The sequence below is a fragment of the Epinephelus fuscoguttatus genome, linkage group LG18, assembly GCF_011397635.1.
Source record: "Epinephelus fuscoguttatus linkage group LG18, E.fuscoguttatus.final_Chr_v1".
Lineage (NCBI taxonomy): Eukaryota > Metazoa > Chordata > Actinopteri > Perciformes > Serranidae > Epinephelus > Epinephelus fuscoguttatus.
In genome coordinates, this window is record NC_064769.1 from 27,941,751 (window position 1) to 28,063,709 (window position 121,959).

The window sequence follows — 121,959 nt, forward strand, 5'->3', positions numbered from 1 at the left end:
GTTTATTCCTCTTTAATTTTCCATTTTTGAAAATAGACCTTCTTTAACTCATTAATAACATTTTTGCGTTTGCATGCATGATGGATTAAATGTCTTCCACAGGTAGGAGGAAATGTAAACCAAATGGGAAATCAGCTAAATGACAGTCAGAATGTCAGCCTTCAGCGGCTCTCGTTCCTGAGTGAGCTCCTGCTTTCTTTTTTTTTTCTTCTCCTCTTGTCAATAGTGCAGCTGGGTGTCTGTTCCCCATAGGCTCCACTTGGAGGCCTTGTTTGGATTTCTTCACACGAAATATCACTCCATCTTTAAAGGCTTGGGGGTGGCTTTCCCCCACTCTGACCTTTCCCCGTCAGTCAATAAAATGAACCCTCCTTTCATCAGGAGGACCCACAGGAAAAATTAATGCATCATTTGCTGCTGCTGCACATTTGCTGGAAAACCATTGATTCTGGACGGCTTCACCATAGACATTCTTACTGGTGCATGAAAATTCACTTTGCCTATAAGTCAGTTTTATTTATATAGCCTAATATCACATATCACAAATTGGCCTCAAGGAGATTTAAAATCTGAAAGTCCTTTTACAGGAAAAATGGGGTTTAAGAAGAAGACAAATTCAATGATAATGTGTTTCTTAAAATACTGCAGAAACTGTCTCTGCTGCTGCAGGTTCGCAACAATAAAGCACATTCTATTCTCAACTGTACCAGGCACAGGCTCATGGGGGTTAGGGGGTCCCTAATTTAAGAGAAAATCCCAGGGTGCAGACAATGATCCTATATTTAAGTCCCTTAAAATGGGATAGCTTTTGATTGAATACATGATCCAATGGGATCCATCTAATGCTGTTAACGATATTTATTACTATTATATTTTTGTTTATTTTACCTACAAAATACAGCTCCAGTACACCAGGAACACCAGGAAGACTGACAGCCACCAGTGAGCGTCTGTTGCCTTAGTTTTTGTGGTGTATCCCACACCATTGGCCCTAGTCAGCCATTGTTGGCAGGTTTTCAGCTGATTCCGTATGCTGAAGCAGTGGCAGAGACAGCGGAGCTCATTTGTGACGGAAATCCCTCTGATTGGCAGCTCAGCTCAGCGCACATAAAGATCTAAAGAAGTGAGGAAAGTAAACAAACAACTAAAGTCAAGAGGGTGTGAGATTGAAACAAACTTGTTGTGTTAGGTAAGATTATTTCTTATTTTAGCCATCGAGCCCTGAAGCAGAGACAGTTCACAAGAAATTACATGTATCAACTCTGGTGATTTTCTATAGCATGTTTTGAGTGGTGCCCTATAGTTTTCAGTTATTATTCTCTCTACCTTTTTGCCGAATGTTAAGCCTAAACTGAAAGCCAGGTGTAAAAAATCACCCAGGCTCTCAGACTACAAACTGTGAGGCTTTGTCGTGCAGCACCACATTTGAATGATTTTCTCACTTCCTGCAGACTCAGCACTGATTCAATGTGTGTGAGCTGTGAGTCCACATCATTGCTGACACCATTTCAGCTCTGAGCTCCGCCCGCTGTTTACAATTTGACCCACAAACGTATGTTTGATAACGTTGCATAATGCAGTGATGTAAGCATGCTTAACGCTCACATTATCCCGCTCAGTACTGACAGGCGGCGGCTGCTGCTGCTGACTGATGGGCCGTCCACACAAGGGGGAGCAGTGAGTGATAAAGAGCTCGACAGAGTTTTAATTAATGGTGTCTATCCAAGGTCAGAGTCATCATGTCAGTGAGCTGTGGCCCCAGAATTGATTGATCACATTCTGCTCTCGCACTCACACAGTCACATGCCCAGTCAGGTGACGTTCATTGATCTGCTTCTGTGGCCTGTGAAAACACCCCACATACAAGATACAACCATCCAGTCACCCATTCATCCAGCCAGACACTCATTACTATGTTATCCATTCGTTACTCATCCATGCATCCATCCATTCTTGTACACATTCATTCATTCATTCATTATCAAATTATTCATTCATCGTCATCCATCCATCCATCTCTTCATCCGCTCTTGTACACTACCAATCAATCAATCCATCCATCCATGCGTACACTCATCCTTTTACCCATTCTACCATTCACCCATTTAACCACTGATCCATTTTCCCATCTACTATTGACTTATTCAACTATTTATTCACCATCTTAACCATCCTACCATTCACCCATCCATCAATTATTTCATCCATTCTACTATTCATCTATCCATCCATCCATTTTTGCTATCCTTGCATTTATTCATCCTTCTAATCAACTATCCATCCATCCATCCTTTTATCCACTCTACCATTCATCCATCCTTTTATTCACTCTACCATTCATTCATCCATCCATCCATCCACTATTTTTGCCATCCTAGCATTTATTCATCCATCTCCCATCATCCATCCATCCATCCATCCATCCATCCATCATCCATCCTTTTACCCATTCATCCATCCATCCATTCATCCTTTTACCCATTCTTACATCCATCCATCCACCATTTTTGCCATCCTTGCATTTTTCCATCCATCAACCATTAGCCCATTTACCCAACTACCATTCATCCATTCAACTATCCATTCACCATTTTACCCATCTTGGCATTCAATAATCCATCCATTACTTTACCTATTGTACCATCCATCCATCCATCCATCCATCCATCCATCAGTTGTTTTACCAATTCATCCACCCAGTCATCCATTTATACATACATCCGTTCTTCCATTTACCCATTAGTCTCTTTGAGCATCCACCTATCCACCCACCCATTCATCCATCTTTCCACCATCATGTCTCTTATCCATCCATCCTTTTACTCATACTGGACATACCATCCATCCATCCAATCATAAATTAGTACAATTTATTAACAGACTTAAATACTGTTTATGAAATAGTCAAATATTAAGACAATCATGAATACAAAGAGTCGACGACAAAGCATTAAACCGTGGTCAGGTAAAAGTAAATCAGCTAAAATACCAATGCAGTATTTAAAAAGTCTACACTATTAGAGTTTTTAAAAGAGTCCCAAAAAGAATAAACAGTGTTTGCCTCCCTGATCTCTACAAACGGGTCCCTACAAAGTCCAGGAGCTCTAACAGTGAAGGTATGATTACCCATGTGACTAAATCTGGACCTTGGATCGAACAACGAGGGGGAAGGCACCTCTGCATGCTGATTGCCTTTTCTCTGTCCCCACAGTTCATCACTCTGCAGTCAGTGACACTCTGTCACCGCACGGCTCCAGCTGACCGTCAGTGTAGTGACCCCTGAAACTGTCTTCCATTAATCACAGTTAGACAACACGCAGGGAGCCGTGGTGGACGAGAAATGAAAGCCGCTGGAGGTCAATCTGGCAGGCAGCGGCAGGTTTGTCCGCAGGTATCGAAGCTGCTGATGTTTCAGAAATGAGCTGAAGCAATAACTTCTGTCTGTATGCAAACACATCAATGGTACAATGTGATCAATTATACTGCACTTGCACAAAAGTCTTTACCCAAACAACGATGAATAAATTCCCCTGAAAGCTGGGAACACTTTGTATTATAAAAATTTGACTTAGTACATCCAGTAAACAACAAATGAATGGGGTGCCATCTATGAATACTGTATCCACTTCTCTAAATTCATCTCTGGCTGGGATGTGCAGTTTTCTGGAAAAGGCAAAAATGGCATAATTTGAAAATACACCCTCCTCCTGCAACACTCCCCTCTCTTTCTTGAGCTTCTTCCACCACATGACCACATGACCACCTCATACAATAACTCAGTGTTTCCCATACATTGATTTATTTAATCTTATTTCATTGTGGAGCTGCGCACAGCACATTCCCTCAGCCCCTCCTTGCCCTGCACTCTCTCATTTATCAGACCACCTCCGCCTCGCTCCATGCCACTGATGATTGCCTCCCCGGAAGAGGAGCAGGCAGCAGCTCAAGAGACGGACCCTTAGTTAGCAGCTTAAACCCCGATGCTGGGGGTCACAGCAAGCTGGAGGCCAGAGGCAGCAATGGGTTTAACCTATGTAACGGCAGCAACATAAAGTTTGCTTGGGTTGCTGCTGCTGCTGAATAGAGGGGGGGCACTGGGGTAGAGTCTGTCACCTCTATTCAAAGCTCTAGCAAGCTTACGTTACATAAACATGAACTTGAATTAGCCGCAAGCTTTTGACTCCAGTTAGCAAAAGGCTAAATTATTAATTAAATCGAATCAAACTTTATGTATATAGCAGCTTCATACAATCATGCAGCCCAAAGTGCTTCACAGAGCAGGAGTGAAATGGCACAGATAAAGTAACAAGTGAATAGCTAGACATTGCAACTATAAACGATTGAATATTTAAAATAATTAACATTTAAAAGAACAAATAAAAAGCCTACAAACAAAAGTGGAAAATACCAAAGGCGAGACTTAAAAACAGAGGCAATAAATGAATAACTGGCGAGGCACCATTGATTAAAAACTAATCATCAAGCTATATCAAGCCAAAAAGATATGTCTTAAGGTTTCTTTTAAAAATTTCCCCTGAGGTGGAGTTCCTCAGATGCTCAGGTAGACGGTTGCATAGACTTGGGCCGCAGTGGCTAAACATTGATTCCCTATATAATCATAATTTTCTCTCCATCTTTGAAATGCTTCTACTGACACATTTTTGGGGTTGCTTCACAGTGATGGCAGTTCTTGCCGATGCTGAGGTAGCAACTTTCTCTACAGGATTCTCCACACACATTTGCATTTGTAGAACAGCCATTTGGAACGCCTCCCTCTGAAATGAGCTGTGATTGGCCAAAGCCTCCTGTCTCTGCCTAAATTTTCTAACGCTTAAAAAAGAGCCAAGAGGAGGTAAAGAACTTAGTTGTCACTCAGTCCATTGAATTACAATATGTTCAGATTTTATTATTGGATTTTTGGCGAATGACACCAAAATAAATCCACCTACCCCAGCTTTAAAAATTGGGTGCTGTTTTGGGATGGGAATCACAAGAGGATCCACGATAAGATATTATCACAGTACTTAAGTCACAATTCAATATTATTGCGATTTCAAATATGCTGAGTATTGCAGCAAAATATGGTGTGATATACTGCAGTTGATTATGTTATTTTCAACTGTAATTATGTCCCAAAAGGGAAACTTTGCCAACATCTGTTTCATCAAATACAATTGAGTTTTCAGTCTGTCATTTCACTTCAGCTATTTCTTTTTGCAGCAGCAGCAAAATGTATTTAGTGGTATAATCATATTATTCTAGTAGGCTACCTAAAGTTTAATCTGTATTTGTAATATTAATTTATATGATAAAATAATTGATACTTGGCACTGAGTGATGATAGGATATTACCCACAAAAATATCACGACACTGTGCTGCATCAATTTTTCCCCCAAGTACAAGTACCATCAGGATACCTCATATTTTTCATTAAAACCTGCAGTAAGATTTATTTTTAATAACAAACTTGTTAGCAAACAGTTTTCTATTTACACCTCAGAGCAACTTTATCATTCATTCGTCATGTTCTCGGCCGTGGCCAGAAGCTGCTGTGTCGTGATCCTTCTGCTAGATTCAAAACATATTTTTAAATGTGCTTCACAGTACAACTGTTGCTGACTTTTAGGCTAACTTGTTATAAAATGATACTTCATTAAAAGCACAACAAGTAGAGATTGAAAATACTGACACCCATGGTCATCAGCTCCAGGAGTTTAATGAAATGCCAGCAAGTGTCCAATTTTGGACCTGATATTAAACACCATACTGCGGAGTCTTCCAGTCTTCCAAACTTTACAAGATCCACTCTTCTGAAATTGTTTTTAAGGAAAAAGAAGTAATTGTTTTTTACTTTTTAATGTTAATAATATTAAACAGTGGGTTAAAGTAACTTTCACAAGCCAATCTGAATTTCCGAGCCTCTCTTGTATTTACTACAAACGTCTTGCAAAAAGAATTTCACCTCGGTGTTAGTGGGAGTTTAATCTCCGTAAAAACACTGGATTCTTTGCAGCATTAAGCACTGTGCGCCTAAAGGTTATACTAAATGCAATAAACTGGTATTAGAAGTGTGTGACCTGCTTAGTGCGGCCTGAGACGGAGTCACACAGAGAAACAGTTGGCGTTGCTGCAGACACAAGTACCACAGAGATTATGACAGAGCCAGTTTCATATGAGGACAAAAGGTTTTATTTCAGTTTTCGGGGGCTCAAACTGACTTTTCCATGACGCAACTTTTTAGAGAGAGTTTTAGAATAATCACTATTGATCCTGTCCAATCCAGTTTCAAAGGTTCTTATTAATCCTGTTTGTGATCATTGGCTGATTTTGACAATCGCTCAAATTGCTGTCTCTGTTTTTGTTGTGATGTGATTCTTGTTCTCTTTACTTTCAGCTTGAAAAGCTGGGAAAGGACAAGGTTTTTGTTTCATAATGTCTCTCTGACAACAGGACCAGTAAATAAAGCAAATATTATAAATGCTGAAAATTCTGAAAACAACACTTCTCCCATTCATATCTCTCATAAACCGCCTGATTAGAACAAGTAACTAAGTCTCTCAGTGAAGTCATGTCCTCCTGACCTTTCGTGAAAATATAATGTGAAAGTAAAGGATGATTGTCAGTGTGCATACCTGTTGATATCCCTGAGGTATCATCCTGTTGCAGCAGTGGGTATAGAACCTATTGTTACCACTGCAGCTCTGTGTATGTTGATCCTGTAGCACCATCTAGTGGACTTCTTAACAGAACAGTAACTTCTGCTGAGCACTTTGGTTGGATTCACACTGAATAAACAATTTCTGATTGATAGAACTGAATTCTAATGTATTTCTCATGTGTACACGATCAGGTTGTCCATGGTGATTGTCATCAAGATACTGAATGAGATTCAAGACTGTTGAATATATTATATATTCATTCCTTTTAAAAGTAAAAGACAAAAGTATTTTGGGGGTGTTGTGTCTTTTTTGATGAGGGAAATGCAGATTTAGGAACTACTCTTGCATGTTTGTTACTCATTTTGATTATTCTGGTAGATTGGACAACACAAAATGTCTCACTTTATTTTTATGTGCTCAATTCTCACTGAGTGGACTCACTGGAAGACGTTGAGCTACAGCAAAACTATGGGGAAATCTAGTTTGGTTAACTAAAGCTACTTAGAACTACGGAAGCGTACTGCATTCACTTGACAAATTTAAAAAAAAAAATCTGTTTTTCTGAGTTTTTTGTTTGTTTGTTTTTTTGTGTTTTTTTTTTTTTCGGGGTAATTTTTTCTGTTTTTCTGTTGAAAACTAATGATAACACCATCTATATGACTTAAAGACAAGAGTATCTCCCAGTGTCTCAAACCCAAAATAAAGTAAAACTGGATTACACTAAACAAGCGGGTCATGTTTGCTTCCATTCTCAAGAAAGGAATGAAAGTGTCTGCTGTTCTATTGCTCTCTTAACTCAGACAAAAAAAACTCAGAAAAACAGAAAAAATTCATTCATTCATTCATTCATCTTCTAACCGCTTCATCCTCTTGAAAATAAATAATGAAAAAAAATAATGTACATATCAATCGAAAGTAAAGCAAGACATAATACAGAAAGTCACAAATCAGCATAAAAAATGCCACTGGATTCAGGGTGTCTACAGTTAAATCTGATGCTTTTTAAGACCTGTTCAAGACACATTTTAACCAAATTTAGGACAGAATTGTGGACAAACCATATTTTACTTATTTAAGCATCACAGGTAAGCATTGCAGCACTGTGGGTGCAGAGTATGGCTGTTAGAGTGAGTTAAGTCAATCTACATTGTGCAAACAGGTTAAGTGCAAGCATGAAGTAATGACAGTATTTTACTTTTTAAAAGATTTGTAACATTAGAAATGTGGTATTTTACATAATAAAGCTTCACTCATTTTCATAAAAATAAATTAAAAGATGTAAAGATGAAATTAGATAAAATGTTTGCAGTAGTTAAGACACCACAAATTTAAGACCATTTAATGACTTTTAAGACCTTATAACATTGAATTCAAGACATTTCAAGACTTTTTAAGGACCTGTAGACACCCTGCAATTGAGTTGCAAAAATGCCTGAAGTTCACAGGTTATACATAAACCAAAAAAATTGAATACCCCACTTTTTGTGCCAAAAAAATTAGTGAAACACCTGCTCAGTGAGCTAGCAGCAGATACATGTTACCTTCAGCGTGGTAATATAGTTGCAGTGTGAAGTTTGAGGTCTGTGGAAAATCTTGAGTGTTACCAGCTCACACTTTTTCCCCTTCAAGGGCAGTGGCCTTGAGGGTAACCTGTGAGGGTGTGATGTGTACTTCATGGTGTATGCTGTGTGGAGGGAAGCAGCTCTCTTGGGGTGTCATGGTGAAGATGTATGCAGCAGCAAGTATGACAGTCAGCAGAGTGAAGTGTCTAGATAAGCTCAGGGTTGCTGTTTTGTGAAGACTGCAATAAAGCCATTGTTGGTGAACGGCACCCAAACGCCTCGCCATCCTTCCTTCTGCAGAGTTGTGCGGACTGCTGGAAACTAGTTACCAGTGCAGAACAGTGACAGTCACAGTCAGGACATTTGTGCCTCTGTCTTAATTTGATTATTTACATCCTGGAATATCCACACAGCAAACATTTAGCTAATGTTCTGAATAAAACTTGAACAAACTTAGCAGTTCCTGCCAGTTCCCAGCTTTGTTCACTGTCTGCCCCGTGCGTTTACACGAGGTCTCCGGCACGATGAAGCTTTAATTAGCTGAGGTTATCTTCTTTCTTTATTGACCTCATTCACCCCCTTCCTTTGTTTAATGGCAAAGGAAATTACCCACATGTAAGTAATTTGTGTGATTCCAGTAAAACCAATCGAGTGAGAAGAAAACAATTTGAGAGTGAGCACTGCTTTAAGAAAGAGCAGCGGAGTCAACAGCAGCTAATGAAGACGGCAGAGAGAACAAACTTTAAAGACATGTTCAACTTTTGAGAAGTCAATTTGAACACAGAGGTTATTTTGCTAATATTTTATAAGCTGTAATGGTGCCTTAGAAATGAAATCCACAAAATATTAAACAGAATTTTTGTCAGGGGGAAAGTTATGTTGCTCTAACATGTCTAATTGTGTCATTTCCTGTAGGCTAACGGATTGTTTTAATAAAATAGTTATTAACTTGTGGTCAAGTGTTGCCGGAAACCTTCACAACAATTTCAGTTTCCTGTTAGGAATGGGCCACATGAATTTAAATCTTACTGACAAAAGTGTGTGGATGCTCCAGACCACAAAGGTGTGTGTGGTACTTAATGTGTTTGGGCTCTTTGGGCCCAGACACACCTAACCAACATCAAACAACAAGTGGTAACGAAGGCCAACTGTTGCATCGCCTCACATCACCTGTGCCTCCACCAAAAGTTGCACTTGAACACACCAAAAAGACCACAGCCAACACCCAACTTGCACATACATTGTGCATTGGCGGTAGTCTGTATTCGTCATTCAAAAACGGAAACCTGTAGACTGACAGGATGGATTTAAGACGCTAGTTATTCAGTTAGCACGTTAGCAACACAACCTGATGTTGAAAGAACAAAGGATATCTACGGTGCACTAGCAAATAACAACATACTGTCTCTGCTAAAGAGCTCAATGGCTAAAAAGTAATCTTATCTAATACAACAGGTTCAATTTGATCTCATGCCCTCTTGACTTTAGCCTTTTGTTTACTTTCCTCACTTACGTTTTTCTTTTTGTGCACTGAGCTGAGCTGCCAATCAGAGGGATTGCTCTCACCGACCTGCCCTGTCTCCATGCCAATATCAAGCCCCCAGGAAGTGTGTTCAGCTTTGAAGCCAATTTTCGTAGTGGCCAAACTGTGTAACTAAACCATCATGTGATGCCCTGTGGCCCAAAGGACTTTTTCCCATTGACTTACATGGCGAAAGAGACATCTGTAATCAATACATACATTTTTCTGAGCGTCACAACCCCGGTTAAATGTCTTATTTCACTATTGAGATTTAATCCATTCAAACCATAATATTTGGAAAGTCTAAAACAGTGGTTCCCAACTGGTGGATCGTGGGTCCATTATGAATTCCAGTGAATATCCTGCACAGAGCTTTTATTCTAAAGTGTCGTTTCCTGCTGTCGAATGAGTGAATGACAATAGCTACTTACAGAGACAGCTTGACAACATAGCCAAACACAAGTATGACGCTGAAGATTTTAAACTGTTTGGACCTTGCACTGATGACTAAGGACAAATCTGGACTCTGTGGCTGGACCAGTTGGGAACCACTGGTCTAGAAGAGCCGCATGATTAAATGATTGTATCCACATTCACGTTAACAAAGCACTAAAGTGGAGGGAGTCACTTTAGTCCAGCGGAAGTCTGCCCCAAGCATGTATCCAGGTCTCTTTATACATACATGTTCAACATGCTGAAATGGCCAAAAAGCTGCAGACAAGGGCCACACACAGCAAAAACTGGGGCGACAGACGCTCACCAACATCGACAGTCAACTGTGTGCGCTCCTTTTCTGTTTCAAAATGACATTACCTCCCCATGCACCTCAACCCCATCCAACACCGCTGGGATGAACTGGAGGCTGTTACAGCAGCAAACTAATGTTCATGGTTTCAGAATGACATGTTCAACAAAGATGTATGGATGTCTCAAGAGAATTTATGTTCTATATGTAACTTTACATCGTGCTATAGAATTTTTTCAGAAACTATGTTGAGAAACCTTTCATAGCGATGTAACTAAATGTGAAGATTTTATTGTTTTTGGTCAATCTGCTGAGGTCTGTTACAGCTAGCGGAGTCACAGCTGTGTAGAGAAAGAAAAAATCCTTGACAACAAATCTTATCTCACAGTATTTATTGTCACACAGCCCAGCCGAGTCTCCAGTGTACATTTAGTCAACGTATAAGTACATGAAGTGACCATACAGCGATGAAATGTTTTAGATTTTCACAGCAGTCTCTTCAGGCTGACCATCTCCTGGCTCATCTGGCATGTGACCCCTCTGATGTTTCCTGAAGTCGCTGCAGTGTATGAATCCCTCCCCGCAGACTTTGCAGCAGTATAGCTTTTCTCCTGTGTGAACGCGTCTGTGCAGCTTGAGGCTGTTGGCCTGAGTGAACCTCTTGCCGCAGATGTTGCAGCCGTACATTTTCTCCCCCGAGTGAATCATCATGTGTAACTTGAGATTGCTGGGGTTGCTGAACTTTTTATCGCAGTGGTCGCAGGCGTAAGGTTTCATCCCCGTGTGGATACTCATGTGATATTTGAGATTGACCGTGCGGCGGAATTTTTTGCCGCACACACTGCAGACCGGCTGCTGCCCGGGCTTCTTCCCCGTGTGGATCCTCAGGTGGTTCTGAAGCGCGCTAGCGTGGCCGCAGCGTTTGCCGCAGGTCTCGCAGACGAAGGGCTTCTCTCCTGTGTGGGTCAGCATGTGGTGCTTCAGAGCGCTCTGGTGACTACAACCTTTACCGCACACCTCGCAGCAGAACAGCTTCTCTCCTGTGTGTTTGCTCAGGTGATTTTTGAGGACGCTCAAGTCGCTGCACCCGAGGCCGAGCACGTCGCAGCAGTTTTCCTTTTGCATGTGAGTCACCCGATGAGTGGCCAAGGACAAGGACGAGAAGAAGCTCTCACCGCACATTTCACAGACAAAATCTCTGTCTCCTGAATGTAGGTTCTCGTGATCGGCCAAACTCTGTCTGCACTCAAAGATCTCCGGGCAAAGTGAGCAAACAAACGTCTTTTTCAAAGCACAACACCTGTGTCTCTGAAGCGCCAGCAGCCCGGTGAAGTGATTCTCACACAGCGCGCACGTATGTGTGCTCGGCTTCTTCATTCTGTGATTACGCATGTGTCTCTCGAAGGTATTCTTGTACGCAAACTCTGTCCCACAGTCGGAGCATTTGTAAAGCTTCTCCCCAGTGTGACGTCTTGAATGTGCAATGAGCCCTCGCTGTCCTGAAAACCGTTTCCCACACTCAGAGCACAGGTGAGGTTTGGAGTGAGTCAGATAGTGTCTGTCCATCATACACTTCAGAGTGAATGATTTGTCACAACAAGGACATTTCAGCGGCTCGGTGGTCTTCTTCTTTTTAACTTTGGACGTGGGAGCTGAAGTGCCTGTATCCACCTGGACGCCATTTTCCTCACCTACACTGGAGGCCAGCTCAGTAGTCAAAGCTTCAGTGTCAGACAGGGACCCAGAGTTACTCTCATGTGTGGCTGCAACAGCTGAAACAAAAAAGCTCCATTAGGGGACTTGAAACAAAGTGGGAGGTACACAGCTAACACAGAGAAACACATACAGGTTTTGTTTTTTTTTTACTCATAAAGCAAAACTAGTTTGTAAGACAGGAAACAAAAAAAGGTTTTATCTCTGCAATCACTTGCAAGTTCTTTACTAACTTACAGATTTTGATCTAAAGAATAAGGATGAGCCAGTACACCATTATCTGTTTAACCCACTACATTATCTGTCTCTCTCTCTCTGTCTGAACTATCCGTACTCTGAATGGGTTTGTCTTAAACCAGAAGTGAGTGGGACCTAACCAGAAGTTATTTTAAACCTGGAACTGATATGGGTTGATAAAAGTTGTCATATTTATTCTTTCTTAAAAAATCTATTATTTTTGAGCTTCAGATCATTTTTGATCAAAAGAGTAGGAGAGCTATTTACAAGACACATTTTACTAGAATGATACTTGTGCTCATAAAAAGTACATCATCCATATCAGATACTTGTGTCATCCAATATTCGGCTCAACCCTGGTAAAAAAAATTACAGAAGACTTTTTTTAAGGTAAGTGTGACTTTAAGGAGATCAGGTAGATAGATCGCTGTAACAGATAATATATAGTGTCAAGGGAGTCTGTTCTGAATTCAGCAGGACTGCATTTTTTCAGTAAGCACCCTGGACTTGGAAAAAGTTGCAAGATAAACCCCATTTGAATATTAGGCATTTAAACACCAAATTCAAAACATGTCTTATCAAAAAAATGTGGCTGTTTTAGGGGCTGTACACATGCTGCGTTTTTTGCACCCTCTAACCAACTGTTTTTAATGTAGATGTGCAACAGGTGTGCTCAAATGCCAAAGTGATACTAGAGTGGCATGCACACACGTTCCTGAACGCCTATTTTTTAGGGTGTGATGGCTGCAACCTGAGATATACTGAGTTTTGGAAAGCAACAGCACCGCATGTCACGTGACGGGGGACAACTAATCACAGCTGACAGATATCTTTCCCTTATTTTTCCTTTCTTTAGTAAATATCAGTCTGAAATAAATATGGATGAGTTGGTCAGTTTAGTGCAGGGCTACCCAGAGCTTTACATCTGTCTCACTGACAATATTCTCGGCCTACACACTTATAAACAGCATCTGTAAGAAGATCAGCTCTGCACTCAGGATTTCATGTGAGTAGGCTAGTACAGAACAGGCACAAGAGTCACTCACAGCGCCCGACCTCACGTTTTCCAGGTGGTTAAAGACACAGCATGTGTACAGTCCCTTAAAAAGTCAAATTTTACTTATCTACTTATCGTGTTATGTGTAAATGTTGTAAAATAATTAGATGTGTTAATAACTCTACACTGCCATTTTGTCCAGGTCTCTTTTGTAAATTTTTTTTCCCAGGGACTTCCTGGGAAAAAAAAACCTTTTTCCTCACACAAACAAGAAGTATCTGTTCTGCTGGTTTGTAAAGAGGCATTACTCACAAGGTTTGATCACTGAGTCTGTGACAGCTGCTGCTGCTGCTGCTGCTGATGCTGCTGCTGCTGGTTCTTCAGGATGCCGCTGCTCTGAAAAAAACAAAACATCAACTTCAGTGAATCTGTCATTAAGGGACTAAAGTTTGTCCAATCAGAAATATTATTACACAGGAAATGTATCCTGCTAACTAATCCAGCATATCTCCACCATGGAAATTAGTCAGAAGATTAAAGATTCTTTCACGAGCAACATCATTATTACCATTCCATCAGAAATGTAAATCATATTCAGCAGGTGGTTGAATACCTCTGTGGTATATGTGGTCATCACCCCTCGTCGTTGCTGGTTTGGGTCTTCTCTTGTTTTTTTTTCTTTTCTGAGGAGTAATCCTGGATGCGGATTCTGTAACTTAACAATGACAACAACAAAGCTTGTTTAATATACATAAAAATGCCAGAATATGAGCATAAAATCTTCTCAACGGTCACTCAAGACATTAACTGCCTTACGCTGTTTGGCCTCGGCCACCTGCCCTGCTGCTGGGTTCATGTTCGTCTGTGTCACCTCGTCGTTCAGCCCGGCCCTCTGCTCTCCCTCTGCAGCAGGACTGTCCTCAGCTTCACACAGGGACACTTTCAACATCATCAGCACTTTGTCTACAGCACTTCTGGTCAAAGCTTCCATGAGGGATGCAAACTGGTTCTGTAAAGTCGTGGGTGAGAAATGAAGAGCAACAAGAGTGGTTAGTTTTCCATTAATCAGTCTCATGAAATCATGTAAGGTACACTTCCAGTGAAATGTAATATTCAATTGTTGAATAACCGAAAATGTGTCTGCTCAATTATAACAAACTAATAAACGTTTTTTAGAATAGGGTCTCCAGCTTCTCAAATGTAAGAATATACTGCTTCTCTCAGTTTTATATCACTGTTAATGAAATGACCAATGAATGGACAAAAAAATCAATCTGAATACATCATTTTGCATTCTGGGAACTTCACATCTTGCACAATTTTCAGACATTGTGTAGACTTAACAATTATTCTATTGATCCTAAAAATAATAAACGCAACACCCTTTACTCCTCTCAAATCAGATTTATATAATATAAATCCAATATAGAATCAGATGGTTTTGAGCAGTGGTGGAATGTAACTAAGTCCATTTCCTCAAGAACTTGCATACAAATTTTAAGGTACTTTTACTTTATTATTACTTTTTTTATTATGTGTTTTCATTTCATGCCACTTCATACTTCTACTCTACCATAAGGCAGAGGTAAATAATATTGTTTTTACTCCACAACAAGGCACATACATGGCAAAAGTACAAAAACACATTTAAGATCTGGGGCTAAAGATTTAGTTCATTTTTGACTGGATAATTATACAGCTTGAACGCGTTCAGTGGAGCTGCAACTAACAATCATTTTCAATGTTGATTATTTAAATTTATTGATTGGTTGTTTGGTCTATAAAATGTCAGGAAATTTAAAATTGCGTCCTTAAATGTCTTGTTTTGTCCACAACCCACATGTATTCAGTTTAGGGACTGTTCATTACTTATGAGGGGGAGGTGGTGTAAAGAGAGATTTTTTTTTGTGGCTCAGGGGAGGAGCATGGAAATTTAAATGCTGTATTTTGTATTTTACAGGGTTCCTACACATTTGGAATTTGAAAATTCCATACTTTTCCATACCCTAATTTCCAGACTCTGCGTTGTTTTTTTTTTCTTCAGAGAATATGCAACATCTGAGTAAATATATCAGTGTATCACATTTCACATCATATTTAATTATTCTTAATAGACGATTGTAGCCAAGTACCATAATGGCATGCAAATAAAAACTCAGGTAAGTTCAATGTCTGGGCTGAGGCAAAAAGGTTGGGACTCTGGGTGCAAGCGATGCAGTAACGAGACGTTGGTGTTTTTTCCTTTTATGTGGCTCAGAATCGCCTTCTCCCCCATGTTGGCGATGTCAAACGATTTCACACAAAGCTTGCATCTAACTCTGTGTGTGAATTGGGAATCCTTGGCCAACCAGTATTTATATACGGTATTGTCAAGCCATCCATCCAAAAACTTGCATCTACCCATTGTGAACCACGTGAAACTCGTCTTCTTGTTGAAGGTGCAGTGTTGGAGTGAAACTTGATACCTGGGGGGCTGGAGGAGGGTCACGGGGCAGCGGACTGGACATACCGCTTGTCAATCAGGTAAAAGGGACGGTATGTTTTATGAGACATTTGCTCTCACACAAACTGTGCTTGACCCGGCATAAAACACGGTCCGGATTGATTAAATTATTTTTGGAAATACCTAATTTTCTATTTTAGAAAACAGTATTTTAGAACAGTGGTAATAGTCTGGAAACATAAATATTTTCATACTTTATTTTTTCATTTTCCATACTTTTTAATACCTGGAAATTGATCAAATTTATTTCCATACTTTTCCATACTTTCCATACTTGCGTAGGAACCCTGATTTTAACACATATTTTTAAAGAAAAAATCGCCATAAATTACATCATTTATCATGGCCACGAACCGGGAAGACAGAAATTATAGTTGGACTGTCAGATTTCTCTAGGTCTTTGGAAACATCATGGGCGACAAATGCTTCTGTCAGAAAAAAAACAACAATGAACAAACAAAAAAAAAATCTGTTCTTAAAATAGTGATAATTCATTATCACTATTTTCTACATCTCATTTCAAATTTGGCCAAGATGAAAATATTCGTAGCTTCAGGGAGTGTCCCAAAAAAAAAAAAAAAAAAAGTCATACCCCAGCCAACACCTCCTCTTATAAGTAAAGAACACCCCCTGATGGTCATAGTAGTAAAGAAACCAGAAAATATTAACATTTAAGAAGCTAAAATCAGAGAATTTTGAGTTTTCTCTTAAATTATTACTCAAATCAATTAATCAATATTCAGATTGGCGATGGCGTCCTCTCCATGGCAACGACCGATGAGGCTCATGGGTAGTGTAGTTTTTAATGCCGTTAGTTATTGTAGCTATCCATAACCAAAACCTGTGACACAAGTTAAACCTTATGAGGCTGTTCTCAGCAACTGCACACAACTGCTAACTAGCTTCCTGTCTGTCTACTCTCATGTAACGTCTGACACCAGTGAGTGTCTCTGTGTGTGTTAGTTACCGTTATGACTTTGTTAAACATGCGTCTCTCCCCCTGTGGAGTCACCTCGCTCTCCTTCTCCTCCTCCTCCTCCTCCTCCCCCTCCTCGCTCTTCGTTAGCGGAGCGGAGCGCTGCTGAGCGGCCATGACGTTATCCGAGCGCTTCTCCAAAAGTCTGCCGAGCTCCGTCACCGCCGCCTCCACCACAGTCTCCATCACAGCAGATATCTGACGCTCAAAAGTCTCCAGGCTGAACATGTCTGTGAATAACGTGAAGGTCCAGTTTATATTTTCATACTGTGTCAAAGTGTAGAGCCTTGTTTCTGCACCGAGCAAGTTGGAAACCTGTGTTGTTGTTCCGCTTTATTCTTCTTCTTCGTGTGCTTTGCGGCAGAGTCGTTGCATTTTGGGAGGACTCCGCCATCTAGTGGGGATAAGGTGGTACAGCGTCATTACAACAGATAATCTTCTTTTGTTGCGTTTTGGCTGCTGCTCCCTTAAAATCAGATTTTCATTAAAATAATAATAATAATAATAATAATAATAATAATAATAACAATAATAACAATAAGGACACCCTTAAAATTTTACACAATCTCAAATACTATCATGAAATATTTGTGGAAAAATCTTTTTTGTGTTTCAAAAGGTGTGGCTGCATTAGACAGATACAAACAAATACAAATTATAGGCTATTTTTTTGTTTATTGTTTACAAGAAAAACTAACAAAACTAAATTCTTGACAGTTTCAATATGTCAGTTCTCAACATTGTCGGTATCGAAGTCAACAAATAACAGAGAATGTGTTCAAAACTGAACAAAAAATAAATAAACCATCACATCATCAAATTAATATTTAGTAGTCCTGCCATTGGCACGTAGTAGAGCTCTAATCCTGGCTGGCATGTTCCCACGAGCCTTTCACACTGTTGAGGGTAATCTTGTCCCATTCTTCTTGAATTACTGCTTTTAATTCTTCTAAATTCTTTGGTTTATGCTTTGAAACAGACCTTTTGATAATCCACCACAGATTTTCAATGGGGCTCATGTCCGGGGATTGAGCTGGCCACTCTAAGACCTGGATACTGTGCTCCTGCAGCCAAGTTCTACTGGCCTTGGATGTGTGGCAAGGAGCATTATCTTGTTGAAACATCCAGTTTGTACCTCGACGGAACAGTGCACGCGCAGAAGGGAGCATGTGGGTTTCGAGAATGGTACAATACTTGGTAGAGTTCAGTGTGCCATCACAGGCAGTGAGATGACCAACACCAGCAGCACTCATGCATCCCCAAACCATGATACTGCCTCCACCATGCTTGACAGTAGGTACTGTACATGCTGGAGATAATGCTTCGCCTGGCCTTCTGCGTACCCTCACATTAGTAGGAGGAAGATAAAGCTGGAAACTGGACTCATCTGACCACAAAATCTTCTTCCAATTCCTGGCTGTCCAGTTCTTGTGTGCCTGGGCCCAACGACGCCGGGCTAACCTCTGTATCTCATTGATCAGGGGCTTCTTGATAGCCTTGTAGGACCTTAAGCCATGATCTAAATGTCAGCCACGTACAGTGCGGGTGGAACACTGGACACCAGTTTGGTTTGACCACTGCTGCTGAAGCTCCTGTGATGTCATTCGGCGGTTTTGCCTGCACATGCGGATCAGGATGCGGTCATTTCTTGCTGAAGAAACCCTTGGACGCCCAGATCTTGGTTTGTCTTCCAAGCTGTTGGTTCGTCTGTATTTCTGCAGATTGTATCCAACTGCTGAAGGACTGCATCTGCACTTCCTGGCTATCTGGCGGCAGCTGTACCCTTCCTGGCTGAGAATCTTTATCTTCAGGCGTGTTTCCTGCGTTAGGTTCCTTGTTTTAGCCATTTTTGTGTCTGAAGAACTTTCAAATGTGCTGGCTTTATGTAGACACGAAGCTTGGCAACAAAAATTGTGTCTTTTAATAAAAAGAACGACTTTCATCACTGGTACCAAAATGACCCAATACTCAAAATTTCTTATGTATTTTTATGGAACCAATCAATTTTAAGTTTTTAATGGCTTTTTTAGGATTTATTTAGTATTTTGGCTGTTACTGTACTAAAAGAAATTGCACTTGAAGACCTAAGAGTGATTCTTAATGCAATATTTCACAAATGCATGGGGTGTCCGAAAACTTTTTTCCACCACTGTATATATTCGTGTGCTGTTGTATTTCTTCACTGTAACCACTGGAGGGCAGTCATTCATGATTCTGAACAAACCAAGGACAACCATCAACACAATTGCATCCCATCACTCCTGGTAACACAAAACAAACTAACAAAAATCTGTTATAGAGGGGTTTCTGCACCACTGTGTATGGTATTAGATAGACAAAGCATCTTACATCTATCAATCTATCAATCAGTCAATCAATCAATCAATTTATTTGTCACATGAAATCAAATAATGTACAGTTCCAGTGAAATGTCCCGTCAGTTCCTTCAGCTTGTGCACTAAAAAGAGTGTAATAATAAATATTATGTGTATGGTTGGAGTGGAGATGGGCAGGGGTGAACCATCAGGAGAGACAAACCAGCCAAATGTTTGGGTAAATTGAGAAACAAGGCCACTGATGACCACTGCTATTGGCACATTTTGCAATGACAGCCATAAAACCCCTTAAACCCCCTGACAGGCACTATACAGTGCACCAAAAACCTCTTCAGTGGGGTCCCTTTTATCTACCATATATCATTTAATAGCTCAGATATTCAGATTTGTGTGTGCATGGTGTATTTATTAATAAATGATTATGAAATTTGATCAAGCTCAATTGATTGAATGCATTTTTATGGGGACATGAGATTCTTTGCCTGGGGTCCCCTAGAGTCTATGATTGACACTGGGGTTAGGCGCAGCCTTGGGCAGTGTCCTCATTTGTATTCTTGTGGCCGTACAGTAGAAGCTCCTCCTGAGCCAGTCAGTGCTGGCCTGGTGTATCCAATACCTTCGTCCCAACCTCAGCAGGGAGAGAAGACTATCAATCTGGCTATCAAGGTGGTTGGAATCCTAAATGACTCTCGTAGCCTTATTCTTGCAGCGCCTGGTGTAAATATCCTTTAGACAGGGTAGAGCACTGTCTACTGTTTGTTCACCCAAACTTGCAGTTCTGTTTGGTGCTGCTTCCGTACGAGGTTGTGATGTTACCCATCAGAGCACTCTCGATCATGCAGGAGTAGAAATTCCTCATTAGTTGAGGGAATATCTGCAATTGCCTCAAAGTGTCTGAGGTGAAACAGTCTTTGCCTTGCTTTTATCACCTCTCAGTCAATATGAGGCACCCAGATCAGGCCCTGAGTGATGTGGATACCAAGGTACTTGAAACTGTCCACCTTTCCATGAGGATCTGTTGATATTAAGGAGGGTGTTGTTCCCTCACTGCTTTTTCCTATAGTCCACCCCATCTTCTTAATCTTACTTATGTTCAGGACTAGGTTGTTGTCCTGACAGCAGTAGGTCAGGTCCCCTACTTCCTTCAGGTAGTCCTTGTCTGTGTCAGGCCCACCACATCTGCGTTGTCAGCAAACTCTTCACAGTTGTGTGTGTACAGGGAGTACAGCAAGGGGCCCAATACGCAGCCCTGGGGTGCTCTATTGTTAAGGATGGGGGTGGATGCCCACTCTCACAACCACTATCCGTCAGGAAGTCAAGGATCCACATTGACATTGAGGTGTTTAATAGGAAAAATAATTGTAGTCCTTGTACATAAACCATCCTTAAATGATACCAAACACAGAATCCCTAATACAACAATTCCTCTGTTACCTATGTCAGACCGTCCTTAACTGATACTGATATTAGGCTCAATGACCATTTGAGATCTCATAACCAGATCTCCTGCCATTACACACCCAAACAGGCTCAGCTCTCCTCTCTATCACTGCTCACTGTACTTTTCCTTCCCGAGACGTCACCACAGATCATTCGCATGGTATTCACCTCATGAAAAAATGTTGCGTGTTGACCAGACTCCTGTTCCTGCTGAACTGAGCCAGTGTGTTTGATTGAACTGCTGTCAGCTCAGAAGGCACAAGAGGAAGGCCAGATGTTTCAGTGGAGTAATGTCAAGACGGCGGTCAAGACAGTCCACATGTGGCTCTCTGGTGATTCCGTTCAAAGCCGATGAGACAAGTGTCAAATTCTGCACATAAAACAAAACATGGCAGGAATTTCATCTCCATGCAAAACACATTTCCTCTATTGTAATCACTCGCAGGCAACCAAACATCAAACAGTCTTTATATTTCTAATTGACTTTTTTTTAATATTATGATGTTATCTGTTAACATCAGCCCTACGGAGAAGCAACCACAATTTTAGGATTGAATATAATCTTCCCATTGTTAGAAGAAATTTAATTTAATTTTTCAGCGATGAGTTCAGTTGGCAACATCGCAAACTGTCAATCATTTTGCACAACACAGGGAGAGAAGTTACACAACCTCAGATAAACATCTGACAAACATGCAGGTGCAAAGTCCCTCCTTCTCCAAGAACATAATCACTGCATATTGCCAATACAGGCAGACATAGGAAAGGAAGGAGCCTTTCAGATGGCACAGATAGTTTATGAGTCTTTTTTTTGGTGCTTTAAGACTCATCGCAGGGATTCCCAACCTTTTTGTTCCCTTTATCCACACCAACCCATCATGCTCCAGATGTGTTCATTTGAATTTAACTGGATGTCACCCAACACTAGTTTCATAAAAGTCAATATCATTACAATGCTTTCTTGAACAAGAAATATACCGTAGATCTTGGAACTGTCAGAAGTAAGGCTTGGTGTTGGTTTTCTTTTTGGAGGTTTGTTCCACTTTGCATCTGTCCAACCCAATCGCCAGTTTAAATTTTGGCATTATGTATTTCTTCAAACCACAGAGGCTACATAATAGCACAAAAACGCTAAAGGGATAGTGCACCCAAAAATGAAAATTCAGCCATTATCTACTCACCCATATGTCGAGGGAGGCTCAGATGAAGTTTTAGAGTCCTCACATCCCTTGCAGAGATCCAAGGGGAGAGGGGGTAGCGACACAACTTCACCTAATGGAGGCTTACGGCGCCCCAGATTCAAACGTCCAAAAACACATAATTGAAACCACAAAAGCGCACACACGTGAGTGCAGTCCACAGAGAGGCACTTAGAGCTACAGGCTACAATGAGGCTAAAAACAGAGTTAAAAGGACATTTTTCCAAACAACTTTTTATGTCGGGGCTTCAGGACACTTGGATCACTACGGACGAGCAGTATGAAGATATTTTGTGGTTTCAATTATGTGTTTTGGATGTTTGAATCTGGGGCGCTGTAAGCCTCCATTAGGTGGAGTTGTGTTGCTACCCCCTCTCCCCTTGGATCTCCGCAAGTGTTATGAGGACTCTAAAACTTCTCCTGAGCCTCCTTCGGCATATGGGTGAGTAGATATGGCTGAATTTTCATTTTTGGGTGCACCATCCCTTTAACATATCTGTTCAAACTTTATATTTCTTTACATTTCAACAATGCTGTGGTTATTGTGTAGTTATGTTTGGATACCAAAACCATTTAGGAAAAGCTAATTTATTGGCTTAAAATACTAGGTTTTGGTGGCACAATACCCGCTGGAAATGCAGTGATGTCTCGATATGAATATTTTCCTACCCCTGGTGGAAAACCAGTGACTGATCACTAAAAAAATTAAATTTGGTGGCTAAAAAGCCACTGGTCTGTTTTAAAATAAACCCAATCTGTTGGTACAACACTGTGAATTGACCTCTTTTTCCTGCAACAACAAACCACGTGGTTATATTTTGCCAACACTCGCACAAGGTTAGGTTTAGGCAACAAAAGCACATGGTTGGATTTAGGGAAAAAGAACAGGGTTTGGCTTTACACTTTTACAGAAAGCAAACACTGGCCTCCCAGGTGAAAGCCAGTGGTCACACTGACGTGAAAGGACGGGTCTTTTGTCCGGGTCTGATGCCCGAACTCACTGACCAAATAGTGGTTTTTGACGACTTCGCAGTGAGACTGGGTTGTTACTGTTGAGTTTTTCAAATGTATTTTTTGTCGCTTTGAACACCACAAGCCGAGTGCCATCTAGTTCCATTATACTGGAGAGAAGGCAGACATCTCTACGGCCGATATCTCCAACACTCGGCAACTCACACCAAAACAGTCTAGACTGATAAACAGCACTACACATAAGAGGGAAATTATGTATTTTTGATTTTGGGATGAACTGTCCCTTTAAAGAAAGTGTTCGTCCATTTCTCAATAATCCCAGACTTCGCTACCCTGTCTTTGGAGCTCAGCCCAATCTCTAAAAACACCTCATAAATATAAAGCTTCAGTTTTCAAAAATGCACAGTCATGTCTTAAAACAGCTGGGCACTGTAGATTTTAGCAAACGTTTCTCAAACAGGAGTAAACAGTGTGTTTTGTGGGGACTATTTTCAGCTGTGGATTAATACACATTTGAAAATATATACTGGAGCAGCAAGAGGCTGACTGTGGGATTGAGCCAAAATAAACTACAACGTGCGTGATCATATTAATGAAGGAACATGTCACCCAGTGCAACAGTTTGACTCATGAGTGTGTTTTAATAATTTTTGGACAACAGTGGAGCTCTAAGGCACACAGGAATGTCAATTAAGAAAACTGTCAAGTAAAGAAAAATTATCACTTAAACATTTTTTTTTAGTATTTTGTGTAAGATGCTCCCTCTAAATATGTTGCATTAAATATACACCATCAGACTTTTTTGTCAGACATCCCCATCATCTCTGTGCAAGTGAAGAACTTAGCCACTGTGAACAAACTGCTAAGACTCCCTGTTCAGCAGATGACTAAGCTCTGCACCTGATCAGAAACAGCAGATACACACGACACCACACAAACGCTAATCCAGTGATCTTGCCTCAAAAGAGTTCAGTTATCCGCAGACTGACAGCTTGTTGAACTCCTCTCGTGGAAATGTGTAAAACACAGAGCAGGCAGAAGAAGAAGTGTCAAATACAGGTACATATCCTCCTCCAGCCCCAGAAGCAGCAGCAGACACCATAGCAGTGTAGTAATCCCTGGCAATGTGATTTTTACTTTCTGTCCCAAATCATCATGCCAGAGACCCACACAGCCACAGCAAAGACACCACAACGTCCTCCAGGAAAGACTCACAGCTCTGCCCTCCTCCCGTCATCTCTCCGTCTCCTTTATCCTGCTACTTTTTCTCTCACGTTCCAGTCTCGCTGGTCCTCCCTCCCCCACTCTCCCCTCTCAGGCTCCCATGCTCGGTTTAACTTTGGGTATTTCCCTCATTAACTGCTACGCCTATATCAGGAGCTCCGGAGAGGCCCGAGGAAGTCTGGCTCTGAAATGAAATGACAGCGTGCTCCTCTGATAGTAACTAATGATGATCACCCCCCTCGCTCTGCTGGGTGGGCAAGTCTCATGGCAGGTGTGAGGGCACTCGCAGTCACTGATTGGACCAAATGAGAGAAAACTTTCTGTCTCCATCTGGTGTCTCTTGTTGTCTTTACCACTGCCATGTTTACTACTTTAAAACAGGAGGGTTTTGAGTATCTAATATTCACATCAAGTTGGCTTGAAAGGTGAGTGTGAGAAGTCTGTAGCTTGCAAGCAGCTGCCACCACAGATACAAATGGTGTAGGTTGGTCAGGCTGCATCATGCTTTCAATATATTTCCCATCCTAATTGTGTTACTTTCCAACTTCTACCTAAGTTTTTCATTCCTTACCAACAACATTCTTTTGTTGGGGAACAGGCTGTTCTCATGCACTGTTTATGAAAAGTACACCAGAATTCCAAAATAACCCACGTAATCATGAGCCAGTAATTCCTATATAACCCACGTGAGCCAGAAATTTGTTTACAACCCAAGTCATTCGGAAGGCTGTGATCACGTGACCAATGTGTTGACGGGAGTTAAGAAGACAGTAGTATAAAGAACGAAGTCTACATAAGGAGGGAGGCTGGGGAGGTGACTGGGTCAAACATACCCATGACCTTCCCAGCAGGAGACTGATTTACGAGTCCCATGTGAAACCAAGTGAACTTTGACTTACTTTAAGGTACGTCTTCTACTCTTTTCACTTAACTTTACGCTAAGTACATAACGCAGCGATGCCAAACCATTTTTCTTTTCCTAAACTTAAACTACACAATTTTATTTTTTCTAAATGTAATCTACATAACCTACATAATTGTAGCTTTCCAAACGTGGCCTACGTAACTTTCCTAAACCTAACCTACAAAACTATACTTTCCTAAACATAAACTATATAACTTCATTTTCCCAAACGTAATCTGTGTAACTTTACTTTCCCAAATGTAACCTACGAACTTTACATTCCCAAACGTAACCTACGTAACTTTACTTTCCCAAATATAACCTATGTAACTTTCCTAAACCTAACCTACAAAACATTACTTTCCTAAACGTAAACTACGTAACTTCATTTTCCCAAACATAACCTGTGTAACTTTACTTTCCCAAGTGTAACCTACGTAACTTTAAATTCCCAAACGTAATCTACGTAACTTTACTTTCCCAAACCTAACCTACGTAACTTTACTTTCCTAAATCTAACCAACATAACCTACATAGCTTTACTTTCCCAAGTGTAACCTATGCAACTTTACTTTCCTAAACATAACCTACATAACTTTACATTCCCAAACGTAACCTACATAACTTTACTTTCCTAAACCTAACCTACGTAACTTTCCCAAATATAACCTACGTAACTTTCCTAAACCTAACCTACGTAACTTTACTTTCCTAAACCTAATCTACATAACCTACATAGCTTTACTTTCCCGAATGTAACCTACGCAACTTTACTTTCCTAAACCTAACCTACATAACTTTACTTTCCCAAACGTAACCTAACGCAACTTTACTTTCCTAAACCTAACCTACATAACTTTACTTTCCCAAACGTAACCTAACGCAACTTTACTTTCCTAAACCTAACCTACATAACTTTACTTTCCTAAACCTAACCTACATAACCTATATAACTTTACTTTCCCAAATATAACCTACATAACTTTATTTTCCCAAATGTAACCTACGTAACTTTATTTTCCCAAATGCAACCTATGTAAGTTTCCCCTACACTTACCTACATAACTTTACTTTCCCAAACATAACCAACGTAACTTTACCTCCCTAAATGTGACCTACATAACTTTACTTTCCCAAATGTAACCTACGTAATTTTCCTACTCCAAACCTACATAACTTTACTTTCCCAAGCTGAACCTATGTAACTTTACTTTCCTAAACTTAACCTAAGTAACTTTACTTTCCTAAGCCTTACCTTCCTAACTCTCTGTTAAGTACATAACTGTATGTTATGTAAGTTACATGACTTCTTTATTTGCCTAAATCTAACCTTTGTAACTTCACGTTAAGTACTGAACTTTACATTAGTACATAACATGATGACTTTACTTGCCTAATCCTAACCTACATAACTTTACATTAAGTACATAACTTTAAGTTAAATACGTAACGTGACAACACCCAACCACACCAATCGTAGGGATGCTAATTTGTTAGATATCATACGAACAGTTGTGTATGTGCATTTTTACAAGGTGTGAACCATTGTATAATATGTGGTAGGGAAACATGCTTTAGGACTGAGGGTGCTAGGAGCAGATTTTTCCGCTAAACAGTGTGGAATAAATACAGGGCCAAGGCCATTTTCTCTGTATATACCTGTAAATCTGGTCATGATGAGATATGGTGTGACAGTGAAGTGCAGGGCTGCTCAGGTAAGGACAAACAGAACAAGGTGTATTGTTATGCCAAATCTTACTGCTGCCACATACCCGCAATACTTTCAGAGTTTCATCCAGCCAAATCCATCTGTGCCTCCTCCTGCAGCAAGACGAGAGGCAGTATGACCTGTCAGCGAGGCCCTGGCTCCCATCACAGCTGTTTATTTGTCCCGATGGGGACTCAGTGCAAGGAAACACCACCTAATGAGAGGCAAAGAGGCTACTCCAGGCTGGACTCTGAGGGTAAGAGAAGAACAAATAAAAGCGGAAGAGGAAGATTAGTCAATAACTGCACTACGAGGGCACTTCCATGTAAATGCATATTTCAGTTTGAACCAGTTTTCAACAAACAACCACTTCCATGGTTTAAAAACAAAATTTAGACCACAGACCATTTGCACTGGGATCAATCCAGCCATGATGCAACAATCTGTGACTTAAAATGTGGGTTAGGGGCGTAAAGTCAGCAGGCCAATTGCCCTTTTCATATCTTGTACCTCCCTTCTTCTAGCTACAGATGCGGCAATATACCAGTTTCAAGGTATACCGTGATATGAAAGTTGGCGGTTATCATACATGAGTACATTTACTCCTCTACGATATTGAAAAAGAAATGCAACTGGACATTGAATCTCCCCTTTATTTTGGTTATTTTCTGGGGGAGTCTTTTTAAACATACTTCCATTAATTAAATGGCATAAAGTTTCAATTAAAGTAATAAAACATTTGTTCAACCAACAATAACCCTTCCATTTTCATTCCTTTAAGGGTCCTTCTGACTGATAATAATATAAATTCTGTAATACTGTGATATCTTGACACCGCAATATTTTCTGAGACAGTTATCATACCATGAAAATCTTAAACTGTTGCAACCCTACTTCTGGCACCTTTGCTCGGACCGCACCCATCTTCAAACTCGGCCTTCATTGTGATCTCAGCCACGCACCTGTAAAGCCTCGTGACTGCACAACCTCGTCTCACTCTGAAGTTGTCGAAATCTGGCACTTGGGCAATGACTTAGGGCGAAAAAGCTGTCCTTTAACATCTGAATGATAGCAGCTGGTTGCCGTTGTAGTTTAATGGCGCTTGGTTGGGTAAGGGTGAAACGGGTCCAACAACTTCCACCTGAGAGAGGTTATAAAGCCAAATCTTGTTCTTTCTTCCTAAACCCAACCACATGCGTTTGTTGTTGAAGGAAAAAAACGACAATTCGCAGTGTTGTACTGACATAGTGCCTTTATTTTGAAAGAGACTGTATGTAAGTGATAAATTTCCTGTAAAAACAGAAGTGTATTTTGAAAGAAGAAAATGCATGTAACAGGCAGAACTTCAGACAGCGTCTCAGAACATCAACAACCAACACACCCAGGATGCTTTGTGTCGTATCTGGACGTGGAAAGTCCATGACCGAACGCTGATATGTGACGAGGTCGGAGTTAGAATGTGTTGGACTGCATCTCGCACCGACACTATTACGGCGAAAAAAATCTGTCCATAGACAGACAGATATATAGACACCTGGCAAAGTACAGCTTCTGCGGTAGTTTCTAGGACCACATTTTGACATGATGACACACACAAACACAAAGATGTATGTTCATTATTTCATGCTTGGTAAATGTTACTGACATTTGAGGCTCTGTTTACTCGGGTGACAGGTGTGTCAGCCAGTCACGGTCGTCTTATGTGCTGTAAGTTTGCAGGTGGAACTAGTGTGTTTATGAGGAAATAATACAGAGACTAATAGGAACTCATGCATGTTGTTGTGTGGTGTAGGGCTGGTTGCATGCGAGGACATGATGCTGCAGGGCTGATAGTGAACTCTCAGGCTCTAATTACACCATCAGTTTGAGCCTGAGGCTAAATATCAGATCTTTACGTCATCAGCTCAGCAGGCTCACGCTCAGATTATTGTTTGGTCGCTTTCATAAGAAGATGTGAATGCATGATGTAAAGATCATCGAGATAGGGTGCCAGCAGTGAATAAATTACCTCCCATCAGTGATGATTTATGGTTCATGTCTGTGCTTCACAGCTGCCTCTTAAACGTGCCGCTCATCCACTTTCTCATGTCACATAATATGATTTCTATAATAAATCATTAGTTCTTACTCAATCTGTGCGTTAGGAGTTTAAGCACGCTCGAGCTAGAAGTGAACCCAACGTGCTGAGGACTATAATACAATCCTGCTGCATGCTGAGAGGTTAGCGGTGCGTGTGACTGCTGGAGCTTACTTGATGGGAATCACACTACAATAACACGCTCGATCCCGCTCGCTGGGGTTTCAGTTTTTACATGTTTGATCCGCAGAGGCAGGACATACCAAGCGTGATCTTGGCATGTGACCCCCGCCAGCTGTTCAGTCACCATACCTCTGACCTCCAAACCCCTGAGAGTCGGAGTCAAGTCATGCTTGACTTGGTGGGGCCTGTATGAAAGGTGGAGCCCCGGTGACTGAGGGATTGTATCAGAAGCATTAGAGCAACATGGTGGAAGAGCAGGTTGAAATTCCTGGATTGCCACAGCACATGCCACCAGTAATAATACTTTTATTGGGAAAAGTTGAATGGTTAAAAGTAGCTCCTTAAATACCTTAAATACCTTAAATCATTTTCTTTTATTACCCTCATTAGAAATGATTCAAATGTCTGTTAAAATGATAAAACCATGTCGACTTACTGTATATTCTGGTCCGTCGCCTCGCTCCCGCAGTGACCCAGTGACGCTGACTCCCTGCAGCTTTCCGTGTGTATCCTGAATGCCAGGAAGGAGTGGGCTGAGACTGACGCCTTTCTCTCCTTTTATAAATCAGGCTTTATGAGTTGACATAGTGTCGTTTGTGCATTAGGCCAGCCCCGACTCCAAAACAATTCAAAGAGCAGTTTGTTGGTCTGGCCCTCGTTGGCACAAAGCACCTCATTCAGCCGGAGTCTGAGTGTAGGAAGTCATGTTTTGTCCCCCCAATTCTCTCAATCCAATTCACTCCGACAAAGCTTTATTGGCAGGACATTTTGATTTAGAATAAACATGCTGGTAAATAATAATCCATATTAAAAGTACTTCTATGTGGGACGTGGAATTATACTTATACTAATGTAGATATAGTGACAAACAGTGATCTACTGACTTTTTTGTTTGTTTGTTTCTCCACCAGGAGACTTATCCACATCTCACATGGGGGCCAATTATTAGAAAACCCAAAACAGGAAGCCAGATTATTTTTTTTAAAGTTCCACTAATTGACATTTTTTCATATTAACACTTTATTAACCTTTTGAAACCTGGAGAAACATTCTTTTTCTCGTGCTGCTTTCAGATGCCCTTTTTAAAAGTATTTAAACCTTTGAACCCTGAGCATCATTGGTGCGATATCTTTCAGAAACATGAGAAAATAGGCAATGAGCAACTTGGTAAGAAATGTCCCGCTTATTGCAAAATAATAATAATAATGTAATAAAATACATTTAGAAAATTATTTTTAAAAAACTAGGGAAAAAGAAAAACTATATTTTTTATTGCATTTTAAATTTATGTAACAGAATTATTATGATTTTTAAGCACATTTTCTTTTTATTTTTTATTTTTGATTTCCTTGTTTGTTTTTAACTTTCTTTCTTTCTTTCTTTCTTTTTTAAACTAATTTTCTTTTTGATTTTCTCTTTTTACTAATTTCTTACTAATTTTTGTTTGTTTGTTTGTTTTAACTTTATTTTTTGACTAATTTTTTTATTTTGATTTTTTTTATTTTACTAATTTCTTAATCATTTTTGTTTCTTTGTTTTTAACTTTCTTTTTTATTAATTTTCTCATTTTCAATTTTTTTTATTTTACTAATTTCTCACTAATTCTTTTGTTTGTTTTTAATTTTCTTCCTTGCTTTTTTTAAACTCATTTCCTTGGTTTTTTATTTTCTCTTTTTTCTAATTTCTTACTAATTTTTGTTTGTTTATTTTTAACTTTAATTCTTTTTTAACTATCTTTTTATTTTTAATTTTCTTTCTGTTACTAATTTCTTACTAATTTTTTGGAGTAATTTCCTCTTTCGTTGCTTACTGCCTTCTTCTCATGTTTTTAAAAGAAATCAAGAGCTTTGGTCAGGTTTCAAATGGTTAAATCAGACTGCACAATGTGACAGGTGTTCTGAACCAATTCTGCAGCTTTACAGAACTTTTTAGCCTCTTTTGGTTCATAGTTTTGGCTTCACTGCACATTTACTGAATCATCATCAACCTAAACTCACTGTACATCACCTGCCAAGCACCAAACCTGAGGAAGTTTACTGATGTTGATGCTATTTTTTAAGTTCTCCTGAGATCAAAAGTCCATGTGCCCTGTTTAAACAATCTATGGTCTAAAGTGCATGGTGCAAGTGCAGTCAGGGTGTGTCCAAACACTTTTGCTGCTTAAATGACACATAATGTGGGTGCAAAATAAAATACAAAGGGCAAAAGGGTTGCATTTAGGCCCTTAAGGTGTTTTGGGGCATAGCATGAATTCAGCCAATCAGAGTGTCAACTCCCATTCCCTTTAAAAGCTGGGAGCACCTGCACCTGGTGGACTGCTATGTACAAGGCAGGTTTCTCAAACTGGAGAAGCGAGGGCGTTTCCTGCTGAGAGTGATGCAGTCAGACTGGAGTCAGTGTTTTTAGGGGGACAGAACAGGGGCCCCCTGCTACATATACTGTGTTGAACTTCACTGCACTTTAAACTGGGCGGATGGAGGTTCATATCAGTCTCAGGCTCCAGTCTTGACTTGTGTGGGTGAGAGAGGAAGCTTCACTTTCATGATGGCAAAAAAAGGCAAAATATGTTGCATTTATGTTTATGTGTATTTTCTGACATATTTTAGTTATTTAAAAGACCAATCAACACGTTTCAAACAATTATCAAACAATAATTTGGTGGCCTCCCTGCAGTTACTCTGAGGACTCCCTAGGGTCCTCCTGTTGAAAACCTAGGCTGTAAAAGCAGTAATATCACTGCTGCACATATCATGGGGCATCTAAGGGCATCAGTGAAGTTAAGCTGCCCCTCATTCATAAATGTGCACAGCATGTCTCTTAATGTGGAGTCAGACAGCAGCTCTGCTCTGCTCTCTGCTATGTTCACATTTTAGAGAGTGTTATTAATATTATCCCCAATAATGATGTATTATTTCACAAACCCACAACCCATCTGTGTATCCCTGTGTGTGTAACAAGCAGAGTGTATGTGTGATGTGAAAAAGATATTTGTAAGCCCAGATATTTAATCGTGCAGCTCCTCTGGACTTTTGAAATGTTAACATACTAAAGAGATCAAATCCTGATAGTGAAACATGTCACTTTTCCAGGGTTGTGACATTCAGAAAGAATTATCCACTGACTCACAGACATGTCTTTCACAATGTAAGTCTACCGGGCCCAAAGGCATCACATGGTGAACCTGTAAGTTGTGCTTGTTGGGCTTCAAAGCCCAGCGCACTTCCTGGGGGCCTGTTAGGGATGCATTAACTTTTTCCAGGTTAGAATCTGCCTGCCTGCCTTGGCCTGGGATACCCTTCTCAGAACAAGAGGCTTAGTGCAGTTCCTCTCACAGCCAGCAGATGTCTCTCTTGCTTCACTGTCATGTATCAATCCAGCACAGGTTCATTTGCCTGAAGAAGAGAGTGTCCAAAGTTCAGCCAAGTGTTCCCTACTGTGAACCTCCAGCTTCAGATCATGCACTTTATTAGCATTCATTAGCAGCAGAGAGTTTTTTAATCCTTCATGCAGGAACCTTTCAATAATCTTTGTGATGTGGGGATCCACTTTGGCTGTCATTTTAAACAGAATATCCAGAGCGTTTGTTACATTTTCCTATTTTATAGTCCATACGTCAGTCTGGGAACTCCACCCTCGTCTCCGTCTGGCTCTCCTCCCTCTCCTCATCCTTCTGTCCTGCACCATTCTCGAGCTCTAGACCTCCTCAGGGAGCATCTGAGGCACACCAGGACTCTGGAGGCCCGGCAGATGTAGATTCTTCTCCTGAGCTTTTAAGCAGCTGCTGTCTGAAACCACAGATCTGGTATGTTGATCAGATCTGGTTCTGGGCTCTCAGCATTTAGGATCTAGATCTGTAGACCTGCAGAAAGAGACTCCTGGAGTATGAAGGGGAGCCAGGTGCTGCAGCTGTCCCTTTTGTTGGTGGGACTATGTCAGGCCCGCCGTGCCTCTCCACCCGGTGGTCCCTCCACACCCCAGGAAGCAGGTGAGGTCCCTGTGTCCCAGCTGAGGATGCTGTCACTGGGACTGGCTCACCTGCTGCAGGGGGTGGAGGAGAACGCCGAGCAGCTGGAGCAGCAGGGAGAGCAGGTGGCAGCAGAGCTGGACGGAGCCACAAAGAGTCTGGAGAGCCTTCGTAAGCAGAATTTACAGGCAGGACGGACTCACAGGCAGGTGAGGAGGAATCAGAGCTCACAAGTCAAACTCTTCACTGTTCTCTGAGCCAACAGGTCCACAGCATTTTGTTCAGCTTACACATTCTTTGGGATTTGAGCTGAAACTAATCTGCCAATAAGTTCCATGCTTATTCGATTATTCGCTCAGCCTGAAATGTAAAAAAATATGTAAAAAAAAAAACAAAAAAAAAAACACCCTCCTCAATTCACTGTGGCCCAAGCTGATGCCACCCAGTTGCTTGTTTTGTCTGACCAGCACTCTGAAACCCAAATGTATTCTATTTTCGTACCACATGATTTTAAGAATAGCAGCAAATCCTTATAATAAGAACACTTTCCTCACCTTATCAAGGTAACAATAAACTATATTCTGTACCCTCTTGTTTAAGAGCTATAATTTAAGGTCTGAGCTCTTCATGCTAAAAATATAAATAAATTATTTATATTGACTTTTAGTGCTGGAAATGTTAAAATCCTTAAGGGTAAATTTAAATTGCCTTTTTTTGCATGGATTGCTTTTTTTCAGCTATTATTTGATTTCTATTTTTGATTGTATTTCTCTTTGTTATTTAATCTATGACATTGTTTTGACTTATTTTATTTTACTTGTATTATTTTTATTCCCACTTTTATTTCTACATTTTCTTGGGTGCATCAGTCTCTGATTGATTAACTGTTTATATTTCTGTTGCACTTTGAACTGGACTAACCTGTGTAACAGGTATGACAAAAAAGATAAAGTTTGGTTCATTTATTGATGGATGATTTTCTCAACTGTGTAACTTAAATTTCTAAATGGTGCACCCACTCATTGGACAGAGGCTCCTCAGTGTCTCATTTTGCACTGGTTTCCACAGCTTGCACTGAAAGCTGGTCTGGGCAACAACAACTTCTTAAAAGAGTAATTTTTCTATCGTTTCTTTGTTTGCACATGAAAAAAGGACAATGCAATCATTACTGACAAATAAAAGAATAAGGAAAAAAGGATAGCAAATGAATCACAGTCACAGTCAGTGAGATGTTAGCTGGTTTCAAGCTGTTCCAGAGAGAAGGACACAATTTAATGGTACTGCAGTCAAAGTCAAAGAGAGTCCTTCAAAGACTGTGTAGGACATGTAGCCCAATTGTAAGAATGGCACTGTTCATTCCTGCAAACCATGGATACTATACATTTTTACATTATTTTGTAGCAGATATGTTGAAACTTTACATTATTTTATGTGTCAACAACGCTGTGGTTAATGTGTGGTTATGTTCAGGCACAAAAATACTTGGTTATGGTAAAGAAAAGATCACATTTGGGCTCGAAATACCTGCTTTTCGTGGCACTAGCCCCAGTCGAAACACAGCAACGGGTGGCTAAAAAGCCGCTTGAAATATAGCAAGGATTCACTAACAAAACAATCAGGGTGGTCGTCTGAGGTCTGAAACAGTGGTCTGCGGCTTGGCAGGCCTCTCACCTAGACACACCATGCACCATCCTCTTCTCCTCTAGATCAGATAGACAAGGTGAGCTCATGTAGTGTGTCACTTTAGAAACACTGATAATACGTACAAAATGTACAAATGTAATGTTTCCATGATCTGCAGAAATGTACAATGCCAACATTTTCTTCCAGGACAGGGCTGGAATATGAGTCAGCTTCTGAAATTAATTGCAAAAACTTGGAAACCACTGCGAGATACTGTATCAGCAACATCCAGATACTGTGACAAGTATTATTGCTTTGAATAAAGAGGTGTGATGTTCTGTCTTAGGTGAGGAAAGACCTGCAGATACTGAGTGCCAGGGGGGACAGGCTTTGGAGGGCTGCCAGAGATCTGCAGAAGGGGCTGGAGGATCTGGAGAGGGAGCAGGGAGCCATGCAGCACCGCATGAACCGGATCCTGCAGAAAGTGAAGAGTCTGAGCGATCCGAGGTCAGCGGGTCGGACTCAGCTCGACATCAGATCCGTGAAGGTGAGAAAAAACCAAGAACTTAACCAATAAACAAACAGGTATTTGTCTTGGTGACACAAACTGACATTTGGCCAGTAAGTTGGTTGCTTTTGTTAAAATGTCAGTAGACATGACAGATTTGCCTGTTGCAGGTTATCATGGATAAGCAGGCCCGACGGCTCGCCAGTCTGACCTCAGAGGTTTCAGCCCGAGACAGAATAATTGACAGGCGCCTGCAGCACATTGACCACCTGGAGAAACGGGTAAGTTTGGGCTTACAAATTATTCTCTGACATAATTACTTTAATTATTATACAATTACTATGATTATTTTATTTATTCATTCATTTATTTTATTTTATTTATTTATTTTATGTTAATATTTATTTATAATTTTATTTATCTAATTTAAAAATTCTGAATTTTAGATTTTAGAAAACAGAATAAAGGCAATACTCAAATATTTTTCCATACTCTCTTTTTTTCATACTTATCCAGACATTATTATTATTATTATTATCATTACAGAAATAATTTTATAATTTTAGTGGTGGTAATGAGTCATGATATATAATAATAATAATGATAAAACAATTAATTTTATATTGCACATTGTATCTAAAATGTTGCATTATACTCAGCTTTATATAAGAACATAAAATGACAAAAAGATGCAAAAAGAACACAGAAAAAAGGCAGAAAAATATTTTTCAAAAAGAAACAAAAGAGAGATTTTCAACCAAATAAAATCAATAGTAAAAAAACAGCATGTACTGTAGGCGAGGTAAAACACAGTAAAAGTTTCCAGCTCAGTAAGATGAGCTCCGAGTCTTCTTTCAAAAGTTGTGAGTGAGGTGGACACTCTCAGCTCTGCAGGGAGATTGTTCCAGAGTCTGGAGGCGTGTGAGCTAAATGCAGCATCGAGTGGGAGCAGAACACAGAGATCTGTCAGGAACAGGAGCTGTGAGGAGTTCACTCATGTAGTCTGGAGAGAGGCCATAAAATATGATGAGGAGCACCTTCAAGTCAAACAGCTCAGTGGGCAGATGTCAGTGTGCTGCTGATAGTGTATGTACAGCAGTTTTTGTGAGGATCCTGGCTGCAGATTTTCAAGTAATGAGCCCTGATGGATGTGCTGCACACAAGTCTTAGTTATATGTGGTTTAACAATAATGCATTTCTTTATTTCTGACCTCTGTGTGTTTGTTGCAGGTGTCCGCGAGGCCTCCAGCAGCACTGAGAGCAGATTCTGACTCCGACTGTGTCTGATGAGCGCAGCTGCGTCAACACAGCCGCTCTGAACTGGTTCATGACAAGACTTCGTAAGGCTGACAAAATGAACTGTGCTGAATCTCACCAAAGGATCTGTCACAATCAAATTCAACTCTACTTTGGGTTCCTCTCCAACATAAATGTGTCAAATACAACATAACACAAACTGTTGTCGGTGTGTGTTGTCCTCAACAAGACACACCTCTGTTTAAAAATGATTCAGAAATAGAACACTCCTCTTCCTGAGTCATTATGTTGAGGCTCTGACTTCCATAATATTGTGGTTGATGACGGCAGTGAAACGCCTTGTGAAGATACACTTTGCTCACACACACCCAAATAAACAGACGTCAGAAGTCAGAGACACTTTCATACATAAACACACACAGCTGAGAGTTTTCTGACCAAGTTATAAGTCATTTATGTTTTTGTATAATGTTGTGTGTGTGTGTGTGTGTGTCATTAAGTTGATGGGTCACATGTGCCATAATGAACACTGTATAATGTTGAGTCATGTTCAGTGAAGACAGAGGAGTATTATTTCAGTAGTTACAATAAAAGTAAAATATTCAGTGATTATACAAGTGGTTTATGTTGTTCTGTGAGTCTTCATACTGTGACATAACATACTGATTACATCACATTTCTTTGGATATGTTCATCTAAATGTTGTTACAGGTCAATATCTCTCAAGCTCAAGGCTGTCTGGAGTTATTAGATAAAGACCACTTTTACACAACAACATCTGTTTACAGGTTTTGGGATGTACTGCTGCATATGTGTATATAAATAAAGTTGTACGAACCCTTCTGTGTCTTTAGAGGAAGCTGCTGATAAATTGCCCCAAATGATGTCACTTGAGTCAGCGTCAGTTGAGGTGAAAGACTACGAGACTGAAAATGAAAGCTAGCAGCTCGAGGCTACATCGACAGCATGACACACTTGGATCTCTGATCGAACTGTCAGAGGTCAAGCTGCATTGTGGGTAATGTATGCACCAGGTTTTGAAGGAAGGAGAGAAGATTACATGGAATCAATTTTCATCATGAGTCTGACAAGGTTAGGGGCCGCACACATGCTGCACCCGAAAAGCGTGAGGTCAAGCGTTGGGTGCTACTCTTGGGCCTTCTCTGTGCCAGCTTTCAAGAGCACGCCGGCAGATTGCATCTGAGGTTGCTAAGCAACTTCAACAAGCACCGATTCATGGCCTGTATACCTGAAATCCTGAGTGCAGAACTGATCTTCCAGGCACTGTTTTGTAGGTGTGTATTAGGCCAAAAATATTGTCTGTGGGGCAGATCTAAAGCTCTGGGCACTAAAATGATTAACGTCTTTTTCATATTTACCACTGACTGATATTCAAAGAAGAAGGGAAAGATATCTGCTAGCTGTGACTGGTTGGCCCTCGTCATATGACATGTGGTGCACGCTGCTGCATTCCAAATGCTGAACTCTGTTTATCTCAGGGTGTATTTTTTTGCACATATCATACACAAAGGCAATTGAAAAGCTTTGGAAAATGCATTAAAAAAGACGGTGTAAAATTTTGACATTTTAAAAGAAATTAAACAGAGAAACAAATACTAGACCAGTGGTTTCCAACTAGTGGGTCACGGTCCAAAAGTAGGTCGCAGGTCCATTTTGAATTAACCGCAAGCAACTCTCAAGATTTCAAGTTTGTACAAAACACATTTTATTTTGAAGTGCAGTGAATTTCTGGCACAAATCTTTTATTTTGAAGTGCTGTTTCCTGCTGTAGAGGGAGTGAAAACTGACAGCAGCTAAACAGAGGCAGCAAACTAGCTTTATGACCCAGCCAACACCAAACCGCAAGTATGACGCTGAACATATTAAACTGTGTGGACCTTGAACTCATGACTAAAGAGAAATCTAGACCTCATAGCTGGACCAGTAAGAAAGAAACTACTGTACTAGACTGTGAATACAGTGACATGGGCCAAACTCTAAGTGCAAGGTTGATAAAACTGAGTGTTTAAGGTTCAGTCGAAAGTGAAAGACAACTTTAAAGTTCTTAACTTATTAAAAGTAGCATGGTAAAAGACAATCAGAGATGTAGGCCGGCCCTAAAGCGCTGAAAGCTTTACAAACAAGCAACAGTTTTCTTGGTCTTTGTTAGCAGCAACATGCTAAATGAGCTAAAGTTGCCAGAGTGTGCACACTAGACATGGCTGTACTGTACTGTAGGTGACTGTAGGTTTACTATCTCTTGTGTGTGGACTCTGCAGGTGTATTATATGGGGGGAAATAAATATGTGTTTGTACTCAGTATCAGCTGATGCTTAATATTAAAGGAACCTGATAGGGACCTCCCTGCTTTTAGTGTTTGCTGTTTGCCACAGTGTATACTTATATGTATTCAGCTTGCTCAGTTCAATTCAGTTCAATTCAGTTTTAATGTCATTCGCTTTATACAGCAGTATACAGTGAACGTACTGTCATAACTCCAAATCCAGGTGCAGTAAAGGACATGTAGCAAACGAGAAATTCAACAGGGACGTGACGACATTAAAGTGCAATAGAGTAAATTGCAAATACTCAAGAAAATAAAAATAGGAAAGTGCAGCAATAAATATTGCATAGTAACAGACTAATTAAACAGCACAATGATGACCTGGATAACAATTCAAATTAGTTTCAGAGTATATTAAAACCATACTGTATGTAGACACATGTTCGTAAAGGGTTCTGTTTAAAAGTTTCAGAGCAGCGGCCTGACATGACTAGACCTGCCACGATAATTACTTTGTCAGCTGATTGAGTTCAGCAAAATGAATCGAGGTCATGTCCTCAAGAATGCCGTCAAAGTTTGGCAGGGTTTTCCCCGACCATTATGAGACCTGGTGACAGCGCATAAGCTGAATGAACAGAGAAAAAAAATGCTGAGACACGTTTTGCTGTCATTTCTGGTCAATTTAAACGGTTGTTGCTCTTTGAAGGGTGCACTTGCATTAATATTCTATTATATTATTAATGTATCAGTGGCATTAATGTCTTGAAATTACAATAATATTGTTAAGTGCAGTTGTTTCTGGGTCAATATATCGTCCAATAAAACTAGTCACAGTGACAGGCCTCATAATCATGGATGCTCACATTTTTTAATTACTGGGGGGTTTCATTGAGAATTTAAGTCTAAATTCTGACAGTTTATATGTATATGTGGGACAGGAAATCTTCCCACCAGCTCTGCACCCTCACAGCTGTCTCTCAGCCAAATGTTACAAAGGTCATGTGTTGAATCTTCGAGGACTGAGTTGATATCTGATGGCCTCAAGTCCTGACGGCTGACTCGCAGGCAGTCTGTCCCCTCTGGTGTTCCCAAACAAACCTCCGACAACACGAACTCTGTCCCACTTAGAGGAAAGACAACAAAGAGCTGGGGAGGAGGAAAAAGAGGAAGAAAGACAGTGAGAGAGAATTGTTCTCAGGATTAAATAACAATACAGAAGCGAGTGCAATTAATGAGGAAGGAGTTAGAGCAACAAAGGAAACAAAGTGAGGGATGGAAAGTGACACCAGTGAGTGAATTCAGGAAGCAGCTCAGATGAGTGCACATTATTACACACAGCAGTGTTGGTGAACATGGAGAGGATGAAGTGATGCCTTTGAAATGAGAGGGTTTAGCAGGTGTGTCTGAGCTGCAACAGCACCCCCTAGAGGTGAAATTATCAAAGTATCTGAAAGGTCATTTATATGCCTGGCTGCAGCCAAGTTTTCAAAGTGCTCTCATGTCACCTTAATCTTTCACACACCCCACAAAACAATGTCTTTGCCTTTTTTCGGTTCTGGGCTTAGAGCTCAGAACAAATACAGGTCCAGTTGTGCTCATGCCAGCTGCTGTTTGGCCTGTTTGGGGCATATTTCAGAGTCTATGGGACATTTTCAGTCAGTATTTTCTGTCTTGTATGAACAATTCCTGCACTTTTGATAAGTTTAAGTGAAGACACAAGGTTTTTCAATGTGTACAATGCTGATATAGTGTATTTTAGTGTGGTCTGACATACCTAGATGCTTCTTCATGAAACTAATGTGGACTTGTCAGTGAAAAGACACCCTCTAACCAGCTCTGACTTATACTCTGTTTAATCTAATACGGGTTATGTAAAAAAGAAGATTCCTAATGGTGTATGTCAAAGTTTGGTGCTTATTTAGCAGTGAATTAAAAAGTGAGTGCTGTCTAGTCCATGGTGCATGCAAAATATGACATGACTGTGCCACCCCAAAGTGCAATATGTGTACAATACACAATAATGGAAAGAGCTGAAGTGAGAGACACAATAGCGTTGTGCTGCAGAGCTCCGGGCTTGGACCCAGCTCCTCCATTGCCAGGACCCAGTGTGCAGTCTATTATTTAATTGCGATCCTGATCCAGGTTCAATCCCAGGAGGGAGCCCTTCTGTGCGGAGTTTGCATGTTCTCCCCGTGTCAGTGTTGCATGCTTCCTCCCAAGACAGTGTGGGTTTTCTCCGTAGGTACTCCAGCTCCCACTATGTGTCCAATAGACACTGCAGGCCCAATGTCAGCTGGGATAGGCTCCAGCCCCCCCGCAACCCTCAAGATGATAAGTGGTTAGGAAAATGGATGGATGGATGGATGAAAGAATGGGTACATGGATGGATGGATGAATAAATGCTAGGATGGCAAAAATAGTGGATGATGGATGGATGGATAAATGCTAGGATGGCAAAAATAGTGGATGGATGGATGGATGGATGGATGGATGGATGGATGGATGGATGGATGGATGGATGGATAAATGCTAGGATGGCAAAAATAGTGGATGGATGGATGGATGGATGGATGGATGGATGGATGGATGGATGGATAAATGCTAGGATGGCAAAAATAGTGGATGGATGGATGGATGGATGGATGGATGGATAAATGCTAGGATGGCAAAAATAGTGGATGGATGGATGGATGGATGGATGGGTACAAGGATGGATGGATGGATGGATGAATAAATGCTAGGATGGCAAAAATAGTGGATGATGGATGGATGGATGGATGGATGGATGGATGAATATATATTCAATACACTGCATCACATCCATGCCACTGTATAAGTAGGCCTACTAAAAGCAACCTGATGTTAACATTAGCTGAAATTATGCTAGCTAACATTAGCAAACTCATAAGGTTAGTCCGAGTTATTTGCTGCTTAGCATCACGTTAGCTAGCTTAATAGGTTACACTTGTAACCTTGCATTATAATGAAGGGCATGTGGCTTTTTCAAATTAATAAATGCATGCTACTGTATCATGATTCACATCTCTGGTGGCTTACTTCTCCAACTCGAGACCAACAAAGAAAAGAAGCTCTGCAGCTAGAATCTTCTTGATTCAGTCTGGCATAAACATATCAGTATCAGTTTAAGTGTATGCCACACTGAGAGTGTTTTCTTTCTATCTGACACTGTTCCGGAGTTCCCCATCAGTGGTCTCATAAAAGCTGCCAGACTCCACTAACAAATACAGTCATTTTAGCACTCTGAACACAGAGCTGCTGGTCTAGCACTGCCTTGATCAGTTAGTTGATTTGTGTTAGTTTGGGACTTTGGTGAATGCGAACTAATCCTTTTAAATGCTAAAGTCACACAATAACACAAACTAACTAACTGATCGAGGCAGCAGTAGAGCAGCAGTTCCAGTGTTCACTAATGTTAAATCACTGTTTTTCTCATTGGAGTCTGGCTTGGAAGAGAGCAGTAGAACGTCATTTTCCAGTTGGAAATCACTGTCTGACAATAAGGTAAAGCAGTGAAAATACTCTCAATATAGTGTAAACATAAACTGATATTAATTTTTTTAGGTAGCTTGTTACGACTGCTGTCGTAATTTCTTTTTGTTTGTGTTTTGCTGCATATGTTCTCTGTGCGTATTGTTTTCTGTATGCAAATAGGTGTGTGCCATAGCCCGGCGGTGATTGGTGGATTGGATCTGTCCTCGTTTGTGATTGGCTGCAGCTGAGGGCGTTCGGTTTTTGAAGGACCAAGATGGCACCTGCTTCGAGCTAGCAGGCAGACCCCACCTTCCTCCTCTCCCAACCGGCCACAGCAGTTTCTGTAAAATCTTTATTGTGTAGCAGATGTAGGGGTGGACCGCCAGTTTTGTTACCCTTTTTTCTCCTGTTTATTTAGTTAGGGAGGTAAGCTTTTTGTCATTTGTTTTTTTTATTTGTTTGGTTAGGTTATTTACTTACTCCCTGGGCAGGATTGTTTTTGTTTGTTATTTTGGCCTTAGTCCACCCTGAAGCTATTATTTCAGTTAATTGTTATTTAAACATTGTAAATAAATTCGTACTATTGATCGTTCCGCACAACTTTTTCATTGTGGCTACTTGGGACTTGGGGAAGATGGGGGCCTTTCATGTCATGTCCCAGACACCCCTAGACTGGGCATAACATAGCTAAAATACCTTCTGTTGCTGACCCCATTTACAGCAGTAGATTGCTTAGCTTCAGTGTCAGACTCTAGCCTGCTTCTCCAAAGTGGGGACAAGCCGACTGTCAACTACTGTATGTAATATACTGTCTATGGATAAATGCTTCATACAGCCCCACTTCAGAATATCTGAACCCTCCCTTTAAGCTATAAACTTCACAATGCTCCTGGTTCACATCAGTGGTGGAAGAAGTAGCCTACTCAGGTCCTATACTTAGTGGGTGACTAACATTGTCAAAGTCTTCAGTCACATTTCCCATGCCCAATTCAATGCCATTGTCCATCCATCCACCAGATGCCCTCAGACTTTCCTCTCTCCCCCCATCACCTGACTGCCCCGCCCACCTGCTCACCTGTTCCCACTTTCCTAATCACCCCTACAGATATATTACCAGCCCTTTTCCATTTCCCCCTCGCCAGCTTGTCAGTGTTGCAGTGTGACTCATGCCTTTGCTTCAGCATTTGTAAGCTGTCACCAGTCACCTGTCAGCCTGCATGACCTTCTGCCTAAGCCTTGGACTTATGATTTACGACTATATCTACTCAAGCTGGAGCTAGTTTTAACAAATCTATATACAATTATTTAGTCTGGGGTTTCCAATCTGAGGGTCTGCAAATCTGAGGATGAAGGGTCCTGAGATGATTAATGAGACTATATTCAGACTTTTCTTTTTCTTTTCTCTTTCTTTTTTTTGTAAATAATTGCCTCTTTTACCATCTGAGAAAATCTAGAACTTTGAGTTGTTAAGTACAATATTTACCTAGCAATGTTACAAAAAGTACAAGTAACAAACACAGGCAAAGTACAAGTACCTCAAATTAGTATATAAGTAAAATACATGAGTAAATGTAGATCACACCACTGGTTCAAATGTGCCTGAGGAGGTATTGGATGTCATTTCCCATCTCTCTTTACCCTCACTTCATGGTATCTCTCTTGTCCTCTTCTACAAAGGCAAAATAGTGCTAATAATAATCAACACCTAGCAGCTATTTATAACACTAATCATCACAATTATCATCATAAACATAATTTCTATGACCACATAACATAGTTAAAAGGCTGCTTCATGATATTGTCATCATTTTCATCATATTAAAAACTGACTTTCACACATTAAAGATATTTATATCCTCATCAATGTCCTGAGACATGTTTATGGACACATTCTAGTTTACTTTTAGTCTTCATGGACACATTTTGTGCCATCTAGTGGTAGTAAACAATCTAATCCATGCTCAAAACTAATCCATGTAAGTCAGTCTGCAGCATACAAATGGCAAATCCAAATGGTGGAAACTTTATTTAAGGTTATGATGATTATGTATGTTTATTTTATGAACAATTTTGAGTTTTAATTTGTATTTGAAGGGAAGCTGACTCTGAGCCAATGAAAAAAGCCATCCTTCAACGTCAGCTTGATATGCAGCCAGTTGCTGTTACAGATTAACAGTGCCTGCAGAACAATGCAAACAATGTAAGGTGGGGTCCACCTGGGGCAATGAGGAGTGTGGTGGATGGGTCAATGACTTTGAAAGAGAAGCGGCGTCCTCTTTAAGATTTTGGTTTTCTTTTTCCTCTGTTTTTTGTTGAAAAAGACAATGTTTATTTTGAAAGAGACTGGATGTAAATGGTAAATTTCCTGTGAAAACAGAAGTGTATTTTGAAAGAAGACAATGCATGTAACAGGCAGAACTTGACACGGCGTCCCAGAACATCAACAACCAATTAACCCAGGGTACCTTTCACATTGTATCTGGATGTGGAAAGTCTATGACCAAATGCTGGTGTGTTACTAGGTCAAAGTGAGAAGTGTTGTTTGAAGACATTATGGCTTTATTATTGTCTCATTTGATTTCTTGTTGTTGACAGCATAGTTTTTAGACATGCTGTGTCACTGTTTCTAGCTAAGAAAAAGCATATATTTCTACCAACATAACATCGTTAGCATGACTCATGCAGCTTCTAATACAGTAGGTTAAGCACACAGTCAAAAGAAATAAAGATAATATTCTGACTGTTCAAAACAGTCAAGTCTGCCACTCACAACATCGACGTGTCACTGCAGCTGACCTGCATCAAGAGAAGACAATGCCTGTCAGGTAAGAAACAGAGAGCCATCTGCTGAACTGTTCAACTTATAAAGTAAAGATAAAGCTGCACATTTATTGACTGTTTATTTATGATTAATTATGTCTGTAGTTTGATATCAACTGACCTGTTCACAGTAATAAGCAAGCTATTATATTAAAAGTTTTGTCTATCAGCAAGAAAAGCTCTTACCCTTGAGTCAGCCATCTGTAATTAACATGCTGCAGATAAACTGCAGCATGAGAAAGTTAAGGTCAAAGACCTGAGCTCAGGATGTGGTATACAAACATATTTGACCAGAGAGAAATGTTTTCATCCTTTAAGATTCAAAGCCAAACTGTTCGTTTTTTATGCAGTTGTTTGTTGTAAAAAAAGCATTCACATGTTTGAGTGTCTTTATTTTAAAAGCTGGAAAAAGGTACCTGTAACAAGTGTATTTTGAAAGAAGACAATCATCTTAAAGGCAGAACTTATTAGCAGAACTAACATGACAGTACTTTCATTGTTCTGATTGAAATCTGCAATCTTTTTCTATAAATGAGAAAGTTGTTTTGAAAACTTTCTTTTATGTCTCAAACAGATTTGTGTTGATAACATTTGTTTTTAGACATATGCCTGTCATGCAAATAGCAAAAAAAGCATATTTTCTCACCAACAAGAAACATCTACAATCACATGACCACAGCTTCTAAAATACAGCAAGAGGTGATAAGAACAAGTGAGAAAAAAGTTGATGCTCTTCTCAAACTTTCTCAACAGTCACAAGCTGCATAAACACCGCACTGCTGTTTTCATGCCTGCATTCACCTTTGTCATCTGACCACATGCCTGTTAAGGTAAGAAGGCAGAGAGCTTTTATATCTGCTGAACTGTTTTTCAACTTTAATATAATGTAAAGATAAAGCTGCTTGTTTGCAGACTGTTTCCAGGCTGTATTTAACTGCTGTGACTAAGTATTCAAGTCACCAGTAGAATATGCCTCAAAAGCAGGTGATGGTAGTCACAAGAAATCAGACTACTTCACCTGGTCAGTACAAAAGTCAAAAGCCTGTGAAACCATGTCATCGTTTATGTTTGCAAACATAGAGTGTACATGGTGTGAGAGTGAAAATATTTACCTGATACCTGAGTAGGCAATACAAAGCCAAAACTATTTCAAACAAGTTTAATGTTGTCATAAACCAGCAATTAGCAGACTAAGAAGGTATCTGTCATTTTCTTGAATGGAAAGCCATGCTTCTAATCTTTCTAACCATGCAGAAGGAAAACTAATGCACTTATGAGTACTTAAACCAACATGTTGTCCGCCATGTTGTTGTATTATGCAACTGTGTTTTCAATATGCAAAATAAAAACCATAAGCTGTATGATATACATACATATGCTTAAAGCATTATCAAAATTGTTCTAAACCTACAGGTTTCTTTTTTAGCCTTTGAAAAATGCAGAGCTGCAAAAGATTAAAAGCATTTTCTCACATGACATGTAAACTTTCATTCTGAGTCAGACCACAAATACCACATCCTGAGGCAGTACTTAAAATAAACAGAGGCTTGTCTGTTAGGATCTGGATTTTGCAATTTTGCTCAAGTGAGATAAAAAGAAAAGATGTTTTGATAGGAACTTTTCTTTATGTTTAACAAGATCACATTTGTATCAAAAGTCAGACTATGTATCTTTTATAAAAATTCAGCCTTTGTAGTTTTTAATGAAAAAGTCATGAGAAAGAAGACAAATTATTAAAAATGAGTTGAGCAAGACAGACCAAGACCAAGTGAGACGAAAGACCAACTTGGCAATCAGGTATGACACATGTAAAATGTGATGCAAACCTGGTTATTCTCAAACTGATTGAAAGATTCAGTTTATTAAAAAAAAGAAAATAAAAAAGATGTGTACATTTTTCATTGCCAACTGTTATATTGTGTATGTATTGTATGAAATATTGATAAAATAAAACATACATATCCAAGCAAAAATGTTGAGCAGTTGAATAATTTTTTTTTTTGATGCTCAGGAACTACTGCAGTTAAAGAGTTGGTCTTAGCACATACAATTTAAACAAATAATTTCATATTGGATTTTGTACATAAAAGAGATCAGTGATGTTATTTACTAACTAGTATGTGATATGGTAGCATAATATGCTAAACATTACTATGAGTGATAACATATTGTAAAGCCAAAACATGTTATTTTTCTAAACCTAACTTTCTACCTTTTTAGCCTAAACCTAAATAAGTAATCCTAGAAATAACATTCTAAGTTTATTTTAAAAATAGACTATATGCATGCAACAGAAACTTTACATTTCCTATTAAAAATAGATGTATATTTTGAAAAGACACAAAGATAACGATGTAAATTCACTTTGAACATCAAAACAAATTTTATTAGTTTTGTAAACTAAAAATGTATTGAATGGCAGAATGTCATGCTTTTACACAGGCAACTGTGATATTTGTTGTGGTCTTATTTCTTTAAAAACAAACCTCTGAGACTAACAAGACTGAGTAAAAACAGTTGACTGAGACAACCAACCTTTAAAAAGTGGTTGAAACTGAGATATCTTATTCAGTATACTGCAGGTAGCCAAAATAAGAACAGTGGCATTAGAAGGGTTGCACACTCCTGGTTTGGTAGCCACCTGTAAAGTAGGAATCAGTATGGTCAAATAAATAACATTAATTCAATATTGTTGAAGATTACTTGCGGAGTTCCTCAAGGCTCATTGTTAGGCCCATTATTGTTTATTCTGTATGTGAATTGTGTTTGTTTTTATGATATATTATAGGTTTCCAAAACATTCAAACATATCTTATTTGCAAATAATTTGTTTTGGTTTGTGAATAATTTGAAAAAAACTTTTTGATGCTGCAGAAAGGGAACTGAAACTTCTAAAGAGTTGGCTCAATTAGCAAACTATACCAGAATTTAAACAACATAGAATTCATCATCTTTGGCAATCATTTGACAAATTTTCACAGAAAAGAGATAATGGGTGATGTTAAAATTCAGCTGAATCTAGGTTATACATGGCAAAGCAAAATTGATAAACCCTTCTTACTTAAAAAGAGAGCCATAAAAATTGTAAACCAAACTATTTTTCAAGAACCAACTAACCTCATGCTTCCACAAAGGCTCCTTCATTCAGAGCTTTGTCATTTTTTAACAACACAAATCATGGATAACATCAAAAACACAGTCGTACATGAACATATCCCAAACGTATTTAAAATAAGCGAAAGTCAATATTATTTAAGAGGAATCTGTATGTTTATTTATGGAACAGCTGCATTGAGGAACTGAGAATGTGCAGCACTTTGCATAAGTTTAAGAAACAGAATTTTATGTATAAATCTAAAAATGTATGAGAATGGCAGGTTCAGGTTTTTTATACTACACTATAAAGAAATATATTTTTGTTGATGCATTATTTTCTGTTGTACAGCTATAACACCCCCACTGCAATACTTGCATTTGTAATAACGTAAGGCCAAAAGACAACACAATGCTTAAAAAGGGTTAAAACATGCTAGGGAGGAAGGTGCCGATACAGTCTACCCTGTCACACAGCCAAAATAATTATATTTCAAATTCAAATACCACATCTGGTTAGTTTCAACTGTACTGTCTCTGTATGTATGCAGTTTCATGTTTCACAATATACCTGATTTACAAAAAAACTGATCATTTTAATGAGTGGTCCACCAGCATTTTGGGTCCTGATTTGGCCTCTGTAGAGCTTTTGTATTACCAAAGTTCTAATTTTACAAATGCTGCTAATTACAAGCCATCATTGCAGTGGGGCTTGTTTTGTAATCCTTAAATCCAGAATTGGCAGGACATAACTGGACTATGGTCAATCCCATGTCATTTACAATCCAATGTGACATAATGTACTTTAAGAACTAGGAGCACACTTTTAAATAGCTTTAGTAAAAATCATGTTTTGAATGTTTGTAGTTGTTTTTATAAACCTTTCTGGGGCTTCAAAAAGGTTGGAATAAAAGAAATGTTAAGGTTTATTTCCATCAATTCTTTACATTGACTAACATTTAATCAGTCCCACTATAAATATTTGACAGGAGTATTTTTTTTTTTCAATTCACTGAACACTTCCCAGTAACATTTCTGCAGCAGCAATCGCCACTTTTACAACTTAATGAACTTCTGTACCAGTCAATTTATTTGTTGTTTCTGTTGCCGTAATTGCTTCCACCATTTTAGGAAGTTGAGGGTCACATGTCTGAGCAACATCACTGACTAGTACTGTTATAAAACAGGGAATGTATATGAGTTTTCCAATCCTTCTGAATAATCATTGTTGTTTCTGCTTTAAAGACTCAAACAAACACTGGTGGCCACTCAGAACTTAGCAGTGCCTCAGACAGGGAGGACTGTACACTTCAAGGCTCTGTAAGTCAGATGATAAACACTCATGGAATATTTAAATTTGAATAGGGAAGAGATGATTTAAGCCTTGACGTGCTGATGTGATTTGTTAAATTCATCATAGCTGTGCAGTTTTTCACCAGCTGACGTGCATTGACACTAACTCGTCTTCTCTCTACCTACAGGAGCGGTGCACCTGGAAAATGCAGTTTCGGTAAAGCCCATTCAAGGTAAATCACTGCATCTGGTCATTCATCACTGAGGGGAAAGAAGGAACTCATCAGCTTCACAGTTGGAGGAAGGACAGCCCAAAGCTTCCCTCTTTGTCCAGAGTTCTCTCTGTCCGAACGATGTCAACTTCCGCTGCAGACAGTGTAGGAAGAGGAACCAAAACCTCTAAAGTATCAAAGGATCATAAAAAGGTAGGCGGATGTAATTATTGATTTATGTCACCTACTACTTTCCAAGGAAGAGAAGATCTCAAACATCCTCTGTTTTGAAGACAGAGACACCCACTACTACAGAATAATTACTGATATCAGAACTGAAAATAAAAATGATGAACTCATCGGACTGGACTTATCTACCTCATAAAAACACAGAGGATGTATATTTTGAAGACTTTCTAATTCTTGTGAATAAAACCTCTCAGTATTTTTCATGCTTTAAGACAAGAAAACCACATTGGCACCATTTTTTGTTTAGAAATGTTGGGTGTTAGTGTGCTGCTGTCAATCAGTCAGAATCCAAGAGGTCATAAAATCCAACCAAAATGGAAATGAAGATGTAAATGTCAGTTTCAGTAAAACAAAGAGCAACACCATACCTGCAGCTGAGTGATGTTTTTGTCACTCAGCTGTGTTATGTAACAGCTTTTTAATACCTTCAATGACCTCATGCTTTACTCAGGAGTCTCACTGCCGTCAAAACTGTTTGTTTTAAAGGGTTGATTTTAACGATTATCCGTCATCAATAAATTAATTGCTCAATTATCACAAACAGTTTTAATTTAGCCCTCGGGATGTCAATGATTTTTTATTTTGGTTGCTTACTCATCACTCCATTCTTTATGATTTGTTGAAGTCATTGACTACTGGCAGACAACAGCACTGGTATATTTTTATCCATAAGCAATACTGGGCAAACTTCTAGCCTTCCTCTGCACCCTTCTGTGTGTCAGCTCTGATAGTATCCAGCTACGCACATGACTAACATGACATTTTGTATATTCATGGTACCCAGAGGCTGAACACTGAACAGTCTCGTGACTTATCATGTCACACTCAGCTGTAAGCCGCTTTGTGTTATGTGCTAGTGCATATGTTAGCATGCTAACACTAGGGCTGCCACTAACGATTATTTTCATTGTTGACTAATCTGTCGATTATTTCTTCGATTAGTCGACTAATCATTTCATCGAAAAATTTGTTAAAATGTTGAAAAATGTAGGTCTGTCTCTCCCAAACCCCAAAATTATGTTATCTAATGTCTTGTTCCATACTCATGCCAAAGGGTTTTAGTTCACTGTCACGGGAGAGTGTGTAAAGCTGCCAATATTTGAACGTAAGAAGCTGCAGTAAGAGTATTTTGGGGTACTTTTATAGTACTATAGTCGACTACTAAAATAGTCACTGATTATTTTAATAGTTGATTAGTCATCAATTAGTCGACTAATCGTGGCAGCCCTAGCTAACACACTAAGATGGTGACCCATGTTTGTTATACCTGCTTAGCATCAGCATGTTTGTGTTTTCCCTGTGAGCATGTTAGTGTGCTGACGTATGGGTGAGACATGTGACCTTCTGCAGGGAACAGCTTGTAAGATGTGATATGTCATTAACAGTTTTCCTCATATTTGTACTGTGAGGTGGTGTGACCTTTCCTTTGACTGGACAAGTCTGTGTGCTGTGTTACCTTTTAATTCACAATCACAGATGTACTAATAACTGTGCATTCAACATGCCTGTGGCGAGGATCATTTTTCAAACACGTTGTTGTCAGTTAACACTCAGCAAGTTAGTATATAGCCCACCAGTTGAGCAAGTTAGCATGTTAACATTTATTGACTTGATGATGGCACAAGAAGAAAAGTTAAAGTATTAGCTGAAATACAACAGTTCATCCAGAGAGGAACGTGAATGTGTTTCCCAGAAATGCAGCATAAAGTGCTTTACAATAAGGGCAGTATAAGCACTGAGTGCTTCACATGAAAAAAGACAGAATGAACATAAAACAGACAAGGCAATTCAACATAAAAGGACATTTAAAACAGTTTAAAACATGGATTAACTGATTCATAAAATTATAGAGTTGTAAAACTATAAATCATAAATCAAGTAAAAGAGTTGCAGCAGTGTAAATAAAAAAGTAAAAGTGTAAAAAGAAAGAGTTTCAGACCTGTATCAGGCAGTCAGAGCTATTTAAAGGCTAAAATGAACACATACATTTTTAGCTTTCTTTTCAAAATATTTAGCGAGCTAGCTTCATTGATATCTATAGGTTGTGTGTTCCATAGCTTTGGAGCGTCATTGAAAATAAAGATGTCAACCTCATGGTGGCACAGGAGGAAAAATTCAGAAAATAACCAGAAGTCAGTGAGATTCATCCTCTGGGGACTTGAATGTCAGTAAAATATTTAATGGCAATCCATTCAGCTGTAGCTTAGCTCGACTGACTGATCTTCTGGATGGACCAAATGATCAACATTGCCATCCCATGATCCACACTGCTTGTTGAAAACTAATTGATACATTTCAATAGAATTTGGTGAAAGTCTAGTGAATCGTTAATAGATGAATTAGTTCATTAATTTGTTTTTTAACAAGTGTTTTCTCCTTCTCCTTCTTTGGTTTGTCAGCCCACAGCGGCTGCCCTGAAAGGAGCCATCCAGCTGGGCATCGGTTACGCTGTGGGAAACCTCAGCTCCAAACCCGACAGAGATGTTCTCATGCAGGACTTCTCTGTAGTGGAGAGCGTTTTCCTGCCCAGGTATAGTCTCTCATTTCATCTCATTTTTTTCTTGGCATGTGGCGTATGTGCATAATCAATGTCAAGTACCAGTAAGGATCAGTTCACCCCAATTACAAAATGATTTACTATTTTTCCACCTCCCTTTGGTGGCATCTATCAAATAGTTTGGTTTTATAAGATTTTAAAATATCTGTCTCCACATCCACCCCATAGACTGCATAGAGCAAAGCCAATATAAGTTTAGTTATAAATAGTTAAAGGAGTTTGACATCAGCTGTGTGTACCAGTCAGTGTGCTTGCACACATTGGCGGGAACTTGATATCACAAATATGTCTACTGCGCAGACTCAAAATGACATCACAAGCGCAAGATGGCAGCGGTCATATACAGGATGTATTGGCTTCAGTTTTGTACAGTAAGAGGAAGTGGAGATGTGTCGTCTATCTTTATGTACAGTCTGTGGTACACCCTAATGAAATGCAGGGTAAAGTTACTGTGTTTGAACTGCTGAATGAATTGAAACTTGGCTACCTGAGTGTAACGCAATCGCTCTGTCTCTAATGTCATTTCCTACACTTTTCATGCCCCTCAAACAAACAGTAGTTACCTAAATAACAGTACTTGTTAATGCTAATTAATATGATCAAATATGTAACATAGTTTTTGCTCTAAAAACACAGATGTGGCAGCATATAGATTTATATTAATATTAAGACAAATAGGGAAGTCACTTTCGGAAGTTTACAACCTGTTAAGTTGTGGTTTAGTAGGAAACCACACATTTCAGCAATCGTCTTTTTCCACAGCAGATATTTTGACATCATTGGAAATCCACAGGTCTTACCAAAAACATTAACAATGGCTTCATTCTATTCAAATGTCCCAGGACCCTGAAATGGAGCAGCAAATTGGTATTCATCCATAATTCATATTATGTACGCCTCTGTTTTTCCTGTTGTGACAAGTTAAAATGTTTTATGTGAAAAAGGCCAACAGGATGGTGCAAACAGCTGCTGTGTCTGTTCTATCCTAACTTCAGTACATTTTGTTTGTTCTCCAGCGAGGGCAGCAACCTGACACCAGCCCATCACTACCCAGATTTCCGTCTGAAAACGTACGCACCGCTGGCCTTTCGCTACTTCAGAGAGCTGTTTGGCATCAAACCAGACGACTATCTGGTCAGTGTGGAAATTCACATCGTCATTCTGATTCATCACAATATGGTGGAAGTTGATGTGGTGGGTTGAATGAAACACTTTGTCACGTCAAGACTGTTGCGTCATTCTGAATTTCAGTACTCCATCTGTAACGAGCCTCTGATCGAGCTGTCCAACCCCGGAGCCAGCAGTTCCTGGTTCTACCTCACCAGCGATGATGAGTTCATCATTAAGACGGTGCAGCCTAAAGAGGCCGAGTTCCTGCAGAAGCTTCTTCCTGGTTACTATATGGTGAGCTCCTTCCTCCAAAATAAACTGTCACTATGTTTACATACACACATTTTGGTGCATGTGCTTCTTCTTGCGCAGTGCAAACAAAACAGGGATGTACTTGTAAACGCATAGCTGCCACTAGTGTTATTATTACATGGTACATTATTACCTCCGCCAAGGAGGTTATGTTTTCGCCGGCGTTGGTCTGTTTGTCTGTTTGTTTGTGTTTGTCTGCAAAATAACTCAAAAAGTTATGAACGGATTTTGATGAAATTTTCAGTTTTAAAATACACTCATTCCATGACCAGACGTGCGCCACTGGTTGGCAGTGGCGAGTAGGCCTACTTAGGCTCGTCAGGAATACATAATGTCTATCGTCTGACTGAATGGGGGTTTTAATGACTCAGTGACACGGTATGTACAAGACGCTGCTGTTGATTAAAACTGCCTCCCAACTTGATGTCTGGGCAGGGCTAATGTGGAAACCTGTGTCTGAGTGGTAGAAGAGTAAAGGCTGGATTCTCACTGCTTACCTCTTGCTCGCCTGCGTCCCAAGAGCGTCCCAAAAGCGTCCCAGAAGCGGCTCAGAAGCGACGCCGTTTTTGTTGGCATTCTCACCAGACACGTCGCATTTCAGTGCGCAAGCGCCAGCGCCATAGGGAAAACACATGCAAACGCTTCCAAGACTCGCACCTCACACGAAAAAATAGGATTCTATAAATAACCTAATTGTGATGCAGGCTGCAAAATCTGATGCAGAGGGGGAGGGAATATCATCTACTTGGCGGAGGTCTGCACTCTCTGAGTGCTTTTCCAGTTGAGCATGGTTTTTTTTTTTTTTTTACCATGTTTTTACATGTTTGTACCCGAAGCTTGGTCAAAAATACAAGATACCTTTTAAGTAAAAGATACAATTCAGATAGAAATCCTCCACTTTTACTCCCACCCACAAAACAAACTTTCGTTTGGCTTGTATTTGTTCTTAGATGTCAATAAAAACAGCTCTGGTGGTCTTTCTGAAGAGTTTCTTGGTAGAGTGTTAGTGCCTTTTGGTATGACAGTTTTTGGGTACGACTATCCAGTAGTCAAATCTGACATGGCTCATTTACTTTATGTTGGCAGAACAAAACAAAATTTGAAAACACAGATTTGAGAACATAATACTAAGCCAGTATTTTTCAAAGACCCACATGCACACCTTAAAACTATTCTGCATATAATCCTCGAAAAATATCTGCTTTGTCTTTGTTGTAGAATCTGAATCAGAACCCAAGGACGCTGCTGCCCAAGTTCTACGGCCTTTACTGCATCCAGTGCAGCGGTGCCACCATCCGCGTGGTGGTGATGAACAACGTGCTGCCGCGCGCCATGAAGATGCACTATAAGTACGACCTGAAGGGTTCTTCGTACAAACGCCGTGCCTCACGTAAAGAGCGTGGCAAACCTTCACCCACATTCAAAGACCTGGACTTCCAGGAGATGCACGAGGGCCTGCACTTCGACCCGGACACCTACAGTGCCCTGATGAAGACCCTGCAGAGGGACTGTCGGGTGTGTTCACACAGTTGTAACTGCTTTTTTTATTTTCAGTTTTTTAAAAATATGATTTAATTTACAATGATGCAAAACAGAAAACAGAGACAAATTCTTAAATTTCAGAAACTGAAACCAGAGAATGGGCGAAATAGCCAAAATTACATAGGCCACAAATCGGCACTTGGTTTTTCAATTTATCACCTGATCATTTGAGCAATAATATTACTCACAGTTGGTTTAAATCTTTCCTCAACACAGCCTGAACTGAATCCAGCCAGTAATCACAGCACCACTCGGCCCATTAGATAACATTATGCAATCACCAAAGCCCACTTCTTTGAGCCACCCTCCCTCTGCCAGGTCCGAGGTGTTATGATGGCCTCGTTAGCGCCTGCCTGTTATTTCATTAGTGTGAAACAACAGTGGCCACTTGATGGAGGATTAATTCCCAGCAGAGCGAAGCACCTGACTCATATGATCAGACTGAGCAGCTGGACTGTGGAGCACAAACTGGTCCGTCTGGGTGTAACATGTTCTCAGTGCATGAGCTCAGTTAGTGTGTTACATAACACAGTGGAAAGCAAAGGTTTCTTTGTTCTCAGGCGTTGGTTCATGACATCAGTGTTTGGTCAGAGGGATTGAGGCTTATGCTGTACTGTATTTATAGTTTGCAGATCAAGATTTAGCCCCTTTAACTGCGACCCACTTAGGTGTAAGAGAGGTTAATTACAGCTTGGTTAAAGGAGTTGTATGCGACATTCAGATCATATCTTTGATTCAGAGTCTGGGCCAGGATTGTCTGCACACAGCTCTCAACATGGAGGTGGCTGAGCCGGCAGCTAGTGGCTAACAGTGCTGACCACAGCAACAGTGCTAACAGAGCTTACTGTGTTTATGTGGGAAGGAACCAAAGGGTGGGTGCTATGTTTCTACGCTGACGACGCCCTGTTATATGCTGTAACTTACGTGCTTACGTGCACTGTGCAGAGCAGTGGCAATGAGCTAGCCAGTGTGGGACACACACACACAGAGCGGAAGGATCTCAGAATACCAAAAAAATAAACATTAAAATGGCATTTATGAATTTTATTAAGGCTTGTTTTTCAATGAATTTCTTCAATTGCTTCTGCTAAATGCTTGAGTTGCTTACGTCCAGTTTCCATCTCTCATCAGGTCCTGGAGAGCTTTAAGATCATGGACTACAGTCTCCTGCTGGGGATTCATGTTTTGGACCGGAAGCCGCTGAGCAGAGGAAACCGATGTGACAGCAGGAAAGGACAGAAAGTCCTCTACTCCACTGCCCTCGAGTCCATCCAGGGGAACGTGAAGGCTCCTGAACCAGTGGCTGATGACGATGAAACGTGAGCATATTTTCTGCATTTTTTTCCTTTGCACTCATTTTGGCTTTGCAGGGCATGTAATATGGAAAACACAGTTTAAACAGCATATTTCACAGCTTGATTTCCTATTAGAGTTGTTTCTGTATGTAATATGAAGACAGTTAGCGTTTGGCTATGGTCTGCTTTTTATGCTTACATATATGGTCTCCAAGTGTTTAACAGTGTGGAGTGATGGCTTTAATATGATTAAACAACTTTGTCCGAGGTCTGTCTGTGTTTTTCTTCTCTATCCTGAACTTTCTCTTTTTAGTTTAAAGTCTCTTCTTCTGCTTTGTCTTCAGCCCTTTTACACAAGCTGTTTTCCCACGAGCAAAAACTGTTGTGAAATTTTGCACAGTGGTGTGATCTGGTCCAAATGACTCATTATACTAGGGTGATAATTTTCCTGATAGTGGCACTATAGCAAAATCTAAGGTGCTTTATTCTGTGTTATTCACTGACACATTTTTTTTTTCAGACTGGGTGGAATTCCTGCCAAACATAAAGACGAGAACCTTCTGATCTTTTTAGGAATCATTGACATCCTTCAGTCCTACAGGTGAGCTCACAGTATCACACACAAACATATGCACATTTAGTGTATATTGTGTATTTTATAGTGTAAATTTAAATGGAACAGTTTTAGAAATTTATTAGTGCCAACCTCAATTAATATTTTAAATAATGTTGCTTGATGCTTATGGGTTGTGTTGTACTTTGCTTATGGTGTTGGTGGTATGTGCAATGCATGAATAACTGATGTGCAATACTGTTATGTGTAGTATGTGTTTTTATGTTTTTTTTAATGTTTTTATGGTGTATGATTTTCATTTCCTCTTAACTGTTATTGTAAGGCAGCAATACTTGTGCAGTTCCTCAGTCCAAGATCATATCATATCGTATCGCATCGTATCGTATCGTATCGTATCGTTTCGCATCGCATCGCATTGCATTGTAATGTGTCATAATAAGGTTTTGGTTTCACTTTTAATAGTTCTGCTTACTGTTGTGTTTGCCTGTCATATTCCAATCCAATTGGCCAAAAACAAATGTTGGCTTTACACATTTCATTTGTATGCGGCGGACATGTTGAATGCATCAACAAACCAGTGGACATGACTTTGGAGAATATTATGTTTTGGCTTAAAACACCAATGATTGGTGCCACAAAAGACACTGGAAACACAGCAACAGGTCACTAAAAAACACATGAGGTGGCACAAACAATGCTGGAAATGCAGCAAAGGGCGTCAAAAAACATCTATGTTTAGACACACAAATGCAGCAATGGGTCAGTAACAAACACCCACATTTGGTGGCGCAAATGCCACTGGAAACATAGTGACAGGTTGCTAAAAATACCCACATTTGGTGACACAAACTAGACTAAAAATGTAGCAACAGGTCACTTAAAAACACCCATTTGGTGGCAGAAAAGCCACTGGACATGCAGCAATGGTTTGATAAAAACACCCACGTTTGGTTACATAAAGGCCACTGGTAATACAGCAATGGGCCACTCAAAATACTCATGTTAAAGGGCACACATGCAGCTGGAAGCACAGCGGTGGGTCACCAAAAAACACCCTTGTTTGGTGGCACAAACGCCTCTTGAAAACGCAGTGACAGGTCGCTGAATACACCCTTGTTTGGAGAAACAAACCTGCAGGAAATGCAGCAATGGGCTGCATTTTCCATCTCATCTTTTTTGTTCATTTACATTTCACGATCACTTAAGTTTTAATTTATTTAATTGATAAATGTATCCACTAATTTTGATTCATTGAAAATGTCTAGTCTAATGTCTAATGTCGAGTATAGAGTGTGTAACCAAGCTCTAGACTGTATGATTATTATAATTAAACAGGTGACAAATGACATTCATTTTTATTTTTACTTCTTATTTTCAGGTTCATCAAGAAGGTTGAACACTCCTGGAAAGCTCTTGTGCATGATGGGGTACGTACGTACTGCAGGTTTTTATGTCCAACCACATGCATCTGTACAAGTATATGAGTGTGTGAGTATCTAATATCATTCTCTGCTTCTCAGGACACAGTGTCGGTTCACAGGCCCAGTTTTTACGCGGACAGATTTCTGAAGTTCATGGGGACGACTGTATTTAAAAAGCTCTATTGTAAGTCACTGAGCTTATTCAGAACCCTGCATTAACCGTGAGATTAGTGAGCTTCTCTTTTAAAGTCACTCTGTCTTTGTGCCTCTCAGCTTTAAGAGGAACATCTTCAAAGAGGAAGAGGAGTTCCCTTTATGCAGTGAAATCAGCCTCTCAGGAGTTTCTGTCGCCACAGAAGGAGGAGAAGAAGGAGGAGAAGAAGGCCCAGAGCATGGACAACCTGGATGGAAACTGTAAGCTTAAGGAATGCACTTAACATGATGCTCTAGCAATCATTTTTTTGTCATGGTTTTTAGGAGAGACTTTGCTTGATTCACTTATTGGTGATCTGCTTGTTACAACAGTTTACAGTTCCTCCAAACAGCCGGATCTCCTTCCGAAAGTTTCTTTCCAGGGGATCCAAAAAGACGAGGACGATCTTGAAAACAGGTATTTTACGCGAGCAGCTCTCAGATCTAAGTTCTGTATCCTTAACAAGTCTGCTCACCACAAAGTTTAACAAGTAATGATTTTTTGATTGCTTCACACTTACAAAAAGGATGATACAAGGTAATGAACTGACAAGATGTTCAATAGAAAAAGATATTGGTTTTTTAATTCAAGTCAAAATGCATTTTAAATGAAAAAATATATGTACTGGGAGAATCTGAAGTGTGGGCTTCATTTTTGTTTCATTTAGAAAATCAATCTTTATTTATTTATTTATTTATTTTAATTTATTTTATTTCATTTTATCCTTGCTGATCCCAAAGTCGAGACCCATAAGAAAAATGATAGCATTAAAATTAAGATAAGCTAAGATAAGATGACCCATTATTCATCCCAGGAACAAACAGGAAGCATCAGTAGGAAAAAAATACAAAGCAATATATATGTAAGTAAAATAAATAAACTGCAAAAATAAAAAGCTTCATAATGAGCAAACAGTATAAAACACAAAGCAATAAAATAGGTAAGCGTCAAAAAGAAGAGGTGGAATATAATGAAGAGACAGACTGAATGGCTGACTTCACATTATTGACCAATGGACACACAGATAGTGTTAAAATTAACACTTAATAAGAGCCTATATTTACATTTTTCTGTCAAGCAAAATGCAGGGAAGAGAAATTTAGTGTATTCACTTGTATTTTATGTTGCAGTGAAGACAGACGAGCCTCCAGTTCAACAATCGCTCTGGACGACCCTCTGCCGTCTCTCAGCAGGAGCACATCAGACTCTGAGCTGGACGTCTACTTGGTATGAAATGTTTACTGTATACAATTTGAGCAGGAAAAAAACATGATATTATTGTCAACAAATCCCATGAAAAGACTAAAATCAACAGTGTGCTAATTTGTCTGTCAATATTGTTTGATATTCCTACCCTGTCCATAGCTCTGAGCCCCATGAAAATTATAGAATATCACCAACTTTATCCTTTAATTACTTCAATTAATTGTATGTATACCAGTTTGTCCAAATATACCTCTCTTTAGGCTTTAATATCTATGGCGTGACACAAAGACTGGAAGCAAGGAGAAAACCGTTAACCTGGCTCCCCCTACAGGCCAAAAAAATCTGCCTACCAGCAACTCTAAAGTTCACAAATTATATCTCATCTGCCTGACAACGCGGTGATGACGAGACTTAAGGTAGTCACTGCACCTGCCAAGACATCGAGTGCTTTTCATTACGCTAACATACTTCCTGGGGTCCTTGCTCCTCCTCCATTTTAAAAATTGTTCCCCTTCCACTATCAGGAGCAAGGAGAGAGGAGGATTCTGGAGGAGCTTAGAGCAAGAAATCACAGCTGTACCCTATGTGGAAGAGTTTTATCAAGTGGTCACATCTCCACATGTGGCACAGTAACTGATGTCACTGAACACTGAAGCTATGAAACCAAGAATTTGTCTTTGCTGTCTCTTTCTCAAAATCCATGAGGTGGATATCAGACGCAAGGCAGAGACGCAAGTGAGGGGAGCAACGAGACACATTAGCATTATAAAAGGCAGTATTTAACCGCAACTTGCCACTTTACACTGTTTTTTGTTGATATATTGTGTTAATAGTGAGCTTTAGAGGTGCTGATAGGTGGATTGTGTTGCCTTTGGACAGAGCTAGGCTAGCTGTTTCCCTCTGTTCCCAGTCTTTTTTGTAAGCTAAGCTAACTAGCTTCTGGCTGGCTGTAGCTTTGGTATCTAAACATGAGAGTGGTATCAATTTCCTCATCTAACTCTGGTCAGGCAGGGCTCTTAATTACTCTGCAATTCTCAAACAGTTGGGTTATTCTTAACATATTAAGACTTTTCTTTCAAACTATTACTTTTTTATATATATTCCCAGCCAACATTTGCATGTGGGGCCAACACGGGTCGTAAATGGGCTGAAAGATGGGTCCTGAATGGGACTGTTAGGAGGTTCCACATTGGCTTCATGGTAATTGCCCACATAGGCGGGTTTACCCAAGTGGGCCCCACAAGAGTTATGCTATGGCTACCTAGGTACTAAGTGGGTATGGGCCGAATCTTATGTGGCATCCACTTGGGTAAACCAACCCATGTGGGCAAATGGCATGGGGCCAACATGGAACCTGGAGAAAATCCCATATAGGGCCCATTTACTACGCACATGGGCCCCACATACAAACGTTGGCTAGGTTACAACAATATTCCTGATGCTTTCATGCATTTATTCGGCATGAAATTAGAGCTTTTACCTGTTTATGACTGTGACTCCTCAAAAACAGTGGGCCTAATATTTTGTTGTGTTGACGTATATAGGGACATTGTCACGATGAATCCAGGGGTCACTGGGTGTTTCTGCATTTTCAGCATCACAAAGTCTCACCCAGGCGACCCAGCTGGAGTTGATCAGTGCTTTGTGTCCCAGCATCCATAAACTGTAAGCAGCAAATGACATCCATAGACTGTTCTATTGATTTCTTTGTTGATTTTCTCTTTTGGACAAACCACTGTGTCTGTGGCCAGTGTCAGCTCCATCAACAAAAAGCCACGCTGTCCTTACGATGACTCAGTTTTGCCTCACAAAAACCTTAACAGAAACATGTAGCCTAAGTGAATATGTTATCCAGGAGAGCTTTATACGCATTACTTGCTTCCATCTTACCGCCGCTAATTTTTGCTGCTAATCCAACACGCAACTTCTCACATTTCCGAGAACTTTCGTCTTTGCTGGTTGTAGCTCTGAGGTCCTAGAGGCCCCACTGGCATCCTGTGACGTCTATACTGCGTGACTGAGCCGAGTCCAGGCTGCTGCAACCCCCCTCAGCCCTTACATCTGTATCAGCCTGAGAAACCTCCATGAATCCCCTCTTCTGCAGCACTTCTCTTACATAACCACCAAATCCTCATTCAGGCTTATATGAAGCTGTTCTTCAGACCACATTAAGCAGTTCTACTCAGGCTCTGTGGGAAGCCTGCAGACGTCGGAGTTAATCTGATCCCAAAGCCTCTGACAGAAGACAGAGGGATTCAAATATTATAGCGAGGGTGAAAGTGAAGTTTAGGATTTCTCTGACAGACATTTGTCTCTTGACTTGCTCAGAGAGATGATCTGCATACTCCCAGCTCTTTTAAAACTTTACACAAAAAGGACCATTACAAGGTTTTTGCACTCGCTGTCTTAATGTTTTCAATATTGGGATATCGAATATCAGTAAGGTTTGAAAACAACATGTAGATACATAAAACTTGTTGAGCATTAAAATATATTAGATGTTCCCTTTGATGGACAGCATCACCGTCTATGGAAACCATTTGCTGCCTGAAGGTTAAGAAAAAAATGCAAGCAAAAATATGAAACACACATGAAATAGCGAGGCAGTGCACACTGAATACACCAGGCATCCAAAAGCTTAAAAAGGCAACACTTAGACAAGGTCTTCATCAGGCAAACGTCCATGTGAAGAATCCCCAAAGTAATCCGCTGTGCACAGAAATACAGACAGTAATCAATAAGATAAAATAACCCTATAGAGGATACACAAACCGTAGACTGTATAAAATAATGAACGTAGTCATTGCTGTTACCAATTGGTTTGTGAACTCCCATTTTAAAGCCTTCAGTCTGGCACTCTAGCTGTCACCATCTCGGATTTTTGGAGCCAGAAGTGATTATATTTGAACAAGAGTGTGGAGATAACCATAATGTTAGCTGCTATGATGGTTCATTACAAGGCTATGGTTATAATTGTGTGCTCATAATGCTAATGCTAATGTTAATTTTACCTAGCCAACTACAGGCTTGAAACCATTAAGTACAGATGTCATGAAAGGGAATATAAGCTACAGAGTCAAAACTGTGTCCTTGTAGTGTTTTTGAAGCTGTGCCTTTTGTACCTTTCTCTCAGAGCTGGCCTCAAGTGGGCATTCAAGGAACTGCAGTTTTTGGCACTTCCACATTAGCCGCAATTGTCCTAATTAGCCTTGGGGATTGTAATTTGGTGTAAACACACATTTTTAGATATGTAGGAACAAAGCATACGATATTTGGCACCTGGAGAAACATCCCATCACTTATTATTTCTTCTTCTTCTTCATTTTTATTAAAGCCTATGTTTTCTTAATGGATTACAAAGATGGTTAGAATGTTGCCTCATTCAGGGACCATTTGCTTTACTGTAAGATCAGTGTGTTTCAGCTTGCTGCCTTCATCCCTGTCCACACTGGACTTCTGCACAGAACTAAAACCAAGGCCTAAACCTTCCTTTTTAAGACCTGACCATAATTTCAACTAAAGAGCCTAAACCCGGCTGCCAAAATTAAGATTCGAATCTGATTCAAAGCCCATTCTTTACCATTAGCATGCTAATGCAGCACATTTTCTGCTGCTTTCGCTCTTCCCACATGGCATTGCATATCTACTTGCAACATATGACACAGTCAAGACTGAGAGATACATTTAAATTGTATTTAGAGACCAAACCTGAGCCGAGCCCTGATACTTTCTCATGTGCCTTGTCTGCTGTTCTGCACCCGTACTTAACCAGGACTGGTTGTGCACGCTGTCAACTGTCTTTGCTTGAAATAATTGTGCTGCTTAATAATGCAAAAACAGTTTGATCCTGTTTAACTCCACTTCAAATAGGATCTCTGGCCCCTGGCCCTGTGCCTGCAGCACAGTCGCTGAAAGAAAGTGTTGGCATTGTACATTTCTGCAAACCATAGATACATTTATCTATCAAGTTTCATACATATCAACATTTATAAAGTGATGTAGTTCTGATTGCATGTATATGGTGTGATACCTAGGCAAGATGGCTGCCAAACTACAGACCACTGCACAAGACCAGCAAGCAACAAAGCTGTTTGTTGTTGTTAGGAAAACATTGCTGCATTTCCAGGGGCGATTGTGACACCAAACATGCATATTTTAAGCCAAAATGCAATCTTTTCATAACCATAGGCAAGTGGTTTTTGTGCCTAAACATAATCACACATTAACAACAGTATTGTTGAAATGTAAAGAAACATAAAGTTTCACATATGATAACATACAAATGTTACATACCGATGGTTTGCAGGAACGCACAATGCCAACATTTATTATTCCAGTGATTGGGTTGGTGCCGGGTAGGCCCGTTCAATCATCCATCTACAGTATGTCTAGTTTATAAATGTTAAAGTCTACAATAGTTTGTTATTCACATGGACACCAAAGGACAACAGTCACAGGAAAAAATAATCTTTTTGTTTTCTAGTGAAGAGAAACGAGTGATGGCTCGTCTCCAGCCACCTGGACGTCAGACCTTTGACCTCCCAGTCCTGCGTGTCAAGACATCAGCACTTCACAACAGTGTTAATGTGACACAAACTTTAAGTAACACATTGATGTCAGCTTCTTCACTGTGAGCATCACTCTGTGCCTCCGAGACTTCCCTTTTTAAGTCAGAGTAAATGTGCCAAATCACTGATTCTTCTGTAGAAATCCCGTCATGAACAGATGGGGACACAGTTTGTGTTTGTGTGCGTGAAGATCACTGAACCACTGTGTTAGTGTAAAACACTACGGAGCTGTTTCTTTTCCTGTTATCTGCACTTTGCTGCTAATTTAACAACAGTGCTAACAAAAGAAAAATCCTCTTGGATGTCTGAATTATGTGCAAATGTTCAAATGTTCTCAGCGGCTGGATCCCTGAAGAAATAGATTGTCTTGTTGTTTAATCAGCTTCAGGAAAAAATGATGCTGTCATTTTTAAATCATATAATGATACAGAGCCATGTTGAGATCATTCTGGTGTCAGGAATCTGAGTGGAAATTCATCTGTCAAGACATTCAAGTACGCATGAGTGATAGTGTTTATAACCTTATCAACATGATAGAATCCCAATTTACACAAAATAATATATCAATATTATGCTACACAATTATTTATTCTGTATCTTTGTATTTCTTTTTTCAAACTTCATTTCTGCTGCCACCATTACAAAAAAAGTATTTCAGTTCAGTTTCTTGTTATAACAAGATTTTTTTTCATGTTACAATATATTTTTCTGTCTTTGACCTTTCATGCATCCCTCTGTCATTTCTCTAGAAAATGTACATTTCATTTTCGCTTGGATTTATTGAAGCTGTCTGTCATGAACCGTTTTGAATCCTGGATTTTAGTAATGAGCACATGGTACGTTATGTCCACCAATGTATGTTCTGTCTTCTCTTTGTGCCTTCAGAAGTTTAAGAATCTGTGCTTTCATGTGATTTATAGGCCTACAACTGTATTATAGCAATACTTTAAACTTGTACATGTGAAATAAATTAATATTTTATGTTCTTAAACAGTCTCTTATTTCTTGAGAATTTGAATTTCGTGAACATATGTTATACATACAGTGCACATGTAACTGGTGGACTCTAGTGATGTCTGTGTTGTGTTGATATGAAGAGGCCCAGACCGTGGATATCTTTGGAGGCGACCTCCATTTGTTCCTGTGGCAAAGCGGCAAAAACAAAATCTTCTGTCAAACACAGCCATACAAACTGGAGCCCCTACACGAATTAAGTGACACAGGACTATGTTGGGATAAAATGAACTGAGCTTCACGGCGCTAAAACATGGAAATTACCATAAGAGCAATGTGGCTTACCTCTCCCACAGAGCACAACAGCAGAAGTGGAGAGGCAAGGCAGGAAACACTCCTTTATAGGTGGGGTACCCCCAAAGGTGAACGTAGGGGTGCAGTAACTGAGTATCAAATATTCCTCATATTGAATATGGAGGCCTAAGTATTTGACTTGTCACATATATTACTGCTGTATAACTGACCCTGTTACAATCGTCCAATCCATTAAAATCATGTGCTGTGTTTTTCTGACGGTTGCACATTGCAAAACAATGATGTCAAATCGGTGTGTCTACATTTTCGGAAACTTGCAATGAGAATGAGTCATGACAGAAAGAAAGAAACAGTCCAAACGTGGTTTCATTTCACAAGATGACAGCAGCAATGACTGTAAGATGATGATTTCAGGTAAGGGTTAAACTTTGGGTTTAAATCAATGGAATTCCATGAGTTTGACACATGTCTGTTACCAAGTTAAATATCCTATGTTACAGAAACATTAGTGCAAAGCAGGCAAGCTGAGCAAATTTTTCCTTTGACTAAGAAAACAGTTAAGCAGTGGAGCTTTTGCACACCTGAGTCACTCTGTCTCTACACTGTGTTGATGCTCTAAACCTGTGGAGGCCTGCTTTTTTTCCACACAGAAAAGTGATCAATAATTAATAAGGGAACTGATAAAGAATCATACCAATATGCAGAATCGATAGTGGCATTGGTATCAATAAAATCGTATCAATTCCCATCCCTATATACTACATTATAATACATAGAATTGCAAGGATACACTCCTATCAGGTGTCATGTTTTATTTAAACACAAGGGGGTGCAGTGATGATACAATCATACACGGTATAAAGAGGATACAGTAGATGGTGATGGGAAGGTTTGCCTTTACTTTACACTTCTACACATGTGCCCTGTCCACTGCTGCACTATTAAAGGGTGATCACATGAATCTCTTTGGTCTTTGACTCACAGGCCGACTGTTTCCTTCTGGATAATATCAAGAGATAAAGATAGTTTGTGCATCTAATTTTATAATGTGAATTTTTCTGAATGGTTCAAATCAGTTTCTAACATGCAGTAATGTTCTGTTTCTGTCTTCAGCCACTGGTGGTTTTACAGAGCAGAGCATGAAGTCAACACTGCAGGTTTAAAGGATTTAGGCTAATCTGACTTGGATGAAACATCTGCCAGAGGTGGAAATTAACATTCATTTATTCTCTGTTTTAATGTGTCATTTTGAAGTATTCGAGAATTTACACTTTGTGAAGCAACTGTACGCAAAGCAACCATAAAAATCCATATTTGCTAATATTACTAAATAATTTGTTCAGGGATTTAATTCATGCATTTGTTTCTCCTCTTATCCACCGTATTTCATCCCATTCATAACGACTTAAAGTCTTCAGGTGACACAGTGGCAGGAGTGACAATCAGAGCTGTGGCCGAGTCAAGTTTCATACAACAACAAATTGTCACCAGCTTCAACAGGGCCTCTCTGTCTCCCTTCTGTCTCCTAACATCAGACGTGCCAGAGGGTCGTAACCTGATCTGGTTAAACCAGTCAGACCAGTACCAGAATCACAGCCTGCTGTTGCTTTTGTCCCACACATGAGTCGAGGCTAACAATAGTGCTAATGTGCGCACAGGTGATATCATTTGGTTAATGAATATTGCTGTGAGTGAGTATTTGCATTGGTATGCAGAGTGATTTGTAAGAAAAAAATACTGTTGAGAAACTGAAGTGATAAGAAAGACAGACAGACAGACAGACAGACAGACTGAGCTTGAAAGTGTTCTTTCTTTCACACAATGCATAATGTGAACATTAATACACTATATATACAAGAAATATGCTACAGTAAAAGAGACTTAGACCAAATGCAACTCTTTGTTAAGGACCATCTTAACACTGTAACCCCCAAGGACACAGTGACAAACAAGAAAAACAGTCTTGTTTTATTCATATAACAATAACATATATTTGCGATCACTATCCGCAATTTCTCCAGACCCTGTAATCTGACAGGCAGGACCAGTTGTTTCCAGTCAAAGATTTTGTGGAACAGTATAAGAGACTGTGGTTTTCAAATGTTTCACAGGTGGTAAAGTCATGTGATATCAGCACAAGGACGTAGGTATTGCTTTAATATTGGAGAGGACCCATACAAAATGGTGGGTTTGGGAGTCGTCTGCATTTAAGTTTTGGGCCTGAAACACTTAATTTCCTGTATTTAGGTGATTTTTATGCAGCAATTTGTGCCTTTTCTACTTGAATGTACGATATAAATGTCTTTGACATTGTCAAAATAAAAGTCTTCTGCTATTTTCATGGTTTTATTGGGGATGGTGGGCAAATGCACAAGATCCAGATTTTGAGGGGGATGTGGCACGCATGTGTATCAGCACAGCTCATGTGATATTTCACATGTAAAATATAAGAAATCAGAAATCACATGTAAAAAAAATATATATATGCATTTATTTCACATACAGCCTATGGACACATATGAAATACCCTTCACATGAGATCTACACATGTGGTTTATCACATTCATCATTGATATTCATCATCAGTATTTATCACCTTTATCCATCAGTGTTTAATTTGACCTGTTTATTGAGGGAGTAGTACATTATTAAACTTTTCTTGCCCATATTAAGATCAGTAAATGAAATTACTTTATTTTAAGCAGTTTTTTAAATCTGTTTTTTAGATTTGTGAAATGTTCAATCAATTCCTGTTTTTATATATTTCTTTATTTTTATCCAGTTAGATATCCATTACTACAATACAATGCTTTACTAACCATTTACAGTCATGGCACCTGTGGTTCTTCATCTGTTAAACACATTTCCCATGTGAAAACATAAAATTCACATTTTGAAAGACGCAGGGGCAAATTATAAGACAATGGGCCCCTGGAAACAGACATGTGAGGGGCTCCACTACCTCACCTAGGACTGGAAACACACACACACACACACACACACACAGACTTTGTGTTGATTAGGCCTCTTTTTATCGTTTTTTTTGTCTCTTCTTTGGTCTGTTTGTGGTAACTTTGTCTGGTTTTTTTTTTTGGTAATTTTCTGTCTTTTTTTTGGTCATTTTATTTCTCTTTGCAATCATTTTGTGTCTCTTATTGGTTGTTCTGCCCCTTTTTTATGGTTATTTTGTCTTTTATTAGTTCTGTGTGTCTTTGGGGTAATTTGGGCGTGCTTTTTAGATAATTTTGTGTGTCTTTTTTGGTCGTTTTATGTCTCTTTGTAATTATTTTTACGTCTCTTTTTGGTTGTTTGGCCCCATTTGGATCCTTTTGAGATCATTTGGGGGGTTTTATCAGTCATTTTGTCTCTCTTTGTGGTTGTTTTGTCCCTTTAGTAGTGTTTTTATGTCGCTCCCTGTAGTTCCTGTGCATCTGTCTGTGTTCCTTTTTGTGTATTTTCCTGATTGCTACCTGTCAATTTGAGCGACGTTTTGCAGATGAAGGCCAGTGGCCCCCTGACACTATGGGCTCCTTGGCCTGTGCCTAGTATGGGTCCGTTCAGTAATCCATCCATGATAATACCTGTTGTGATATGATCACTAACCAACATTTTATTCATCCATTAATCAGAAATTAAACATAAAATTATTGTCATTAATTGCATTTTAATTTCATGTTTGTTTGTTTGTTTAAATTCATATTCCATATATGAGTTTTTGACCACCCCAAAACAGATTTCCCATCAGCCTCAGATGAAACCAGCTTATTTATGTGTTAAACTTGCTACTACAGTAGGCTCCTGTGCCCTCATTTGCCTTTTTACCGTTATACATATTAACAATAGTGAAGTGAGTCACCATGTCACCTTCAGGTTACAGGATGAGTGACTCAGGAAAACGTCACCACCTTCCACACCCACAGGGAGTCACATGCTGAAACTACAGTTGGGCTGCAGCACTACACACCTGCAGTTTGTAAGCCACGCCCACATACCTGCGAGAACCAGGAAACCACTTTACGAAGACCAGACGAGACCAAAATACCCCAAATTCGTCTCATTGAAACCCACATCGCCCTCTGCACCCTTCACGTCCACCTTTACCTCTCGGATATATCAGCTGTGGTCTCATAAACAAGCGGGAACAGACGGAGTTTCACCTGGTGAGTAGGTGGCGTATTGTTCGCCCTGTGTCGACATGTTTTCACCGCGTCTCTCGCGCTCGCTGCCATATTAGGACATTAAACTGGTGCATAGTGGGGTCAGATAGTTTATTTCGGCGGGTCATGTAATAAACAACATTTTTATATCGCTCTTAAACGCAGCAGTTTGTTGTTTTACTTTTATCTGATAGATTATTTTTACCCGGCGCCAATTGCGACCTGCAGTGTGTTGCAAGGCCTCAGTGTTACAGTGTGTGTGTGTGTGTGTGTGTGTGTGTGTGTGCGTGCGTGTGCGTGTGTGTCCGCTCTCTTCATGTTTTCATTGTATTTGCCACAGTGTAAATACACTAGAGACACAAAGTGGGGCTGGGCCAACATTGTGCTGTTGTTTAAAGGCTATTGTGTATTCAGTGTTTGTGGTGTGTGTGTGTGTGTGTTGTTGGCAGACAGCATTTTGGGCAGAAACTCACTTTGAGTACCCAAAAATAACCTCAGATGAGTCGGGTACCTTTACTGAGGTGACCAAACTAACAGACAAATACTGCACCTTTCCAGTTTGTGACATTTTACTTTACCTCTGTTATATTTCATAGAGTAATATTGTAGCTGCAATACTCTACTACATGTCTGGTTACACAGACCAGTGGTTCTCAACCTTATTCGTGTCAAGGACCCCTAAATTGATAGACATTAGGTCAGGGACCACACTGGTGTGCCGTGATGCCAATCCGGGTGTGCCATGTGATTTTTTTTTTTCTTTGATAATCACAGATTATTATTGCAAAAGTTATGGATGACTTTTTAATTGACAGTATCCGTATATTGTGTTCACCCATTTCCTAATAAAAAGACAAACTCCAGTTAAGAAATGTAATTGAATTCAATTTAGTTTTAAAAATCTTCTAGGGGAACCTATTTGTCGCCGTTCTTACGTGTGAATTAGAATTGTGTGACACAAAAAAAGCCCTGATTGGCAGTCAGTGTGAGGGACGATAACATTTTAAAGGACAAAGCTGTGAGTATCATGAAAGCTACGTGTCTTATGTTTTCTTATTTTTATTGTCTTATGTCATGATAAGAGTGATAACACATGTTATAGAAGCAGTTGTGCACAGATATAAATACAGGTGTGCCTTGAGATATTGGCTAGACGGTTGGTGTGTCTTGGTTGTGAAAACAACTGCTTTAGGGACCTCCATCTGAAATGATTTTGGGTGTTAGATATGATTACGACCAGAATCAAACAGGAAGTGAAACTTATGAATCTTGTGGCTCTCAGTCACGTTGGGTTCACTTCAAAAGTGAATGTAATAGTAAAGATAAACTGTTCCTCATTTTCCTGGGGACACCCCTCAAGGACCCCTAGCGGTCCCACGACCCCTGGTTGTGAACCACTGTCTTAGACTAGTACAATACGATATGGTACAATACGGTACACTTTATTTTTAGGGGTGGGAATCAGCAGAGAATCCATGAAACAATAATATCACAATATTCAAGTCATGATACAATATTCAGCTGGTGTCCTGCCAGCACCCCGAGTTGCACAGAGTTGCTAGGGCCCGTTCATCCCTGCTTGCAGCTTTACTTCATATTATGGTAAGTGCATAGCAGTAACAGTACAGAACAACTGATAAACTGTACAGTTAACCCAAAGAGTGAACATGTTAACTGCAGGAAGTTTGTGTAAAATGAGCTATTGGGATGAATTTGGAGCAGATTATTTTCTGTAAATATTGCCCCAAAGATTAGTTTCCTTGGTATTTTTAGTAACTTTTTATACAACTCTCTGTCTGAGTTATATATATCTATGTTTTCCCTTTGTTCTAACAGCCCTTTGGTTGTGTAAACTTCAAACTTTTCCACTGTAGAACAAGGCTGTTTAGCAGAGATTGACGGCTCTGTGAAGCTTGTATTCAGGTTTTCACAGTTCCCTTATCAGGAGGCCTGTACTATGAAGCAGGATTTGGAGTTAGCGAAGTAGCTTTGGGGTTAACTCTGGGTTTTCAGTACTATGAAGATGGTATTCTTTTTACCAGGATAAATCACCGTGGCAACTAAGCTGAACAGTTAACCTGCTTCAGAGCAGGTTAACTGTTCAGAGTATCGGATCACAGCCTGTCAACACCCTGACATCTGACCAATCAGATCACAGAAATAGGAAATAAGAAAATAAGTATCAATCAACAAAATCTGAAGTTTTAGATAATAAAAAAAAGAGTAGCCTTTATATTGTTACAGGTCCGTAGAATCATTTCATGATTCAGGGCTCTATTTCCATGGTTTTAAAACAGAGCTTCTTATGAGATTGTTTACAACACTTAACACATGATTTTAGCCGGATTTTAATTCATGCAAAGTTTATTTTAGTCCACAGTGATAGTGCTGCGACTTTAACACTCTGATTCCATCACTGCAGCTCAAAATAACACAAGACACCTGTGTGATGAGAACTAGGATAAAGCAGATAAAATGTTATCAGAAAAATAATCCACACACTGTTAACTGGCTTCTGTTATTATAGATGCAACATTCGGTCAGATGGACCTCATCAGTCATTAACAAGGCTACGTTTCCACCCTTTACTTTGGCAGCAGAAACAGACTGGTATCATTTTGACATGTTTTTTATGACACATTCATCATCATCCAACTAAGAAGCAAAAAATACTCTATACTTAGGCAACCTATAGCCTAGTGATGCCTACAGATAATTTAAGTATTGGCTAATGGTGAATTTTTGGATAGTAGTTTCAGTGTGTCTACAGAGTATTGTTTACATACCTCACCACTGACATTGAACTATCTCGCAGTCCCAGACACTTTAGATATGGTTTCTTCTCGTTTGATATTCATGGTTTTATTCATTTCATTCATGAACACCCCCGCCTTTTTCACATGAACTCGCACGTGGCTGGATAGGAAAACCCAGAGCTGACTGAACTAGTTGATAACCAGCTTTATAGTACTGGTTGTCCAGACGGCCAATGTTAGGGTTAGTCAAGCCAGATAACAAAAATATATCCTGGGTAAGTTGAGCTGGCTTTGTAGTACAGGCCTCTGAGAGTTTTTAAAAGCTCAAATTGCTCCACATGGCCAGGCCAGTCATTGGCGTGTGAATGGGTAGAGGAGAGGCAGTGTGAAGTGCTATGTCCTGTTATCTTGTTAGCTGATACTGACTCAGAATCAGCCTTAAAGTCGTTATGTGTGTTTGCAGAATGTAAACTCGACTTTGGATCGCTAATCTCCAGATTCCCAGAAACAACACTGAGAACTTGAACACATTGAAATGTAGAGGTGTAGCTATGGTGATGTTCAGTATCTACACTGAGCTGCTCTCTCATCCCTCAGCTTACATTGTTTCACTTTACCATCCCTTTAAAAAAAAGAAAACCTCCAGAAAGGAGACCACGCCTTGTTGAGTCCAAATCTGTAATGCGTCATTTTTTCTAGTTTTCCTCTCCAGGTCACCGCATCCACCCCGATGATCCAGATTATACCTGTGAAGGGCACGTGCATGCACGGATTCTCTTTCCTCTGCCTGTCAGTCTCATTCCCTCCCTCTCCCCACACTCTCATCACAGATTTGTGAGTGGCATGTGTCCCTCCATCTGGCTCGCACATGCATTGCATATGGACATTGCATAATGGCCCTGGGCCCTGGCAATGCAGCACTACAGCGCTCCACTCCGACACGTGGGGAAGTGTCAAGGGCCAGAGAAACAAACTGCTTATGTAAAAGCATTAAGACGACCGCGCAGCTCCAGCTACATTTGCACACCCTGTGGGAAAAGACGGAGAAAATAGCAGGCGTTCTCATTAAATGGTGAAAACATGCAGTGACAAAGGAATTAGGCAGAAGAGTGAATCACTCTCCGTCCTCTTTCATAATTTAAATATGAGGCTTTTAAAAACTTAAGAGCCCTGACCTGCAGGTTTGATGCAGTTCACATTCATAGTATTTCGTTGAGTAGATTTGATTAAAATATTGATTTGAATTACATAGTTTAAACCCAAACCTAACATGTAAGAATTTTAATTCCATACATAAGTATTTCTAGATACAATTATCTTTAAAATTGGCCTGAATTTTGCTTTTAAACTTTCAACTTTCAACTTACTGTATAGTTTCAAAAGATCACAAATTTAAATTTTATAGTTATGAAACTGCAGCAGCACTAGAGCTAAAATAAAAGCCAAGACAAGACGTAGCATGTTTTTCAAATCTTGGAAATGACTGCGAGTCACCATCATGCAGCCTCCTGTGCAAACCCAAATGGATGTCACTGCTTTAGAAGTCGCGAATATTTGTGTTTGTGCACGAGAGCGTGCAGTGAAATATTAAAAGGAGAATACTGTGAATAAATGTGCACTGAAATGATGTTTAGTACTGTCAGAGTGGATTTTCATCAGGTTTGTTATTGCGAGTGCAGACTGAAGCAGATGGCTGTACTTATTTGGTGGCTGAAAACAATTTCTGGCTGTGTTGTAATGCCTAATAAAGACTATTATCGCCTTATAAAGTTGTTACTGTGAATGAGTTGGCAAACAGCTGCCTGCATCCACATCCAGCAGACACAGAGCAACATTATCATCCCATTGCAGTCATGTGCCTGCCCACCGGATTAATGTCAGTCCAATATTAGCTCTGTTTGTCTCGACCAAATAATTAGAAAAATATCTGACTCTTTAGTTGTAAGATGCTTCAGTTTCTTCAGCTAGTTGTTAAATGTGTGTGCTGTTTGGTGGTGGACAGGTGAGAGGTTATTTATTTATTTATTGTTTGCAAACTGTAAATGTGTTTATAAAATCAAAACCGTGAGCTAAAGATGCTAAAATGCCCCCCCAGAGCTGCAGCGTTGGTTCAGAACAACAGTCTTTTAAGCTTGTGCAACTTTTGAATTATATTGTTCCAGAGGGAAATATACTCATTTGCTTGTCCTGCAGAGACCCAGGCTGTGCCTTTGGATATCTCTGTTAGTGCACTTCCATGTAGTACACTGTGCATCTGTACTCAGTTGCCTAGTGCGTGAATTTCGACAGGGTATGTTTGTCTCAAATCAAGCATGACTGTTGTGTACTGTCTGGAAATGACAATCGCAACATTTGACTGCTTTACGTCTTTTTCTCTTTAATGACAAATTGAAGAAGAGGACGATATACTTTATTAATCCCAGAGGGGAAATTCCATTTTTTCACTCTGTTGTCATATACACACAGGCCCAAAATACACACACATGCACAAACAGGACCTAGACATGCCTCAAGTGGAGAGGCATCAGAGTGCCTTGGCCAGGCTCCCAGAGCAGTTTAGGGCCTTGCTCAAGGCCACCTCAGCAGTGCCCAGGAGGCGAACTGGCACCTCTCCAGCTACCAGTCCACACTCCATATTTGATGTGGATGGGGGCTTGAACCCACGATCCTCCGGTTTCCAACTCAAGTCCCTATGGACTGAGCTACTGCTGCCCAACCAGATAAAGCATTATCTGGTAGCCTCCAAGGCCGCTATTATCTAAAATTTGGTGGTCCCTCCACTATGTAGCCAAGATGGTGACAAGATGGCGCAAGGAGAGAAGTTAACATACGTCTGACTTTGTTGAAACAGCAGTTATTAGTTGATGCACCCAAAATAATTTGAAGTTAGCCACTTTGTTAGCATGAAGGTGGCAGTAACATTAGTCATGATAGAAAGTTGATTTGCCAAGCCAGTTTATTTTAGCATATCTGGCACTCAACTTTTTGGGGGTCATCTTCACAAATTTTGAAACTATTCTGGTTGCCTGACTTTTTTTTGACATCTTGATAACATATCTATAAGCCTGTCAAGTGTGGTCAAACCAGTTTCTGTGTTCAGCATTAAGTGAGAGTGAGTTGGAGTCACAAAACTATCACTGTGTTTAGACATTCTTTGAATAGGCTACTGATTTGAACACCAACTACCATGGCACCAATCAAAGTTTTGAAGCTTTGAAGCATGTGGGTCAGCCCTGCTAATAACTACACCACGCAGGAACTCACAGTGCATTTTGCCACACTTTTCAGTGTGAATGCACTAATGCACTCAAAATAGCAAGTTTAAGTGCAGGAAAACACAACTTGACAGTGTAAAATAGAAGATCGATTCCACTCAGATAAAACTACTGCCAGCAAACAGTTAGCTTAGCGCAAACACCGGAAACAGGGATCCACCTACCAGCAACTCTTGTTTATTTAAGAGACAAAAATGGGAGTTGCCCTTTTCACGCAGAGATCGAGCTACATTGTGGCTACAAAGTCCCTTCTTTTTGTCCGCTTTGCATTTTTAAATACAAAACCAAATGTTGGCAGCATCATTGTGCTCCATTTAGTGAATATAAACTGCATCCCTGCACTGTGGAATCTAAAGAAGTGTGATGGATGTCACGTGTAACAGAACAGTAATGGCCTCTACTGTGACATAAAACATCCGCTTCAGCAGTGCTTTATAAAAAGTAACAGTGGCAAAACGTGGCAATAATATTCATTTAGCATCGGCTGATCTTGTCCTCTGCTCTGACAATAAGGAGTTCCCGAATCCCATTGTTTTCCCAATTTGCAGACATTAACGGCCACTGTTTGTCTTTGACTTAGCCGCTAACTGATAGCAGCTATTCATAGACTTTTATCCAGCTACATTTTAAATCTCCTGTGATGGGTTGCATGCTAACATGTCATCAAAACATCACACCTGTACTGCCCATGGTCCCAGTCTGCCAACTGTCCTGATACAGACACCATTTCGGCGCTGTTACTACCTCCCATGGCAGCTGTCCCCCCATTCTGAGATCGTACCTTAAACAGCTCGATGAGCATAACAGTGCAATATTCCCGCCTTGAACAGGCAGTGTAAAAGCGGATAGTGTAAAAAACAACATGTTGTAGTTGGACTATGGAGAGCAGCAGTGAACTGCGATGTCTGTTCCAAGAGTAAGAAAACCTCATTAAAGGTCCAGCTGACATTTTAAGTACTGGTATGCTAATAACTAAAAATGCAGCCTTGAAACAGTAAACCCTTTCTCAACAGTAAGTCATGCGACATGCTTCATATGTCTGCAAAGTGGTTATTTGAAAAACAATCTGATATCATTGTTTATTTGGTGTTTGTTTTTGTTGCCCTCGACAAACACCATTTCCCATAAGCCCTAGATGTTCACAGGCTCAGTAAAGCAGTGAATATATGAGTTAAAATATGCTGTAAATATCAGTAGAGCTGAGAGGAACTGCAGAGTCAGCTGATGATTAAACAGAATTATGGCCTCTGTTTATGCAGAACAAGCCTGGTTAAGAAAACAAAAACAGAAACATTACAGATCTATAAGTTATGGACTGCATGCATGACTACTCGAGTACCCTTGTGTGTTGTATTTGTATTGATGCTCATCTGTATGGCATTTCTATCCACCCACATAGATATATACATTCTCCTCTGTCTCCATGCAGTTTGGGCTGGATGAGTGTTCTCTGTGCGATTACTGTAAGGTGTTGGATTATGATAAAGCCGCCTGTGAATGTCGTGCCACTGTGTGAATACTGCACAGTTTAATGATGTAGTTTCTGTGCTTTCAGCCCAGACGAGGCTCCTAATCTGGGCTCCTCTGACAAAGACAACAAACAGGGTGAACTTAAAAAACCTCTCTCCTTCTTTCTCTTCTCCCTTTGTGCCGTTGTTACCCAACGTTTTTTAAAAATAGACGCTTGTTATTTTTGTGTCTCCCCCACTGTGCTCCTGGTATTTTCGGAGTTCTGAGGGATTTCTGCTGCTCAGTGAAATCCTCAGCAGCTCTCATGGCACGACCATCCACAGCCGTAATCCAGACGTCCAAGCTGCTGGAATATAAATCCTGTCCGGAGTTTGCATTGGCTGGCAGCTCATCAAGAGGCTAGAGAGATTATTTATTTATTTCAAACCACTCAGGACATGGCGGCCTGCTGTCAGCTGGTGACTTGGGGAAGACAAGATATAGACTTTTAATCTGTACGGTGGCATGGTGTGCCCACTGAGGGTTTGCACAAGCGCGCAAGTGGTGAAGAAACAGACTTAAAATTTAGGTCTGAGGGTGTGCAGGTGAGGTCAGATTTGATGGTGGTGTCATCTTCTTAGACCTCGAGCTCTTTACAAAATAACATCAGGCTGTTTTTCAGTGTTTATGGATCTTAAACTCTGTTCCCTAAAAACTGTCCTGTGTCCTGTTACTGGGCATTCATATCAAACACTGCACCGCCATGCCACAAAGCTGAGCAAGGTTCAACCTTTTCCCAATCCACCACACACCTCTACACTCTGCGTTATCACTTCAGTGGTTTCATTAAAATGAACTAGTTGGCTGTGGTTTCAATAATTATTTATTTTATGCACATTAATGCCTTTATTAGATAACAACAGTGGAGAGAGGACAGGAAACGAGGGAGTGATGGATGGAGTTTTTTCATGCGGTGCTATTTTTGCCGTGAAAATAATGTTAGTTTAAACATTCTTGCAAGTCCCTTTATTATCTAAAGGCAGTTCTGATGTTTTAAAGGAGTTATTAATAGTGGTCTTTCAGTCTAGACTGCCTGGTTTGACAAACTTTCTGTTGCTGCTGTTACACAGGTTAGACCCAACAATGCCGCTGGCCACCAGCCCTCCATGACCCCCAGTGCTGGGGTTGCTGCAGCTACTAACTGAAGGTCCTAGTGGCGGGGAGTGAGGCAGAGGGACGGCACTATGTGTTAGCTAGCTAATTCCTGTTTTAGTTGTCTGATAAACCATAAATTCATCAAATTCAGTGCAGCATATTGTTATTTTCCAAGCAACTTTATCTGTGATCTTTCATGGGACACATGCAAGTGTGGTTTCCATGGTAACACAGTAGGTTGGAGCTAAAGAAGGCTGGAAAAATGAGACGCAGACAGACCCATTGTAAATGTGTTTGTGAGAGAGTGAGAGTGGGGCAAGGAGGGGCAGAATGCGCAGTGTGCAGCTCCACAATGAAATAAGATTTTACCCATTTTGAATAGTAAAAAAATAAAAGAAAGAAAACCAAGGGGGGCTGTCCCAAATGTTTCAAAGATTTTACTGTTACTGCGGTAAACGGCGCCCAAATAAGCATTTGAATGTTTCATTTTGTTGTTGTTTTTAAATTATATAGGCATTACCCCAAAAATCCCAAATAGCCAATGAAATTAGAAAAAGTAATCCAACATTATTCAGTGTTGGCTACAGTCTATTTATTTATTAATTATTTGTATATAGACTTGCATATGAGCAAATCTGTTTCTATGAGGTATGGCTGTAATTTATTTGATGTGATGATTTCACATTTTGTAGTTGTTTCCGTTCAATGAAATGGAGAGTTCTTGAAGTCCAGTTTTTATCCTTGTCTCTAATTAGACTCATAACGACACTAATAGCAAAGTTCATGAATAATGACTGCAAGTTTCAAAGCTTGAAATATTCGCAGGTAATTATCGCTGAAGCTTCAAAGCCCCCAAAAAGTACTCGGGACAGCCTATGGTCAGCGTTCATATTGTGGCGGGTCACCACAAACTAATCAATATATGGGAAACAATGTATAAAACATGAAGAATTTCTGACCAATAGAAATGGTTTAGTTTAGTTAATTTTATAAATGAATATTTAGACGAGCTTGGTCTGAGCAGCACAAAGTTCGGTCTGAGACGTGTTCTAGGAAAACAAAGTCCTTCACAGTAGTTAAGTGTATTTGTGGATTTTTTTTGTTAGATTTGGTTGGTCTGCATTTGATTATTTGTAGATGGATAACAATGATGATTGGTAAAATTGTTAAACATTTCTTCAGTTTGATAATGTCTTTGCAGAGAAAGTGCAGACATTAAATATTGAATTTGTGTTAAAAGATGAATCTGGTGATATTTTATATTTTACTTATTGCCAACAAATCATATGAAAAGACCAAAACCTGCGATGAACTAATTTGACAAACAAGTATTGTCTGTTTAGCCAAAGCGCATTGAGCTCAATGAGCCACACTGTTGCACTGGGTGACATTTTCCATTTTATATTTATTTTGACTCAATCCCGCATACTTAAATACTCACTAGAGCACTAAATGTGTATTAATCCATGGCTGAAAATAGTCCCAAACAAATGCATTATTTACTCCTGTTTGAGTAACGTTTATTAAAAAAAAAAACTACAGTGCCCAGCTGTTTCAGAAAATTACTGAGCCTTTTTTTTTAAATCAAGCTTCATATTTTTTTTAGATGTTTTTAAAGATTTGCATCTTCAGTAACAGCCTGATTTCCACAGACAGGATAGGGAGATTTGCATATCGTGAGATGGACCAACACAACGTTGCACTTTAAGAAGTGATGACATTTTAAAAGGGTATGAAACTCCAACATGAGTATTTTGTTTGACAACAAGAAAAGCATACAGTGTTGACCTTTAATTCTTGTGACTGTAAGATCAAAGTCCTCACTCGGAATATGCCAGAGCAGCTGGAGAAAGTAAATAAAGAGCAGATTTCAAAGGAAGCACGCACAAAATCAGGACATTGCTCTGAAAACGTGTTTTGTACTCACAAGTCTGTCCCTGTGCACACTCAAATCTTGAAGTGCAGCTTGATTACAGCTTAAATGTGTTCAGTAGTAGCTTTGTCATTATTAAACCTCCGTAAGGGGTGAGCCCTGGTGGAAGGGTGTGCGAGGATGTGACGGTGAAGTAGATGGTTCTGTCCCGGTGTAAATGGCGAGAAGACTAAGCCTGGATGGGGGGGATTATAGGAGGAGGGGGCGGGGAGCATACATGATCTGTCAGGGCTTAGTACCACAATTATCCCGGCGGCTGCAGCAGCAGCAGCAGCAGCAGCAGTGGTGGTGGCAGAAGCTGCGTTTTCATTAGTGTAATGTCCAGAGAAGCTCCAGAATTATGTAAGAGTGACGTGCTGTCATCCTCTCACGGCCGGCCCACCGCCTGGCAGGAACGTGGCCGTTTGTTTTCCTTTTATCCTCCCTCGCTCAGAAAAGCCAAAAGGACATCTGTCAGAGTCGGCGGCCGGGGACGGGACTTGTAGTAGCTCTGCCACGGGAGAACCTCGCCGCTCCGGGTGCTGAAGCTGTGGCTCGTTGTCATGGAGAGGACAAGTTTGTAGTCTCGATGATGCAGATGGAGATGCTGAATATGCCTCTGATTTTGCACTTTGTTAGAGGATCAGTGATGGAAGTGTAGCAGCAGTGCGGTGTGTGTGATGCAGTCGCTGTTAGAGAAGAGTTAGACGATGAAGTTCAAGAAGTTCATCACGATCATGCAGGCAGCCATAGGGATCGTACCCTTGAACAAACGGGAGCTACTGCCACCCGGCAGGAAACTGTGGAGACCCCCGGGGTGAGTCGGATCACTGTGTGTGTATCTGTGTCATTCCCTTAAACATGGACATGGAGCCTGTGCATCAAAGTAGCGAAGTGCATTTTGTAACGTCTGCTGCTAATAGATCTCTAAATCCTGATAATGTTTCAGGAGTAAGGGAGCCTGTTAGTGCCTAGTTCAGGGAAGCAACAGATGGATTATGGATGAATAAAAAACACAAAGAAAAACATGCTTACTTCTAGTGGTGTGTAGTCATGCAGATAGTTTTAGTGTTATCTTTATCAGTTTTGAGTTCCTGAGAGTTTTGTTTAGTTCTCACAGCCTGGTGTTGGTGAAATGGTCCTTGAAAAATGACATAAATGTCTCTCCAGAAACAATGTCTCTGTTATTCTAGATAAGTCAGGGTAATACAGGCGGACATCTTAGATAGAGACATCTGTAAACAAAAGTATTTGCATTGCTAGGCACCACTAAAAGTAAATAAAAACATGTATTTTGAAGGCACTCTTTCCACGTTGGTCCAACGTCATCAAGACAAATGGCCTTTTCTTGATCACTGGATCCTTCTGATACATTTGGATATAAATGTTTCAAGGTTTAATTACATGCTTTGATTGTAGGGAGACACCATACCTTTGAAGGCTGGGTTGTATACTCTGTTTTGCATTGTACCTGGATGATTTTTGTCACAGACATACTTTTTTAAAATGATTTTTTGTGGTACAAGCAGTCAGTGAAAGTTGTAGTAGTAGTAGTGTCCTGTGGGCGGGCAATGAAATGTTAAAGCACTAAAACGATAATCTCTTTTTTTAAAGTCAGAGTAGTAGTAGTAGCTTTTCAACAATTGTAGGAGTTGAGGTTTTTTTTTTATAATTACAATTACCATAGTTTTATTCGACAAACCAAGTTGCTACCGGCCACATTTACTTAATCGTCTCAGTAGGGTTAAAAAATGAACAGCAGCAAATTTTATCTTTGAAACCAATATTTGCAAATACATTTACAAGCTCTTTCCGCAGGTGGGGTGTGGATGACCAGGGGAAAAATACAGAGTGAAACAAAGTCGAATAGATACGATTTATGTAGGGAAAATAACCAAGGGTTTGCCGATGTTATCACGCTGATGTTTACTTCACTAAAATGTAACCTGGATCCTTTTTATTAGTTGCTTGCTTCCCCAAATATTGTTAATGGTTAATTAAATACTTCTGGGGTGGAGGGGGCATGAACTTTTTTTTTCAGATTCTGAAGAGGGGTGTGACAGAAAAAGTTTGAGAACCACTGCACTAATGTCGAACAGTGTAACGTAGTATAATATAAAAACAGCTCGTCAATATTGATGCAGGAATTGTGTATCACAGTGTGTACCCAACATCTTCATGATGACATCATGGTGTGATTCCACTGAAAGTGAAACAGGCACTTAAATTATGTTAATATGGTGAACTGAATCAATGGTAAGGCAGGTAAATTTAATCTGTTATACCTCAGTCATAGTTACAGCTGATTGAATAGGGTGTAGTTTGAAAATTGGTATATTATTTATTTATTTATTTTATTATTATTTTATAATTTATTATTATTTATTTATTTATATTATTTATTATTATAAATACTGGTGCCATTGTAATACTTGAGATTTGTTCCTAAGACTTTAAATTTAGAACAGAAGGCCTACATTACAAATTGAGGGAGTGGATTTTAAAAGACATTTATCAGACATGGAATGTTTAATGAAAGATGCTATAAAGTTTTAGCATGCAGCATCCATAGTTCTGGGAGCTTGACCCCATACCAGGGACTAAAAGTCAGGATAACTTGGCCTCTTGCTGCTTGTATCTGTCGTTCGTGAGTCAGAAGTGCAATAATAAATTATTTGTTAAACATTTAATGAGACAGATCACCGCAAAATCACCTATGGTGCTGTTTATCAGTCTAGATTGTTTGGTGTAAGTTGCAGTGTTGGAGATATTGACCATAGAGATGTCTACTTGTTCTCCAATGTAACGGAACTAGTTGGCACTCAGCTTGTGGTGTGCAAAGTGCCAAAAAATACATTTGAAAAACTCAACAGCAATGTCTCTTTACAACAGTCATGACCTGGTTCCTTAAGATAATCCACAGACCTTGTTGTGAGCAGCTTCATGTAGGAACTATTTTCTTTCTAACACGCAACACCCACCAACTATATCACTGCACAGAAGGAAGCGTGCCTCTGCTGCTTGCTTGCCTAGCACCAAGCTAGCTAAGGTTCTAGCTCAGCCGAGGATGACACCATTAATGTTAACATCTCAGAAGCAGCCTCTTGTCTGTGAGTAGATACACACTTCCTTCTGTGCAGTGGTACGATTGGCAGGTGTAGTTTGTTGGAGACACCAAACTGAACCTACAGGTCTGTGCTGAATGTGTACAGAGCAGCAGGTTCAGTCATGCAGAGGCAACCTGCTTTCCCAACTCTCAGAATATATCCCAATAGTCTCTGACTGTATCCAGTAAGACCGTCTGAGCGCATCTGAAGCCTCATGTCTGACTCGCTGCCATGAAGTTGAGAAACAAAAAGTTGTTTGAGGTCAGCGGAGAACGCCACATGTTCGGACATGTTGGTGATCAGGTCAGGACGCTGCTCTCGAAGTGAGACTGCAGATTATAGTATTATAGTCAGTAGTATCAGTGTGAGCCGGGTCTCCTCTGGCTTTATGCGGAGCCATACACGAGTGGCTTAGTTCTGGGAAACGTGGCATTTGATTCTCTATTTATAGCTCTACTTTTTCTCATCTGGTCCTGGGGTCTTTTAAATGTTTGGCTTTTATTTCCTCTGCAGTTAAGGTTTTAGCTGTTGTTGTGACTGTTCAAAAATGAGATGTGTGCTGTGGTTTTCATCCACCATTAATTTAATGTGCAAAAAATGACATGGGAAGTGTCAACAAAACGTTAACAAATTGTGCCAGAGCCCAAAAGTGACATCTTTAGAGGACTTGTTCAGTTTGAGAAAGAGTCCAAACCCCAAAAATAGAGTTTACAATTAAATAAAACAGAGAAAAGGACATCTGAGAAAACTTTTTGGCATTTTAGTCACTAGAGGTTTGGCTATGGATGGAAACATTGGTTGCTCCACTTTGGTCCAGACTGAAATATCTCAACAACATTTGAGTGGATTGCCATGAAATTTGGTGGAAATCCTATAAATAGCAGATAATTACTGACTTCTGTGATCCTCTGAGTTTGCTCTAGAAGGATAATCAGGTTGAAGTTCTCAGTTACCCAATGAAATATCTCAACATTGTTTTGTACATACATTCAGGGTACTCACTCGATGTATCCTACTTTGGTGATCCCTGATCTTTCTTGAATGAATGTTCATCACTGGTGTGGTCCTCACAAGCAGGTGAAAAAAAAGACTGTTGAAAAGCTTGTATTAGATTTGTCTTTGTCCAAATCTGCACTTGAAGGGGTCGTCCAGTGTTTTAATATTGCACTTTCATAAAGTTGCGGGACTTAAAAGAAATGGATTTTAAAAAAGAGGTCAAAATTGCAGCAGAGGTCAAGACATTCTGATTTGTAGTCCCTAATAGTTCTGATGACAAAATCATTAACACTCATTTACAGATGTATTGATGCTACACCCTCACAGCTCATCTCTGCACGCTGTAGTCTGATACATTTGTCTGTCGCTCTGCACTGCATCAAATGTGTCGTTGATCTGATTCGTCATAAGTCTGTCTAACTGTTTCTAGAGACATTTTGCTCTACATTTGCTGATAAAGCCCATTTAAAATCAAGAATTAATTGAAAGGGTCCAGACTAATTAGCATTTGTGAATTTTTTCTGCTGAGGCCAGACAAGGGTCAAGCTCCAAGATCACTGCATCCTACATTTGCCATAGTGCAACTGGATAGTATCTGCCATTAGATCCTCTCTGCCTGGTTAATCCTGACAACTTTCAAACAATTTGTAGCACAATTTTATCTTTAAAAGTTGCTAGTCTCAAAGCCCAAGCTGAGGTAACCCTGATGACATAAATTTGACGTCATGGGTGTTATTTTTTCATTCTTGATACGACTGTAGCACTAACTGCAACAGCCAAACTACCTAAGGTCGATTTCATTTCAGATCTACACTGCAAATTAAAAGATGTAAGATCAGTGTGCTTTATAAAAATGGTGTATTTATTGGTAATAATACTGAGGTCAGACGCATAGAATGTAAAAAATAATGGACGTAGCCACAGTGACATCACTCATTGGTTTGTGGACTTCGGTTTCGCCCATCACCATCTTGGTATATTGGAGCCAGAAGTGACCATATTTGGATGTGAGGGTAAAGCTGTGAAGGAATAGGGGTGGATCTGACTCACAGACTGTAGTAAAGCCTTGCAGACAGTTTGTAACTGAAAGCAGTCACGCCCTTAGTTATACAAAACCGTAAAGCTTAATAACATTTAAATGGATTATTTGTATAAAACTTCACCTCCTGTACAGTTGGCAGGAATGTTGAAATTAGCTATAGAGACCAAAAGTGGTTTTTTGGTGCCATTCACAGAGATGCAGTCACTTGGTCACACATCATAGACTGATCTCTTTGGACAAATATCTTCAAAGTAAACGCTTGATTTTCTACAAATATATTTTAGGTGTAACACACTTGTAGTCAAGAGCTTGCAGTTAAAAGTGTGTGTTTCTCTCTGTGTGCACAGGGAGCAGCCTGGCACTGACCAGACCAGCACTGACCTGCTCAAGTCCGGCCGCAAGTTCCGCTGGTCCAGAGAAGCCCAGTACTTGTATCTACGCCGCCTCTCTTCACGCAGCTACTCGGCTATTATGATGGTACGTTGTTTTCATAATCTTTAGCAATGATGTTGTGTTTTTGACAAGGGCTGCAACAAATGATTATTTTCATTGCTGATTAATCTGTCAAGTATTATTATCCGATTAGTTGTGTGGTCTATGAAATATCAACCCAGGATGTCCTCAAAGGTCTGAAACCAGAAAATATTCACATTTAAGAAGCTTAAATCAGAGAATTTTGACTTTATTTTTCCTTAAAAAATTACTCAAACTGATCATCAAATTAGTTGGCGATTCATTTATTAGTTGATAACTAACTGAATAATTGTGGCAGCTCTAGTTTTCATCACGCAGAGTCTGATTTGGTGTGGACGTATGTGTGGTTTTTCAATGTTTAATCCGACATGTCTGCACTCGTACTTCACCAGTCTTGAATTTGCTAATCTATTAAACATTAGCATTTATTATGCTGTAGACTTTCCAGTTTGTAATCCAGTCACATGGAAGCATGAGGCAGCTATATTCATGATATGTTTGCACACGTACAAGTCAATAGATTTAATTTATTTCTGCATCTCTACTTTAAGGTCTGTGTGTTTTCTGTATGTTGCGTTTGAAACCTTCACAGGTCCATTCAGCTTTAGCGAGTGTGTTGCTTTAACGTTGCTCGGATGATTCTGTGTTTGTCTCTTGATGAAATTTTCATGAATTTTAATCTTTTGAAGCTCTTTCATAATCCCATCAGTGGATAAGATGAAAAATGCATGCATGCTTTTTTTAAATTTAGTTTATCCGAAAATAGTTGGTAAGCTGCAAACAAGGCTGCTTCTTGCTTCTCTCCTGATGTTGTTGATGATTTGGAGATCTGAGGTTTCGTGAGTCAGTGTTTCCCAGACTTCCTTCCTTTATTTGAATACAAGTGCGCTTTAGTGACCCCTCCTGCATCCAGGATGATGATTAACCAGAGAGACATGTTGTGTCCCGGAAGCTTCATTGTTTTAATGACTTGGTCACACAAATTATTCAGGCCAGTGAAGCTGTTTTGCATGAGGATGGCCTATTTTAAGGCCTCTTTCACATATTCCAGTTGATGGAATGGATTTGACTTGATCGACCTGGATTTTTTAGAAATTTTATTGCCATTACATCATTCTTAAAGCACTGCTGCTTAGAAGTTAAAATGTTGGATAAAGTGTTGCCTTTTTTTTGCCAGAAGAAAAGCCTCTGATATTTGTGAATATGATGGGTATTGACAGAAAACTGTTAAATTGCATGTGGTATTAGGGATTTGGACATTTTCAGCAGGTGTTCTTATCTGTGATTTACTTTGTGTTGATAAAATACCAGATATGGGCATGCTTGAATGGATTATCACACACACACACACACACACACACACACACACAATAGGTTATTGTGGGACAGCTACACATGGGTGTCTAATTTCTCCAGACCTTTGCTTCAGCCGCTCATGTGTAAACGCCTTACATTTTTACACAAAGCTTTATAACCACCACATACTTTTGTGTACTTTAGCTCTGGGGCCTGTTCTTCATAGTTTGGGCCCCTTAGTTCCAGAGAAAGTAAATCTTTAGACAGTAGTGTACCTCTTAACTTTGTTACAGCAGTGTGCTGGAGGCTTGTTCCTGTTTCAGCAGGACAGTTCCCCTGTGCACAAAGACAGGTCCACAAAGAAATTGTTTACTTAGTTTGGAGTGGAAGAACTTGTCTGGTCTGCACAGAGCCCTGACCTCAACCCCATCCAACACTTTGGGGGTGAACTGGAATGCTGACTGTGAGCTAGACCTCATCACCTATCATCAGTGTTGGAACTCATACTCTTGTAGCTGAATGAGAGACACACTCTGCAGCCAGGTTCCAAAATCTCGTGAAAAGCCTGAAACCAGAAGAGTAGAGGCTGCCTAAGCAGTAGATTAACGGTAATGCTTCTGGAATGACATGGTTAAAAAATCAAATACAGTGTGGCGTTAATGTTAAGGTTGGCCATGTGGTGTATTTTCCTCACTGCAAGGTATTTCGTCTTGTAAAGCAAAATAAAACAGCTAAAATAGTGGCTGTCATAAGTATTGGTTGTATCAGTTACTCAGGGGCAATGATTATAGATGTTATTATTTATCTATTTTCATGTTTATGTAACGAGGAGGAATGCGGGCGGCATGGTGGTGTAAAGGTTAGCGCTGTCGCCTCACAGCAAGAGGGCTCCTGGTTCAAACCCAAGGTGGCGGAGCCCTTCTGTGCAGAGTTTGCATGTTCTCCAGTGTTAGTGTTGGTTTTGGTTATGGAAAATGAATGAATGAAAGGCTTCATGTGTATTAAAAAAAATAAAATAAAAATACAACACAACATATTTTGTAAAATACGGGCAAAGACTAAGTCAAAGAAGAGACCACAATAAGAACAGAGACAAAAAACAATTAACAATGACTCTCCTATTTAAGGACGAGGTGTGTGTTTCGGTGTGTATGTTGACATGCCCATGCATGGCCGTCCATGCATATGGGTTTTATTAGGGCTTGGGAGGTATGGAGCAAATCAAACATCACAATATTTGTGACCAAATACCTCAATATCAAAATTGTGACGTTATTGTAGGGTTGACTGTAAACATATATTTATTGATGTTAAACATTTAACAAGTTGCACAAACATATATGAATCCACCCAAGATAGAACAGTAGAACATATAGCATTACATATAGAAGGAAATTAGGTATTAAAATAATATTCATAATAATAATTATTAAAAAAAAATCTCTATATACATAAAAATAAATAAATAATAATAATAATAATAATGCAGTAAAACAAAAACAAAACTGGGTAAAACTGGGTACAGCACACTATCCTCAAATTAGTTGCATCCTTTAGTGTCATGTTTTCAAAGCATCTTTAATGTCACTGTTTTTTTGTTTTTTTTACAAATTCCAAATACATTTCCCAAATATCAGTTAACTTGGAAGCCCTATTTCTCACTATACACAGTAGGTGAGTTTTTCAAGAGCCAGACTTGCTGTTAAATCCTTCAACCAACAGCCAAGAGAGGGGCAACACACATTCTTCCAGCAGAGCGCAACTGAACAGCACCTTTAGCAAACATAATTCGACCATCATTTTCTCTTTGCTAGGCAGAATGAAACTGTCTGGAAACATGCCTAACAAGCAGAGCCTAGGACTTAATGACGAGCATTTTTTGATCTCAACACTCTGTTTCATCGGTGTGATGTATGTTCTCATTAATCAATTATGATATAGTCATCCCAGTCAAATTTTTATCACACTGTCATTTTTGATAAATAATCATCGGTAATGTGGATGTAATGACTAAGTGGGTGAAGGCAAATAATAGCACAGTCTGGTAAATTCATAAAAATTACATTGCTTTACTGTAACACAGCCTTTAAACGCAGGAATAAACAACTCATGATATTATGCATCCAAAATCTAAGACAATATCTCCTCTTATTATATTGATATTTTGTCCAGCCCTGGATTTAATTTGTTTTTGTGTTGCAGTCTTTATTCTCAAGAGCTTTGACTTCTCTGAACTAATCTTGTTTTTTGCCTTTTGGGGGCATTTGCTGAATATAAGGCTTTTTTTAAATACACTCTAAAGCACATTTCAAATGAATTCCCTCTATCTGCTTAGATGCTTTTTTTTAAATTTTGTTTTTTATCCTAAAATTGCATGTCTATCTCTAAGTAATATTCTGCGGTATGCTGCATTAAATCTGTTTTTGTGTTGTCTGTCTGGAGCCTCACAGCAGGCTCCCTAAAAATCAATGGGAATTTTGGACGGATCCATGTGGACGGTGTTAGTGGTGCAACCCGTACTCACACATATATCTATAATGTGATCACGTGTGTGTTATTACTCATAACCAAATAAAATTTCTTAAATTAAAACGAGGCTGATGTTATAACACGCTGTATTAGCTTTCTGTCAATCTATCACAGTTACTTTTTAAATTTAACCCCCCTCTGCTCTCATTTGGTATAACCTGAACCAAGCTAGGAGACGTCGGCGCTAATTTTTGCCCAGAATCCCTACTCTTGATGTTTTTGGGAAGTTAAGTGCCATATTTAAAGTAAAGTTTACGATACTTCTTAGACTTTTAACCCCTCACTTTCGTTAAAACTTTGGCGTACATCCGACCGGAAACGTTTAAGTAGTTGTAGTTTTGTGTAATCTTAAATTCCAGTCGGGGGAGTTCAAAGTGCGTGATGCCAGTAAACGGAGGGGGGCTGCTCTCTCTGAGCAGATACGCCACTCAGTATTTCACCGTAAGTACTAACACAGCTAAAGTCAAATTATTTACGAGGTTACTATACTTCTGTTACAGTGTTTTGTGTGTGTGTTTTACGGGAGACGTAGTTATTCAGGAGTTTCCATGAATCCCAGTTGCCTGTTGCATCCTGCTGCACCTGCTCTGATGTTAAGCTAACTGTCAGCTAGTTTGTGAGTTAGCTGGAACACGTTTAAAGTTATTAAATCCTGTTTTTAAACGTTGTTCTGACCCTTAAACTTTCACATATATCTCCACCTCTCCTATAATTGGTTACATGGACTCATTTACAGTGCACTTAGTGGTATCTTTCTGTCCTTTGGCGCTGAAAACAGCTTCATTTTTTGTTTTGAATATCACTCTTTTTCAAGGAGCAACAGTTAGCATTGATGTGGCCTGCAGTGCATTATAAAGTAGAAATAGCAAAGGTTATTATAATGGTTTTATTATTTAAGTTATGCGTGTACTGGTGTGTTGTTTTTTTTCCTGTGCCTCACGGTGTAGCGTGGCTCTGTCTCCAGTAGGGGGCAGGCTTGTTTAACTTTTCTGTTACCAGCAGCCAGCTGCACACAGGAAAAACTTTGAGCCTTCCTGAAGTGAAACAGTAAATGCATTGATAGTTGCTAAACAAAAAAAAATGGCCTTCACATGCGACACCTGGCTTAAGCCACACATCTTAAGTTTCACAGTTTAAAAACTGAAATTCTCCCAAATCAGTTTTTATTTATATGTATTTATATTTCAATTGAGTTTACTTTCAGGTATTTTCCAGAGTGGGTTTGCATGTTTGGGTTTACTTTTTGTTGTGATGATTTAGTTTAGTTTTATTACTTTCAGTATTAGTGGTATTTTTTTTTTTTGGGTATTGTTGGAGCCAAAATGTGTATTTTCTTTTGGTCGCTTTCACTTCTGGTTGTATTTGGCATAGGTGTGGGTGTAGTTTCACATCATTTTACCTGTTCACGACTGGCGCGGAGGTTTGTTTTGACAAAGAGGCTGAGAGTTGGCTCCGATTTTTTTTTTTCTTCTTCTTTTTGCTGTTGACCGTAATCTCATTTTGCTTTAGTTTGTCAGTTGTTTGTTTGATAAATGATCATAAAAATGCATGGATTTCTTTCAACGAGTCACAGTTGACAGCCAGACTCAGCCTCTTAGCAGCTTTTTTAATTGATAGTACTGGCTACAGTTATACTATGGGGTTATTTGTCAGGGGAAGGACTTAATTTATTTTATGTATTTATTTATTTAACCTGTATCTAAGCAGAAAAACCTCTTGAGTTTACAGATCTCTTTTTCAAGAGTGTCCTGGCCAAGACAGGCAGCAACAAAAGTTACAGACAACATAGAACAAAAGCACAGACTAAAAATGTAAAGCTATATAAATGAAACACTAAATATGATTACTTCAAAGAAAAGCCATAAAGTATGTTAATATATACTAGAAATGAACCATAAAAAAACACAAAAAACTGCACTACACATGATTACAGAGACCAGCTAAGACACACCGAGACATTGGCATATAGACGACTGCGTTAAAAAAAAATCCCGCATCAGTGCCTTGAAACGGCTGAGAGGAATCAATGAGTGCAACTTTAAGTCCTTCTGCAGAAGATTTCACATATAAGGAGCTGCATACATAAATGCTTTCTTGCCAAACTCTGTACGTTCCCTCGGTATAGACAATAAAAACATGTTTTGTGAACAGAGAGAGCATAGCCATTTTAATTTTTTTGCTTAATATACACTAATAAGTATGCTGGAAGTAGACTCAAGAAAACCTTAATAAACAAGAGACTGCCAATGAATTACTTTATGTTAGTTTCTGGAGTGGGTTTGCTCTGTGTGGGGCTATTTGCCAGGGGCAGGGCTTAAGAAGTTCAGAATAGGTACCAACACAACAGGTGAAACCAATTGACTCACAGTCATGTAGGCATCCCAGTCTCCATAAACATATGCACCAGTGCCTCTTGATACTTGTTGTTTTAACAAATTTGGCCTCTTTGACAAAAACATTTCCTGCACATTTTTATTTTATTTTGATCAGGTTTGTAAGTACATAATTTTGTTTCAGTCTAAGCCCTTTTAAAGTCCAGTTATTTGTTTTATTTCAGTTATTTAAAATCTTTTTTATACATAGTTCTCATCTTAAATTAGTTTTAATTACCTACAATAACCATGCTGAGTACTGAGGTTGGCAGACTCAGAAATGTTCAGTAGGAAACCAGAAAGTGAGTCATCTTTTCTTTATTGCACATGCTATAACGATTTCAGGTTTTGATTTGAATTTGTACTTTATCTTGAAGTCAGCATCTTATACATTGCAGTAAAATTTCAAACTATTTGCAGTTCTTGTTTGTACAGTTTTATAAGACATGTCTTATATTGGTACTGAAACCAGTATTGAAAGATTTAACATATCGTCCACTCTACTTGACACCTGGGCTGAAATGATGAGCTTATTAATCAGTTAGTTTAGTTAGCAGAAAATTAAAGTGGCAACATTTTTTGATAATGAATGAATCATCTGAGTTATTTGTAAGTAAAAATTTCTCATTCCCTGGATCCAGCATCTTCTATGTGAAGATTTGCTGCTTTTCCTAATTATCAACATCGTTTTGGACATTTTTTTTTTAAAATAAATTTTATAGACTAAACAATGACTAAAAAATAATAAGTAGATTAAATGATAATAAAATAATGCTTTTTTATTTGCAGCTTGAATAAGTACTAAGACTGAAACATCCCTGATTAGCAAAAACCTTTTTTTTTTTTTTTTCAATCATTTTTAAAAAATGTGTGGGAATTAAAGGCAATCAGTAATTAATCACAAAATCCCTCAAACGAATCTCTCCACTTGTGAAAAACACTTTCACAGCAAAGAAGAAAACAAATAACGACTATAATTGTGCATGTTTGTATTTGAAAGTCACCCAATGTGTTTTTTTAGTTTTGACTAAAGTCCACCCACGCATTCCATGTCTCTGTCTTTTCAAAAGATTTTTTTCAAGGTCACGGCCTGCGAGGATGACCCAGTATTTCAACCTAACTCTTTGAAAATGTGTTTGTGTCTTGTTATGTAATGGCCAACACTCAGGAGGCTAGGACTTATCCAGCAGGCCTGCCTGTGAGCAGCCATCACAATCATATCACACAGCACAAGAAGACCGTCTGATTAAAACTGGTTTGGCTTTGCACAGAGCACTTTCACTGGCTGCCTCTAAGTCATTTATACGACTTTCATGAGTTAATATGTTTCCTCTGTCTGCACATAGTGGTGCTCTCTTCTTCTCCTGCAGTGTTTTGGCCTTTGGTGCAAAGGGATGTTCACCTCAGTTGAGCGTAACGATTAAATACTCTACAAGTTCATAAAACCTTACTCTAAAATAATTGTTCTTTCAAATTACTGTAACTTAAATGATTCCCAGACATACTGTATACCCTGCCCTGTTTCAAGGACATGTCACTGGGTTCAAGCAAATTCTGGAGATGGATTTCTTTTCTGCTGGGTTTGATCATTTAAAGTAAAAGTGTAAGTTCAGTATCTTTTAACCTGGACTATATTTTCCCATATTTTTGTGTCTAAGTGACTAATGGGGAGAACAGTTTTTGAAATGGGTCTAGTATTGAGTGAGACCACTGCAGATGGCAGCAGTGAAACAGGCTGCAGTGTAACCACTCAGGGCATGTTCACACTGTCAGTTTGCATCAAGTAGAAGTGTTTGTTTTTGCCACTGACAGGCTCTTGTTATTTTTCTAAGTGCATGGATACCCACGCATTCATTTATTTGTTGCCGCCTGCCACAATAACATCTGGTGCCACTTATTGATTCTCTATTTTTGAGGCTGGACTGTTTATTAGGAGCACTAATACAATATAAATACCATTTGGTTTCTCATTTCACCACACAGACAGAGCAGCAGAGCTTTAGGTGCAGTGCAAGTGAAACGTAACTGTTAATTGTGCTCAGTCTAAATATTTGCCTCTGCAGCAGCTGCTCCTTAAATCTATCGATTTGATCTGATCAGCTTTGCTCAGATTGACTGATCAATTTCCCACCCCGCAACTTAAACTCCACAAACTGCTGCCGAGGAAAAAAATGAACTCAGAGGAGATCTACCTGCGCTGCGTTCAAGGACCTGCAAAAACCTCAGAATTTAGAGAGTCGGGACACAAAAAAAATACAAAATGACACCCACATGCACACACGGGAAATTTGCTTGAGAGATAGATCTGTTGTTGTTGTTTTTTTTTTTAAAAAAAAAAGAGTTAGCACTTTAGTTTAAGCAGAGGCAGCCCCAAAATTGCCACCAGACTCCATTGAAATAATTAAAAAATAATTTTATTATTATAAAACACACTTTGTTCAAAGTCAACAGAAACAAAATTGATCTCACAAAAAACATCTTGGCTCATCTACTCACTGTTCCAACAATCACAAACTCTGATTTGGCTAATATAAACCCCCAATTCATCATTTGTTAGATGTGAAAATATGCTGGCTCTATACATGTTAAACTACTGTTTATTTAAATGGAGTCTGGTGGGTTTGGCGGTATTGATTTCGGGGTTGTTTCTGTTTAAACAAAAGGATTTCACTCTAACAAAAAGGTCTGTCTCTGTAGGGATCCTTTCCGTAATGTTGTCAGACACTTGAACAATAATCTGAGCCTATCAGTGGCAAAGACAAGCACTTTTAGTGGATGTAAATTGACGGTGTTAACACACCACAAGTGTTTACATTGCAGCCTGTTGCATCACTCAGTACTGAACCAATTTCAAAAAAATGTTGTTCCCATTAGTCACTTGGACACAAAAACATGGGAAAATAGGGCCCAGGTTGAAAAATATCAGACTTGCTCTTTAAGAAGATTTTCTAGATGGTCAGTACAAATGGCAGAGCCACAATAAAAATCCTCTCTGTTCTTTGTTTCTGTAGCGTATAGATAGCATTTGTCCTGCTTTCATTCACACAGATGTATGGCTCTCAGCTGTCTCCCCGCTGCTGCTGCTGCTGCTGCTGCTGCTGCTGCTCATCATCTGGTTTCCTCTTGTAGGCCAGAAGATCAGAAAAGTGGGTTATGGTGGGTGAGCTGCCAGTCCTAGTCGTGCCCCCGTTTCACTAAGCCTGGGCCTGAGATGTCAGCATCACACAGATTTCTCCCTCCACTTTAGTTCCCAAAAATCCCCCCGACAACTGAAAATCCCGACCATTGTTCTGTCACCAACTCAAATTAGCACTCCGCACACGTTGAAGTGTTTGTTTGTCTTTGCCGATATGTGAATCATCTCCAAAACTTTGAAGAGCGTCTGATATGTCTCAGGGAGTAAGCAGACATCAAACCCAAAATGTGTGGTGATTTGCCGTTGTGTTTGTGGATGAACACTCGGGCGTTTAATCACCGTGTGCCTGTGCAGGAGTTGGTGTGTCTGTATGTTTACACTGTCTGCAGACGGTGGGATTTGTGCTGAATGTAGGCCAGCAGAATCCCTCTTACGTCAAAGGCAGGCAGGCGGGCAGATGCAGGAAGAGAGCTGCTGGTGGTTGTGCAGCTGTGACCATGGAGGAGGCTGTGGCGCACATCAGTCTGCCAGAGCACCGCTGGCGGTGAACAGGGAGAGACGCAGATAGGAAGAGACTGAGAGCGCCAATGATGAAGACCGTCCTCAGCTTGCACAGGAAATGGGCCCACGCGGTCAAGACCATACGCATCCTTCAGGGACTCGTGAGTGTGATTCTGCTACAGATTCGATCAGATCTGTGGCCAGGGCAACTGGGTCGGCTGGGCAGTGGGACGGTTCTGTCATGGATCTTTTTTAATCAACCTGAGTGTTTGAGAGTGGGTTGAGTTGAGTTTTGCTCTGAAATTAGGGATCCAGAAATGCAGAAAAGTGGCGTCAACTGGTGTAAAATTAGTATTTGGGATCACATTTAGTGTTGGTATTTTCAGAGAGTAGAGACTGATGGACGTAGTCAAACTCAAACTGACTTAATGCTACATTTTTGTAGGGAAATTGAGGTATGATGTGCGTTTTTGGATTTTGGAAATCACCTTTCACTTGGTCTTAAATGATGGAATATTTCTGACAAAAGTTAGTTTATACTTCAGAAGGACTGCTGATGAATGGATGGACTGATTTGATTATTGATCAGTCACTTACCAGGAAACTAATCGTGATTATATAAAGTTTAAGAAACAAAAAAAGGAATGGTTTCACTTTCTTAAATGCAAAGATGTGGTTCGTTTTTTCTGTTTTATAAGATTTAATACCTTTTTGAGGTTTTTGACTCTCGGACAACAAAACAAAACATCATTTTGTGCTCTTTACATTTTTTGATAGTCCTGACAACCAATCAAAAATGATCATTTTAATTGATTATGGATGTACTGTTGCAGCCCTAGACCTTGCAGAGTTATCAGTTATAAGTTAGCAGGTGGTGGTTTCTTTATGTAACCTGTTGGTTGTTTCATGAAACAGTCTGAAGAAGTACTTTCATCCTGACTTATGTTCAAGTGCTCGTTAAAGAAAACTCACTGTCTCATCAATATTTAATCAGCAACAGCCAGAAGTTTCAGACTTGTTATAAACAGTCCTGCGGAGCCCTGTCATTGTTCTTCTGGGAGCTCCTGGTTGTGTAACGACAGCGTAGGCTAATGAACTGGCTTTGTCGTTACATCACGTAATACATTATTAATCTGTTCAGTGAAATGAAACTCCCCATGGTAATCTTTCCTTTCTCTCCACAGAACCCGGTCATGGAAGAGACCGTGTGGGAGCAGTACACCGTGACCCTGCAGAGGGTGAGTCCATCTGCCCCACCACCACACACACACACACACACACACACACACACACCAGACCTCATCTCATTTACAGTATTTACATTTTAGCCATAAACACAGGCTGTTGTTCCCAGTTCCTCACATGGAGTGCATTTAAATTATTAGTTTGACACGTTGCTCTCAGCGAACAGCAAAGAGAGCAAACAGCATCCAGACTACAAATGAAGCAGACGTTCCTCTGTCCTCTGAGCGAGAGCCCGACTTAACTTACGCAATCATGGAAAAAATATAATTATTGTAGTTTTCAGTTTTGCCTCGTCTGATGAGCTCCTGAGCTTGCTGTATGGTGAAGAACTGACACAATAAGTTCAACTATATCAATTTTTATATATGTGGTAAAAAAAAAAAAGTGGTGAACACAGTGGAGCATTTAGCGTAGACTATACAAAAATATTGGATGTAGCCATGGTGACGTCACCCACTGGATTGTGTGCTCCCATCTTGAAGCTCCAAGTCTGGCATTTTGACCAACACAATCTTAAATTTTGGGAGCCAAAAATGGTGAGAAGTGACCATTTTTGGACAAGAGAATGGACCTAACCCTGGTGCTACCTGCTAACTTGGTTAGCATGGTGCATTTACAGTACTGTTAACTGTGATAATGCTAATTTTTGCCAGGGGAAAACAAACTTAACACCATTTAAACAAAATTAATTTACTGGAAGAACTGAACATACAGCTCCTTTTTAGGTCAACCAAACGCTTAACAAGACTTTTTTTTTAGGCGACCAAAACATTACATTTAACGTTCATGAACTGAAAACACTGAAATGGTGACAGCTATGGCTAAGTCTATACACTGGGTTACCAACTTGTCAACAAATGGCACCCAGCTGTCACTCACAGCAGCAATAAATAACTATGCATAACTTTAAGCCTTAGGGAGCTTTTTAAATTTTAGGCCAGCGTTTTATTTGTGATGCTTTGCAATGGGAGTGCCGTATTAAGCTGCGCTACAAATGCCGAGCAATTGGGCGTGAATTCTACGCTGAGCACTGTCGGTTGGCTTTTTTTACTCTGACAGACGAGAGTTAAAACATGTTAAATTTTGGTTAAAAACACTCGCTTGTCAGCTGTTCAGTTACAGTAGAGGAGGGGCAACAACAGTGGAGGAGAAATCTGTTTCATTTATTTGTCCCTCTCATGAACCCACAGACCTGCGTGTCTGTCCTCTCTCCCTGCTTGCATCAGGCTTCCCCCGATCCAAAGCAAGTACTCCACTTTGTGCTGACATTTACTCCGCGAATGTTCAGTATCAAAGCAATCAGACACAACTGAAAAAATGCTGTGTCTCCAAAGAGTTCTCAAACACCCCCAGCTGGGCACTTCCTGTGGAGCGCCTGGCATTTTCAGTTGGGGGGAAAAAACACTTTGATGGACATAGGGCCCTAATGCTGCGGCCGTGCTGCCTGCTCTGTTCGGTTTTACGGCAGGCTCGGCTCCTTTCAAAGACTCCTTGCGAAGCACTCCTCCGGGTTTTTTTCGGACCTAATTGTATTGCTGAGTTTTGCACAGCAGCGACCGGATCTTTGCTCTCAAACCGCAAAAAAATGTGATGGCCCAACAGTCTCCTTCAGTACATTATTCTGTGCTTTCTTTTGATGTTCACATTGGCTAGTCATCCTGTTTAATTTGTCTTCTGATTAAATCGGAACCATTCAAACAAGTTGTAGGAAGCCTCTGCAAGTAATTGGTTGCTGGCAGACACTCTGTGCTGCAATAAAATGGTTAATCAGCAGTGTCGTGCACTGTAGAGCCGATGCGCGGCTGGTTCTGCCGGCCTGAATAGAATATAATGTCTATAGCCTTACTGTTGCGTACAGCATTTATAGACTGAGCTGAGTAGTGATGTGCGGGTCGACCCGTAACCCGTGGGACCCGCAAATGGACCTGCGGTTTGGGCAGCAGTGATCGTCTGTTAAATCAGTCTGTAAATGATATTTTGACATTATTGGCTATTACTGTCATGGCATCCGAAGATACTGATGCATTGAGCAGGTGACAGTCAGCGGTCGTTTTCAAAAGTCACGCACTCCAAAAGAAAGTTGTTGAAACTTTAAACAATAATGTATTGTACAAAACGGGGGAAACAAACATTGACAAAAACGGTTCCATAATTCATATTAAATTCAAAAGATAATGAAAAAACAGCTACAAGTTAGCGGGAATAGTGATAAAGTGGTAAAACTTGACATTGATCCACAGCCTCAGACAGATGCGCTCAAGCGTGCCGTACACACAAGCTCCGTTGGTAGATGATACTATATTTTCACATTTTTAACAATGCAATTTAAAAGTTTTGGTTTTTATTGATAACCTACATTTACCTACAACAAAAAGACTACATTTAGCATGAAAAAAAATTAAAAAAAAAAAAAAAAAAAAAGTAAATAAAAAAACTAATATCGAATACCAAATTTTCATAACGAATACCTACCCATAGAAATGAATATTCGAATATCCGAATATTTGGGTACAGCCCTAAAACGCACACATTCTTTGAGTGTTCCAGCTTTCCCAGTATTATGCTTTTTGATACTAATTGTTAAACTTCATGTTACAAAATGAAAACCTAAGACTAAGTGAGAAATCATAGCCTAAGTTAAAGGTTTGTAATCTGTTAAATTGTGTTTATGGCGGCTGTGTATCACTTGACATGGACTCATACTAATGGGATGCATTTGAGAAATATAAAAATGTTTTTCTAGAAGTTCTCTAATGTTAAATGTTATCTTCACACAAGCAGCTGTAGATCTAGGCCTGAATAAAATACAGTCCATATTGGACAATTATGATTTTAGTCATGAGCAATGTGGATGTGTCACACTTGTGCCACATCTCGCCACCAGCCAAGTGGTCCAAGTTCTATGCTGCTGTTACCGTTAAACAGGTGTACAACAATGTGAGCAGAGCAAACCAGTTGAGCTTAGGTAATCATCATGATGAGCTCATTGTCTCCTGCTGCGGTTCACTGGAGCCAGAAAAGCAGATTTAGTACAAAAAGGTCCTTTGCTGCAGGCATGTGACCCCCGACTCCCAACCCCACCACAGCCAGCTGTCGCACTCGGCTCTGCACGTCTACTTTTTATTCTTTTCTACCATTAGTTAACTGAGTAATCTTTTTACACATGTGACCGCTGCTGCTGCTGCCTGTGTCCCCCAGAACATCTCTACTTTGTGAAAGGAAAAATACCATCTTTAAATTGAATTACTCAACATTTATAATTATATTAATTACGTAACATAATATGGCATAATAACATAAATCTGCAGAGACATGCTTTATTTATTAGGGACAATGATTACAACTGTAATCATTGTAGGGGCGTGCAATATGTAGAAAATTAAATACAATGACATTTTTGACCAAATACCACGATACTGATATTTCAGCAATATTGTAGGGTGGACTGTTGGTGCTTTGACAAAATATTTACATGACTTTTGTTCTGTTTTTTTGATAAATAATCATCAGTAGTGTGCCTATAATGCCTAAGTAGGTACAGGTGAATAATTCAACAGCTAGAACAGCCTGGTAACTTCATAAAATTACATTACTTTAATGCAGTGCAACCTTTAAAACCAGGAAAAGACAACACTTGTGATATTATGATAACCAAAAAAGACAATATCTAGTCTCATGTTATGATATCAATACAGGGTTTCCCACACATTCATATACCGTAAAACTTCAATTAAATTAAATGCCCAGTCGCTTTTACTAACCCGATGTGGCTACACATTTTGACAAATAAAGACCTGTCTCAATTAGACGCCTGGTCTGGTTGCTAAGCAGTTTATTTTTTTAATAGAGGTGCTTTGGACATATAAAACTGGGTTGTTGGCTACCTCAACCTATGTGTCCATTCCTCAGTTACCCTCTCTGTCTGTCGGAGCTAGATCAAATTAATGATTCATAATTGATATACTATCTGAAGCCTAATTTTTACACAAATAGCATTCATGCTGGTTTAAACAAACAGTTTGATTGTATTTCTTTGCTGAGCAACAGTTTAATGTGAAAGGAAATTAAGGCCTGTCCTAAACATGAGCCCATTAATGTCAGTGATTTAAGCAAATAATAACTCGGGATATGAATTGAAGTTTTACGGTATTTGCGACAGCCCACAATGAGTAAAACATCTGCCGCTATGTTCTGATTTTCTGTTTTCGGATCTTGACCATTCATTAGGAGTGCTATGGGACTATATATACCTTTGGGATATTATGGATCCACACTCTCGCAGTGCAGAGCCTACGTTGAGCGAAGACAGAGCAGCAGAATGTCAGGCGTGGTGAAAGTGAGAGTTAATCATTTATTCTGCCGGGTCACAAAATTTGCCTCTGCAGCAGCTGCTCTCATCCATCAATGAGATCCGATCAAATATGATACAATGGATTGATCAGTTATCCACTCCACGACTTAAAACTTGACAAACTGCTGCTGAGGAAAATAATTTGTGAAGAGCTCCGCCTGTGCTTCGTTCACAGACCTGCAAAAACCTCAGAGCTCAAAGAGAGAACACAGAGTGATACGGGCAGATACACAGGCAAGAAAACGAAATTAGCAAACCGCAGACCCATACAGGACTCTGGGTTAGGGTTAGCACTAGCCAATCACAGCACACTCTGGCAGGGCTAGGCTACTAAGTCCCATTATCACTGTTTGTGGCAATAACGTAACACAGCGGCAGACTTCCTTTGTTTTGGTGATTTTCCTACTTTCACTTGTTGAAAAAACACATGCTTGTTTTTCTGGGTAGAAAATAGTCTCTAGCCTCTCAGGCTTTTAAAACCTTTTCAAAAAATCAGATTACGTCAAACGTGCATTGTTGTCAGGATAAAAACAAAGCTGATGTTTGGTAGACATCTGGCAGCAGCAGTTTAAATGTCCTGTCTTTGAAGTATTTGAGAAGTATTAGATTCCTGACTTAATGTTTTAAGATTATTATATCACAGTGAAAGAGAGTATTTGTCTTCTTCTCATGTGTTCCTTCTTTTTTTGCCTCTCTGTTGATTTCCCTGCTCAGACTTTGTCCCTCCCTCTGCCTCCGCGGCCATCTGCTAGAGACAGAGGGAAGTGGTGAATTGTGTGGGGTTTTTTTTTTTAAGTACAGATGGAAGGGAGGGGATAAAGAGACGGGGTCACCAAATCTCTGACCTAATCTCATCTGGGCAAACTGGAGCAGTGGCAGGTAGAATCATTTAAAGCTGAAGCACGTTTCCAAAGAAGCCTTGCCTTTAAATTAAAATCACACCATGGATAAAGTGTGCAGGGAAAGTACACAGACACACGTGCTCACACACTCTTGACATTTGGTAACATTGGGAAGCCGAGGATTAGCATCATTGTTAATCACACACGATACACCAGGCTACAGAGGATGGCTGTGTAGGCGCTGAAGTGCTGCACAGTCATTCATGACTCCAGTATGCACAACTGTAATCACAATCAAAGTCAAAATCCCTTTAATCGCCATGTACAATACACATACAGCCATGATAATACACTGTGAGCTGACCCACACCACAGGGATTACAGGACCTCTCTCTCACACACACAATGTGGCACAGAATAGATGGAGACTCGACGTGATTCACATGTTTTCTGTTTTTGTTCTCAGGATTCAAAGATGGGCTTCGGCATCGCAGTGTCAGGGGGGCGAGACAACCCGAACGAGGAGAGTGGCGAGACGTCCATAGTGGTGTCCGACGTCCTGCAGGGAGGACCTGCTGATGGCTTGTTGTTGTACGTACTGTTGTTGCTCATAATTTAGTAGAAATCCATCAGTTAAATGCTGCTGTACTGAAGCTGTAAAGTTGTGTCATTAAGTTAGAACAGACGTTGTTGTTTTGACCAATTTATCTGTGTTTAATTAAGATTTAGTACACTTCACCTTCCTTTAATCATGGAAAACGTAATTATGACCACGTAGAGATTTTGCCGTACCGTTTACACCGAGGTATCTCTTCTTTTTAATATCACTGTATGTATTCGACCATGGTTGGCAAGAAAAAAACTAACCAGGACTAATATTTAATTTACAGACTATTTGCCTCGATGTGAGGAACTACCTTTATTTCTCTGGGATTTGATTGACAGGATTTGCCAAAAACATATTGACATTCCCGTCTGTTTAATTTAACCACAGTCTTCCAGGACTTGCTGTTTTACAATACACTGCAATATGAAATTAAATGTCAATGATAGAGGACCTAATGCTTATCACCTTCTCTGCAAAACACACCTATGACTCATTTAACCTCACAGTTTATCAGTATAGGTATTTTTATTTACTTACATTTGACAACCTCTTTGATTTTGGTGTAAAAATCCAAAGCAGTGTTGCACCTGTCACTTGCAGGCATAAAAGCTTTGTCACATTCACATTCACACGCTTGATTTTTTTAAGGGGGAAAAAATCAAGTACCGGAACACCTTGAAAATAGCCATTAAAATTCCAAATGAACCACACAATGCTGTCTTATATTTTGGCGAAAGTTTTGTTCATCAAGTCATTATGATTTAAGAGCTTGGAATCAGAAATCCCTCAACTTTTTCTTTTTTAACTCCTGACGTGTCACCCGTTTTGTGGCGCAGTCTACCATTTCCTTTCTTACTCACATATTGTAGATGATGTCCCGCCTGACATCGTACTTTATTTTTTCTTTGCTTCATTCTTATAACCCCAGCAAAACCAGCAGGCCTATGTCAGTATGGTTAAATTTAACTTCACTTAACTTAATGAGCCGGCACTGTGATTTGTTTTCCTCTATCTTCAGCAGCGCACCGCTGTAAAAGCGCCATTGAACACTGACAGTGAAATTGAAGTTCCAGCTGGCTGAATTTCTTTGCTCTAATTTCCAATAGTTCTATAATATGAAGTATTATTTTTGCGGTTGTGCCTAAAAAGAGTGCAATGAGGAACCCTTCCCTAAGATGAGAGACATTCATCACATAATTTGTTTATGCTTCAGAAAAACTGTATTTGAAAATGAATTAGTAGCTTTGAGTGAAGTCCTTGAAAATTAAAAAGTAGTACTTGATAAAAGTTGTTTAAAGTGCTTGAATTGAATTTGGTAATGTCTGTGTGAATCCTGGACTCATCCCTCACTTTTGAAGTTAAGCATGTTAAGCTCATATAAATGTGTGTTTGTGTTCAGTGAGAATGACCGAGTGATGCAGGTGAACGCCACCCCCATGGAGGGAGCCCTCCACTCCTTCGCTGTCCAGACCCTCAGGAAGTGTGGCAAAGTAGCAAAAATTGTAAGTGCAGCTTTTGTTTGTTATTTAATATTTATTCTTGTTTTGTTAAAATGTAACGAGTGTTCATTTAAGTTGCTCACCATGTGATGTGTTGAGGGTTTGAAGCTGGCTCGTGACATGTAATCAAATTTATTGATCCGCTTTCTCACTCAGAGTATTTCCTGACTGTCTCTCTACTTCCAGCCCCCAAAAAGGCTCAAACAACCTCCAAAATATAAACTTAAAGTTAGGATTTATTGTGACCTCTTTCCTTTTTGTGTTCATTGAAAAACTCTTTGTCTTTGTGAATCAACAGACGGTCAAGAGACCCAGGAAGGTTCCAGTCAATCTGTTGAATCGTCCTCCATCACCTGATGACAGAGTCTTCAACAACGACTACAATGACGATTACAACTACGACCAGGACCGCCGCAGTGTGTACAGCGGCCGAAGCGGAGGTGGGCGGGACCCCAGCCTGGAGAGGGAGCGAGGTGGGGGAGGCTACATGGATTCTGGCTACCACACACGTGAGCGCGACTACGACAGGGACTATGACCGGCGGGAGCGTGGCAGGAGCATGGAGAGAGACCTGAGCCCGGACCGGCAGTACAGGAGAGATGGCAGCAGAGGTCGCACCTTGGACAGAGAACGCAGCCCGGAACGCCATCTAAGGAGCGACCGCATGCTGGACCGCGACTACAGCCCAGACAGGAGGTACCGCAGCGAGCGCGCATTAGACAGAGAACACAGTCCTGACCGGCGCTACCGCAGCGAGCGAGCCCTCGACCGGGACTACAGTCCGGACAGACGCTTCCGCAGCGAGCGAACGCTGGACCGCACCAACAGCCCGGACCTGCGCTACAGACATGACAGCCACAGCCCGGGGCGAGGCCGTGGACGTGACCACAGCTTCGAACGAGGACGTGAACGCATCCCCAGTGACCCAAGGAAGTATGAGGAGCCGATGAAGCGGAGTGGGAGCAGAGATCGTTTGGAACGCTCGCCATCACCTGCTGCCATGCCCATCCCTCTGCCCCGCCCCGCGCGAGACCTGGAGCCACTGGAGAAACCCCTGAATGTGTTGCTGCTGAAGAACCGCCCCAACGAAGGTGAGACACTAACAAACCTTGGTACTCATTACTTCCATTTTAGCGACCCTGCATTGGCTTCCATTTCACTTCAGGATTGATTTCAAGGTTTTACTCATTACTTTTAAAGCACAGCATGCCATCAGCATACATCTATGAACTGTTATGTCTTGATGTACCTACCTACCACAAAAATCTACTAATGATCTTCCAATCTAGACTAAAAACTAAAAGGAGACAGTGCTTTTGTTGTATGGGCCCCAAAACAGTCTTCCTATTCAAAGTTGTCCTGCTTGATTTGGTATTATTAATTATGTTTGATATGTTTTTTGATAGGGATTTGATAAAGTTGTTAATATGTAGTTGTTATGTTTTATAACATGTAAGAAATTAAGGCTGGGTAGGCTGTTTGGCCTTTTTATTTGTTGATAGTCTACAAGGATGGTTATTTTTTACCATCTTTTCCAGAGTATGGCCTTCGTCTGGGCAGCCAGCTCTTCATCAAAGAGATGACCAGCACAGGACTCGCCAGCAGAGATGGAAACCTGCAGGAAGGGGACATTATATTAAAGGTAGGGGCAAGATTTTCCTCAAAATGCAGATTGTGAAAAAGTTTCTCATCAGAATAGAATTGGAAATATTGATTATTACTTACTAAACGTATTATTTTCTGACTCTTCTGTCTGTTTTTTTTAGTCATTAACCCGTTTGTGGTTGCGACTGAAATTTTTGTTTCTTGAAATTTTCAAAATCGGTCAAACTATTTGGCTGAAAAGTCAAATTTTCTCATCATACTATGTGTAGTCTTTGGGTCTTTGGTTGCTCTATAGCATGTGAATGCTTAGTGAGTAGCAGGTGGCGCCCTGTATGGTAGCCTTGGCCACCAGTGTGTGAATGTGTGTGTGAATGGATGAATGTGACATGTAGTGTAAGAGCGCTTTGAGTAGTACTAAATACTAAATAAGTACTAAACCACGACCCCTGAACACACCTGCTAAATAATTATAAGTACTAAATAAGTACTAAATAATTATAACTAGCCCACTGCAGATTGCCACCTTGTGGTAAAACATATTAATGAAAGCTCATTTAGACCTGTTAATATTGTTGACTGGCTAGTTTAGACTTAATAGGCTGTGTTACCTTCAGTGAGGGTCAAATATGTTTTACAGCTTAAGACTTTTTTTTGGGTGAAAAATCATTGTTTTCTTAGTAAAAGTTGTCGACCCCAGCTTTAAGACCAGTCAGAACAAATGTTGTGGCATTTTCCCATATCATACCAAATACAGTCTTTTGGCACAAATGGGTTCATATGTAAACTCCAGCTCCTGGTGTAGGGGGTGAGTTTGGTTATTGAGGATGCTGTGTACTTATTTGAAAAATCTATCAAAAGAAAGGAAGATTTCTGTCTTGTTTTTATGACTGGATGAAGTTTCAAACCTCTCACAATCACTCTCTCTCTCTCTTCATCGCGAAGCTGTTTGACTACGTAACTGCACAGGACTCATACTGTTGCATTGTAGTTAGCGCACTGATAAGCATCTGACTGTCCTGATCTCCTCCTGTCTCACTCTGTCAGATTAACGGTACAGTGACAGAAAACCTGTCACTCAGCGACGCAGGGAAGCTGATCGAGAAGTCTCGTGGGAAGCTGCAGCTGGTGGTGCAGAGAGACAAACGGCAGGTGCTGATCCGAGTCCCTCCGATGGTCGACAGCGACTCGGAGCTCGATGGTGAGAGATACTCGAAACTGAAAAGCAGCAGGTCCTACCCAGAGTAAAGGCAAACCTGACGAGTGGCCGCCATCATCATGTATACACCCATCACGCATGAACTTCATATGAACTGTATAAACGTTCTTGCTGTTGTTGTACTTGTCTTTCAAACTTGTTCTCCCGTCATCAAATAAAAGTTTTACTAACACAGTTTTTATATTTCGTGTGTACAAATATTTACAAAACAGTAACAGCACCATGAGCTAACCAGAGAGTCACCAAACTGTCATCATTATTCCTCTACCGTCATGATTACTCACTCTTTTATACCTGGTTTTAATGTCACATGACCGGATTGTGTGCTGTGATTGGTCAGGACCAAGCTAAGATAAGTGGTGTGAGTGGATTGTTCACTGACCAAATGTTTGCAGGGAGGTGGGGGGATAGCCAGAAGACTTGTGACCCACTTTGTCTGGTTTTGGAACTGTGTGCGTGTGTATATATGTGTGTGTGTGGTGTGTGTGTGTTTTTCTGCATGTGTGAAAGTGCTCACTCGCCTCAGGCAGGGTGATCTAATCCCCCATCATAATCCTGCTATTGGATATGACAGAATTTCATTATGTTAAGGTTGGCACCGCAGCAGCTGTCCAATATCCCTCTCTATAGAGACCTCTGAGAACAATAGGGACTGATTCTGTGTGTGTGTCTGTGTGTGAGAGGTGTTTCAGCTCTGCCAGGTTCAAATCACCTGAAGTGCATTGACCTAATGTTGCTTTAAAATGGATTGCAATGCTTCATCAATCATCCTGAAATACATGGAACTGCAGTATAGCCTTCTTTCTAAACATCAAGGTCCTTGTAGCCAGTAATACATATAGTTTCTGGGCATATTAAACTTTGTCATCATGTGACCTTCATTTGTGTGCCTTTTCCTGCTTCCATGACCTGTGGGCCATTTGAATGATGTAAAAGCCATCTTATGTAATTTCTATAACACACATCAAGGTGAAATTAAACATTTTAATTCTTCATGACATGTTTTTAGTTTTTATTTCCTGAACATGAAGACAATATCAAACCCAAAGACCTCACAGACATTTAAGTCTTGAGTTGGTTCAGAAAGGTTATGATATTTTTCAACCTGTGTTTCATGTGTTACAGATATCTCTGAGATCGAGTCATACCGCTCCTACTCTCCACAGGATGACAGGCGGGGCCACCACTCTGACCTCTCCTCTCACTCCTCCAATGAGAGGCTAAGAGAGAAGCCCAGGTAAGTTGTTATTAAAGGGACAGTTTGGGTCTGTTGAGGTCTGGTTGTATGAGGTATCCATAGTTAGTATATTACAAACAGTAGATGGCGGTCAACCAACCCCAGTTTGGAGAAGCAGGCAGGAGTACAGCCACGGAAGCTAAGCTAACTGCTGTGGTTGGGGGAAGCAGCAAAATGTATTTTGGCCACCTAAAAAATCAGTATCAGTTTACAGTAAGTGTACACTATATTCAGAGTATTGTCACCACTTTACCATGCCATCAGATGGCAATTTTTGACGGGGAACTGAAGCTGTTATATTGCTCTCTTCAAAGCCAGACTCCATTGAGAAACAGTCATTTACCAGATAGGTGGGACTTTTTAGGTGGCTAAAATTTGTTTTACTGCTGCTCCATGTCTAAAGCAATACATTTTTTAGCTCCCACAGCTACAGAAATATTTATTGTTTTTAGAAAATCAAAGCCACAAAGAGTCCACTAACATATCCCCAGTGATTTTATTATCTGTGCTTTGGTAACTTGAGCGGGAAAATCAGGATAATGTTGATTTATGTTTCATTAAGCTTAGCTGAACCATCACATTAAGTCAAATCAAGAGAGTTACAGAGGCAATAGTTGTTTTTTTATTTTCTTGTCATGGATTTTAATATGATATATATAATATTAGTATTGATTAAGTGCTGTAACGTTTGATTGTATGTTTATTGTTCATGAAACAACAGTCAGCGGCTGAACACTGGTCACCAGAATGTCCTTGTAGTAATTCTACATATTCTGATACTTGAATTTGTGATATATTACCAGAGAGGATCCACCTAACAGGCTGGCAAAAATGGGTGCTATGCCAACACCATTCAGACCTCCAGACAGAACTGTAGAAGATGTGCCCCCGTTGCAGGCAGAGAGGGAGGACCCACGACCAGAAACACCACCAGGTACACACGTGTCTCCCTCTGAGTATGTAAAACTTGTGAATAGATGCAAATTTGGCTGCTGTAGTTGATAATATTTTGGTTTTGTGATTCTACAGTACCAGCAGTCACTGTAGCCCCGAGAGTACATGCTCCTCCTAAGGTGCCATTAAAGCCAAGTATAGAGGACCAGGAGATATATGGGTCAGTATATCACATAGTCAGGGTGACATTGTCTACAAGTTTAAGCCACACATCTGTTATCATCTCTCTGTCTGTTTAAAACCAGAGACCCAAAGTAGAATTGTATATGAAAAAAAATCTCTGGTCCTTCCTCTGTGTATAATGAGATCTTGCCCTTGTCATCCAGGCCGAACACAGTGATGGTGCATTTCCAGAAAGGTGACAGCGTGGGTCTGAGGCTGGCAGGGGGAAATGATGTCGGCATCTTCATCGCTGGTGTTCAGGAGGACAGTGCTGCTGAGCAGGAGGGTCTCCGCACAGGAGACCAGATCATGAAGGTGAGACTTGCTGACATGCTCCACTGTTGTCTCATTTGCTGTGCTATCAGTAGCTTTTTTACTGCTGTAGCTCATTCCAGTTATATTTGGTGTATTCAGCAATATGGCGCCTGATTACTAGCTACACGTGATGTTAAACATAAACTACCTCTGCTCAAGCACTTACAAGATTTCTCTTTTAGTGGCTTCCTCGCTAATTCCACTGTTGTTTACACACTATTAGCACAGTTAGTTACCATACTCCCTAGCCCGCTTCTGCTCTCTCTTGCTTGGTGTTTGGTTAACTAACCCTTTGCCTCCTTTAGTGATACTGGTACATGTATATTAAATGTAGGTTATTTGAAGTGTTGGAGGAGAGACTTTGTGAATTGGAAGTGCTGCTCTGCATCATGGAAACTCCATGGTGTACTGCTGTGATTAGCTGTCCCCAGTAGCTGGTGTGGACTGACCAAGTGTAGCACTATGTGCTTGCTCTTGGTGGGAGTTTGAGTATTGTCAAGACCTACATGAAAATTGTCCTTGGATAACTTTTGTTTCGATTAGACGCTATATAAATTTAAAAAATTACTTCTTTTATTCCACATTAATTGATTAATATCCCATATTTAGGATCCCAATGAGACTCTTGACTAGGTGTAGGTACCAACTATTACGGTGCTGTAAACATAGCATGAAGACAGAAGACAAGCAAGAGAAAGGCAAGATTAAAATGATGTAAGAGCCAAACCATTAAAGGAATAATCCAAGTTGTAAATGTAAACCAAAGGCAGGATTAGAATCTGCTATTAACTTCATAAAGATGGACTGAACCAAAAAAGTCACCCCTTTTTTTACTCGAATGCCAGTGTTCTGGTATCTTATTCCTTTGTGGAAAAAAATCCTTATTTATCTGCTGGTCATTTAAGTCTGTTCCACACTATACCAATCTCTCTCTGATGATATTTCTTATCTGGTCTGTCTGCTTCAGGTGAACAACATGGACTTCAGAGGCATGGTACGTGAAGATGCTGTCCTCTACCTTCTGGAGATTCCCAAAGGAGAAGATGTTACCATTCTTGCTCAAAGCAAACCTGAAGGTACTGTATATAAAAAGGCTTATAATACGACTAATACAAAACATAATGCTGTTAATAAGAAAATGGTTAAACAGAAAAATAAATACAGACACAAATACAAAAAATATTTTCAGTTGTGTGGGTACTTAAGAAAAATACCTTACATTTTTACCTTAGTGGTCCAGTTTAAGGTAGGCATTTGATATAGCTGATTGATTTAAATAACCACAATGATAATGTCAAGTGGGGTGTCATCTGTATAGTAATAAAAATATACTCTGGATTTTGGGAGACAGATATTTCATATAGACGGAGAATAGCGGAGGACCCAGAATGGAGCCCTGGGGTACACCAAATCCACTTTACAATACTGTAAGATTGGGTTATTTATTCACTTACTTTACTTTTCAGTTTAGTTTTGAAGCCTTTAGTACAAGAATTATGCCTACTGGAGACTAAGTGAATGGATAGACCCAGTATGAGTTTTTCCGCCCACTTTCTTGTTCCTGTTTTAGTCTACAAGGACATTCTAGCATCTGGCAGAGGCGACTCTTTCTTCATCAGGACCCACTTTGAGTATGAGAAGGAGGCTCCGCAGAGCCTTCCTTTCACCAGAGGAGAGATCTTCAAAGTGACGGACACACTTTATGATGGCAAACTGGGCAACTGGCTGGCAATCCGCTCTGACAAAGACAATCAGCTGCTGGAGAAAGGAATCATTCCCAACAAGAGCAGGTGTGTTCAGGGGTCGTGGTTGTTATGGTTTTGAATGTAGAGTTGAGTATTTATTAAATACTTTTTCTGATATGTGTGCATCTATAAGGCTTGTATAAGGCCATGTTAGCACAGAGTCCATTCAGCTGGCAAAAACTGAACCCTCTGATCAGCTCTACAGTCCAGCATCACAAGGCTCTGCTTCACCAAGAGTCATTACAAACTGTGTAGTGTGGAGAATTGTATCTTGAAAAAACAGCGCTGGTTAGACAATTAGACACGATGCCAACTAAAGTTTTATTTTGTCTCACAGGGCAGAGCAAATGGCCAACGTTCAGAATGCAGCTCGGGCAGCATCAGGCAACGACAGAGGAGACTTTTGGAGGCTAAGAGGTCAAAGGGCAGCGAAGAAGAAAGATTTGCGCAAGAGCCGAGAGGACCTGAGCGCTGCTCCAGTTACCACAAGATTCCCTGCATATGAGAGAGTGGTCTTACGTGAAGGTACCCAAAGAAGTTATCCACTGGTCACTCTGCAATTTCATACAAAGTTTTGCTGAGATGTTGTGTGTTTTTCCTGTCAACTGTCATGACTGAATTTGCACCCTGTTTTGTTCAGCTGGTTTCAAGAGACCTGTGGTGATATTTGGGCCCATTTCCGATGCAGTAAATGAAAAACTGGGCAACGACATGCCGAATGAGTTTGTTGTCGCCAGTAAGTGTTTAACCCATCACTTCTTTATTGAAGTTGTTTTAATTTGTATTCTAGCACACTGTGTTAAGCAGGGTTCTATTACATATACAGTGAACGTAGTTAATGTTGAAAGTATTTAAGGATGACGGTTATTGTGATTTTTTTTTTTTCACCCTCTCTAAGAAACGGAGCCCAAGGATGCAGGAAGTGAGAAATCCTCTGGAGTGGTGAGACTAAACACCATCAGACAAATCATTGAGCAGGTATGGTATACAAGGAAGAAAATGCAGGTTTATGAAAATACTGTTGAATCATCAAACATTCATCCACCTCCCTGTTTCCTCAGGACCGTCATGCTCTGCTGGATGTGACACCCAAAGCTGTGGACACTCTAAACTACACCCAGTGGTATCCCATTGTCATCTTCCTGAACCCAGACAGCAAGCAAGGCATCAAGACCATGAGGAGCCGCCTCGTACCCGGATCCAACCGCAGTGCTCGCAAACTGTATGAGCAGGCCGTCAAGCTGAGGAAGACCTGCTCACACCTTTTCACTGGTATGTTTTACTATGAAATAGTCTGGTACTCCGCAGCAATAAAGTCAATAATAATAAATGTATAAATGTTACAATGTGCTGTACACAGCTAGCATCTGGTCATCAATTTAGGATCGCAAGAGCCAGCAGGTACATATACAAGAAGTATTTTAATCCCTCTGGCATACAGGCATCAAACACAAAATGGCTGTATTAGCACACTTGTTATTTTGTTATATGTGTTCTCTTTTATTATTTATATAACTTACTTGCTGCTTCATGCCCATCCCATAGAGGTAGGAGTGTAAATCCCTAGTTTCTTCATGATATGGTATAGATCAGTGGTTCCCAACTGGTGGGTCATGGTCCAAAAGTGGGTTGTGGGTCCATTCTGGATGGACTGCTACTGATTGCAAACAGGTCATGTTTGGGGAAAAAAAAAACTTGCTTTATTTTTAAGTTTAGTGAATTTCTAGCAGAGAGGTTTTATTTTGAAGTGTCGATTCCTGCTGTAGAGTGAGTGACTAAACAGGACTTACGCAAGAAAAGCACATTATCACATTAGGGAATCTACTTGGAAAGACGTTAAGGAATGAATGTAAGCTTCTGTTTAGTTATTTGAGAGTAACAGGAACAATAGAGAGAATTTAGTTTTTGTTTTTGTTTGGTTTCCTGCCAATCTACTTCTCCACAGTCCAGTAGGTGGCGGTCATGCATGTTAAAGCTGGTTTGCCAACTGCCATTAAACTTGAAGAAGAATTAATGACAAATGGACCGTTACTAAACAGAGACAGCAAACTAGTTCAACAAACACAAGTGTGATGCTGAATACATTAAACTGTGGATGTCAAACCAATGACTAAGGAGAAATCTGGACCCCATGGCTGGACCAGTTGGGAACTACTGGTATAGATTCTCTGCACAATGGTATGATGTTTGTTGGTGTATCGATTACACCCCTATGTAGGGGAAGAACAGGAGAGGACCAAGCGCCGAACCCTGGGGGACGCCTCTGGACAGAGGAGCAGGGCATCTAATATATTCTAATAAATCCACATTAAAGATGTCAAGATTATGCGTAGTAGCAATGGGCAAAAAAAGGATGACAAAAGAAAAACAGAGTTAGCAATAATGAAAAACATTTTTGAGATAAAGAAGAAGGATTCTTTGGTGATCACATCTTTACTTTTGAATAAATTTAGCAGTTTCTAGGATGGCAGGGTTGTTATTATGTCATATGTCACTAACTTCATTTTAAGAGTGCTGCCGTGACTCATCAGGATTCACAGGAATTAACTGACACACTATTTGTGATGTTTTGGCCTAACTCTTGTCTTTTTTTCTTTCTTTTTTTTGTCTGTGTGCCCATCCAGCAACAATCGACCTGAATTCAGCCAATGACGCATGGTATGGCAGCGTGAAGGATTCAATTCGGGAGCAGCAGGACAGAGCTGTGTGGGTGTGTGAGGGCAAGGTGAGTCTTTTTATCTGTATGAATGACACTGCTGCAGGCATATGTCAAAAATTTACATAGACTCCAAAAGTAGACAGTTAAATATGAACTTTGCTATGCTATATGTGTGAGCTGTGTGTTGTAATAAATCCAGTATTAAGTCTGTATTGTCACTTTCTCTCCTCAGTTGGATGGTTCAGAGGAGGACCTGGATCTCCATGATGACCGCATGTCCTACCTATCAGCAATGAGTGCAGACTACCTGAGCATGGACAGCCGCCTGACCAGCGACTACGATGACACAGCAGACGAGGGTGGGGCTTACACTGACAATGAGCTGGACGAGACATTGGACGAGCCCCAGCCAGTGTCGGCTATCAGTCGATCATCAGAGCCTGTACTGCCAGATGAGGTGGGAATGCTGATATATTAAATAATGTACACTGAACATGCTGTAGGATATAGTCACCCTTTGAATTCTCACCATTGTTTCCTCATTGTCAGTTTTAAAGTCTGTGTTTCCATAATCTGACCCCAACAACCCTCCTGTGTCTGTGTGCGTGTGTGTGTAGAAGCCTCATCCTGAACCCCGGGCTCATATGAGGAGGTCAGGGAGCAGAGAGATGCTGAACAGAGAGCCCAGCCCTCCCCCTGCTTTTGTCCCCGAACCCCCAAAGGTGAGATCCTTCCCCTCTTTCCTCCCCAAAAACTCTACATCACTTTATCTACACTTTCTGGTAATGAGTATAAAGTAAACCTTGAAGGGTCAGTTCGATATTTTTTAACCTGGACAAGTTTTGAATTTGGTCCAGTAAATGAGGTCGCTGCAGGCGGCAGCCACACACAGGCTGCAATGTAACCACTTAGGGCATGTTTGCACGAGGGGTGTGCCATATCATCTTGTTCATGATGATACCAGTATATTTTTTAATATGATATGAAAAATGTTTATTGTGATACTCACAATATTTCGGCTTGTTGACATATTGACTCTTACACAAGGCAACAACTAGCATTGCTAAAAGTGAAATTATTACCAACTCTGCAGTGGTTCCAAAAAGAGGAGCAGCTTTGGTAGTGTGGATTATCTATTGCGTCGTTAGGTCTGTCAACGACTTACCGCTCAGAGGTAACTCATTCATCCACTCTGCTGGCAGCAACACCGCATCTCTCTCTCCTTTCTCGCCTTGCGCACAGTGGAGTTTGTGTCATCAAGTAGGGCTGCCACTGACGACTATTTTCATTGTCGACTAATCTGTTGATTATTTCTTCAATTAGTCGACTAATCATTCCATCGAAAAATGTGTTAAAATGTTGAAAAATGTCGGTCTGTCTCACCCAAACCCCAAAATTACGTAAAATTCACAAAAAAAGTTTTGCTTTGTCTTTCCACTGTTTCAACAATCATCAACTCCATTTGAAATAGATGTCAAAATATACTGGCTGGTGGTCTGGTGGTTTTGTCGATAGCAATTTCAGGGCTATTTCTGGTGAAGGATCTTGCTCTCTGACCAAAAGGTCTCTCTCTATAGATCCTTTCCACAGTGTTGTTGGACGCTTATTATATCTGAGCCTGTGAGTGGCAAAAACAAGCACTTGTAATGGATGTACTGATGTTACACAAATGCCCAAATTGGTTGCTGCCTGTTTCTCCGCTGCCGGTTCAGTACTGACGCTCACTACTGAACCAGTTTCAGAAGTTGTTGATCCCGTTAGTCACTCAGATACAACTACCCTTTAAATAAGATTTGCAGGTTCCACCATTGTTTTAAATGTTGTTGTTTTTTTTTGTTGTTTTTTTTTTATGTTTTGTTTTTGACACATTGCTGAACCTGAGCTGAAAAATCTTGTCTTTTGAAGATGCCGCAGTCTGACAAGGGAGTCATTCTGATATAAACCCAAACAGAATTTCGTGAATACCAGCAAGGATATTTTTACCTCGTGTCACACTTTAGTTTTTCCATGTGGAGGTGTTTTAATTTGAAGTAGCACGATGCTGAGGCAGACCACCCTCACCAAGACATTGTCTGGCAGCTAAAGGTTTCAGATGGTCCAAAATATCACAAACAGACCTTTGCTGTGACAGGTGCGGGCTCAGACTCGGACTGACTCATCCCGAAGCTATGACTCACACTCCAGCAGCACCATCAGCAGCGATGCAGCCGGCGTAAACAAGCCGCTACCCCCTCCTGTAGCCCTGAAGCCCACCATCCCCCGTCCGATCCAGCCATCAGAGGAGCAGAGCCCGGAGGAGGACCCCTCCAGCAAATCCTTCCTGGGCAAGGTTAGTGTTATTATACTGCACTTTAAGACCAACAGAGCACTTGTGCAACAGATTCCTTTTGTGATTTATTAAATTTTAAATATCCCTTTTAATAAGTACTCTTCCTGGCTCATCCAGCATTAAGAATAATTTTCTCTTATGCTTAAGACCGAGACTTTGACTCAGTTATTAAATGACTGTTTATTTCATTTTCCTCCTCTTTCGCTTTCATTGCTTCTATTATGAAATAGAGAATGGGTGACCAGGTAACTGAATGTGTCTGCATTCATCTTGAATGTTTGTAGCCCTCCTTTTATATCCATAAGAACACATCATCCATCATAATCGTGTCATCTTCACTTCAGGTTATCACACTCAAATGTTTCATTTTACAGTCACTTTTACATGAATCATGCCATGTGGGTGTGCAGTATCTACTATTTCCTGTCTAAAACGGACGTTGGTTAACATTTATTTTTCTCCTAGATCAAAGCTTTTGAGAAGATGGACCACCTGGCCCGAGCACAGAGGATCCTGGAGCTGCAGGAGGCAGAAAATGCTCGAGTCAGTATTGTTTTTATTCATATTATGGTCTGAAGCAGTGTAGGAGTTGGGGAAGGAGAATTAGGGACCACTGCTCAGATAGATAGAGAGATAGAGAGATCATAGATCAAAATCAGGAAGAAATTTACTACAACAGCAACTAGGATTACAGGTTTCCCCAACATTAGCATGTAGCTACATGTTGCAGTGTACCTGTAGCTAATAATGACTGTATTGCAGCACTTTCTTCCACTGAAAATCACCAAGAAAAGCCTCGAAACGCAACCAAATATGTTCCAGCAGGAAATGTCATTGGAAATCAGGGAGAAATTCACAACATCGCCAACCAAGATTACATGTTTCCCTGCCTTTAGCATGTAGCCACATGCTGTAGTGTTCTTGGAGCAGGGGAATGATTGTGTATAGCACTTTATACCATGATAAATCACTAATAAAAGCTTCTAAACACAGTGGACATGTTCCAGCAGGGATTTGATTCAAGTAGATGACCATTTAAAGAAATCGTCACAAGCTGGTGTCAGCTTGTAGCCAAGTAGCAAAAAATAACATTGGAAAGTGTATTCAAACCGGTTTGAAAATAATTTTTTTTACTCACAGGGATCACATCTACGTACGTTTATCTCATTAATCAAACTTAGGCCACGTGTAATATGAACATCCGTCATTGTAACATTATACATTATGACAGAAAATAAGGAAAGATGCATTACCCAGATCAAGGACTGTGTATTCTGTCCCCCATCTTTCACTGAAATTGCTGTAGGAGATTAACTCTTTACAGCTGCCAATAATTCTTTCAAAGTACAAGTGGTCATGTCAGTATTGTCTTATGACAGACTTTTCCTTTAAGCACAGAGTTGGAGAAAGCTGCAAGAACACTTGCAGCCTCTTGGGGTCCATGTTAGGATGTCTTGTGGTGTTTTTTTATTATTTATTTAGTATTCGTTGTGACATATCTGGGTCTGTTATCCTCTCTCTGCGCAGTTGGAAATCGCCCAGAAGCATCCAGACATCTATGCCGTCCCAGTGAAACTGCCAAAACCCAACCTTAACCGTCCTCAGCCAATAGGGTGAGAGCAGTAAAAATGACATATGTATCAAGATGCTGTAGATTATTAAGTTTAAGTGTTATTAAAGGAAAGCTAAATTGTTGTGTGTGTGTCATCAGTTCAAGCTCCAATCCCGAGCAGCAGACTCCCTTCAGGCCACCGTACTCAGAGTCCAGAGGATACGAGGACGATGAGGCAGAGTACCGCAGACAGCTCGCCGACCAGACAAAGAAAGGATACTACAATCCTCAGAAATACAATGACACTGAGCTGTAGGCTGAGAAGTCAGTAAGTGACATCACCACTGCACACGGCTGGATTCCTCTCGCGTCACCGCCACAAGCAGACAGCATTTGTTGCCTTGGTAATCGCTCATGCAGCTTTGCCTCCATGTAAACTCACAGAACTTTGTAGTCAGATTCCAGGAAAAATGTCAATGATATCAGATACTTTTAAATACTGTTGTCTCACTACTCTGCAAATGTCCTACTGATCCAGATGACACAGAATATTCTTATAAAGAGTGTATTTTGGAAAGTTTACCTTCACACAAAAGAAAAATGGCTGATTTTTCTGACATACCATATCACAGACATGATGTTTTTAATGTGTATATATTCTTTTTGTGTCTGAAGAGGTTTTATTTTCCACCACTACACTAACATCTAGCCCCGTTTTTGTCTCATGAATTACCATTGCATTGCGTCACCAAACCACCAAGTTTTTCTGAAAAATATATATATTAGATATGATTTTTGAAAAGACCTTTTTTAAGCTCTTGTTGTCGTTGTTGTATTTTTGAAGGTATTTCCCGGATGCTCATATTGCCAGCTGTTCCAGCTACCGTCTTTGTTTCAATCAGGAAAGAGTCTGAGCATTTTGGGAATACCTTTTAGAACTTTTGTAGGCGCCATCTTGGGTTTCTCAGAGGTCGCCAGGTCGATGTTTTTCAGAAAAACCAAACCTCTGTTACTGGACTGTACTGGTAAGGGAGAAGGCAGAAACTGGAGCTAACACCGTGCTGCAACCAAACCATCGATATGATACTGTAGACTGTGTACAGTATCTAGATTTTACATCCTATTTCGTGCATTTTTTTGTGTGTGTGCCACTGATGTAATAACCCTTCACATTGTTGACTGGCTCGTTTGAGGCACACTCATACAAGGACAATGTAAAAATCAGACAGTGTGTCAGTACAGGTGTCAGCAGCTGCGCTGATGTCGAATAGGTGTTAGTCTTCCTCTTGTTATCACTCTCCTACCAAGTCAAGATTTATTATACCTCTCTACATTCCTGATTGGACATTTGTATGTATACACTGTGTAATATGTGTGCAATCTGGGAAGCGGCATATTTTCAAGTGCCTTGTAGCTCTGATGTAAGCTCGACAGCACGAGGTTCTTAAATTGACAAGACCTCACTTTTTCATACTCATGAGTTAAAAAATTACAACATATGGAAGTCAAAATTACAACATGAGGCCCTGATCACACGGGATGCATTTTGCAGGCTGCAAAACACGAGGCGCGCCACACAAAAATGAAATGCCTGCTGCGCCTTTTTGTTGCTGCCAGGCAACCACCCCATCACCTCCTAACATTCCCATGTACTCAATATACTGTTTATTTATTTTATTTATTTGACAGTAATTCGTATCTAGTCCCTAAAATGTTCACGCAGAGGGTACCTGCTGTAGCTCTGGTTGAGGGTATCAGTAAATGGTTTGTTGGACACAGGGAAACAGAGACCCTAAAAATGAGGGTAGGCCACAGGGAGTACCACCAGTTGGTCCAGGAGCTTCGCCTCAATTATGTCCGTCTCCAGGCATGTTTTACGATGACTCGGGGGCAGTTTGTCAACCTGCTGTCTATGATCAGGCCGTATAGCTCTGTGTATCCAGCAACTGCTCTGGCAAAAAACGCCAGGCGCTTAGAGCGCAGAAACGCAAGGCGCGTACTTACATAAAAACCCCACGCAAAAATATTTATTCTTATTAAATCAATTGCAAAAGGCACCTCCAGCTGCTAAAACACATCCTGTGTGATCAGGGCCAAACTTGTCCAGTCAATGCAGTGCACTTCCATAAAGTAGGGAGACTGTGTAGGTGTATGTAAAGCATTTCTGTATTTAAGTCAGCTGAACAGGCGGACCAGATAAATGACGTCACAGATTTCACTGTTAAAATATATCATGAACAGGATGTTCAGATGATGGTGTGAGTAATTAAAGGTCTGATGTGTAGGATTTAGTGGTATCTAGTGGTGAGGTTGCAGAACTCAAACTTCTCCCACATGCCAAGCGTGCAGGAGAACTACGGTGATTGATGTGAAAACACAAATGGCCCTATCTAGAGCCAGTGTTTGATGTGTCTGTTCGGGGCTACTGTAAAACAACATGGCGGACTTAGTAGGAAAGGACCCGCTCCATATGTAGATATAATATCATTCTAAGGTACAAAAACAAAAATAAAAATACAATGGTTCTTATTTCCAGGTTATGAATATTATATACCATTTCAGCCAATAGATGCCCCTAAATGCTACACACTGGACCTTTAAGATTTGAGCTGGGTTTAAGGGGTTGAGCACAGCATAAAGCTGATGTATGTTTGTCTTTATTATCTGCTTGCAACCAGAGACAATCATATTGTTGTTGCATTTATGTTTTTATACTGAATATACACAGAACTCAGTCAAGTCTTTGTACACGGGAGCATCTGGAATGTGGTGACGGCAATCTGTTTCTTTTAAATGTAGGTTAGTTTGTGATTTTGCTTCTTTTTTTATAGTTTGTGATCTCCATAGTGTTACAGAACAGACTCTTGGTAAATTCAAATAAATAAATCTCTTTTTTAACATTTTTGTTGCCGTTACTGTTTTTCTGTTTATATTATTTATTGTACAAAAGTAACACCAATAATCTCTTAATCTTTGTAGGAAACTGGTTATTAACCCTTTCCATCTCTTAAATGTCAAAGATTGGAACAATCCTTCCTTATTCTGAAAGTAATTCCTAATCTCATGGCTATGTACTGTAGTATGTTGCAAAAATGCTTGATACTGTAGTATGTTGTAAAAATGTCATAGGTAAGTGTTATTTAACAAAATACATGGCATGAGAAAAAAGTCATAGTATAGTATGTCATCCAAAATGATGAAAAAAGTCATAGTATAGCATGTCGTCCAAAATCATGAAAAAAGTCATAGTATGGTATGTCGTCCAAAATGATGAAAAAAGTCATAGTATAGTATGTTGTCCAAAATCATGAAAAAAGAGTCAGAGTATGGTATGTCGTCCAAAATGATGAAAAAAGTCATAATATAGTATGTTGTCCCAAAACATGAAAAAAGTCATAGTATAGTATGTCATCCAAAATGATGAAAAAAAGTCATAGTATAGTATGTGGTCCAAAATCATGAAAAAAAGTCATAGTATAGTATGTTGTCCAAAATCATGAAAAAAAGTCATAGTATAGTATGTTGTCCAAAATCATGAAAAATGTCATAGTATAGTATGTTGTCCCAAAACATGAAAAAAGTCATAGTATAGTATGTCGTCCAAAATGACAAAAAAAAGTCATAGTATAGTATGTCGTCTCAAAACATGAAAAAGTCATAGTATAGTATGTCATCCAAAATGAT

The 121,959-nt window shown here is 39.9% G+C and overlaps 4 protein-coding genes across 7 annotated transcripts; 3 read left to right on the forward strand and 1 right to left on the reverse strand.

Annotated features, from left to right (window-relative positions):
• Positions 1–10,864: 10,864 nt before the first annotated feature.
• LOC125906261 (oocyte zinc finger protein XlCOF6-like) lies at positions 10,865–29,451 on the reverse strand. Its single transcript, XM_049604762.1, has 7 exons — positions 29,395–29,451; positions 26,763–26,948; positions 16,907–17,309; positions 14,253–14,445; positions 14,050–14,151; positions 13,749–13,832; positions 10,865–12,261 (listed from the first exon to the last, which is right to left on the reverse strand). The coding sequence occupies exons 3-7, from the start codon at positions 17,141–17,143 to the stop codon at positions 10,967–10,969; spliced, it is 1,911 nt and encodes a 636-aa protein (XP_049460719.1). The 5' UTR covers positions 17,144–17,309; positions 26,763–26,948; positions 29,395–29,451; the 3' UTR covers positions 10,865–10,966.
• Positions 29,452–32,478: 3,027 nt separating this feature from the next.
• LOC125906262 (uncharacterized) lies at positions 32,479–37,078 on the forward strand. The gene is made up of 4 exons (XM_049604764.1): positions 32,479–33,131; positions 34,892–35,092; positions 35,224–35,334; positions 36,284–37,078. Exons 1-4 carry the CDS (start codon positions 32,841–32,843, stop codon positions 36,338–36,340), a joined length of 660 nt encoding a protein of 219 aa, XP_049460721.1. The 5' UTR covers positions 32,479–32,840; the 3' UTR covers positions 36,341–37,078.
• Positions 37,079–49,484: 12,406 nt separating this feature from the next.
• On the forward strand, positions 49,485–65,522 carry pip5k1ba (phosphatidylinositol-4-phosphate 5-kinase, type I, beta a). Of its 3 annotated transcripts, none has more exons than XM_049604672.1 (14): positions 49,485–49,717; positions 52,153–52,283; positions 53,327–53,444; positions 53,562–53,714; positions 54,951–55,247; positions 56,406–56,593; positions 57,090–57,170; positions 58,522–58,570; positions 58,664–58,748; positions 58,838–58,978; positions 59,090–59,174; positions 59,888–59,984; positions 61,508–61,628; positions 64,447–65,522. In XM_049604672.1, exons 1-13 carry the CDS (start codon positions 49,646–49,648, stop codon positions 61,595–61,597), a joined length of 1,587 nt encoding a protein of 528 aa, XP_049460629.1. In that variant the 5' UTR covers positions 49,485–49,645; the 3' UTR covers positions 61,598–61,628; positions 64,447–65,522. The 3 variants fall into 3 exon arrangements, with proteins under 3 accessions (XP_049460629.1, XP_049460630.1, XP_049460631.1); XM_049604673.1 differs by having other exon boundaries at positions 61,559–61,628; XM_049604674.1 differs by lacking the exon at positions 61,508–61,628.
• A 4,242-nt stretch (positions 65,523–69,764) lies between these two features.
• Positions 69,765–121,175, forward strand: tjp2a (tight junction protein 2a (zona occludens 2)). Of its 2 annotated transcripts, XM_049603969.1 has the most exons (25): positions 69,765–69,960; positions 85,997–86,126; positions 97,142–97,195; positions 102,862–102,986; positions 104,402–104,504; positions 104,800–105,592; positions 106,040–106,143; positions 107,151–107,304; positions 108,448–108,559; positions 109,363–109,493; positions 109,589–109,673; positions 109,840–109,990; positions 110,958–111,066; positions 111,561–111,780; positions 112,073–112,260; positions 112,376–112,471; positions 112,634–112,713; positions 112,797–113,007; positions 114,360–114,460; positions 114,627–114,851; positions 115,012–115,116; positions 116,526–116,723; positions 117,189–117,266; positions 118,251–118,336; positions 118,435–121,175. In XM_049603969.1, the coding sequence occupies exons 2-25, from the start codon at positions 86,121–86,123 to the stop codon at positions 118,589–118,591; spliced, it is 3,672 nt and encodes a 1,223-aa protein (XP_049459926.1). In that variant the 5' UTR covers positions 69,765–69,960; positions 85,997–86,120; the 3' UTR covers positions 118,592–121,175. The 2 variants fall into 2 exon arrangements, with proteins under 2 accessions (XP_049459926.1, XP_049459925.1); XM_049603968.1 differs by lacking the exons at positions 69,765–69,960; positions 85,997–86,126 and adding an exon at positions 90,122–90,389.
• Positions 121,176–121,959: the final 784 nt, after the last annotated feature.

Excerpts from the sequence above, each read along its gene's own strand:
- pip5k1ba (XM_049604672.1), top strand. The coding sequence starts at position 49,646 with ATGTCAACTTCCGCTGCAGACAGTGTAGGAAGAGGAACCAAAACCTCT. Across the intron at positions 53,445-53,561 it reads TCAAACCAGACGACTATCTG|TACTCCATCTGTAACGAGCC; the intron begins GTCAGTGTGGAA and ends TCTGAATTTCAG. Across the intron at positions 58,979-59,089 it reads GGACAACCTGGATGGAAACT|TTTACAGTTCCTCCAAACAG; the intron begins GTAAGCTTAAGG and ends TTGTTACAACAG.
- LOC125906262 (XM_049604764.1), top strand. The coding sequence starts at position 32,841 with ATGAAGGGGAGCCAGGTGCTGCAGCTGTCCCTTTTGTTGGTGGGACTA. Across the intron at positions 33,132-34,891 it reads CAGGACGGACTCACAGGCAG|GTGAGGAAAGACCTGCAGAT; the intron begins GTGAGGAGGAAT and ends GTTCTGTCTTAG. Across the intron at positions 35,093-35,223 it reads TCGACATCAGATCCGTGAAG|GTTATCATGGATAAGCAGGC; the intron begins GTGAGAAAAAAC and ends TGCCTGTTGCAG.
- LOC125906261 (XM_049604762.1), bottom strand. The coding sequence starts at position 17,143 with ATGTTCAGCCTGGAGACTTTTGAGCGTCAGATATCTGCTGTGATGGAG. Across the intron at positions 14,446-16,906 it reads TGTTTAACAAAGTCATAACG|AACCAGTTTGCATCCCTCAT; the intron begins GTAACTAACACA and ends ACGACTTTACAG. Across the intron at positions 14,152-14,252 it reads GGTGGCCGAGGCCAAACAGC|TTACAGAATCCGCATCCAGG; the intron begins GTAAGGCAGTTA and ends GTCATTGTTAAG.
- tjp2a (XM_049603968.1), top strand. The coding sequence starts at position 90,330 with ATGCCAGTAAACGGAGGGGGGCTGCTCTCTCTGAGCAGATACGCCACT. Across the intron at positions 106,144-107,150 it reads AAGGGGACATTATATTAAAG|ATTAACGGTACAGTGACAGA; the intron begins GTAGGGGCAAGA and ends TCACTCTGTCAG. Across the intron at positions 112,714-112,796 it reads TCAGACAAATCATTGAGCAG|GACCGTCATGCTCTGCTGGA; the intron begins GTATGGTATACA and ends CTGTTTCCTCAG.